The sequence below is a fragment of the Sebastes fasciatus genome, chromosome 4 (assembly GCF_043250625.1).
Source record: "Sebastes fasciatus isolate fSebFas1 chromosome 4, fSebFas1.pri, whole genome shotgun sequence".
In the NCBI taxonomy this organism is placed as follows: domain Eukaryota; kingdom Metazoa; phylum Chordata; class Actinopteri; order Perciformes; family Sebastidae; genus Sebastes; species Sebastes fasciatus.
Genome location: NC_133798.1, coordinates 21316454 through 21456347, shown reverse-complemented (window position 1 = coordinate 21456347; position 139894 = coordinate 21316454). Strand labels below are relative to the sequence as shown.

General features: G+C 39.8%; 14 protein-coding genes and 1 non-coding gene across 34 annotated transcripts in view; 6 read left to right on the top strand and 9 right to left on the bottom strand.

The window, feature by feature from the left end:
• Nucleotides 1-35814: 35814 nt before the first annotated feature.
• kif23 (kinesin family member 23) lies at nt 35815-48700 on the bottom strand. 5 transcript variants are annotated; one of them, XM_074632753.1, is made up of 25 exons: nt 48552-48700; nt 48235-48298; nt 47924-48052; nt 46633-46738; nt 46364-46500; nt 46140-46255; nt 45887-46057; nt 45634-45678; nt 44640-44752; nt 44275-44396; nt 44083-44185; nt 43923-44002; nt 43726-43845; nt 43467-43620; nt 42396-42557; nt 42115-42281; nt 41844-42017; nt 41420-41680; nt 40206-40340; nt 39897-40169; nt 39448-39681; nt 38174-38262; nt 38005-38074; nt 36445-36515; nt 35815-36363 (listed from the first exon to the last, which is right to left on the bottom strand). In XM_074632753.1, exons 1-25 carry the CDS (start codon nt 48563-48565, stop codon nt 36348-36350), a joined length of 3126 nt encoding a protein of 1041 aa, XP_074488854.1. In that variant the 5' UTR covers nt 48566-48700; the 3' UTR covers nt 35815-36347. The 5 variants fall into 5 exon arrangements, with proteins under 5 accessions (XP_074488854.1, XP_074488853.1, XP_074488857.1 ...); XM_074632752.1 differs by having other exon boundaries at nt 39897-40340; XM_074632756.1 differs by lacking the exons at nt 39897-40169; nt 40206-40340.
• LOC141767157 (Z30 small nucleolar RNA) lies at nt 44497-44593 on the bottom strand. The gene has a single exon (XR_012593810.1). It is a non-coding gene; the product is annotated as a Z30 small nucleolar RNA (small nucleolar RNA).
• A 3372-nt stretch (nt 48701-52072) lies between the features above and the next one.
• On the top strand, nt 52073-57834 carry ddb2 (damage-specific DNA binding protein 2). Of its 3 annotated transcripts, none has more exons than XM_074632749.1 (11): nt 52073-52231; nt 52323-52472; nt 52568-52680; nt 53694-53885; nt 54315-54481; nt 54960-55059; nt 55229-55406; nt 56050-56195; nt 57069-57224; nt 57312-57357; nt 57448-57834. In XM_074632749.1, exons 2-11 carry the CDS (start codon nt 52334-52336, stop codon nt 57714-57716), a joined length of 1506 nt encoding a protein of 501 aa, XP_074488850.1. In that variant the 5' UTR covers nt 52073-52231; nt 52323-52333; the 3' UTR covers nt 57717-57834. The 3 variants fall into 3 exon arrangements, with proteins under 3 accessions (XP_074488850.1, XP_074488849.1, XP_074488851.1); XM_074632748.1 differs by having other exon boundaries at nt 52565-52680; XM_074632750.1 differs by lacking the exon at nt 54315-54481 and adding an exon at nt 54034-54179 and having other exon boundaries at nt 52565-52680.
• A 58-nt stretch (nt 57835-57892) lies between these two features.
• LOC141766156 (protein FAM180B) lies at nt 57893-60360 on the bottom strand. Its single transcript, XM_074632751.1, has 3 exons — nt 59980-60360; nt 59733-59806; nt 57893-58288 (listed from the first exon to the last, which is right to left on the bottom strand). The coding sequence occupies exons 1-3, from the start codon at nt 60050-60052 to the stop codon at nt 57938-57940; spliced, it is 498 nt and encodes a 165-aa protein (XP_074488852.1). The 5' UTR covers nt 60053-60360; the 3' UTR covers nt 57893-57937.
• An 819-nt stretch (nt 60361-61179) lies between these two features.
• Nucleotides 61180-66506, top strand: kbtbd4 (kelch repeat and BTB (POZ) domain containing 4). 2 transcript variants are annotated; one of them, XM_074632743.1, is made up of 5 exons: nt 61180-61285; nt 62987-63461; nt 63543-63684; nt 64188-64294; nt 65056-66506. In XM_074632743.1, exons 2-5 carry the CDS (start codon nt 63000-63002, stop codon nt 65917-65919), a joined length of 1575 nt encoding a protein of 524 aa, XP_074488844.1. In that variant the 5' UTR covers nt 61180-61285; nt 62987-62999; the 3' UTR covers nt 65920-66506. The 2 variants fall into 2 exon arrangements, with proteins under 2 accessions (XP_074488844.1, XP_074488843.1); XM_074632742.1 differs by having other exon boundaries at nt 61213-61451.
• A 303-nt stretch (nt 66507-66809) lies between these two features.
• Nucleotides 66810-75941, top strand: rapsn (receptor-associated protein of the synapse, 43kD). Of its 3 annotated transcripts, XM_074632746.1 has the most exons (8): nt 66810-68432; nt 69026-69364; nt 70101-70259; nt 72098-72196; nt 72360-72482; nt 72590-72643; nt 73474-73673; nt 73890-75941. In XM_074632746.1, exons 1-8 carry the CDS (start codon nt 68208-68210, stop codon nt 73960-73962), a joined length of 1272 nt encoding a protein of 423 aa, XP_074488847.1. In that variant the 5' UTR covers nt 66810-68207; the 3' UTR covers nt 73963-75941. The 3 variants fall into 3 exon arrangements, with proteins under 3 accessions (XP_074488847.1, XP_074488848.1, XP_074488845.1); XM_074632747.1 differs by lacking the exon at nt 73474-73673; XM_074632744.1 differs by having other exon boundaries at nt 73474-75941.
• A 1190-nt stretch (nt 75942-77131) lies between these two features.
• LOC141766152 (zinc-binding protein A33-like) lies at nt 77132-84988 on the top strand. Its single transcript, XM_074632741.1, has 6 exons — nt 77132-77551; nt 78664-78759; nt 78879-79109; nt 84098-84120; nt 84203-84321; nt 84399-84988. The coding sequence occupies exons 1-6, from the start codon at nt 77159-77161 to the stop codon at nt 84947-84949; spliced, it is 1413 nt and encodes a 470-aa protein (XP_074488842.1). The 5' UTR covers nt 77132-77158; the 3' UTR covers nt 84950-84988.
• A 144-nt stretch (nt 84989-85132) lies between these two features.
• Nucleotides 85133-93724, bottom strand: ighmbp2 (immunoglobulin mu DNA binding protein 2). The gene is made up of 16 exons (XM_074632740.1): nt 93498-93724; nt 91940-92022; nt 91581-91750; nt 91288-91483; nt 91104-91201; nt 90766-90929; nt 90412-90612; nt 89704-89851; nt 89440-89614; nt 87997-88179; nt 87782-87900; nt 87600-87694; nt 86777-86900; nt 85847-86683; nt 85574-85773; nt 85133-85410 (listed from the first exon to the last, which is right to left on the bottom strand). The coding sequence occupies exons 2-16, from the start codon at nt 92014-92016 to the stop codon at nt 85210-85212; spliced, it is 2988 nt and encodes a 995-aa protein (XP_074488841.1). The 5' UTR covers nt 92017-92022; nt 93498-93724; the 3' UTR covers nt 85133-85209.
• Nucleotides 93725-95076: 1352 nt separating this feature from the next.
• chid1 (chitinase domain containing 1) lies at nt 95077-100199 on the top strand. The gene is made up of 12 exons (XM_074632766.1): nt 95077-95517; nt 95724-95867; nt 96838-96970; nt 97054-97098; nt 97220-97326; nt 97408-97469; nt 97567-97656; nt 97770-97871; nt 98007-98156; nt 99107-99187; nt 99281-99323; nt 99448-100199. The coding sequence occupies exons 1-12, from the start codon at nt 95410-95412 to the stop codon at nt 99544-99546; spliced, it is 1164 nt and encodes a 387-aa protein (XP_074488867.1). The 5' UTR covers nt 95077-95409; the 3' UTR covers nt 99547-100199.
• A 15-nt stretch (nt 100200-100214) lies between these two features.
• Nucleotides 100215-102752, bottom strand: gatd1 (glutamine amidotransferase class 1 domain containing 1). The gene is made up of 7 exons (XM_074632776.1): nt 102562-102752; nt 102257-102333; nt 100999-101104; nt 100796-100903; nt 100615-100706; nt 100436-100529; nt 100215-100339 (listed from the first exon to the last, which is right to left on the bottom strand). The coding sequence occupies exons 1-7, from the start codon at nt 102608-102610 to the stop codon at nt 100224-100226; spliced, it is 642 nt and encodes a 213-aa protein (XP_074488877.1). The 5' UTR covers nt 102611-102752; the 3' UTR covers nt 100215-100223.
• Nucleotides 102753-102822: 70 nt separating this feature from the next.
• On the bottom strand, nt 102823-109326 carry cd151 (CD151 molecule). Of its 2 annotated transcripts, XM_074632774.1 has the most exons (9): nt 109154-109326; nt 108139-108223; nt 106909-107100; nt 106111-106185; nt 105711-105731; nt 105289-105393; nt 104214-104369; nt 104045-104131; nt 102823-103896 (listed from the first exon to the last, which is right to left on the bottom strand). In XM_074632774.1, exons 2-9 carry the CDS (start codon nt 108220-108222, stop codon nt 103837-103839), a joined length of 780 nt encoding a protein of 259 aa, XP_074488875.1. In that variant the 5' UTR covers nt 108223; nt 109154-109326; the 3' UTR covers nt 102823-103836. The 2 variants fall into 2 exon arrangements, with proteins under 2 accessions (XP_074488875.1, XP_074488876.1); XM_074632775.1 differs by lacking the exon at nt 105711-105731 and having other exon boundaries at nt 109154-109323.
• Nucleotides 109327-109472: 146 nt separating this feature from the next.
• Nucleotides 109473-121457, bottom strand: cracr2b (calcium release activated channel regulator 2B). 2 transcript variants are annotated; one of them, XM_074632759.1, is made up of 18 exons: nt 121299-121457; nt 118194-118450; nt 118005-118116; nt 117728-117875; nt 116752-116898; nt 116544-116634; nt 116357-116452; nt 116085-116272; nt 114079-114150; nt 113853-113907; nt 112890-112969; nt 112670-112784; nt 112346-112472; nt 112173-112254; nt 111916-112030; nt 110898-111005; nt 110701-110777; nt 109473-109728 (listed from the first exon to the last, which is right to left on the bottom strand). In XM_074632759.1, the coding sequence occupies exons 2-18, from the start codon at nt 118446-118448 to the stop codon at nt 109644-109646; spliced, it is 1953 nt and encodes a 650-aa protein (XP_074488860.1). In that variant the 5' UTR covers nt 118449-118450; nt 121299-121457; the 3' UTR covers nt 109473-109643. The 2 variants fall into 2 exon arrangements, 1 of the variants encoding a protein (XP_074488860.1); XR_012593578.1 differs by lacking the exons at nt 109473-109728; nt 110701-110777 and having other exon boundaries at nt 112166-112254.
• A 935-nt stretch (nt 121458-122392) lies between these two features.
• Nucleotides 122393-127004, top strand: tmem138 (transmembrane protein 138). Of its 2 annotated transcripts, none has more exons than XM_074632779.1 (5): nt 122393-122537; nt 123211-123728; nt 124790-124961; nt 125689-125764; nt 125861-127004. In XM_074632779.1, the coding sequence occupies exons 2-5, from the start codon at nt 123601-123603 to the stop codon at nt 125971-125973; spliced, it is 489 nt and encodes a 162-aa protein (XP_074488880.1). In that variant the 5' UTR covers nt 122393-122537; nt 123211-123600; the 3' UTR covers nt 125974-127004. The 2 variants fall into 2 exon arrangements, with proteins under 2 accessions (XP_074488880.1, XP_074488879.1); XM_074632778.1 differs by having other exon boundaries at nt 122479-122636.
• tmem258 (transmembrane protein 258) lies at nt 126858-130200 on the bottom strand. Its single transcript, XM_074632780.1, has 4 exons — nt 130041-130200; nt 129229-129338; nt 127107-127235; nt 126858-127010 (listed from the first exon to the last, which is right to left on the bottom strand). Exons 1-3 carry the CDS (start codon nt 130041-130043, stop codon nt 127109-127111), a joined length of 240 nt encoding a protein of 79 aa, XP_074488881.1. The 5' UTR covers nt 130044-130200; the 3' UTR covers nt 126858-127010; nt 127107-127108.
• Nucleotides 130201-131732: 1532 nt separating this feature from the next.
• myrf (myelin regulatory factor) overlaps nt 131733-139894 on the bottom strand; it is a 32520-nt gene continuing 24358 nt past the window's right edge. For 6 of the 8 annotated variants that reach the window (XM_074632730.1, XM_074632725.1, XM_074632727.1 and 3 more), the window contains 14 exons: nt 139211-139320; nt 138972-139132; nt 138240-138312; nt 138074-138156; nt 137903-137971; nt 137716-137799; nt 136815-136882; nt 136612-136686; nt 136299-136529; nt 136031-136124; nt 135567-135629; nt 135174-135279; nt 134920-134994; nt 131733-133811 (listed from right to left, as the gene is read on the bottom strand). In XM_074632730.1, coding sequence (XP_074488831.1) covers nt 133731-133811; nt 134920-134994; nt 135174-135279; nt 135567-135629; nt 136031-136124; nt 136299-136529; nt 136612-136686; nt 136815-136882; nt 137716-137799; nt 137903-137971; nt 138074-138156; nt 138240-138312; nt 138972-139132; nt 139211-139320 — 1373 coding nt within the window. In that variant the 3' untranslated portion in view covers nt 131733-133730. The remainder of the gene's footprint in view (nt 133812-134919; nt 134995-135173; nt 135280-135566; nt 135630-136030; nt 136125-136298; nt 136530-136611; nt 136687-136814; nt 136883-137715; nt 137800-137902; nt 137972-138073; nt 138157-138239; nt 138313-138971; nt 139133-139210; nt 139321-139894) is intronic. The other 2 variants (XM_074632732.1, XM_074632733.1) reach the window with 1 other exon arrangement.

Sequence of the window (139894 nt, the reverse complement as noted above, 5' to 3'; positions counted from 1 at the left end):
ACGTTGATGTTTGTCCTCAGACTCCTGTTGTTCTGTTGATTGCCTGTGTGTGTGCGGGCTTGTTAGGCTGCTGAAAGCATCGTGTTTAGCCCCGGAGATGGTGGCTTGAAGGTGACATCTGTCTGGGAGGTAGAGGGGAGAGGAGAGGAGAGTGCTGCGCCATGCTGCTATAAATACGCGGCGGCCGTGACAGCTCACAGAGGAAGCAGCTGAGAAGAGGAGCTTTGCTATGCTGCATACCTCCTAGTGACCCTGTCACTTCCACAGAGGTCTTAATTATTCTGCATTGGCAGCTCCCCTCTGCTCGCTGCTGAAGCTGTGACACACAGGGGCCTGTCAGAGGAAAGGGCCACACTGTTCCCTCTAACATACTGCACCCACTGAACATGTAAACAGCAGTTTGGTTCAGCGAGAACACACTGCTCCCTATACAAATCTGTCATTTAGGATTTAAATTAGTATGCCCTTGTGTACTCCAGCCTGATGCCATTTATTTTGCGATTATTTTGTACTTACTCCCGAGACGGCACGCTGACACACAGAATTTGTCATCTTTTGCTCACAATTACTTCAGTGGCTCAATTTTTCTCTGATATTGCAATTTCATATTCTTTGTTCCCTCCGTATACACCCATTATTTATGATTACACCTGTTTTTATTTACTCTCACAAGCTTTTTCTTTCTGCTGCGTTTGTCTCTGCGTGTCACTACAGAAAGTATTCAGTTAGATGTGCAGTTTCTAATCTTATACTCAGGGTTGCAGTCCATAAAACAAGTCATATTTTAGCATAGTGCGAATGACCTCTGTTACCCCGCGAATGACGCTCGTGGCTTTAACGGCTGGCTCTGGTATGGAGGTACATCTTTATCAGCTTTGCAGGCTTAATGGCAACTTATAAATGGGGCTAGTGTTTCCACGCTCAGGTTTCAGTGTGTCAAGGTCACAAAGTTCCTGTTACACTTGCAGAAACTCTGACACACACACATTCAGAATACAGGATACTCCAGGGCTGGGACGATACACCTATCTCCCCATTTGATACTATCTCCGATTTGTTATGTATTGCGATTTTTTGTTATGATTTATTGCGATTTTTGTTAACTTTTTTAACACTGTGTCATGGGAAAAAGTTGGATCATACATTTCTAGGGACTTTAATTCTCGAAAAATATCTAAATTAATACAGTAAAATGTTTGATTTTCAGCAAGTATGTAGTCCCGAAGTCAAATATATCAGTTATAGTTTTTATTTTCTTCCCAGCAACTCAAAAATCAAAGAATAAAGACATTTCCCTCACAAATTAGTGGTATTTTCTTTTTTAATTTATAAGGGACATGTAATGTTTTAAACTTCTGGTTAATATAATCAATCAATCAATCAATCAATTTTATTATTATATATGTATTTTGTATATACACTTCCTTTTTGTTAACACCTTATTTTGAAAACCGGACGTAGTCACACGTATATTCTTCCGCTAACTTCGTCAAGTCCGTCTCTAGTTCTCCCGTTAGCTTCGTTCTCTTTATACATCCATGGTCAGCTCCATCGGGCCATTTGAATGCATTTAACATAAATGTTAGTATATCGGTGCATCGGCCGATTTGACCACGGAGATGAGAGTGACGACTGGCTGGACCGCACGTTACCGCAATACGATAACGTTTACTGTCCATGACAGAGTTAGCATGCAGCTTTAGCCATCATGTCTAGCTCTGCTTTTCCCAGTAATGTGTGAAAGCCAAAGTGATTTTATATGTGAGGGTTCAAGTCGTATTCACGCAAACCCTCCGCTGTTTTGTACTACCTCGTTGCGGATACGGAACGGATATGACGTCACATTACTCAGACTACAACAATAAAAGCGGTAACTTCCTTTTACCTCTGCATAGACTCAAAGGAAGCAAATATATCGATCCTGGCATTTAAAAAATCTATTTAAAAAAAACGCGATACATAGGTGAATCGATTTTTTTCCTCCATAGTATACACATGCACATTTCAAATTTGTTTATTTTTTATATTGTCCAGGAGTACGTCACATGATACCAGACAGTATTTTTGCTGCATTTTGCTCCACCTCACTGGATCGGCAGGATAAATGCCCACTACTCAATCTGAAATAATTCCTCATGTTGTTCCTGCAGAGCCATAACCAGCCACTCTGCCCTGACAATGACTGATACTGCCGAGTTGCCTTTATCTGGACCCAATTGTGTGCTTACTCACGAGTGTGTGTGTGTGTGTGTGTGCGATACTAACTGGCACCAGTGGATAGATTACCTAATACAGTCCAAGCACGTTATTAGACCCCAGGGCGCTGGCTAAGTCACTCTGAGTTCTGTTTCTGGCCTTTTAATTATTCATCAAGGTATTGCCTGGGATGTAACCTCAATTACTGTGGGCTGTGGGGCCAGGTCACGTGTTGTTAACACTGCGCTGTGATCAGAGCCACCACAGGGAAGGCTGCCAACGGGAAGAAGTGCTCTGTGGCTTGGCACTCCACCCACCGCCACTGATTGGTTCACATTTAGCAGGATGCTGGCTGCACTGGGGGGGTTAGGGAGGGGAGGGGCATTCCTCAGATTCCCTGTAGCCACAATAGGGACTGGAGGATGGTGTAAATACTGTAAATCAAAGCTTGATTGGTGTGATCAGCGTGGTGTGAGCAGGCTGGAGGAGGGGGGGAGGATGGGAAGGAGGAGGAGGAGGGAGAGGAACAGCTGAAGGTTTTAATGAGCCAAGAGGAGGGTGAGATGTGAGCTCTCTCTTGAGCCCACCTGTAGTGGGCAGACAGGCTGTGCACCTGCAGTCCCAGCGCCCTCAGCAGCACACAGAGCAGAGGGGGATAGAGAGAGAGGATCTGGCAACACAGCAACACTTGACAGAAGGACACAGGGATGAGAGGCGCGTCTGATTTGAGTGGCTGGAAGGTGCCCCAGACATTGTCCATCACCTGTTTTAGTGTTGTCATGTTGAAATGAGGGTGTTATCTCACCTTAGTTCTTCGTGTTTAAAAGGGAAACAGGAAAATAAACTCGACCGAGGGCTCCTGCCTCTCAATTTGCACCTTAATAAGGCATCTGCTTTTCCATTTGTAACATCCCTAAAGTCGAGCAGCCAGCGCTGTATTTCCGTACTTCCATCAGATTTGGCGAGAGTGATCAGACATCCCATTTCTCGGCTGATTTGTGGCGATCATGTGTGGCCCGTCCCCTGTGCCTGCGTCGCTCTGACAACCATGCCATGCATATCCAGGTAGTGATAATGAGAGCTGCTGTCATGGCGATCTATGACTAACAGCAGTTTCACGCTGTGTTAAATCAGAACTGCTGCCTTGTTGCAGTCTGCTCCCTCAGGCCACACCTACCTTTACCATCTGATAGCGAGGCCTCCAAATCCCACGAATTAGGATATAAAAAGATGGTTATCAGGAGGTGACAAATGTACAGATATTTTTCTGACAGCGTTATCTACACACGGACTCACAATAGCACAAATGATCCACCGTCCCCTGATGTTTCACTGCTGTGATCCAGCACGACACCTGCCAATTCTCCTGCTGTGAGCCCTGTGCACTGGTTAAATATACAGTATGCTAAACATAACTGTAAGGGTCCATTAATTGATTAATTGATCATCAGAAAATTCATCTGCAACAGTTTTAATGATTGATTAATCTTTTAAGTCATTTCAAAGATACCAAACATTCTCTGTTCCCAGCTTTTTAATTTTGTCTATTTGCTGGTTTTCTATGATAATTAAATAAATATCTTTGGGGTTTTTTCTGTTGGTCACACAAAACGAGCAATTTGAAGACGCCCTGGCTCTGGGAACTTGTGACAGACATTTTTTTTTTATATTTACAGGTGACGTGATACACATTCAATGGCTTCACATGATTCCACTGACCTGCAGGTGGCGGTAATTTGCCAAGAAATGCAGCAATGCTCCGGCAAAGGCAGGGAAGAAGAAGAGTGCAGGCTAGTAATAGAGAGACAAAGTCCCTCCCTTTCTGGTCTCCCCCATGGGACATTATTTGGGAAAAAATATGAACGGTAGTCAACGGAGAGCGATAAATAGTTTTTTGATCCCGTTTGAATTGCGCCATGAATCACACATATGATGTTTCTCAATTTAAAAGATAATTTTGCAAGTCAAGAAAGTCTCAGTTCGTCATAGGTTTGTCGTAGTGTCATTTAGTTTAGTGTGAAACCGCTCAGTGAATTACATCTCTCGTCTCGCACAACATACGTCACTGGCTAGTTATATGTTCCACGCACAAATGAAACGTTATCTTACCTGATGTGTTTTATCCAGCGAGTCCTGGTGTTTTTATCAGCCGGGAAGAGAAAGAACGAGCGAGACCCGTTGCTCGTGTGAGTACATTCCAGTACGAAACACACAGGCATCGTAGCTTCAGAGAGAGAGAGGCGAGAGAGGCGTGACTTTTGGGTGTGTCGTCTTTCTAATTACGTATTTTCACAGTCTTATACTTCAACAGTTTTACAACAAACTGCGACTTTCTTGACTTGCAAAATTATCTTTTAATTTGACAAACATCATTCATGGCGCAATTAAAATAGAATCAAAAAGTTTTTTGATCCCAGTTATTTGTCTTTTACCGTTAACTACCCTAGCATACATATTTTTACCGAAATAAGATCCCATGGTGGTTCCCTGGAGGGGGAAGGACTAAAAGCTTAAACTTAGGACTGTTACTTAATACTTAAATGATTAATCAATTAACAAAGTAGTGGCTTATTATTTTTCTGTTTATCATCTTCATCAATTAGTTGACTAATCATTCCATCTGATTAAATACTAGATTAAATGATCAGCTATGAAAATAACAGATAGTTGCCACCCCTAATATCATCAACATGTCTGTCAGACAAACTGTTTTGTCTGAGCTGAAGCTCCGCCGCTGTGGGCGACTGTATTGCATTACACCCAGAGGAGAAGAGCAGATGTCCCAGAGAAGTGCTACTAGAGCTCCAGGCGGCCCGTCCTCGGGGGTGGGGGGGCCGGCAGACAGGAAGCAGCTCCAGATGGGACATCCTGCGTCATAAATATTGTGTGAATTGTACTGGCTATAATGGCACATGCCTACTTCTGCTATGCCTCTGAGTAACCTTGACCGCAGATTTACAAGTGCGGACATAAATTGTGGTGAATGATTTAGAGGCGGCGAGAGTGTTTGGTGGAACACGAGGACAATGTTTAGAGTTATGCCCTGTGAATGACATGTTATTTTTAATTCCTTTTGTTCCTACATAACTGTAGAGTATTTAGTAGAAGTAGATGCAAGTTTTGTCTCATTACAGAGCAACTGTGAGAACTAGTGTCTACATGAAACAAAAAAGCACATATTAATTTACTACCCGACAGCTTTTCGTTTTTATCTGGAGGTTTAATTATGTCTTCTCTCTAAAGGTCTTGTTTAGATAATGTAGTAGGTGCTAATTAACCAGTTTGCTCTCCCACTTGTAGCTAAGGTCACGATATTGCTTTGTTCATGTTGATCCAGCAGCTAAGCCGCAGCTCTCTGCTTTCCATTACGCTTAAAACCAGAGAGCGCCGAAGTAAACCTACAAAATGAATTCTGGGGCAAGAAATGCAAACGCTATGCGAGCCGTGTGAGCTGAGTGGATTATCTATAGCTGCAGTCCTGCTGCTTCTCTGGGATAGCGCCTTTTATTATGGAGTGTTTTATTGCTGCCAGGAGTAAAGCTGACAAGGAAGAGGCAGCTATAAAATGAAGCCTCCCATTCTTGGTCGTCTGCCACCTCCTGTGAAAGCTCTGCAGTCTGTATGCATGTTCATGTATGTGGGGATTGGTGTGCATTGTGAGCTTGTTTGTTTGTTCAGTTGGTATAAAATGAATAAATAAGGCGTCAGTGATTACTCATGTGTCACTGTAATCTATGTGGCTCTGATACCTAATCTGTCCTGTACTCCAAACCCGGAGTGCATACCGGAGTTTATATGTAAACAGCATCAGTAGGAAGTTTGAGATATTATTCATTTTAATGTGCTGCCACATCTGTTTTTGGGCTGACAGAGTTTTGGCTAAAATTAAGTGTCCTAAATATTTTTTCCAGAACCCACAATGAGCTAATGGCTTCATCCATAAAACAACATTCGAGCAATATATCAGTGAAGTGTAGGGGCGGGAAAAAATGTATTCACATTTATTCATTTTTTATGTTTTTAAAATAGTTTTTTTCAATGCTGGAATCTATATATTTGCTTCATATGAGTCTATGTACAGGTAGAAGGAATTTACCGCTTGCCGTATCCGTCAACTAAAACAAACCGCAGCGGGCCGCAACGAAGAAGTACAAAACAGCGGAGGGTCCGCGTGGATACGACCTGCACCCTCATATATTAAATTCACAGTGGTAAACACTACACATACAGTAAAGTATGGAAACTCTTTGGGTTTCATACATTTCCAGAAAAAACAGAGCTAGACATGATGGCTAAAGCTGCATGCTAACTCTGTCATGGACAGGAAACGTTATCGTATTGCGGTAACGTGCGGTCAAGCCAGCCATCACTCACCTCTCCGTGGTCAAATGGGCCGACGCTACAACTTTAGAGCACCCATATACGGACATTTATGTTAAATACAGTCAAACGGAGCTGACCATGGATGTATAAAGAGAACGTAGCCAACGGTAAGAGCTAGTGAAGGACTTGGGGAAGTTAGCGGAAGTATACACGTGACTACGTCTGGTTTTCAAAATAAGATGTTAACAAAGGGAACTGTATATCCAAAATACATACATGGAAATAAGATTGATTAGATTATATTCATTAGAAGTATAAAACATTACATGTCCCTTATTAATCAAGAAGAAAATACCACAAATTTGTGAGGGAAATGTCTTTATTCTTTGATTTTCGGGTTGCTGGAATTTTTTTTATAAATAACTCCTGACAATGACTGATATATTTGACTTCAGGACATCTCTGACTACACACATGCTGAACGTTTTAATGTATTAATTTAGATATTTAGTCCTTAGAAGTGTATGATTCAACTTTTTCCCATGGTCTAGTGTTAAAAAAGTTAACAAAAATTCCAAAGAATTTTAATATCGAATCGCAATACATATCGACTCGGCACCCAACTATCGTGATAGTATCGAATCGAGTACTCATATCTCAATTAGTGCAAAACATCAGGATCAGTAGTGACAGTGGGACACTCCCAGGGACATTTTTCCAAGCTGTGTGACAGTGTGCGGATGACCATGTTCACATGCTTTGCAGTGGGGAGCAGCAGGGATCAGTGGAAGCACAGCGCTGACAGGTTGACCCATACCAAAGCCCTCTGTCATTACAGGGATCAAACTGTTCAAGGCCACAGACTTTCACTTTTACTCCTCCCACTGAAAGAATATGCTGCTCCAGCCCTCCTCACTCACACAAGTACAGTTACATGACCATGCAGTTCGAGGACCGCATCGGTGTTATTTTGGCCTCTCGACATTACTGTAAATGGTCTCTGTCTTTAGCAAATTGTGTGTGCATAAGTGGACACGATGCAGCCTGACTGCCATTCATGTGGAAAACACTCTGCGAGGCTTGAAAGTTGCCCAGCATCCGTAATTTCACCCTCGTGAAAATTACGCAGATGGTTATTTTTGCTGAAATTACCGTATCACTCTGCAACAACCCGTTGAAGTTGTGCACAAAGATATTAAATCTCTTCTACTTTTAGGCTTCCAAGAAATTAGTGTTTTTCCTTCGCTGCATCGCCTTTGGCCAAGATGCCTCTGGGCTGCTCTCTATGAAGGGAAAATAAAGACAGATGGGAACAATGCAAGTCCTCCAAATGTCTTCCAACAGCTAAGACTTGATATCAGTTTCCTGCACTGTCATATAAATTACTTTTATATGTTACGGATTTGTTTTGTGAAATATGTTTAGACGGAAACATGATCCTGGCTGGTTTATGGTTGACACTGATAATGTTTCTTTTTTTCAGTAAAGGAAGTGCTCAGTTTTTGTACCGCACACATGTCATAGAGAGACAGACGCTTGACACAGGACACTTGGGTTCACATCCTGTCCTGTGGGGAGGTTAGACCAAGGACCCCTAAACTGACTAGACCACGAACCCCCATTTGATGAAGATTTTGTCCCAGGGTCCCCCATCTGATAGGATGTTTTACAGAAAGTGTATGAAACTGATGACCAAAATATTCATACATTCTGTCATTGTGTTATTTATGTATGGAATTATAGTGAAAATAAAGTATTCCCCTTTTCGTTCCCTGGAACTCCCTCAAGGACCCCTGGGGGTCCCTGGACCCCACTTTGAAAACCACTGGGTTAGACCGCCAAAACACTTTGGTGTAGGATAGTTAAAGATGGTGGTTTTGGTTGAATACTGTAAAATTTGACATTCCAAGTCGCATATGTCAACATTGATTTTTTTTTCTTCTATATTTAACCACAGACCACAAGCTTTTCCTAACCTTAAAGGGATAGTTCGGATGTTTTGAAGAGGGGTAGTATGAGGTTCTTATCCATATCCAGTGTATTACTTACAGTAAATGACGAGAGCAAAGCAATACAGTGCTGTGGACGAGATCGGCAGCAAAACATATTTTAGCAACCTAAAAGAACGGCGGATTCTAAATATAGTGTTCACTTAAACGGATAATATCAATTTCTGTTTGTTTTACTGATGAGATGAAATGAGCCTGTTAACTCCACCTAAATGCATTTATTTGGTCTCATTTTTAAAGTACTTAGCATGTATATGTTTTCAATAACACATGCATAAAACAAAGTTGTGATTTATCAACAGTAAATCTCTTAAAAATGTCTGGTTTACCTATTCAAGATAATATAAGGTGATGCAGAAATGGCAGTAAAAATGGTCAGAAACGTTCATTTAAGCACAAATTTGCTCTTCTCATGATTTATAGATATCAGGCCTGTTGTGAATTGGGTCGCGATGGTTTGTCATTTTTTAAAAGTGGGTCTCTGGAAAAAAAAGTTTGGGAAACACTGCGATAAATAACGATTTTTCCTCATTATGTTGTTAAAAGCCATAATTGCGGCGACATTATGCTCCTCTCAAACCATACTTGCTGTTGCTAATTAGTAGTATAAAACACATAAATCTAGAAGACAAGGTTGCCGTGTCGTGAGTACGTAAGTATAGCTCAAAAATTCAGAAACTTCACTGAATGGTATTTAGCTGACGGGACATTCTCCAATAAAGGCAAGAATTCAAAATTACACCAGTCTGGTCCTTTAATAATGGCCTCCAGAAACAGATGAACCCGTCAGATGTTCAGCAGTATACGTGGTGCCATAACAGAGTAAGTTATATGTGTACATATGTGTTTATGTTTTCTAACTGTAGAGGGAAAACGGAAGGTGTCTGTTTGCGAGAAAGCGTGTTTTCTCTCCTCTCTCCTTCTCTGATTACTGCTGTTTTGGCAGCTGACGCCCAGTAATGGAGACCCTGGCTGTCAGGGAAATTTGTAGCTGTCTGCCGTAGCGCAGCTCTTCATTCCAATCAGCAGCTGTCAACCCAGCCTAGGCCGTTATTAATGACGGCCACTAACTGCCTCGCAAATTCTCGGCACTATTTGAGAGCCAGCGTGAAATAAGGTTACACTCTCCCAGTGTGCTGCTGTGGGTTAATGGAGAGGTCTCACATATCAAACAACACTAGTAGCTACTTCTGAGCCCTCTCTCATTTTAAGGAGCTCATGCATCATATAAAGAGAAACGTTTTGTGATTGTTGAATGTAAACAATAATAAAAGTACTAGTTGTGTCCTTGAGAATAGTTCAGCTGTTGGAAGAGTTTGCTCCTTAAGTTCTCATGCTGACGCGTGCGTCGTCATGTCAGCGTGTGCGTGGCTGAACCAGTTGATTGACTGAGATAACGGCATCATAAAAGCTACTTTATTTCCTTGTATGGTAGAGGTTGCTCTAATAGAATTGTGTGTGAGGCCATAAATGCGACCGTGACAGAAAAAGCATGTGTTTGTCAGCTGTTAAACATGGGCCACGGGCATTCACAACGGCACACTGGGGAACAGCTGCCATATAAATCACTCACCTTTGAAATGCTGCGATGAGCTCTCTCCGCCCTCGGCGTCACCGTACGGGTGAACAGAGGAGCGGTTCAGGGCGGGGAGCGGCTGACACCGGGGGACGTGACTCCACCTCCTTCCATCTGCCTGAAAGGCGAGGCGGCAGAGAACACCACCGGACACCTTTCGTCAGGTTCCTCGCTTGCTTAAGCTTGCTGACTCCCTTTTGCGCCCGAGGCGAAACGGTGCGATGCGGCACCGCCCAAAAAAACACAAAGAATTTTACCACGAGCTACTCCTCTATGTGGTTGACTCACATGGCTTCCCGCTTATCTTTCATCTGTCAGATTACTTATCCACCCTTTTAGGTTGATGAGTTACACCACAAAGAAGATTGACGCTCTTGGCTATTATGGGCCTTGTAAAAGAGAAGAGAAGATTCTTGTCCTGTGACAGGCAGCAATTAACTCTTAAAGAGGTGTAAGGTCTCGGATTATCCTTGTCAGAGGTCGTATCAAAGAACAGCATGTCTGCTATTTGTCAGTTGCTGTAGGAGGATGAAGTAGATGGAGTAAAGATTGTTGTGGATTTTTTTTGTTTTTGTCTGACCTTTGGTTCACAAGTAATCCTTATCTCTTGAGCCTCAAAGGTGCGGCTGTTTCCTACCCTCATTCACAGGACAATCTTCCCATCCCTCCGCGGTCTGCAGAGGAATGCTCACACCTGTAGCACCTGAATGTGAAGTGTGTTGTGAGAATCCAGCGGGGTAAACCTTCTTCTGCTAGCACATGCTGATCACTCCTCAGATAACAAACTGTTGTTTTGGCAACAGGCAAACTATCTGAGAAATGATAGAGCAAAAGAAGGGATGGTGGTTGTTATGATAATAATGATAATAATCATACTAATCATAATAAAAAGTCACTGTTATACGAGGTACTGGCGCCCCAGAGTCCTGCGGCTGTTTGCGGTTCATCAGGACCGGTTCTCCCTCTGCTTTAGTCACATTCCTCTGTGTGTTACGTTGTTTGTTAGTGGCTGTGTCAGTGCAGCGGAGGGTGGAGAAAGGGATATGTGTGTGAGTCAACAGCCCTACTGATCTGGGATTGAGGAAAGAGCTGCATGACATACAGCTAACCGCTCAACCACCTGCCAATTCATACACACTGTTACCACCCCGCCCTGCAGGCACATCACTGGGAAACCGCCGACAATTACAGGATGTTGTAGATACTATTCCTTCAAGAGGAGGAACGAACAGTTCTTCAAGCATTCTGTGGTATTTGACCCGCCGTGTCAGGTTTATGATTTAAAGTGCTGTTGCGTCAGGCTGATGCTCCTCTGTGGATTCATCTCCCCTTGGCCGGAGAGTGACAGGACAAGAAGAGGCTGGCAGAATATCTCCAGATTTGATCGTTATTCCTTCAAGAAAAAATTGCAACAGCTTCGGGCTATTAACACCTCTCATGTTTGCTCGAGACAAGCAAGGCGGAACAGTCAAACAAAAGCATACAGGAGCCTGAAGGCACACTGCTCTTCTTCTATTTTCACATATCGGTTCAGCTGATGCATAGTTGTCATTCGTTGTCAGTCAGTTTGACTAATTGTTTATGTGTAACAAATATAAGTGTGTGAAGTTTTGCTGGTTGCTTCTTCCTTCTTGTTTTGGGTGTAATCCCAGTCGGACCTGTAACGCGATCCCACGTCTGAAGAGATGAAAGGAGAGAGTGATGTGACAGGAGGTCACAGAGCCCGAGGCAGCGAGCGCCATGTGACGCTTCGTACTTGAAAACAGCAAAACCAGTTTCATCAATTTGTTCTTTGTCTTCTTGCCTCCTGTTTTCCTCTGGCCTCTGTTGCAACCAAATGGATTGATGGTAAAAGCACAAATATTACCCATTGATAATTGAATATTGGCATGTTGATGATTTAAAGATCCAGTCTACAGATACATGAATGTTTCTACCAAAGTTCATGACAGTCCGTCCAATAATTAAAATATTTCACTCCAAACTAAAAATGTCTACCTCGATATGGTGGAAGAGGGAACGTTATTAGGATTCATCCTCTGGGGGCCGTACATAGCTCTATACCAGATGGCAATATATCCAATAATTGTTGAGACATTTCAGTCTGGACCATAGACTGTATATAAAAATGGACGACGCATCATCACTTCCTCCCACTCTACAAAAGTGAAGCCAAAATATCCCGGATGAGGGAGCTGCAATCTTGATACTTTGATGTCATTTGGGCGGGATTTATGACCTATACTGCAGCCAGCCACCAGGGGGCAGCCAAGATGTTTTGGCTTCACTTTTTGGGAGCTGTCACGTCGTCCATCTTTATATACAGCCTATGGTTATTTTCATGTCTTGAACCACACCGCCAGCGTGGCTAAAAAACAAAGATAATTTATTCACATAAAAGTTCCTGGCTTTCTCTGAACCTAATGCTTAATAAAAAAATATGTAATGTTCTAAAATGAGGAGTGCCAGGTTGAAAAACTGTTCACACAAAAGTCTCTGATTGTATAATAATTTAATCCAAAAACTATTTAATCGTCTCTCTCAGCAAAGATTCAGTGTGTCATAAAGTCTACCCTCTATTTGATGAGCGTGAACACAATTTGATTAATTTCAGCCAGTTCAAAAAGTAAAACAGCTCCTATAAATGTAAATTGTAAAACATGAACAGTCTCTGAGTGGTAACGTAATGTTTCATGTCGAAGATAAGTCCCAACCAGTTGACTCTATGTCAGCATTGTCCTTTCATGGTTTAGGCAAGGTTTTGCCATTTCCATTAAAGCTGAAGTCGGCGAGATTTGAGCAAATATGATTTAAAAAAAGTTATTTTTATGAAACGGTCGCTGTATCGTGGCATTAATACATGAAACGGGTAACCTGAAACAAATCATGTGCCTCTGTGTCCTCCGGTGCTCCTAACGGCATCTGCAAGATTTCATATACTGGTGGAAAACAAGCAGCAAGAACTGATCTGGAGTCCGCTGTCCAGCTGCCGTCTATGAGAGCCGGCTGTCAATCACTCGTGAACTCCGACCAAACGGTCAAACTAGACAGCACTGATCAAATATGAATCAATATTATGTTACGTTAATGCCTATTTCTCGCCTCAAATGTCTTCAGAATCATCTTGTAGTGCATGATTTAGCTGTGAAATGAGAAAGTTTGTGATGCTGCCGTCATTCTGAAATCTGGTGAAGGAACATGACCGGAGCACAGCCAATAGGAACGCTCTCTCTCTTAAATGATCTGTGATTGGTCAAAGTCTCCCGTCAGGGGCTAGATCTCCTAAAGCCTGAAAACAGAGCCATGTGGAGGAGCAGAAGTCTAGTTACCTCTCAGAACACTTGAATTACAATATGCTGAAAGGTTATTATGGAATTTTTGCCCAATGATGCCAAAAGTATCCTGCCTACTGCCAGTTTAAATGACGATTGTTATAAACTTTGTAAGAAATGTCAATATTAACACCAGCATTGATGTGTTTCATCAAAGTACAGTCATATAATTTAGTTTACAGCTCAAAAAAACATGTTTAAATGTGCAGCACCTTTTTTAATAATTGTGATGATGTGATGTTTTAGTCAAATTTCCTTAAAAAATGCTAATTATTTCCTGGTTCCAGCTCCTTAAATGTTGCTGCTTTTCTTTGTCTTGTGTGACAATAAACTAAATATCTTTGTGTTTTAGACAAACCAAGCAATTTGAAGACTTTAATTTGGGCTTTAGGGAATTGTGATTGTGAGAAAATGTAAATTTTCACAGTTTTCTGATATTTAATAGACCAAACGAATAATTGATTATCAACAATGAAAATAATTGTTAGCCGCAGCCCTACTAATTATTCTCTAATTGTAACATTAATGCTAAACTACATCAGGATAGAGTAGACATTTTTTTAATCATAGCTGGAATTAGCTAATGGATTGTTCCATAAAATATACAATAAACATCTTTCATGCATAATGTAGAAAGGAGATGTATTTCTTTGTTAATTGACTCACAGAGAGGATCTCCAGAGAAAATATAAGTGGCGCTAGGATCTGCTAAATCCATCAGCCTTTGCGAGTGTAACACCAGACTGTCAGGGGAAATGGTAAACCTCACTTTTGTACATGTCAAACATAACATGATGAACAGCCATAAAGTCGCACGGCATTAAAAGTTCACTTTTCCCACGTCGCGCTGCCACAGAGGAGGGCACGTCTGCACAACCACAAGACCATAAGTCATGCACGCTCTATAAACTAATCACTTCCTGGGTTTCCTCACACCGAGTCGAGACTGTTTCATCTCTGTGCAGATGAAAAATCTCGGGTTGTGAGATTTACACTCGCTCATGTATCAGCTTATTCTTGAATACTCGGTGGACAAAAAAAAGCACAAAAACTGTTTCATAAGGGAGCTGTTACATTCGCAGAGTCACCGTTCTTCGGTGCTCTTTTATGGATCTAGTTTCAGATCCATGAAATAAGATTCCTCTGTCTGGGTGAGACCTAGACATGGGTGTCTGTAGGTGTCGAAATTGAACATCTGTGCGACTGGGAAGTTGTTTTAGCTCAGGTCTCTGGAGGGAAAGCAACAGTTAAAGGGCACTTTCTCAAACAGGCCGGTCTGAGTATAACAACTACTTCAGTCCTCAGTGGATTTCACACTTCATACGCTCACATTTAAATTCATGTTTTTTGGATCACTGTGGATGAGGACCTCACAAACTACACCGAGGCCTCATAAGGTTGTTTCCACCGAGGACATTATTTATTGAAGTGGATGTTTCTGCTCGTACAGACCAGTTCCTAGAAACACTTCAAGGTGTCCCTTTAGGATGAGCGTCACAGTGATTTTGAACAGTGACTCACTCCTCATTTATTCACCAGAGAAAAATGTAAGATTTATTCAATCTTTCACACTGAACCTTTTAACTTAGCAAACTCTATCTGCTGATGAACATCATGTGATACGGTCGAAAGCTCCAGAACAACTAGATCTTCATGTCATAACTGTCTTGTCATAGTTAAAATGTGCTTGTCAGTGGGGAGTTGGAGAGGTAATAAAATTATGCACAAATTAGGCACGAAACATAAAAAGCCGTAAACAAGATTAAAGGCATTTGCACACCAAGTCCGGGTTTTTTCGTCCAAAATTGTCGCACATTTAAAAATAGATACAACCTCACGTTGTATCAATCACGTTTACACACGGACTCTGAAACTTTCATCCGTCATTAAAGTTTTCGGAACCAGTTCGATATTCTGCATTTTTTCGCATCTGTCTAAAGGCAAAAAGAGGGTTGTTTGACCACTCAGAGCCACCGTCCGTGCAAGCGTCATCATCCAAAATGGTATCTGATAAACAATCATATCCCAGCACAAAGCACTTCACGATAAAGAAATAAAAGAAAACAGTGATGCAGAATTTAAAGATAGATTGTGGCAGGTGATGGCAGAACAGCTTGGCATCGGGGATGGTTGCAAAATAAGGGACGTACGAAAGATTAGACAGTAGTGATTGTGCTCTAGGCAGCTAAACGATAGCTTCCTGCTAATGTCATTCATTCATTCAGTTGCCCCATTTGGGACCAGCGCTGGGGATCCATTGCACCCACGTAATTGATTCAGTTTTGTCAATTGATTCTTGTGTTACGAATAGAATGATAACACGCATCGTACTCAATGTGCAAGGTTTCTGTGCGTAACTTTTATTTTTACGACGGATTAATAAAACACATAAGAAAAATACAGACTTTAGGCGTAAAATTTTAGTCACAGCCAAGAACAATTATAAAAAGCCAAATAAAAGCAGAGTAAAGTACTGAGTAAAGCAAAACAACAGGGTTTAAATGGTTTAAAGGGATTTAATAAAGTCATAATAACCGCCAGGAGTAATTATCAGACCTTTTCCATGTTCTTTCACCTTTAATTTTAAAGCTTGATCTGGATCTCTGCCTATGTTTAGGCTCATAAGGGGTTAGAATACAGGGTACACCTAATTGTGCCATAACACTTATCCAGGGAACATATAATCTAAAATGTGCCTCCATGCTTTAGCCCTTGGCTGTCTATCCCAGTTAAAGTAATTAGCAGTTATTTTAATCATTTTATTAACTACAAATATTTAAAAAAATGTGTATTCCCAGAAGCCTATATGCACATTTTTTTGTAACACTCAAATTTCACTTCAAATCCCTCGTGGCCTGTTTAGCCTAAATTGGCAAATGGATTTCTGCCAGATCTTAAAATCAGTTGTAAAATTAACAGGAATCTGGAATGAGGATAATATGGCGGCTAATACGTCTCCTAATCCTCGTTAAAGGTGTGGTTGTGATTAACCTTATTGTAGCCAAGTCGTTTCATGGATTACATCACATTATTACAGCCCACGTTTTAAGATGGGTTCCTAAAAATCCACTCCTGTGTTAGTTTTAAGAGGCACATTCATCCTGGAGGGAGCAGTGTGTGCACGGCCTGTTAGGCTTTCACGACAGTGTCCATGATGGAGTGTCATGCTGAAACAGGCTTTGTAAAGAGGCACCCACAAATATAGGAGCCTGTTTCCCTGACGGAGCGTTTTGGGGTGACAGGCCTGTAAAATGTGGGCAAGAAAATGGATCATGTGAAACACACCAGGCTGACAGAGTGATGCTGAATATCTGTCCACGCTGTGAGAGAGCACTCTAAACAAGGAAGGGAAACCATGGAAATTAACAATTTTGTGGCTGAGCTATTAGTGGCTTTTTGGCTGGCAATGCTAAAGATGGATAGCTTATCTGACTTTAATAGCTGGCACAGCAGCATTAGTGCTGAGCTGGAGCGAGGAGAGGAACAATACGGCACATTAGAGGAGCAGCCAGCACACGCCAGAAACTGCTCCAGACTTCTAATTAGCATTCATTAACAGTAGGGGAAAGAGCGATTATGGTCTTTAAGTAGTGCATTAGCTAATGTTGCTTTTTCTCATGTCAGCAGATTTAGATAGGGAGGAGTGTGCTGCCACATCAGAGCCGCTGCTTTGTGCTGACTGGGAGGTTTTGGTTGATGTTTGTGATGACCTTAAAATACACTGCTGCTGTTTGTTTACACTAGTTATTACTGCTAACAAGGCCGCAGGCTCAGTCAAACATGACTGACTGCTCGCTACCATCACAGCTGCTGCAGAGGCTTATAGCTGAATGTGTGACAGCCGTCACACTGTTTTTATGTTGCTTCTTTACAGGCCGGCTTGACAGATGTAGAGAAAACGCAGCTTTCTGTGTGATCTATTAACCTGATTATAGACCTCTGAATCGCTGCTCGCATCTCAGATTCACACAATCAAAGTGAAATGAAATGGCAACAAAGTTTAATTATCTGGCTTGTGATCTACAGTATACATATTTGTTTCACAGAACTTTATAAGTCAGAAAAAGAAACTCCCTTTTATATGTGTAATTTTTGCTGTTATGGATTTCATTTCATGGACATGGTCTAACTGAAAATGACATTTTTTTTAGGCACTTGGGGCAGCGCAACCAGCCTGAAACACAAAATTGACGTATTGTTAACTTAGAAGTTGATATGGCAAACCCAGTGGCTTATTCACGTCGAGTTGGTGTCCATCTGACAAATTTAAGTCCAATATTCACACATAAGTTGTGAGCAGGTTAACCGAAGACCTTTCAAAGGGGACATATCATGAAAACTCACTTTGTCAGTGCTTGTGCACACATACATCTGGGTATCTGGAGTGCCTGCCAACCCACAAATTGTGAAATAAGACAACTCACTCAGTTTTTTGTGGGCTGCCTAGATCAGAAAACATGTGATTCAACAAGCCATTCAGATTTGGCTCCCCGTCCTATGTCACATGCAGGCTCATTAGAATATATCGCCTACAGCTTGAGAGATATCTTTGCAAAGATGCACCATATTTTTCTCACAAGCCAATCAGAGCAGACTGGACTTTTTCAGGAGGGGGCTTAAAGAGACGGGAGCTAAAATGGAGCATTTCAGACCAGCCTTGTCTCCTAAAAACTCTGTCCCCATACAACTAAACTGCATTCTCAATTACGATTATAAGGAAACGTATTTTGTGTCGGATTACGTTTGTCAGTCTGCGGACGGCCGCAGCAAGTAACATAGTAAAATGAGCGACGTGCAGAGCAGGTGACGTAGCATATTGAGCAACCGTTAACAAAAGTTACATGGAATAATAACGTTATTGAAAGTTATGTGGTATATTCATGAGTATAACAAGGGAGAAAGTCCACTATGGTTAAACCTAACCCAGTAGTTTTGTTGCCTATACACCTAACTAAGTAGTGTTGTTTTGTTTTGTTTCAATTTACAATATTAACCACATGTTTAAAACTGTGACCGTAATCTGGGAGAAAATACGTTTCCTTCCAAACGTAATTGAGAACGCAGTTTACTTGTACAGGAACGTCATTTTGTATTAAACAGGGTTGTTCAGACAGAGGGTGAATACAGGTATATTCAGACAGACAGTATAAGAAAAATAATGTTTTGGGTTTTTTTAACATTGAAGCATGTAAACATGTTCTAGTAGAAAAACAAAATACAAGTATGAACCTGGAAATTAACATAATATGTCCCCTTTTTACAGGTTTAAGAGGTAAAACTCTACAGTATTTAAAAAAAAAAAAAAAGCCTGAGGCTCAATTTTGTGTGGCAGTAATTTATTTTTCCTTTTTCCTATCATGTTGATCATCTTGTGACCACTCATTATTTTGCAACCCCTTTGGGGGTCCAGACTCACAGGTTGGAAACCACCAGTGACCTCTAGAGTATGAATGAGAACTTTGGTTATCAGAGCCTTAAGATCATCCTTACAAATAGAGTATGAATGACAGGAATAATCAACACCACCAGCATACTGATGATCAATAACAGCATATTGTTTGTCCACTTCTCTATTCTTGTCATTTTACTGAGATTGACAGATGCAGAAGCTCAATATTTATGTGTTTGTTTTCCAGTCTCCTGTAGATTAAACGGTGCTGGTGGATGAATCCTGAACAAACAGAAGGTGCTGCTATCTGATGGGTTTATAATTTCCTCTTACTTAAAACTCAAACATTATTCAGCTGCCCTCTGTAATTAAAGCTTTATTCAGCCACAAATATGCTTTGTGCTTCTGCTTGTTTTATATGGAGTTAATGGCCTTTAGTACTGCCTTCGCTTTGAGTGTATTCATCCACAGCACATTTATTGAATGGCAGATTTAATTTAGTAGTTGAGGAATCTGATAGGGATAATATCATAATCAGGCTGTTGATATTGGCAGCTGTTTGACCTTGAATAAACTAAAAAAAACAACTCTCTGTCAGGAGTGAAACCATCTGAAGTGTTGAGCGGTTCATGTAGGACTGTCAGCAAGTCCAAGCTCGACTGCACAGAGCGCCCTGGGCCAGCCGAGTGAGGAACTCTGACGTCTAACAACAACATCCACATGAAAGACAGGCCATAAAAGAAATGTCACTCTCGTCAAACACGGAAGCCACCGAGGCAAAAGTAAGCAGCAGTTTGCTTTCTTCCTTTTTTCTTATTATCTTTATTATTATTACTGCAGCGGGCGGTCAAGGTTCACTAACAGAGCACACTTAACCATGTATCCTGTCACACACACACACACACACACACACACACACACATAACTCTCTGTCTCTCTCCTAACACCAGTCCTGCTCTGTGTGCTCTGCTAATATTGACTCTCCTGACTAACACTGCCTCTATTGAGTCAAACACAGAACTGTTTGACTAGAATTAGAACATCATTGAGATAACAGCCGTGGACCTGTCCAGGCCGGAGCTGTGGTGCTAATGTAAAGCAGGGCAGGAGAACCGCAGCCAGCGAGCTGGCGGTGCAGAGGTGGAGCTCGCAATCTGGTCCCCTACACAAATGTTTTCTCACTCTGCGACGTTTATCAGCGACGCACAATAACAACCACTTGTGAAATGTCGTCTTGTGAAATCACACACACACACACACAGCGTTCTTGTTCTGCTGTGTTTATGTGCTTGTGGTTTTTATGTCATTAAGCTCATTGAGAACTCGAGGTTGTAAAACTCGCTTGTCACTGGGGCCATTGTGTCGTTTGTGCCGTCAAACTTGTTGGCAGCAGGAATAAAAGCCTGCGTTGTGTGCCAAGGCACGATTCTAATCTGAATGCAGGTATTAAATTCTTATCTTCGGTTACACATTGCAGCTATAATGTTAACAGCTCTACCCAACCATAAAACACACACACACACACACACACACACACACAGATAAGCAAACCTACTCGCCTACTCACCACTCACAGGCCTACTCACTCACTTTATCGCTCTTTATCTCTCTCACATACACATTTCCCAAACGCAGGCTATGTCTGAAATCACTTCTTATTTACTATGTAGTCCATTATATTTGTGTGTAATTTATATAGTGCCCTGAAAAATGTACACAATGGATAACGTGTCATTTATACTACTTTCTGCAAACAGTACCACAATGCAATGTGTTGTCGTGACATTCTACATAGTGGATGTGGTTGTTGTTAAAGCTACAATTGATAACATTCAGCCACTAGATGTCTCATTCTCCCCGGCCACCCCCACCCCCCGTTCCATTGCATTCACTTCACAACAAGTGAAGCCATTTATCTGTTTCTTTCCACATTAAATGACGACCCAGAGAAACCACGTGATACCAACGGCATTTTACTATTGGCTCACAAGCCTTGTTACAAGTGGGAACCAAACGTCAGATATCTTCCACAGAGATAAATAGAACATTCATTTTGGACCCGCCAAAATTAAAAAAATTATTAATTCATAATCATAATATTTTCTTTCCAGGAAAAACATACTTTTATTTGGCACTTTTCTAAAAGCTTTGTGGATGCATTTAAAAAAAAAGAAAAAAAAGAATTATATACATAAAAATGTTATCAATAAGACCTTTTAACATGTTGTTGTTGTTGTTGTTTTTATTTAACCTGTAAACCAACAAACTAATGTAGTTAGTTAATACTTTAAAGCTGCTGCAATCAATATTTTATATTAATACTAGATCAAATGACGATGTGTAATGTGAAACATGTCACTTGTAGTAACAAACCTACAGCCCTGCAGAGCTTTAAAGGTCCAGTGTGTAACATTTCAGGGGATCTATTAGCAGAAATGGAATATAATATTCATAACTATGTTTTTATTAGTGTATAATCACCTGAAACTAAGAATCGTTGCGTTTTGTTAGCTTAGAATGAGCTGTTCATATCTACAGTACAAAGGGAGCAGGTCCTCTTCACGGAGTCTGCCATGTTGCCCAGAATGGACAAACCAAACACTGGGTCTAGAGAGAGACTTTCACGTTTTTACGTTACCTGAAGGCCACCGTAGTTCTCCGACACGCTTGTGAAACTGCGGTAACGTGAGCCGCAGACTGCAAATTCATGGTACCGCCAGCTGCCGTCTGAGTTCTGTTGCTCCTAAAGTAGTGTTATTATGGTAAGGATGGCTTCTGTTTTGCACTTGGCACCTCACGTTACCGCAATCTTGGAAAGGGAGGCGTGAGCGGAGGGGTAATCAGTTGGTTGCAATCTGCAACCACACCACTAGATGCCGCCAAATCCTACACACTGTACCTTTAAATACCGAGTATGTCTCTTTCTACAGCCCCATGCGCACCGCTTCAATATGTGGAGAAATCTAAATCTGGCCCAGGCTGGTGGACAATCGCTGTATAATGCAAGGCATTTATATTGCACATTTCAGCAACAAGGCAATACAAAGTGCTTTACATAAAACATCAAAAGCATCGAGACAAAGTGCAAAAGAGACGCACCACGAAAGGACATTCAGATGCAATTAAAAACAGTCATTAAAGAGCCAAGAGAATAGAAAATTAAAACAAGCTAAAATAGAATAAGGCATAAAATGCAAGAATAAAAGTAACAGTGCAGTGTGAGGAATTAATAATTGTTTGATTTAATAAAAGGCAGCAGCAAACAGAAAAGGCTTCATCCTTGATTTAAAAGAATCTGCAGTATTCTGGGAGTTTGTTCCAGATATAAAAACACTGAACGCTGCTTCTCCACGTTTAGGTTTGAAAAATTTATTTTGGCCCTAAATAATTCAGTGCTTTATAAACCAACAGTAGTATTTAGTATTTTGCTGTACATGGGAATTGATAAGCAAAAGGTCAACTTGATCAACTGTTTCTTTAATTTATCACTCACAGTTTTTAGCAGATACACCTTGTTGGACCCAAACATCTGGGCGAGGGGCAGCCATGTTTATCAACCACATTAAAGAGGAAGAGCTGAAAAAAAAAAGGCTGCTGCAGATGGCGGTGCAGCAATCTTTTCTGCTTATGTGGTTTCATTTTATCCCTCCGGGCCCTCGCGGTATTTTGAATTGCCCTGGGTTATGTATTCACTCGGTCATGTAAGCTAAATGAACCATCCATAATGTAAATGAGAAAGAAAGAGAGATTGAGAGAGAGACAGGGATGCTAATGCAGTGGTGCCCCTGGTGTTGGGAGGGCATAGAGAAAGAGATGTCAGCATTTCACCATATTTCACTTTCAAATGAGCCACAGCCGACTGGAGAGTCAAACCTTTTGCTATGCATACACCAAATAGTGCAATTACTTACCAGAAGATTCAACAATATGTGGATTTAAAAGTCAAAAGCGTCACAAATGTGGTTTATTGTGTGATTTATAGAAAGGGCTTCTCATCCTCGTCTGGGATTTGCATGCAGAGAGATGATTCATTTGCAGAGTTGCTGACTCTCTCTGATGGCTGGCAGGAGTTATGTGCTTTTGTGTTTATTGTGGTTGAACCTCCACCCCCACTTCTGCTATACCCACTTAGCACACAAAGTCCCAAATGCACTGTTTTCCCATTTAGGAGACGAAAAGCACCTTTTTAAATAGTTAATAGCCTCCCAGGGACACAGGTCGTGTTTTGAGTGCAGAATAATCACTGTTGGAATTTATTTCTGTCTGCCTGCTCAAGTCACAACACAAGGTCACCACATAACAACAACACCGCCGCTGCCTGCACTCCATCTCATTTCAATCAGTAATTACCCGGCATATTTGCACTTGGCACCGCGGAACATGATGCAAGTTATTTTGTGTCCTCGATGAGAAATATTTCCTGGCATTTCGCTGCCTCCAAAGTGTTACAGCCAATTTGATATTAGATAAATATTTGAGCTGGCATGCAATGAAGCGTATGTCATTTGAGCAAAAAGCACTGGCACTATGGATGCGTTTAGCTGCTCAAAGGGAGGAAAAAAGACAAGGGGGAGAGGCCTTGTCTGTTCTCCATTAGATTCCACTCAGTTCCTCTACAAACAGAGAGGATGCTAGCCAAACAAGCTTATTCAAGGGGGTTCTGTGTGGACCGTGTTAGCTCAGCAAATCCAGCTCCACAAACATGCTTCAAAGCGTCCTGCTATCTCCGCAGAGCCTTTGATGTGGGTATTGATCATGCAGCGGTCTGTGAGAAAGAGAGGGATGCAGTCAGTGGAGGTCTAATATTGTGTTCTGGCTCAGATGGAATAGATAATAGCAAAAACATGCACTCCCATCACGCCGCGCTGTGCTTAAGTTATGACAGCTGCACAACCGTTTTCTGGCTCTGAGGTAGATGCGATTAGGAGTAAAAGACAAGGGAAGAGCAAATTGCCCTGAGGACAGGTCACAGCGCATTATGTTTACCACAGTAGAGGAGCCTGAGTCGAATACAAATAAAGTAAAAACATGAGTTGACAGACACACCTCCTAGTGACAGTATAAACAGTCTGAGATTCATCCACCCACTTCTAAAAGCATGAATACACTACCAATTTTTTTTTTCTTTTTGGCCCGCCACCCCCCCTCCCCCCCTCTTCAGAGGCCTATATTGACTTTCTTTTCATTATTTTTCAATTTAATAGCCTAATGAAGGAAAAGAAAAGTGATAATACTCATAATAATCATAATCTTAGTCAAACCATATTAAAAAAAACCAAAAAAACAGGGGTGAATAAGCTGGTCACCTTGACGACATATAAACAGACAAAAACAATGACAAAAACAAGACACACACACAAGGCCACACAAGAATGGATATGGAAACGTATTTCAACAGACTAGGGCTGTCAGTCAATTAAAATATTTAATCGCGATTAATCGCATAAGTACGGAGCCCCCCTAGACCCCTAGGAGGACAATATTTTGTAACTCGTTTCCTCGAGTTAGTACAGAGGGAACGAGTTACTTCATAGTGCACTTCCTCCAGTCATTCCTGACAGTCAACGCATTGCTGATGTACGGAGACCCCCTAGATGATGTACTTCGGTAAAGTTGGAAAGATATTGACAGATTCAAACTTCCTGGATCAATAACTCATAACCAAAACATTGTTAAAACACAAACGACGGCCCTTTCTAACCGTAGTAAGATAGACGACGAGCTACAACCTCATTTTAATCAAAACGAGCCGTCCTCCGAGTTGGACACATTACTTTGGTCTCTATGTGCAGCCGGCTGTGAGACGAGTGGTCAGGGACCGTCTACAAAGTGCTACAAAGCATATTTTTCCAAACTAAGTGTTGTAGTACAACTATGGGGAGACCATTGATGTGCGAATTAATTTTGGTGGTACTACTCTGTATAATACTGAAGTTATTGAATATTTTTTATAGCATCTCTTTTCGGCGTTGCACTTTGTAGACGGTCCCTGACCGCTCGTCTCACAGCCGGCTGCACATAGAGACCAATGTAATGTGTCCAGCTCGGAGGACGGCTCGCTTTGATTAAAATTAGATTGTAGCTTGTTGTCTACCTTACTATGGTTAGAAAAGAGCCGTTGTTTGTGTTTGAACAACGTTTCTGTTATGAGTTATTGATCCAGGAAGTTTGAATCTGTTAATATCTTTTCAACTTTACCGAAGTCAATGACGTGACTGTCAGGAATGATTGAAGGAAGTGCACTATGAAGTAACTCTCACTTACTAACTTGAACAAGTTATTAACTTGAGAGAACGAGTTAATACAATTTTCTCCTAGAGGTCTAGGGGGTACATAAGGGTCCATGATTAACTGCGAATAATCGCAAATAAATCAAATTTTCTATCTGTTCAAAATGTACCTTAAAGGGAGATTTGTCAAGTATTTAATACTCTTATCAACATGGGAGTGGGCAAATATGCTTCCTTTATGCAAATGTATGTATAAATGTATTATTGGAAATCAATTAACAACACAAAACAATGACAAATATTGTCCAGAAACCCTCACAGGTACTGCATTTAGCATTAAAATATGCTCAAATCATAACATGTCAAACTGCAGCCCAACAGGCAACAACAGCTGTCAGTGTGTCAGTGTGCTGACTTCACTATGACTTGACCCAAACTGCATGTGACTATCATAAAGTGGGCATATCTGTAAAGGGGAGACTCGTGGGTACCCATAGAACCCATTTTCTTTCACATATCTTGAGGTCAGAGGTCAAGGGACTCCTTTTGAAAGTGGCCATGGCAGTTTTCCCTCGCCAAAATTTAGCACAAGTTTGTCCTTCGCGACAAGCTAGTATGACACGGTTGGTACCAATGGATCCCTTAAGTTTTTCTTATTTCGTATGATTCCAGTATCTTCACTCTAGCTTTAAAACTGAGCCTGCGACAACCTCCGAAAGATCGATTGTGTAAAAGAAATCAGTGGCGTTAAAATGATTTTGCGTCAACGCATTAACTTTGACAGCTCTAAAACAGACAAATATCAACAATGACAGAAAACAACGAGCTGACAGACATAGAACAAAGACATAAAAAATAAAGCCCTTTTTTAACTGTGTAAGATGGGGTATAGGTAAAGGGTGGGATTGTAATATGAAGATGAGAGCGGTGACGGGGTGGCATTTAGCTCACCAGCAGATTAAAAGGCAGGATCAGATATGAGAACATTTATTTTATTCCGTGATTTGGTTATTTTGTTTGGCAGAGACTTGCTCTAGTGATATATGTTCTGAGAGGAGGTTCAACCATTGTTCTATAGAGAATAGGTGTCTGGATTTCCGATCGAAGAGAATAGTTTTCTTTCTTTCTTTCTTTCTTTCTTTCTTCATTCCCATTTTGTAAGGTCACCTCATTCTCCGGAGGGAAACATGAACAACACTTTCTCATAGTTCCTGGTGTCGCGCTACAGTGGCAAGAAAAGCAAACATAAACAAAGCCAACACTTCCAGAATCACACAGTCACGCTGTAATGCTATAGAAAGACAAACAAAGTCTGTTCTTCTTAGCGCGGTAAAACAACCACCCACAGCCCTGCTCCTGTCTCACACTGAGACCATTAGTCACGATGATTTCTCTGCCAGCTGTCCTGGTGTTTGCTTAAGCTAGCCTCGCAGGCAGGTTGAGCCTCATTTGGATCCTCACTTCAGTTTATTAGGCGTGCGCTGGATCATTAGTATCCAGTAAGGCCTGTGCAGATGTGTTCCTCAGGTAATGTTCAAATGCAAAACTGGGAGCGGCCATTAATCACGCGGATAAACGCACCATGGAAATAGCATGCTCTGTGAATTATATGAACTCACAGTCATGCAGTGTTTTTGCTTTTTTGGAACAACTGTCCCGTTCACCTTGTCAACAGCAGTCGCAGCCAGCGCTCTAATCTCATTTGTGCACATGGATGCTGTAATCTCAGCCTTTATACTCATACCTGGCCCTGTGTGATAAAAGCTGCTGCTTTATTAGAATGAATGAACTTTGCAACTTAGCCATATCTAATGAATTAAAATAACAACTCCTTAATGCGCCGTGCGTAATTGCCGAGTGCAAAGTGCAAGGTGCTGGACAAGAGCAGCAGTGTGGCGGACTATTTTAAGATAAACAGCTGATGTGTGTGTTCAAAGAAGCTTTTGTGTTTGCTTCTGCGTGGGATTTTTTTGCGAGTAGGGACCTGACTGAGCTTTATGCAGATATGAAAAATCATGTGGTGTTATTTCACCCTCTTCCTAATGCCACCTAAGATTGTTCACAGATAAGCTGGTTCCAGTGTGAGTAATTTGCATTGGCAGGACAAAGGTTTGAAATACCATTCTCCTTCTCACTGTGACAAACTCACAGATATCAGTTTAGCGGGTTAATAAGAGGTGTTTTTAACACTCATTTATGCTTTGTACTCGAAGCTTCATGTGATGTGAGAAAGTTGAGTCAATCTCCACCACATCCCAAATACCATTTAGTCATCATACATCATCCTGCATTGTGCCATTGTCAGTGCAATCATTTCTGGCATCTCCTCTCCTTTCATTTCATCAGCAAAAAGCTTGGAGCGCTGCTTAAATAATCAGCCAACTGCACGCAAGACCCGGTTACGCCGCAGCGTTAACTAGATGAGATCAACCACTTGTAAAAAAGCAGTCGGATTTCTCTGTGAGGGACACATTGTGGTTACAATGAAAGTGAGTCAACGGAAATCAGTCATGGCATACTGTCACCACAGTGAGGACAGAGCCAGCTAAAAGTGCAGCCAAGCCACATATCCACATATACTGGGCAAGGAGAATACACTCAACTGACAGCTGCAAGCACTTAGTCCGCTGCCAAGAACAAAGACAGGGAGGAAAAAACACTATTCAGCCCAATTTGGCTATAATGAGCCTACACAACAATGACTTCCAATATTTTCAATAAGAAATCAGTCATGTCTTGAATTACATTTGTCAGAGGTCAACTCTCCCAGTGTTGCTGCGTAACCACAACAACAAGCGTGAGGACAAATGCTTTCTTCATTACAAGTTGAACTCGAAGTGATAACGTCAGGAAATAAAAACGACACTGACAGACTCGACATCTGTTTAAGTCATCTTTGGAAAAAAGTCATAAAGTAAGAAATCAGATCGGCGAGATTAACTGTCTCACCCGACACTTTGTCATGCTCCTCGTCTTGTGATAGCGACGCAGAGAAAGTGGTCGGGGAGTGTGGTGACTTAGTTTAAAGAGCGTAAAAACACACACAGGGTGGGTGGGAGGGTCCAACAAATACAAGGCTTTCACCCAGGAGACCGCTGTTCATGTCCCATGTGAAGAAAAACAACATCTTGTTTGTCTTTGGCCCTGTTCAGACCTGGCATTAACATTGTCCTGAGGGATCGGGTCACAAGTTGACACTAAGAGTAGCTTAAGTACGTCTGTTCACACCTGGCATTAGAATGCGTCTCCACATGTGTCCTGAGTGACCACTTATGATTGGATCTCACTCCCCAGCTCTGTATGCAAATAAACACGTACTTAACACACGGCTAATACAGCAGACGTTGCGACGTAATATTACATGAATGTCGGTAGTAATATCCTACATATTTGTGAATTTGGGTACATTTTATTAACACCAAATGAAAGGTTATTGTACCGGCGGTCCCCAGGGACCTCCACTGCCTTTGCCAGGTAGCAGTGGGGCACAGAGCTTCAGAGAGCCGGCGGTCGCTTTAAGCACCATAGATGTGGGTCAATAGGGGCCTACTACACCCAATAGTAGGTTTTATCATCTATCCATATGGTAGATCACTGAAAGAAGGTATAAAAGAACACAACAGCGACCTCTAGCGACCGTAGTAATAATGACAGGAGCAGAGGCGGAAGTGAGGCGCTGTAGTATAGACAGCATGAAACTCCTTAGGATAGTGGTTCCCAAACCTTTTCTGCAGCTTTTGTAGATAAAATATATCTAAAATAGTTTTGTTTGTAGCTTTTTTGTTTGAGTTCAAAATGTAATATTTCATTCAGTTTTACATGTTAGAACATGTTGGTATTTGCTTTCACTTTTACAACGTAGAAGGAACAGTAGGCCCCTAATAACCCACATCTGTGGTGCTTATAGAGACCGGTAACACCTATTTAATGACCTGATAACAGTCAAATTGGGTGCAGCAAGTGGTCTTGTTGCCTCATTTGTTTGAATTCACAATGCTATCCACGTGTTTACTGCGACCGTAGTGGAGCATCAGAGTTTGAAGCACTGGGCCACCCAGTGCGTTAGAAAGTGATGCCAAGGGGTCCTGACATAGCACCAGTATGTGACGAGTTGGGATGAGAACATGTTGGCCTCACAGAGTGAGTAGAGCAGCTCAGTGACATATCAGACTAAAAAGCGGAGCAGGAGGAGGCAGCAGATGGGACGAGGTGTTCTGAACCACTAGCCACATGCGCTTAAGGGTCAGAGCAATTCTCATCCAATGTGCTTCTAAACAGCTGAAAAACCAAACTTTACCTCCGGGAGTCTCTGTGAGTTTGTGACTCTTTGACCCATCTGCTCGTCACAGCCGCACCAGCAGAAAAGAGAGCGTGGGAGCTTTTACCTCTTATTAACACTGAACACGGCGCCTCATGCCTCCACTGTGCGTTTTAGTATGCATTAAGGCAGAGGAGCGTGAGGTGAGCGAGCAGTGAAGAGGAGCCCGGCGAGGAAAAAAAAAAAAGCCAGATGAGTCCCGAGAGGCTAGGAGATGGGCTGAATGACAATTGACTGGCTGTCAACACTCATCTGCATTCGCATATCTTTCTGGCCCGACACGTTTAGCTGGCAGGCACCCACGGCCTTGACATATGAAGACATAGTGTTCAGACCCAGCTCACAGCTTTGGTCTGCAAAGCTCTGCTCTCATGCAGTATTTACTTGTGTTTCCCACTAATTGGTTTTCATTGTCAGGGAATTGTTATCCTCGCCACTAAAAGAAAGCAGAAAACCTTGTAATGGGTTCTGGTTTAAAGGACAGCTGTGGCTGTGATTTAGGTACTTGCTTCGACATGCCCTTCAAATCAGCAACCATTCAGTTGTTATGATACCGCTTTGGAAGCAACTGAAACCGCCGTCATACCTCGGATGCTTCGTACAGCCAAGTTTAGAGTGCTACTGGATAGGGTTACACTTTCATCACACCTATTTAAACTCATGCCCGCTTTTCACAGCCTGATTCAGTACAGCGTGTTAATCATGGGAGCGGAAAGAGGTCATGAACCTGCTGCTCAAGTCAAATATACCAAAACAAAACAGCTACTTTAAAGCTGCTACAATCAATATTTTTATATTAATAATAGATCAAATGACTGTGTGTAATGTGAAACGGGTCACTCATAGTGACGAACCTACAGCCCTGCAGAGCTTTAAAGGAACAGTGTGTAACAAATAGGGGATCTATTGGCAGAAATGGAATATGATATTAATAAGTAGGTTTTCTTTAGTGTATAATCACCCTACAAACCAAACACTGGTCATTCGTGTTTTCACATGTTTTTTTTCACGCTTAGTTCTCCTACACGCTTGGAAGAAGTTTTAGTTGGTTGCAATCTGCAACCTCGCCGCTAGGTGCCGCCAGATCCGACACACTGCACCTTTAAAATGTCTTTCAGCTCACTGTTTTGATTTTTTGGGCTCACAACTTTACTGTTTTAGTTCACTCTCACCGCTCTCATAGCGTTGTTTTTAGCTGCAGCAGGCAGCTGTTTTCAATGGATAAATCTTGTGTACGCGCTGTACACTACCTCCTCAACACCAAACAGCAGACAGACAAAGCTAACGACTAACTGGTGAACATAGTGGAGCATTTAACAGCTAAAGAGACAGATATTTCCCTCAGGAGTAAGTGTGGAATATTGAACTAACATTCAAGAGGTGGACACAAACATGACTCCAAATGAATGCTCGTGTGCTCAGTGTGTTTGCTAACAAGTTTGCCAAATTAACACCAAAGGTGACACTGTGTCACTGTTGTGTTTACAGCTGGTTTTGCCCCAAAGTAGCCAAAAAAAAAGGTTACTGCAGGTTTAAGTTGGAGGTGGGAATCACCAGAGGCCCTACAACACAATATTATCGTGATACTTTAGTCACGATATGATCTTATTGCGATTTTAAACATTTTGTGATATGCTGAGTATTGTGACAAGATATATTGCGGTTTATGTAACAAAAGCCTTCATTTTCCACAACATTGTATGGACGCAGGTCTTTGTACATTATGTACGTGATGGATTGTGTTATTTTATTAACCTGCTCAGAATTGGAAGGTAGCTTTGCCAAGATAAGTGTGTTCAGTGTTGGCTGATGTAACGATGGCTTGGCTGTCAACGGGTAACGCTATCCGGATGGTGGCGTGTGGGGTTATCCCTCATGTTCGTAGTATTCCCAGAGTATTTTATTTTCATACGACACTCCTTGCAAATTGCATTCGTCATATCCATGTCCTTCTTCCCTACCTTGTTAAGAACTCCCAAATAAGTCCAGACGTTTGATTTAAACGCAGACGGCACATTTCTGATTTCTGATTTCATCTCTCCGATGTTTCCATTTTTGTTTTGACTAACTTCCTCCCAATCCCGCTGACTTTACCCATGACCGCACCAGAAAACAAAACTCTGCAACATCTAGTGGACTGAAAAAGCAATTGTTACCAAAAAGTTTAATTTGTATTTGCAATATTAATAGTTTATATAATAATAGATTGATACTTGATTGATACTCTGTGTATTGATTAGGGCTGTCAAAGTTGACCCGATAACATGTTAAAGCAAATCTGTTAAAGCCACTAGTTTCTTTAATGCATTAACGCAACTTGCGATTTTTAGTTTGTAGTAGGTTCAGTTTTAAAGCTGAATTAGGCGAGATTGGAACAAATATAATTAAAAAAAGTTATTTTTATAAAACGGTCACTATATCGTGACAGTAGTACATGAAACAGGTAACCTGAAAAAATCATGTGCCTCTGTGTCCTCCGGTGCTCCTAACATCATCTGCAAGATTTCACATGCCGGAGGAAAACAAGCAGTCAGAGCTGATTTGATAATCACTCGTGAACTTCGACCAAACGGTCAAACTAGGCAGCGCTGATCAAATATAAATCAATATTATGTTACGTTAATGCCTATTTCTCGCCTCAAATGTTTTCAGAATCATCCTGTAGTGCACGGTTTAGCTGTAAAATTAGAAAGTTTGTGACGCCGCCGCAATTGTGAAATCTGTTGAAGGAACGCCAAGTTCTGGTCACATCAATGGAGCACAGCCAATTGGAACGCTCTCTCAATGAAATGACCTTTGATTGGTCAAAGCCTCCCGTCACAGGCTAGATTTCAAAGCCTGAAAACAGAGCAATGAGGAGGAGCAGAAGTCTAGTTATCTCTCAGAACACTTGAATTACAATATGCTGAAAAGTTATTAGGGAATTTTGCCATATATATACTGCCTACTGCCACTTTAAAGCTAGAGTGAAGATACTGTTATGAAACTAGAAAACTTTAATGAATCATGCATGAATCATCAGACATGCCCACTTTATGATAATCACATACAGTTTGAGGCAAGTCATAGTCAAGTCAGCACAGTGACACACTGACAGCTGTTGTTGTCTGTTGGGCTGCAGTTTGCCATATTAAGATTTGAGCATATTTTTTATGCTAAATGCAGTACCTGTGAGGGTTTCTGGACAATATTTGACATTATTTTGTGTTATTAATTGATTTCCAATAATAAATATATACATACATTTGCATAAAGCAGCATATTTGTCCACTCCCATGTTGATAAGAGTATAAAATACTTGCAAATCTCCCTTTAAGGTACATTTTGAACAGACAAAAAATGTGTGATTAATCACGATTAAATATTTTAATTGATTGACAGCCCTGGTATTGATACAATATTGCTACACAAAATATTACCACCATTAGCTGTAAATATTTTTACCCCACCATTAGTATATATTATACAAAACAGAAAGCTTTCGAGCAATCAGTGAGTAAAATAACATGTTATGAAAGTAAAAAAATATATTTTTAATCAGATACGGTTTGAGGAAATGATTCAATGACAGGTAAAATAATGGGCAGTGTTATTTTGAATCTCTGAATAATGAATGGCCCTCATCAGCATCATAGATTGGCGTGAAAATGATTTCATCCTGCCGGCACCAAAAGGCAGCTTAAGACCTCTTTATCAGAGCCATTCAAGCAAAGAGTCAATAAAACATTGCAATTAGGCTTGCTCTTTTAAAATCTGCGATGGTCTAATTGACTGTGTGTATTCAAGTAGAACATCAGAATCCCCTCCAGCAAGTTTAATAACATTGATGAGTATAATGCGTAATCATGAGCCTGGAGCTGCAGAATGATGTATTCTTACCGTACAGTCGGATGAACGGTGTTGTCTGTAAGACTTGGTTTATGCTTATTGGAGGCCTTTGTGTGCAGTTTTCATTTATTTTCCTCAAGTGTCTCTTTTGAAACTGGTGATGTTGATCAGGAGACTCAACAGGAGTTTCATAATAACATCTTTATAATACCGCACCACTTGGTTGTGGAGGGCTCGCAGTGAGGAGCTGGGGATAATAGTGTGGTGCAGCACGCCGACCAGAGCCTGGTCAAAAAGCAGAGCACTCAATATCTCATAGGAGTGAATTTAATGGCCACTGGTTGCTCTGGGCTCTTGACCCTCTCCAAGAGGCTCCATGTTAGTCACTCTCCAGTGATTTCCAATTGAAACCCAGCCAGACTAGTAGTAGATGAGGTTTCAACTGTCTACTCAAAGCCTGGATGACTGTACCTCCAGCTTCGGCTGGTCATTACACTGCCGATGCTCAGCTGATAAGAGATGGTGAAACTGGACGATGGCGGTTTAGTACACTGGAGTTTTGCTGCATTTTGCTGTTTTTGTTGCGGTTTGAAATACATCCTAGATTGTTTTTCAGTCAATAATTTACTGCTTAACTTTTTGTCATAGCAAAAATACAAATACATTGGTGGAAAGTAATTATTTTTTGTATTACAAGTTGTTTTAAATTGTATGTTTAAATGTGCAAATGAATAACATTTGGTGAATTTAGGAGAAATGTACAGGTGGAAATAGACAAAGTAGTAAAAATAAACTCCTAAATGTGTATTTTGGATGTTTTCTTACAGAAGCAAAAATGATCAGTACATGAAAAATTATGTTTTTCCTGGGGTGTCTTGCCTTAAAAAGAGGATCTTAATACTTTTCCCGCTAATACCAATATTGAAACTAGTCCCTTTATTTGTAAACAGTAAAAAAAGAAAAGAAAAAAGCTTGTAGGTTATGACTAAGCCACCAAACTTGAGTCGAGAACAAAGCACACAACAGTGAAGGCCAGGACATACTCAGACTTTTTAATATTTAATACCCAGCTGACTTTACCTGAAGGCAGCCAAGCAGACTAATTTAATGTGGATTTATATACAAGGTGTCTTGTTTAACGTAATGCATATCTAATCAAGCATGAGCACAGGAAAGCAATTTCTGCAAAGTAATTGAAAGCAGACTTTGTTTATATGACAGAGAATATTGCTAAACTCTCGGCACCGGATCGCCCAGAGCGTCAACGGGACGTTAAATCTCTTTTTCAAGCACCGTTTTGAAGTAAACGGGCAGTCTCTCCTTAGTGGCCCATCAACAGCTTTGCTGATTGATAATCTGTTTTAAAGCAGCACTAAATAGCTCCTCATAACTGCAAAAATGCTAGAATTTATCACAGACATTTAAACTCTGTGCTTCTCTTTAGTAACATCTATAAAGTTAGCATTTCTTGTCATATTGTTAACATGCTGACAGAATAGTGCAGTATGAGTATGATGCGGTCAGGCATCATGAGCCTCTTATGTATCCTGCAGTGCAGCTGAACCTCTGTGTTCAACATCTGTAATGTACTGCTGTCCTGTGCTTCCATCTAGTGGTCACACATTATCCTGGTACTAGTTGTTTGGAGCAGTGGAAACACTTCATTAGATAAGAACGTTGTGAATTAATTACATCTATCTTTTTCCAATAAATTTTGACTTTTGGACTTTACAACACAGTTATTGGAAATGTTTAGATCACACAAGTCAGAAACAATCCAACGCAGCCGCGACTGATCTAATTCTACTAACAGTATAATACTGATATTATTCTGTCTTGATCTCTATCTGCAACTGTGCACAAATACCAGGTTTGAACAGAATGTGGCCTATTAAGTAGCAAAAAAATATATATTTTTAAATAGTTTTATTTAGAGAATTTTGTATAAATTATCCAGGAAGTCTGTTATTAGGATTTTTCTTTATACAGTACATGTGCAAATCTAAATTCTGGCGCACCCTGTGTGATCTTTGGCGCTCAACTTAGGGGGGCCCAGACCCCAGGTTGGGAACCTCTGGCTTGGAGCATTATACAATGTACTGTCAAATGTGTATTGTATTCAATTTACTTGCATATACTAAACTACAACTGAAACTAAAATGAAAATAAGCAGTGAGAAATATTTTTAGCAATCTGAAACTATATATTTTAAGAAAAACTAAAACTATATTGACTGGGTATAAAAGCCAATAAAAATAAAATAAATTTCTATTTTTTTTTAGCTCTAATATCTCACTACCGAACAAGAGACGGCATGAATTAACGTCATCTCTCGTGACATTGAACCACAGAAATTGAACGGACTTGACCTTCCAGGAGATGCCGCTATTGCCTCACTAAAGTAGCTTGAAGAAACATCCGGCCATTCCTACACATTTCTCCAACCAGTTATTTGGTATGTATATAGATACATACTTCTGAGACATCATAGCTGGCCCTAACAAAAACACACTAAAATTAAATCCTTCGGAAAAAAATTAAACTAAACCAAAACTAGCAAACTCACTGAAAACTAACTAAAACTAAAATAAAAACAAATTGAAAATTCAAAACTGGTGCTTCAAAGGAATTTTATTCCTGAGTGCAGTGAAGGCAGGAGAGTTTCATCAGTGACAGAAGCAAAAAATATGAAGAAAGAAATATCAAAAAGAACTGGATTATTCAAACTCTACTTTGCTCAATATAATTCAACAATCAAGAGACAGAAAACATACGTAGTGGACAAAAATCAATACTGTGACAGTTTCACAATGACTCCTCCCTCATGTGCCAAGTATCAAATGTGACTACCGGTGTGTTACACACAAATGTGCAAACAAGAGCAGCGCCACAGTAACTAAATATTCGCCACCATCCTTTACTGAATCACATCACACTCGTTTTTCTATCGGTTCAAATACAACATATAAAATATTTTTACAAAACAGCTTTGGTGACCCATGTATATACACTTTTGCATATATAAAAGCGTGGAAAATGTTTAAATATCATCACTAGAGCTAAATATAAAAAGGTTCAGAGACTATTGCACAACAGCCAGGTGAGGGCAGAGGGGAGTGATCGCTTGGAGCAGCCGTCGGGCGCTTTTAGGGTTTTCTGCGCCTGTAAAAGAGAAGAAAGTTAAATCAAGCACTGTACTGCAGAGGAAACGGTATTCTCAGATGTGATCTAAAGACGGCTTACTTGGTGATCCCATGATGCTCAAAGCCAGGACCCATGTTTGATCCGGCCCTCATCTCCACAGCCACAGAACACTGAAAACAAAACACAACTTAGGACCCAAATCTACTCTGAAGTGTTTACATTAATCTGATGATAAACACTTTGTTGCTTCTTTGTTAAATGTTTGTCTATGCCTGCAGTGGTTGTGTAATGTTAAGAGGGCTACATGAGCTGACTCGGGGGGGGATTATGTACAAAAATATGAATAACACCATGCACAGAAGATATGATATATTACTAGTTAATTGGGTACATCTCTACTGTAACCCAAAACAAGGGCCCTGCAATAAACTACGGCTGCAACTAACGATTAATCTGTTGATTGTTTTCTCAATTAATCGATTAATTGTTTGGTCTATAAAATATCAGAAAATGTTGATCAGTGTTTCTTAAAGCCCAAGATGACGTCCTCAAATGTCTTGTTTTGTCCACAACTCAAAGATATTCAGTTTACTCTCATAGAGGAGTAAAGAAACCAGAAAATATTCACATTTAAGAAGCAGGAAAAATGACTCAAACCGATTATCAAAATAGTTGGTGATTAATGAATTAGTTTACAACTATTTGATTAATCGTTGCAGCTCTACAATGAACCTTATCTTATGAAGCTGATGTTCAGTTCTGTGTCAGAGATGTATTGATTTAACTTTAGTGTAACTGTTGAGCCTGGAGTTAGAGGGTGTTGTATCGGGCTGCATTGTATTTAGAGTTGAGTGATTAGTCATTTGACACAAAATTATCCAGCGACAATTTTGATCATTAATTGTTTAATTTTTACTACTTTTCTTTATCATGTGTGATTTATTAGCATTGTAATATGAATAGCTTTTGGGTTTAGGATTGTTGGTGAGTCGTAACAACTAATTTGATGATATAACATTTTATTTTATATACATGTTCATTGATTAATGGAGAAATTCAATAGTAAAAATAATTGTTCGTAGCCTTTAAGTATTATGAAATTCTCTCCGATCATAACATTTTCTAACTAAAAGAATGAGACACATATGTTTGGATGTGTTTTAGATTGGGCTGCAAGAACTTTGAAAAAATATCAAATTGCGATTATTTTTGACATTGCAAATGCGATATGATTTGCAATATTAGAAGGTGTGATAATTAACATTATAACATAATAATAATAACATTATTCTCATTTTCAGTGAAAAACAAATGATTATGTTGTGATTTTTGCGGGGATCTCTACCAAACAACGATGTTTTCTTAAGTCTGTAGAAGATGATGTGTAGGTCAGAACATCTCTGCAGCACAATATTTTAATTTAAAAATGGTATTTTGACACACATTTCACCTTTTAACAAATATTGTGGGTTCCTCCTCATTCTGAAAATTACAGTAGGCCATAATGCGATTTCGATTAATTGTGCAGCCCTAGTTTTAGACTGGCCACCTAGCTTCTACACACATGTAAAGTCAAGTTCATTTCATGATCCGTCTGCTTTCTAAACCAAGACACACATACGTTAGTTTATTGGAGCCTAATCAATATTATTATCCTACCCTCGACGCCACATCAGTCCAAGCTCCATCTCCGTTGGCAGGGGTGCCTTCTGCAGATCTTCTTTTGCGCCTTCAGACACAAATGTAGAGACAAAAGAAAATATGTTGGAACATCATTATAACACCCGGCAACTAAATCTGCAGCTCATTACTGGCTGTCGGCTGCTACCTTGGGACTGTGGTGAGCTCCTGTTTCAGTGTCTCGATATCCGTGAACTGTACCGCCTGTCCCCCTCCTCTGGTCTGAATCACGTCACCCTGAAACAATGAGGAATAGCCAATTTAAGTTAGTAGTTCATCCTAGTTTGTTGTTACACATAAAACATAGTGAGAAAACAGAAGTTACATTGCAGGTCACACTCTTGCCTCTAACCAGTTTCATCCCCTCCATGCAAGATGTAAGATACCAAAACGGACACAGAAAAAGCATCTCATGCTTCAAAGACCTGTTTATAGATGACTTGAAGGTTTAACTTGCCAAAGGCCCACTTCTTTAGATATTTACAGATCAGACACTGTGCAGTCTCAAATATCCTGCTTTCCTAAAGGCACCTGACACCAACAGTATCGATCTGGTGCGCTACTTCAATCCAGTAACCAAAGGATCAGTATCGGTTCTCTATGACTTAATATCCGGCCTGAAATGTGCCCCTTTAACCAAAATAAAAGCAGCTTTTAGCCACTCATAGGCCGCTCTGTCTCGGACGATATTCTCAAGCAGTTCCTGATTTATGTCAAAGAACATGACTTGCCGTTGTGAGAACATTAACCTCGTACAAGGTCTCTTGGTTAAATATCAGTAACGAAAACAATTTTAGAAAAAAATAAGTGAAATGTTTTCAGTAATTCATAACCAATTTTGAAAAAGGATCATTGATGTGTACCCACTGAGATGATGCCGACACTCGAGACACTCTGCCCTAAACATGTTTTTTAGAATATGCAGCAGACTTTGCTGCTCAGATAGTGGGGACGTTGTAATTTTCCTCTCCCAGAACCAGAAGCAAACAGCGACAAGCATGGGTGAGATTGATGCAGCTATACATCTATATACATCTATATATATATATATATAGATGTATATACATATATATACATATATATATATATATATATATACACACATATATATATATATATATATATATACACACACATATATATATATATATATATATATATATACACACATATATATATAGAAGTTACAGAAATAAAGACTTATAATTAACATAGTCCTTTGATGAGTGTGAAACATACATGATAGTATTTATTTACTGCACCAGCTACAGCAGCTTCTGCTGTGATTGAAAATGTTGGCGGATACCTAAGACTGATAATCAGAATTAATTGCTATTTGGTTTCATTTCATTGAACCTAACATCAAATGCTTTCCCTGGGTAATTATTATTATTATTTTTTTTAAATTTGCAGCGTACTTACCTTAATAAGTTTTGTCTGAATCTCCCCATCAGAGGCGACCTCCTGGTGCGTTAACACGTATCTGTCGCACTTGGACAGGGCCTTCTCACTCGGGGTAGACACCTGGATGGCATTGGGGATGACCGGCTGCAAAACTGTACCCAAGTCCAGGCTGGAGGAGGGTTTGTGGTCCACCCACTTCTCCCCGCCAGCAGAGCGGGAGCGACGGTGCAGCGGCCGCACCGGCGTCGTCGTCTACAGAGCGGAGAAGCATATTGAAAAAGAAGAAATAAAAAATGCATATGACTAAGCGGGCAAATGATTACATCAAATCCTGACAAAGATATCCGTCGGAGAACCTAAATTTGGGAAAGACTCAAATATTCTGCCTGATTAAAAAAAATAAATCACTTAAAAGCCTGATAGGAGACACTATAAAACGTTATGCTGCCTGTAGCTAACTCACTGACCCTGTAGCACCTCTCAATTATGTCTAGATCATATATAGGGGAGATGGCCTCTTCTTCCTCTCTTGCCTGACACAGAGCTCTCCTCCTGGTCCGGCTGGCTGAGGAGCTGGCTGGGGACTGGGTCCTCGTGGGCGTACGAGGGGAATAGTAACCCTGCCTGCTGTCCTTGGACGCCTGCTGCTCCCATGAAGAGACACAGTTAGACACAGACGTAGAGCTACTGCTGCTGGGGACGGGGCAGCAGGGTCTTGGGTTCATCTCAACCTCCTCAACCTCCTCATCTTCCTCATCTTCCTCATCTTCCTCAACCTCCTCAACTCTAGTGGCACTGACTGGCTCTGGCACTAGGCTGACATGGGGAGGATCAACTGGGCTGACATGGGGAGGATCAACTGGGCTGACACGGGGAGAATCAACTGGGCACTGGGGAGCAAAGTGGACAGACTGCACAATGACAGACATGCACGGTTAGATACAGTTAGTACAAAGAAATCACAGAATTGAAGAATGAAATGTTACAGTAGCTGGAGGAACAGGGCAGCAGAGATCTGCACAGTCTAATGTAATCTAATACAACGGCCTTGAAACACATTCGACCTTCGTGAGGATTATGTTACATTTCTGTTGAGACTGTGTGAAAGAGTTCCGTCTATTTTTAGAGCTGCAACAATCAGTCGATCGGCGGTTTGTAATTTAAATCTACTAAATTTATCTTATAAATTATTTTGATAATCAATTATTTAGGTTATTGTTCGAGCAGAAATGCCAAACGTGATGTTTAGTAGACCAAATAATTAGGAATTAATCTGCAGATCAATCTATGATGAAAATAATCGTTAGTTGTATGCCTACTGTATGTAAATGTAGTTATAAAATAATAAGACATTTGAATATATTGCATTGTAGAGCTGAAACATCAGTCGATTCATTGATGGACATTTTTGCCTGATAAATAATCAAAGTTGTTGCAGATTAATTCCAATCATTCGCTGGTTTCAGCTTCTTTCATATTAGGATTGTTTGTTCAAAACATTTGTAAATTGAATATCTTTTGTTTTTCAATGTTTACTTATTATATCTTTACATATTTATTATATCTTGTTTGTTTTTTTACTGATGCCTCTCATCTCATCTCTTAAGACATTTGATGATGACACCTCGGACTTTGGAAAGTTGCGATGGACATTTTTCACCAGTTTCTGAGACTAAACAGTTGAGTAATTGAAAAAATTATCCATAGATTAATCAATAATGAAATTAATTGTAGTTGCAGCCTTATTCCAATGCAACTCAACATTACAGACAACTTTAAAAGTTACCAGAGAATCAAATGTTAAGTTTCACCACAGTAGTTAACTGCTGCATGACTAATGCACTGTACTACATTATAATGCACAGGGTCTTATGTTAATGCATCAACTGCCATCACATTGGGATTAGTAATGTTAGTCCGGTGAGAAAGACAGATACATTAATCAGGAGCTGTGCAGGTGCTCCAGATATGCACCGTCAACACAACGTACAGGGACAGGTGAGGGCGAGGCCGATCTCTTTGTAGGGAGGCGTTCTTCTCTGGAAGGCCGCTGAGGCTGAGGCTGAGGCTGAGACTGAGGCTGCGTCTGACGAGGCTGCGTCTGACGAGGTGGAGGATCAGGACGACCTGAATGATCAGGACGACCTGGTGTCTTGCTCTCCGTCACGATGGCCTTGAGCTGCTTCAGCTTCTCGTCTTTCACCCAGAGCTTGTTTTGCATCTCCAGCTGCATCGCATTAACGCGTCGGTCCTGCACAGCAAGAGGTATAATGTTAAAGCTCAACACCACTGACTGTATAAACGATCATTGGGAAAGTTGACGCACAAAATATTCCAAGGCGTGCTCCTTTAACAGTCTACAGTGCATAGAAGGCTACCCAATTAATCAGCCTGCTCCAAGAGGAGTAACTCACACATTCTTTCGACCACTTGTGCTGGGTGTCCGTGACCACGCCGTGCATGCGCTGCTCCATGCGTTTCTTGTCACACTGCTCCCTCTGCAGCCTCTGCTCTCTGGTTTCCAGTTCGTGCTTAAGAGAACGCTTGTCGTCCTCGTAGATCTTAGTCGTTTTCTGCAGGATGTCAATCTGGAAGAGAACCATGTTGGATGTTTAAGAAACTGAGCAACATATCTACCAAACAATCCAGCAATCTCTGGGAGGTTTCAATGTTTTTGTCTGTCACCTTGTGTTCTTGCATCCTGGTTTTCTTCTCCAAGCGTTCGATCTCTGCTCTGTTGCTCTGGATGATGTTATCCTTATCCACCAGTTTGCCATTTTGTTCATGAATGAAATTGTCTTTGGAAATTAGGTTGTTGTCCAGTTCCTGAAGCATGGACTTCATCCTGTTGGCTAAAATAACACGAAGGAGAGAACATGAGAGCCAAGATAAGAAATGCAATATTTCAAGTAACCTGAACAGTCGAAGCTGCGAGTTGTGGGTTGAGGTAGGATGTCAGCAGGCACCTGCGTTGTTGTATTCGTCAATCATCATCTGCCTGATCCTGTATCTGTTCTGCAGAGCTTCGATCAGCCTGGGCAGGGTGATGTCATCGTGGGGGTTGGTCAGCTCAGAGGAGGGTAAAGGTGGGAGGCTGTGCACCAGGTGGTTTATAACAGAGGGCATGTCTAAAGGAAACGCAGAGAATTAAAAGGTGCTAAATTTGAAATTCAGAGCATTAGTGTAGCAGCGAACAACTATTTTCAATGTAAAGACATAGTGGAGTAATGACGTCCTGAGCAGAGAATGAAGTCGCTCTCCCTCGATGTATGTTGTAATCGGAGCTTCTCTGTTAATTCAGGGTTTCGGCCAGTGTATTGCAAGCCCGCCGGCCCCAAGCAGCGGTGATTATGTATGTTTTCAAACAAAAATGTGTTATACAAGTAGCAAACTCTTAAAGAATAACAGTGAGTTGTGTGCTTAACGTTAGCAAGTGTCCGTGTGCAGGGGGAGAGAGACAGAGAGCGAGAGAGAGAGAGAGAGAGAGATGGTGAGTATGAAGTCAGTAGTAACTGTATAGGTGTGAACGTAGCAGTGCAGTGTGTGTGTGTGTAGTTTAGGCCGTGGGTGAATAAATGCTACAACTCCTCAAGCCAGGTTCCTGCGTCTTGCTTGCCACCTGCTGATTAATGTGAAGGAGGTTAGCCCCAAAGTTAGCGACAAGAAGTGGCTCAGACTCACTTAAGGTAGACCAACGCTATTCTCATTATAGTGACAAGCCACCCGCCGGTCCTAACAACTTTTCTGGCGGAAACCCTGTCCTTGTTTACATAGCCGTGCATGTGAGTCCCTCTGTTGTGTCCCCCACTGGCTAGCTAATCGCTCTGCACTGTGCTCATACAGCAGTTATCGCTGCTAACTTTGTTTAATTTTTTTGTTTTTATTGATTGACAGTAAATTTTATATGCAATTTTTTTTAGGTTATTTCTCCTATAATCCAACTCATCTTACATTTGGTCCAACATATGTTAGTAAAGCGTCATAATACTGTAAACAGTCTTATTTTGAAGATTTGGCTTATACGCTGCATAACTTACCTATTGGACCGCCACGCTCGTCCAGCTTGCGAGACAGTTCCTCCTTAAAGGCCTGGTTTCTATGGCGACGACCTGGGGTGAAGCCACAGATGGGCCTGTCCACTGGCCGAGCCACCTCCACCTCTTGGGTCATCTCTGCAAACCGCATCACCAGCTGGACAAATAGAGCGCGTTTTTTGTGTGTCAGACAGAAAGCAACTTAACATGTTCATTCAAATAGCGTTTGAGGGGACACAGTGAAGGTGCAGCGTGAACTTACCAAGGTTTCTTCGTAGTCGTCAACTTTGGGATTGACACAGACAACCATTCTGACTTTTCCCTCTCCGTCAAAGTAGTTCTTGAACAGATGGGTTACTTTAGAGTCTCTGTAGGGAACCATCTGTAAGAGAAAACCTACATCACCTACATGGTTCATCAGTAAATATGACAGTATTTAGCTTTAGTGGCCATTCATACCCTGTTTGTGCCACACATCTGGTTCTCTCGAAGTATCTCGATGCACGTCCGCAGATTCAGCAGAGACTGATTAATGTTACCTGCGAGGTAAGAACGTTGTTTAATCTCACATGAACTTCAGCTTCAAATAAAACTGAATTTCGATGTTTGGGTAACAAACCTGCTTCACGTATACGGGTGCCTTCTGCCCCCGTCCTACCGGTGCGCTCACTTCCTGCCAAGTCCACCAGGCACAGCTGACTAACAGTCACCTGGTTTTTATCCTGACAAACACCATCAAAAAATACTTCAGTTTCAAAACTGGTGCTTATATGAATACGAGACCAGACATTTGGTTTCAGTTTCAACTGACCTGGAGGATGTTGTCACCATCTGCATCAAGAGGAGCCTGAGCCAGTTTAACAATGAGCACACTGTGGGAGCGACTGGACTCTCTGTTCAGGCAGGTGTTCGCCGTCTTTCTCTTCTTCTGACCTAGAACAACATGTATAGGCGACTTTTCAACCATGTTTATTCACAGATAGCATCCTAACCTGCAATTTGTACTATTTTAGGCACAAAACTCTTACATGACCTGCTCAGAGAGAAGATTAACTGAGGTCATTTCCTGGCCAGAGCCGACCCGGAGGCCAGCAATGCCAGGTCAGTCACATCTACAATCATCAGTGCAGTTTTCCTTACTTTTTTTTTTTTTTACTTCTAAATGCAACAACTTACCTTTCCAGAATACTTGAAATGCCTCCTCAGCAGACTTGACTTCGACCTCCATACAACCAGACACGTACATGTTGTGGTTCTGATCCTCTCTCAGGGTTCTGGATTGAGGCGGTCTTCATTGAGAACATAAAAGTGTTTTTAATTTTTCATGCAACAGATGTGGAGAATCAAACATATGGAGGGGGATATTAATGTTGCTTGATTCCAGCCATGAAAAAAATAATCAGTGACAATCATGAGGCGCCATACAAAGCAACAGACAGCAGGTTTAAGGACATTCAGGAGCTTTGCCATAACAAAGACTACAAGCAGCGGGGGATAATGTAATGATTTTGTAGGACTAAATGAACACTCATCAACACTGGAGACATTCGCTGGTGTAGCTGGCAGTCAGCAGCGTACCAACATTTGGTATTGAATGATTTTGCTCAGGTTAATACTTTTCTTAACTTAAAAGAAAATTTAAATTGTAATTAATGGTAATTGTAACCTTGTATAGCAACTTCTGTTTTTTGGCTTCAGGGCTGCAGCTAATGATTATTTTCACTATTGTTGTATTAATAATAGGCCATTATTCTGTGGTTTAATCATTTGATCTATAAAATGTCAGAAAATTACAAAGTCATAGGTGTCATCTTTAAGTTGCTTGTTTTCTCCGACCAACAGTCCAACTTAAAGGGATAGTTTGGGTGTTTTGAAGTGGGGTTGTATGAGGTACGTATCCCTTCCATTGGTGTAATTTGTAGATCCATAAATAAATCAAATTAAATGGAGTACTGTTTTGTATCTGTCCTGAAACCCAGCCCTACTAACTTCTTAGTTGTTGTGACAACTAGATAGAATTTTTTACTACAAGAAGTTTCCATAACAAGTTTGAAAATGTGTCCAGCATTGACGAGGTTCTATTTACTATCTAGACTGTAGATTTTTGTGTAACGAGAATCTTAATCAGGCTACTAGTCTGATGATGTACGAGTATTCACTGGCCACATACATGAACTCAGTGTTCTGGCGCACAGGTGTGCCTCCACCATTCCACCTAGTAAAAAGAAAATACAATAATTGTCTTCCAGCTACTTTGCAAAAGAAGTAATCACCTCTACAAACTACTACACTTTAAATATCTTAATGTCTCTGACTCTGAACAGTTAAAACATGATGCCGATTCTCTATTCATCAGTCTTTAAATGCATGCATGTTTATAAATCTGAATTGTGTTCCTTTCGCTTTACATTTCCTGGACTCACTTTGGTTTGATTGCGTCCTCCTGATTCTCCTCCAGGAGGTCATAGATGTAGTTGTTGTAGATTTCTATGTAGGAGACAAAGACGGTATAGCTGCTGTCCTCATCCACACCATCAGATTTATAAGCCTCCTCTGACTTAATCATGTCGGCAATTTCAGGATCAAGCTTTTGTCTGGAATTAAAGTAGTGTATTACATGTTATAAATCATTTACACTGCAGCAGAACACTGGTGTTTAACAGGACTCAGACTTACCTGGAGGAGGAGGGTGTTTTGGGAACAGACAAGTTGTTTTCACGCCTTTGGCGCTCCAACAAAGCATCGACTTCATTCTGGACCTCCATGCCATTTTTGTCATCAGTCTTGAAAACCTGAAGAAAGAAATTAAATTAGATAAATAAATGTGCAGACTTTTTAAAAAGTATTATTAAATTGTGTTGGTACAAGAAATTATCAACAATGAATGTTTACTCTCTTACATATCTTTTGGCCTGGTAGGGTCCTATACTGTTGAAGATCATATCAAGTGAGCGGGGTAGAAGTCCACCCTGGCCTGGAGAGCCAGTCATGGTGAACGTCTTTCCACTTCCTGTGACCCCGTACGTGAAGAGCAGACCTGCAACAACGCAAGAAAATGCAGCAAAATTACTGATATTTAGTATGCAAATTAGGCAGCTGGCTATAGTTAAACTTATTGTTGGAATAACAAATGTGGCTTCTTCTTTCTGGAGTTGGCCAGTGCTCTTACCATTTCTTCCATGGATGAGGTCTTCGACAAGAGGTTTGGCCACATGCTCAAACAGCTCCGTCTGAGATATTGAAACTCCAAAGACTTTTTTGAAGGAATACTGTGTCTGAGAGGAAACATAATAATGGCATATTTTAGGGGAAATATATTACATTGAAAGAATAAGGCTGGCTTTCTCATATTTCTCTATTGTCAACAAATGACATAAAAAAACACTAAAACCAACAATGTGCTTAGAGTTGTTCCGATACTAGTATTGGAAATGGAAAAAAATGGTATCAGAACATCTCTAAATGTGCTATTTTGTCTCAATACCGTGACTTTCCCAGCCGTTCTGCGGCACTCAGCCACAAGCCCATTGTTTTCTACTTTCGACAAAGACTATTTACTATGTGGTATTGACACGTTAAATGTTCTTCATCATAATTAAGGAACATTTCACATGTGCCATAGTTTTTTTAACAATAATCGCTAAAATATATCGGACTTTGTCTACACAGACAATACTTGTTAAAGGGACCGTTTGTAACTTCTTACACGTATAAATCAATCCGGGTCGGTGTCCCATGCGCGCTCGCTGGTGTCTACGTTGTTCAGACTCAGACTCCAACACAAACTACACGGAAGCACCAAAGTTATATCTAGTGAAGCCCATCTTGCAAAACAGTGCGGTCGGAGGACGCAGGGTAGACCGTAGCTTTGGTTTCCAGAGCCGGAGTCTCTGCTGTACTCTGCTCCTCTGCCTGCCTGCTTGCCTTCACTCAGCTCGCTCCACCTCACGTGCATGCGCGCACACTACAGTGCATGTACAGTGGACATTTGTGCAGAAATAAATGCCGCAGATCCTCCAGACCAACAGAGGTTTTCCGTGTCTTGTGAAGTGACGGGGCTCCGCAGCGAGAAACGTTATCGTCTCCGACCAAAACTCCGGTGTCTCCCCTGTTCCCTCCGGCCGCGGTCGGGAGGCTGAGGCAGGAAAAGCCAACACTAGGATCAGCATTGATTCATGGAGAGACCTTTGTCTGGTCAGCTAACATTACTGCCAAGCAGGTGAAATATAGAGTGATATTGTGGTTTTAGCTGACATGTGTCGCCTCATGCAGTACCTGTTGTTTTTGGTCTTTTTGTGGGATTTGTTTATAATAACAAAATGCAGACTATCACCAGCTGTATCCTCTAAATCAAATTAGACAGTACATGATCATTGTGTAAAAAGGATGACAAATACCTGTGCTATTATTACTTTGTAAGTACTAGAACTAAGGGTGGGAAACAAAAAAAAAAAGAATACCTCTTTGTACTCTCCATTGCGGTTTGTTTTGAAGCCTTCAGGGGCGTGCAGCTGGATGGTGGTGCTGCTGATCACCTCGATGCAGCACTCCTCGTCCTCCACACCCAGAGGTCGCACACGGCAGTACACCTGAGCAAAAAGTACGAGGAGGACGTGTGTGTTCGTTTACTACTCTTAGTTCATTGTGTCTTTGGGGGGAAACAATTAACTGAGCTTAACGTTAACTACAACCTGTAACACATTCACACATTCACACATTCACATCCCCCAAAAGTAACGTTAGTGAACGCTACACGTTGAGTGAGACTCACCCCAACCGGGTCTTTCTGGGTATTGGAGGGCTTTTTAGGCGGCCTGCGGGGGGTTTTACCCTTCCTGAAACATAATATCATTTCATTATTAACAGTACATCGTCAGCGTGGTAGCAGAGCCTCGGGCAGGACCGGACAGACGGCTTATTACCCCCCGGCTAACAGCTAGCGGCTAGGCTAGCTAGCTAGTCGCTAGGATGCCGTTAAGAAGCCGGTAAACTGTTAGACGACTTGTAGCGTTAGCGTGATACTCCTAGGTAATGTACTTTAAACGCAGGTGTTTTTAAATATATATATATATATGAAGCTGTACTTACACTTGTCTGATCATGGTAGCGTCTTGCTCTTCTTCCTGCTCTTGTTCTTGAGGTTGTTGTTTTGTTACCGATCCTCCGGTTAGTTAGTTTGAACTTCCCTCCGCCTCAAATCAGAGAGGAGCGTTTCAAACCGAGCCGGCAGCAGCCAATCAGAGGGCAGGACACGTGATGACGTGTTTCCGCTTCTCTCTTCCAGGCCTTGTGTGGATTCAACAGGAATGTAAAGTATGCAACAAGTCATCAGATGAACTGATACCTGCAGACAATAAAGCATAGAAACCATGCAAACAAAAATAAACAGCAACAAGGAGGACAATTAATCTTTGTTTTAGATAATAAGGGACTGAGAGGGTTTATTTCAGATTGTTGTATCTAACTGTTGCAAGATTAGAAGTAATCTAGTTTGTTAATATATCAGAGATGATATATCATATATGTATACATACAGTATAATATTTAGGTTTTAACCAGTTAAAGGGACTATTTGTAACTTTCAGAAATGCTTCTTAACAGCGACACCTGTGGCCGTGAAATCAACAAAAGTCAGCGTCGGGCTCGCGCTTGCTCGCTCTCAATATACCTGAACGAGCATCACTCAAAACAGTGAGGCGACACAAGTCAGCTAAAACCACAATATCACTCTATATTTCAGCTGCTTGGCAGTAATGTTAGCTGACCAGACGAAGGTCTCTCCATGAACATGATTTAGATCTGATCTTAGTGTTGGCTTTTCCTGCCTAAGTGCAGGCTGAGGCAGCGGGGCTCTCCAGCGTGTCTCCCTGCTCTCTCCGCCTGAGGAGACACCGGCACCCGGTCGGTAACAAGAAGACTACGTAAATCTCTGTAGAGCTCCGTCACTTCACAAGACACGGAAAACCTCTGTTGGTCTGGAGGAGCTGAAGCAGTTATTTCTGCACAAACGTCCCCTGTACATTCACTAGATATTCTCAGAGCTTAACTAACTCTTCTGCAGTGTGTAGTGAACGCGCGTTCACGTCTAGAGGTGGAGCGAGCTGAGCTGTCTGAGTGAAGGCGAGCAGGCAGAGGAGGAAGGGTACAGCGGCTACACGTGAACGCGCATATGCGAGCGCGCATGTGTGACGACCCGCTACATTTATGCGCGTACAAAGTTACAAATAGTCCCTTTAATTAAAAAAAAAGTTAATATTAAGATAAGATAAGATAAGATGAACCTTTATTAATCCCCGGAGGGAAATTCAGGTGTCAAAGCAGCAACATCAGCAAACAGAGTGAAACACAGGAGAGGTAAAGGTATACAAAAATTATAAAAACAATAATAGAGATGTAAAAGATACAGAGTGAATGGGTGAACATAGTGTGTACAGTCAGTCAATAAATAAATGTAGTATGTGCAATAAATAAATGTAGTATGTACATGTGCAGTCTATAAAGTGGTATATAGGATGTATAGTGTAAAGTAAAGTGTAAAGTGCGCCAGTGGTTAGAGTCAGAGATGGTTGCAGATAGTGCATGTTTAAAGTTCTTATATTGGGGGTCAGCCTTGGTTGTGGAGCCTGATGGCTACCAGCATGAAGGACTGACCCAGGCGCTTTGTGTTGTGCCGAGGAGGGATGAGTCTGTGGCTGATGGTGCTCCTCATCTTGACTAGCTCATCATGGAGGGGGTGGGAGGGGTTATCCAGGATAGCGTCCAGCATCCTACTCATATTGTATAGAGGCCTAAAGATTTAATGAATTGCATTGTTATAAACAGATTGTAAATAAAAAATACCACAAGCGACCACTAATGGTATAAAGAATAAATAAATATACAGAAGCTAGATAGATAGATGGATACAGTAGATGTATTGTTTAAAAGAGTTATATGGTCCTAGTTTTTAGTGTTAGTTAAAGGTCCAATAACATGCTCATTTTCAGGTTCATGTTTTTTATTTTGGGTTTCTACTAGAACATGTTTACATGCTTTAATGTTAAAAAAACACATTATTCTTCTCATACTGTCTGTCTGAGTATGCCTGTATTTACCCTCTGTCTGAAACGCTCCATTTTAGCGCATTTCAACGGAATGGCAACGGAATTGCGTTGCTAGGAAACAGCTTGGGTCCATGTTTTCATCCTGTCAGCTGATGTCATTCACCTACACTGGAACAGGAAATAAACTGGGACACATTTAGTATGTTTATGTTTAAAACTGTGAAATGGTCTAAATATTGTAGATTTGTGACGTCACAAATGGACAGAAATCCTAACAGCTTGTTTCAAACACACAGCTTCTGAATATGGTCTGTGTGTATTTCTCCACGGATTTAGTGTTTTGATACTTTCACAGTATTTATATCTCACTTAAACCTGCTTCATGATATAAAAGACATGAAAATCTCACTTTTTACAATATGGGACCTTTAAGTTTGTGGTCCATCTATCTATCTATCTATCTACCTATCTATCTATCTATCTATCTATCTATCTATCTATCTATCTATCTATCTATCTATCTATCTATCTATATATCTATCTATCTATCTATCTATCTATCTGTAGCTAGCTGTACCTGTAGCTTCTGTATATTTATTTATTCTTTATTTATTTATTGTTTATACCATTAGTGGTCGCTTGTGGTATTTTTATTTACAATCTGTTTATAACAATGCAATTCACTAAATCTTTAGGCTTCTATAGATAGATAGATAGATAGATAGATAGATGGACCACAAACTTAACTAAAACTAAAAACTAGGATCATGTAACTCTAAATATATGCTAATAATAAGGATTTTTAAACAATATGTTTTCAAAAAGACAAGTGGGTATTTTAAAATATCTTTATGATACAAAGGGTAATGAAAAGAAAATCTGAGCTATTACTATTAATATATCATGTGTTTGTGTTTCGTGAGCTTTTCAAAAATAAATAAAGTCTATCACTATTATCATTATTATTAGTCGTAGTAGTAGTAGTAGTAGTAGTATTTACATAGGTTAGGGGGAAATTACAAAGCTTTTTCTTTCTTTAAATACTCCATTTTAATTATGTAACTAACCATATTTATTAATTAATCAGTTATGTATCACTTTGACCTCCATAATTATGTGTTTTTCATAAATATAGCCCCTCAAATGAAAGATAATCAGAATCAGAATCAAAATCGTGTTTATTGCCAGGTGTATGAGGTATACACTAGGAATTTGCTTTGGTTTTGTTGGTGTAAATAAGCAGTATAATAACAAAATAATAGATAAAAATGTTAGAATAAAATAAGAATACAAAAATTTAAATTCTACCAATATACAATATACAAGCTGATCTAACGTCAGTTAGTAGTCCTACCTAAACTACAAACATGGCGTCCACTGAGGGCTGCTGGTAGATAAACACTGACACCTGCCGGAGACCAGCTGCAACACACGCACAGTTACAAAACACAGCCATGCAGCCATCACACCTCTCACGTGTACTGTTGCGTTATACAAACCAAGGCCTGTTAGAAGGAGGCTAGGACATGATGTCTTGGGATTTGGGATATAACACATGCGCAGTGTAACTGGAGCTGTGGTTGTGCGTTGCAATTGGCTCAATTTCGGCGAGTGCAGACCAGATTTTTATATGCATGTGTAGTGACCTAGCCTCTTTAAATAGTCCTTGATGCAAAGACTATTTCCTGCTCTGGAGCTGCACCATTAAACAGTGAACATCTGCAGGTAAGCAGTCTGTTTTAACTTCATTGTGGCAACTAGATGAGTAAATCCTCTCTGTTGTGTTGCACAATAAGAGTCGTTGTTTTTTTTTAAGTTGGGGGAGAAATGAAAACGAGACCGAGGAAGTCAGCAGATGCGTCTGAACCAAAGAGTAAAGTGCAGAAAAGAACCGAGGAGAGCTCTGGTCCGACTCTATCCAAAAAACTACGAGACAGAAAAGATGGAGAAACATCCAAACAACAAGGTGTGCAGCCCTGACAGGACAGCTTCAATATACAGCTTCAGTATATTACACGTGAAATGTTCTTATCATGATCAGTGGTTTTTGTCTTGCAGCAGCAGAGCCTCCTCTCAAGTCTGCAGGAGTTAAGAAGAGAGGAGGCTATGGAAGCATTCTGCACTACATTTACAGGAGCACCCTGGGACAAAGTCTTCACACACAGATGAGACAGGTGAGACTGCTGCTGGTGTTCAGGCTGCACAGAGGGACAAAATGCACAAACTAACAGTGTTACTTACTTTTAAATATAATGCAATAGCTGTATGTGAATGTAGGAGATGTTCACTACATGCAGTACAGTTTAATGCATCATTCCATGTGTTGCATCCTTTTCTGTTATGTTGAAACAAATATTCATGGTCAGATTAACTCACCAGGGGGCATTTAAAGGTCCTGTATCGTGCTAATTTTCAGGTGCATACTTGTATTTTGTGTTTCTACTAGAACATGTTTGCATGCTGTAATGTTCAAAAAACACTTTATTTTCCTCAAACTGTCAGCCTGAATATGCCTGTAATTATCCTCTGCCTGAAACGCTTCGTATTAGCGCATTTTGACAGAATTGCTACAGAATTGCGTTGCTAGGCAACAGCTTGGGTCCATGTGTACTTCCTGTCAGCTGATGACTTCACATACACTGCAACCAGGAATAAACTGGGACACATTTAGAACGTTTACGTTTAAATTGTGTAAAGGGTCTAAATATCGTATATTCGTGACATCACGAATGGGGAGAAATCCTGACAGCTTGCTTCAAATGCAGAGTTTCTGAATACGGGCTGTGTGTATTTCCCTGGGGATTGAGTGTTTCGATACATTCACAGTATTTATATAGGACTTAAGCCTGCTTTATAATAAAAAAAAACAGTCATAGTATAAAGAACACACCACCATATGCATAAAATCGTAATAAAAAAAGTTAACTTTTTTTTATGCAGTCAGAACAGTTGGATCTGCATTTGAATTTATCACAGTCCCTGTAACATCCAACATCATAGCACTACTTTGCACATACACTGAGGGGGCACATATCTTTGCAAATTAAATGGATTGACAGAGTTAATCTTTGCATTTGAACTATTCATTAAAAATCAATACAGTGCTTCCGAAGATCGATACAGTATCGCAAAACGTAATACTGCGATGCTCGATAATTTCAATGTTGTCTTGTATCCCTACTTCCAGTGTCTGCAGGAACCTTTTGTCCGCTCGCTGTCGTCCTATCATTTCCACGGTGCTACGAGCCCCTTCGACCGCAGGGTCACCTGCCTGGAGTGGCATCCCACTCATCCCACCACTATGGCTGTTGGCTCCAAGGGGGGTGACCTCTATCTGTGGGACTTTGAGGTGCCCATGAAGAAAAACTTTCTTCAAGGGGTGAGTTCCTGCACCAGAATGACCAAGTCGTTCAACAAATTATCCATTTTTAAAACATTTGTAATTATGACATTTTGAGGCTGGGATTTATTTAAAAACTGCAAATTACATTTACTTGACGACACACTCTTATTGGTTCTCTGCTTAGATGGGGGTTGGAGACTCAGTTACAGACATGAAGTTTAACCAGTTAAATCCCACTCAGCTGTTCACCTCGTCTATGCGTGGTACGACAGCTCTTCGAGATTTCACTGGGTCAACTCTAACAGTGTTTGCCAACACAGACATACTGAAGTAAGACTGAGTCCTCTTGTTTTCTGTAAACTACAGTTAACAGCATCAGTCTTCTTATCAGGTGGCTCATCAACATTGGTGTGTAGTGCTGATAACTGCCCTGTGACAGGCCTGCTTTAATGTTTCTGTGCACAGGGCGGAGCAGGAGACTTTATCGGAGGGGTGAAATTTTGCCCGACGGACCTTTCTAAAGTCTATATGGCTTCTGGTGCGGGCACGTTGACCCTGCAGAGCTTTGAGGGCCACACACCCACCGTCCTGTCTAGAACTACAGACTGTGGCCACGATCACCACAATGTTTGGTGAGAAAACTGCTGCTGAGAAGACTGATGCTCAGCTCAAAGAGATGCTGTCATCTAGTTGATGTTAATGTTAAATGTAATGTTTGCATCTCCAACAGCTCAGCTTGTCATGAAATTAAAAAATAACTTTGTTTTAAGATTTGTAACACCGCATTTCTTAGATAATAAATGTGTTTTTATTAGAGCTGCAACTAACGATTAATGTGTTGATTATTTTCTCGATTAATCGATTAGTTGTTTGGTCTATAAAATGTCAGAAGCAAGAGGAGCAACCTTCAGTTTATGTGAAAACTTTAAAATCACCAAAAAAGGAAATAGTTTTCACGGGACAGCTATGATAAAGAATATTACATTCATTCATTAATTAATTTTTTTGGTCATAACTGTATTGTCAAACTATTGCATCTTTAGCTTCATCCCTGTTTCATTTTCCATCGGTTATATCCAGTAAACTCACTGTGTTCTCTGTTTCTTACAGTTACTGGTACTGCTGCGTCGATGTGTCTGTGAGTCGACAGATGCTTGTGACCGGAGACAACGTGGGCCAGCTTGTACTGCTGGGTTTGGATGGCCAAAAGGTACGAGTCCATTCCCAGTGAAGTAGATCATTATTCTACTGTATTTTAATGAGACAACAAAGGGCTTGTGTTGTCTTCTGGCCACTAAAGAAAATCTGTATTTCTCAAACAAGCAAATATTGTAATGAATTTAAAAGGTGTGTATTTTAATTTTTAATTTAATTTGTAGATTTTCAGCGACAAGTTGCATAAAGCCAAAGTGACCCATGCAGAGTTCAACCCCCGTTGTGATTGGTTGCTGGCGACGGCCTCAGTCGACCACACGGTGAAACTTTGGGACCTGAGAAACCTCAAAGACAAGAAGAGCTTCCTCCATGAGATGCCTCATGAGAAAGCGGTCAACTCAGGTAACACTCTCATTCACAAAACTCTTTATTAAGTTTCACCTTTCCGTCTTTGTGACATACATTAATTTTTTTAGAACATTCTGCAACATTTGTGCAATATAAACAATATGAAAGCAAATTATGCATTAAGTGTAACTTGCCCTGACTTTTGAAGGGACATCTGGTAATCTACCATACATGTTACCATTAATATAGATAATAAATAAAGTAATCAGAATCAGAAATACTTCATTGTTACATTTGCTATACAGTTATATAAAAGCATAAAGAAATATGATTAAAAAATAGAAGGAGAAATATAGGAAATATTTACAAAAATGTGCATCAGACACATACAATATACTGTATAACCACAGTGTAAATAAGTAAATACAAAATGCTTAGAAGTGGAATCTATTCCACAATCTATAAGTGTGTTAAATATAAATAGCTATAAGTTGTAGTTAAACGTGTCATTGTTGGTGTTAGATGCAAGTGACTTCTTTCCATTTAGTTCAACTCTGTTCAGTTTTCTTAATTTATTTGATGAAAATGTGGATAAGAACCTAAAAGAAGTTTACGGCCATGATTTGTATTACAGTTGCTATGGCTGTAAAGAAAATCTACATGGTTTAGTAAAGCTGTTTCTGTCGCCTCCTCGCAGCCCATTTCAATCCGTTGGACTGCTCCAAGCTGCTCACCACGGATCAGTACGACCAGATCCGGGTCTACTCGTCTCCTGATTGGTCGAAGCCTCAACACATCATCCAACATCCGCACAGACAGTTTCAGCATCTCACACCCATCAAGGTTGGTTTCTTCTCTAGATGTGTATGTAATCAAAAAACAAAACTATCAAACAGAGTTTAGTTGCACAAATGATCGACATACAAACAGCATGACAGCAAGACACAGGCAGTATTCAAAACGGCATACTATACTTGCAGTACGTTCTGATTTGGCCAAAATGTAGCATGTTATATGCAGTATGCAAACAAAAGCAAAATCTACAGTATGCCAAAAATCCCTAAATTCACTTCTTAGAATTTGGGAGGCGACAAATGAACTGTGTACATTTCGAATATTGGCAGTTTTAGGAAAATTGATGGTGCATAGAAAATTAGACTGGCAGTCATGCTCACAGACCGCTGTGAACTGGCTGGAGCTCTCTAGAGACCGGTCTCGTAGATTTCCTTGTTGAGGGACGGTTTGTTTAAATATCACAACACAACCTGTGGTTACCTGTGGCGAGGGAAAGAGCTGCCTCTGACGGGCCAGAGAGATACCTGCTGAGACAACATGACCCTTTTTAACATGACTCTAATATTTGTAGGGATATCAGTCCACTGTTTGGTTGCTGTAACTGAAAGAGCAGTTAGAGTAAATTTTGTTGATCAATGTTTTATATTTCCAGTCTCCTCTCGTTGATGATCCTGTTTGTCTTGTAGCTGGTGGAGCTAAACCTGCAGTATCTTATAAAGTTCTAGTGCTTTAAGAGCTTGTTTAAAGACTAAAGCCTGGCCTAGCATACTGTAAAATACATCACTTTAGCAGTTTCATGCTGCATACTACTGAGGAACGCAGTATATACTGCGTTCCTCAGTAGTATATAGTAGGCTGTTTCACATACAGCCACAGACGTCATTACATTGACAACAGAATACTGTTATTATTTCTCTGTAGGCCACATGGCACCCAGTCTATGACCTAATTGTGGCGGGCCGCTACCCTGACGACCGCGTTTGCCCCGGAGATCAGAGGACCATCGACATCTTTGATTCCAACACCGCAGAGCTCGTGTGTCAGCTGCAAGATCCCAGTGCTCCAGGGATCAAATCTGTGAGTCTGTTTTTAAAGACACCGGAAAAAATCAGGACCAAGACATGAAAACTGTAGCGTTTAACACGGAGAAATATTTATTTACAGATCAACAAATTTAATTCACTGGGTGACGTGATTGGATCTGGAATGGGTGAGTTTTTCAAACGCACATTATTGATAGATGTGTTATCTGATCAAACCAGTTCTGTGAGAGCTGAAGCTGCTTAATGTTCACTCACAGGTGTGACGGTGCTGGTCTGGGATAGACAAAAGTCACTGATCAGTGATCAGCGGCACAAGTCGGAGGAGGAGGAAACCTCGACCTCTGTGGACACTTTGAGAGGCCAGCGGAGGAGTCGGCAGCGCTCCAGCAGGGACAGGAGAGCTCCTGCTGTGGATGCAAAGCTCAAGAAGAAACTGGTTTCTCTGGAAGAATCAGACACCAAAACCAAGACCAAGACCAAAACTGGCTATACTAAACAAAAACAAGCACAGACGAGGAAGAAGTAAACTATGTAATAGTGTGGCTCTTGTAAATCCATGTGTATATATTCCTGTGTTTACTGTTTGTTGTGTCTTTTTATAAAGTGTTTTTAATTTTTAATAAAAATGATCATGTTTCATACATTTATTTTAAAGCTTTTTTGTTACGAATACACATTAAAGGAAGATTTGAGGCAGGTGAATTTATTGCATACACCTTTATTTCATACAGAATGGCAGTTTGTGCATCATGCATAATTGAAGAGATTACTTCCACGTAGTTCATGGACCGTAACGTTTGCCAGCTGGAGGAGCACTTCACTCCAGGCCTCCTGTTCCTCTCTTCTCTCCTGATGCGAGGCCTGCTGGGCAGAGTACACCATGCTCAGGACGAGACCGTCGAACTGATCCTCAGTCAGCGGCTTCCTCATCCTCTGACCCTTCAGTGTGGTCACCATCTGCACCATGGAGCTCTGACTTCTGGGGATGTTATCATTGATCTGAGACAGAAAAGCCCTGCCCGGCCTCATCGATGCCATCTCCTTGTCCAGCAGGACGATGTTGTTGTCCTGGTCCATCTCAACCCCGCCCAGCAAGAACTGCACACAGGTTGGAAAAGTAAATATGCTATAATATCACTTACCCTGCAAGGAAAATATTGCAAAATATTAGATTTAGTGTCATGTAGACTTCTGTTAAAGAAGACCTATTATGCTTATTTTCAGGTGCATACTTGTATTCTGGGTTTCTAGTAGAACATGTTTGCATGCTTTAATGTTCTTTATTTTTCTCACTGAACCAAACTCTTCGGACTCCAGAGGCCTGTACAACGAAGCGAGTTCAATATACCCAGGGTATCTTCTCATTATCTGGCTTAACTAACCCTAACAAACGAGATCCCGCTAAGCGGTCCTACGACGGTGGTTATCAACTCGGTAAATCAACCCAGGGTTTCTCAATCTGGCTGAGTTCACATGGACGGGGCGGTGTTTGCAGCATATGACCAATCACAGACATGGACAAGTCCACAGACTTACAGACAGACACAGCGTCACCTTTTACAAAGGAAGAGCAATATTAGACAAATACGAAGAAGTTAAACATTTAATCCAGGCTACAATTAACCCAGTTGAAGCTGCCAAATGCAGGGAGGACAGCTGCCAAAATGAAAAAACTCCTGATGTGTGAATGTGTAAATTTACAGATTTATTAATTTAACGGAATACTCAAAAGTCAGTTGTAGCGTTTAGATATAAATAGTTTTTAGACATGTAATGGATGAATGGATTGCACTTCATTATGACCTTTTTCAAGAGAGTTGTGTGTATGACTATTTCAACCTTCTTTCAGCTGTGTCCCCGTCTCCGGCAGTGTGAAACGGACTCAAGAGCAAGTAAAAAAAGAAAATATAAAAACATAATTCAAAGCGGTAAACACCCTCAGCATAAATCCAGCTGTCCTTCCTGCATTTGTCAGTTTAAACTGTGTTGTTTATAGCCTGGATTATAACTGTACATTTTTCGTATTTTCTGTAATATTATCATACGATCTGCGCACTGAGCTTTGATTGGTCAGTAGGAGGTGCTTTTTTATGAGCTGATCTCTTATCTGGAAATTAACCTGCTCCGGAGCAGGTTAGCTGTTCAGCATCAGTTACCATGGTGATCTACCCCGGTAAGAAGTGATCCATCTTCGTAGGACAGAAAACCTAGAGTTAACCCTGAAGTTACCGCGCTAATCGCAAATCCTGCCTCGTAGTACAGGCCCCAGCTCTGCTCTAACTAGCTTTATTTGAGGGTGGGCCAAATTTGCCGTTATGCAAATGTGTCACTTGGTGACATCACCACGTTATGGAAGAAAAGGCAGGACTTCAATCAAGGCGTTTCAGGCAGTTCAGCAGGAGCAGTGTTTCTGTGGGGGAGAGTAACTCCCTTTGGCGTGGACTTTGGGCTTTGTAACGTAAAAATATATAACACACTAAAGGAAAGGGAAAAAGCACAAAAGCATAATAGGTCCTCGTTAACTCTAAAAAGAAGAACGTACCTCAAACATCAGGTTTGCATCAGAGATTGATGGGCCATTTTTTTGAGAAGTTGGACTGATGCCTGCAGACACATCTAAAGTAGAAAATGCTGAAGTTTAACGGTAACATAACTGAAATGCAGAGAAACTGTGCCTGCATACACTGACTCCTGTTTGCTGCATATTGATCAGTGCATGCAGTATCATTATATTACAACCTGTCTGTCCTAATCACAGTCCTGATAGAAGATCTTCTGTTTCTACTTACCTTGCAGCACTTGCTCAAACGAAAGCCACAAAATGATCAGAAGGCAGATTTTAAGTTGTATTTTCATATTCATTCCTCTTTTGATTATTGCTGATAGATGAAACGCTGCATCCTTCTCTGTTCTTCCTCATCTACTTTTGTGAATCCAGGCAGAAGCGACGCAGCTTGAATACCATTCATTTTTCCACCTTGGAAAAAAAGGACCAAATGCCAGATGGCTGTGATGCAGAGCAGAGAGCAATAATTTTTTGATCCTGGATTTTCATCCACAGCAGGCAGAATTCAGAGCTAGCAGGTCTTGAAGCCAACAGAGGCAACTAACCTTTTTCACCCTTTTATTTAAACATTTAAGCTCTACTTTAATGTTGCATTTCCCCATTATATTCACCCTAGCCCAGGGGGTCAGCAACCTTTACTATCAAAATACCATTTTAGGCCAAAAAAAAAAAAAAATCTGTCTGGAGCTGCAAAACATTTGATCATTGTGATGAATGTAACACAGTATATAGTATATAAGTCTAATGCAGTGAGGGCCCAAAGAGCAAATGTCGTACGGATTATTAGGGCCACATTGAGGAATAAACATCTTTGAGATGTGAGATCTGAGATTTCCAGAATAAAGTCATAACTTTACGACAAAAAAGGAAAATAACACGTAAAATTACTACTTTATAATATGACTTTATTTTCGTAATATTACAACTTTTTTGTCATAAACCTACGACTTTATTATCATGATATTACGACTCTTTTTCTCTCGTAAACCTATGATTTTATTCTTGTAATATTATGACTTTATTCTCAAAATTTCAGATTTTTTTTCTTTCCTCAATGTGGGCCTAATACTTCGTCGTATCGTCATACAATAGACCTACAACAATGATAAATTAAAATTAAAATGTAAACAAAAAACAGTTATTCACTTCCATGTTTATAAATCCACAGGGAGCCACTGGAGAGGAGCTAAAGAGCCTCAGGTTGCTGACCCCTGCCCTAACCTCATGTAGTGGTGAAGACACAGTGGATGCTTTAATAGAGGCAGTATGTTTATCACAACATGCCCTGGAGGAGTCACTAACTACATAGTAATATAGCTCATTAAGTAAGACACTAACTGTCCAGCCAATTACTTATTTAGTATAATTGACCAATTATATACTGTGAGCTGAGTGTTGTAGTACCTCAGCTCCACCACGTGGAGGCAGCAGCTCCAGAATGACACCAGCGGTTCGTCTCATCACATCAGAGTGTTTACTTCCGGTGAAGAGTTCAGCTGCTCCTGGATGATAAACTAGTGGATACAAAGGTAACCACGATTCTTTACTAGTCATTCTTTAAAGCGTTACGACTCTATTGTCTCATTTGTAGTCCTAATGTTAACTCTACCGCCTCGATATCCCGGTTGAATCGTGACTCTGGAGGGACGGTAACAACAACAACACAGCTGCTGTTAGCTCCTCCATCACCAGCGCGTAGCTACACCCTCACATCTGTGCATGAAGCCTGCTCCATCAGATCATCTAATAGCAATACAAACAAAGCTTCTGAGCAGCTGCCTTTGTGTTTTGCATATTATAACGATATATCACATCCATTTTCGTCCAGCTAAAAGCAATGCAGTGTAATATAATTAGACAGATAACAATGCACACAGTGCACTCTCACTAAGCTACTTTTCTATTTCTGCACACCACCAACAGCTCTACTCTAAACATCTACAGGCTGTTTTTTTACTGTATTATAACAATAATGTACAGCTTTATTCTACACTTTAGTCTATTTTAAAAACCTCAGTTTTCATCCCACATTATATTCCATATGTGATATTTCTTAATCCCCTGGTCTCTACTGTATATCTCCTATATGTTATTATTCAGCACTATATCACTTTTTGCACTATATTCACATTTTTAATAGTCGTGTATCACAGCTGTTATCCTGCACTATATTCAGTTTTAACAGTTTTCTTCATCTCCTTGTATTTTTATATCTGGTATATTTTTTTGTACTTTGCACAACTAACTTTTTTACTGCCTTTTTACTAACATGTTTTGCACTATGGAACTGTGATGCTCGAAACTTGAATTTCCATCGGGATCAATAAAGTTACTATCTATCTATATATCTATCTATATCTATATATCTATCTATAAATCCTGCCTTCATGATGGTTATAATGTTTGTTAACTTTAGCAGAGAGGTGTTGATTGACTTTAAAGGTGATTTATTGTGTAGTACTGGAAGGTGTCTGATATTTAATCTCTTTTTAGTTGAAATAAATGGGGTGGACAAACGATTAGAAAACACCTTTCAGTATAATTTAACAGCAATAAAAACAGTCTCCAAAATTACCATAAATATATATATTAGCCAATATAAGCGTTCCTCTGATATATTGTACTGATATATCGGCTGATAATTAACAAGAAATTGCAGTACAGAAATGCAATATGTGTTTTCACCCTGTAACTATTATTAAAGACAACCGACAAGTTTACTTGTGAACTGTAATTTATTTTTTATTTTATTTAATTTATTTTGACAAATATAAAACTGCACAAAATCCAGCTAATGAAAAAAAAACAAGAAAATCAGGGGAGGTCAAGAAGCCACAGGCTTATACAAAGGACCTCCCCCCTAACCCCAGGAGGAAAAAAAACAATAACAAAAACAAAAAAGGAAGAAAGATCTAAACTAACATAATTTAAAAAATACAACAAAATGTCCTGTTCAGCACATATCATACTAGTCACTATGGGAAAAAGGGAATCCTTATCCTTATCTATTTATGTTAAAAATATATATTGATTTTTTTAAACACTCCAATAATGACATCTGTAGTGTTCTCCAGTGTCAGGATATAATCAACACCTCTCTGGAATAGTTTAAACAACATCTGATCATCATAGCCTTAATGAAGGTTTTGTGTTAGACTGCATTAGTTTTATATTGACATCTTATAAACTGGTGTGTAAATGGATGCTCTGCTGTTTGGTGACTTTGTCAGGCAAGCAGCAAAGATGGACTCCAGCGAGGACGGGGGCCTCAGCGTCGGGGGCTCTGTGGGAGAGGAGAACTACTTCCTTGGATACACCTTCACCGACCGCTCCCACTCCAGCCGGGTGGTGAAGAGCATCATGGACCTGTGTCTGGAGGACGGCCTGTTCGCTGACGTCACCATCACTGTTGACAGCAAAGAGTTTCACCTGCACCGGCTGGTGCTCTCGGCACAGAGCAGTTTCTTCCGCTCCATGTTCACCTCCAACCTCAAAGAGTCCCACAACCGCTCTATTGAGCTGAAAGACGTCGGCGCCACTGTCTTTCAGCTGCTGATTGATTACATTTATCATGGCACGATTAAACTGAGGGTGGAGGAGCTTCAGGACACCTACGAGATGGCAGATATGTACCAGCTGACTGCACTGTTTGAGGAATGCTCCCGCTTCCTCTCACGGACAGTAGAGGTCAAGAACTGCCTGCAGGTGATTTGCTGTTTTCACAAGTCTCTGCTACTTAGTCATAATTGTGTAGTATCAGTTTGATGATAACCTGTTTTTGCCCAGGTGATGTGGCTGGCAGACAGACACAGTGACCAGGAGTTGTATACTGCAGCCAAGCATTGTGCCAAAATCCATCTGGCCCAGCTGCATCAGACTGAAGAATTTCTTAATGTGCCTCTCTGTCTGCTCCTGGACATCCTCAAAGGTATTACCCATCGCTGTCCCATCATGTGCTATGACGTCCAACAAATGTTTTTTTCCATGATATCCAAATCATAATGGCTAGCAGTGATTACATAATACATAATTTGTAATTAGCTAAAACATGCAAAACCAGGTATAGTCCCATCACCTTCAATACACATTTTATGGGGCGTCCTGGTAGCTGAATGATTAAGCAAGTTACCATACACTGAATGTCCCTGGTTTGATATCACCCTCATTTCTTGTCTGCCTCTACATTATTGACTATCCAACAAAGTGTTGTCATGATATTGGAATTTCTAACTTCAATACAATACCTTGAAAAATATCTACATTCGATACCTTTTTCAATACCACGGGGGAAAATTGAGACAACATTGAGGGCATACACATTTCAAATATTCACTGTCGATATGTATTAAGACTTTGATATTTTTGACAACACTAATCCAACATTTTTATAAATGTGACTCACCAGGCCTCCTTGTGTTTGTTTGTGTTCAGATGGAGTTCCCAGTTCCCAGAATCCAACAGTGGCCATCGAGTCGTGGATAAACCACAACAAGGTGGAGAGAGAGGAGTTTTCTTGTATTCTCCGAGAAAATCTGAAGGTAACATTCATTCATCTAGAGCTGAAAACTGTTATGAAGAGGGTGCTCTCATTTTTGCTCTCACTGTTGTAGACTGATCATAGACTGTATAAGAAGCAGACGTAGTCACGTCACCCATTGGTTTGTGGACTGCTGTTTTGAAGCATTGAATTCAGCATTTTGGCCGTCGCCATCTTGGTTTTTGGCTGTTGCCATCTTGGTTGCAACCAGAAATGACACGAGAGGGTGGAGCTAACTACAACTGAACGCTGAATAAGATATTTTTAGGCGACCAAAATGTTATAATTAACTTTCATGAACTCAAAACACACTGTGAAAGGGTTAAAGTTGTAAGACAAAAACACGGACAACTCCCAGACCAGACAACGCCGTGGTAGCGACCTGTCAATCACAAGGTAGCCACGCCCTAAAGCATACCCTGCTTTATGCTCTATTTGACTCTAAATGGGACCATCATTTACTAAATGAACATCATGCTGTATTGAAGAAGACTTGAAACTAGCGATTGAGACCATAAACTCATGTTTACAATGTTTACTGAGGTAATAAATCAAGAGAGAAGTAGGGTCATTTTCTCATAGACTTCTATACAATCAGACTTCTTTTTGCAACCAGAGGAGTCGCCCCCTGCTGGCTATTAGAAAGAATGCAAGTTTAAAGCACTTCTGCATTGACTTCACTTCTCAGACCCGGAGTTGCCCACTGGTTGTAATCATTTGTATCTTTGTTGTCTGATGTGTCTTTATCTTGCATGTCTACAGGAAATCGGTGAGAATGTCCACATCTACCTGATTGGTAAAGAGGAGGCGCGGACTCACTCCCTGGCTGTGTCGCTTCACTGCGACGAGGAGGACGATGCGATCAGCGTGAGCGGCCAGAACAGTTTATGCCATCAGATCACAGCGGCCTGTAAACACGGAGGTGACCTGTATGTGGTGGGGGGGTCCATCCCTCGCCGCATGTGGAAGTGCAACATGCACACCATGGACTGGGAGCGCTGCGCCCCACTGCCCCGAGACCGCCTCCACCATACCATGGTCTCTGTCTCTAGTGAGGACAACATCTACTCGCTAGGAGGTAAGACACTGCAGGACACACTCTCTAACGCCGTCATCTACTACACAGTGAAGGACAACATGTGGACAGAAACCAGCCAGCTGGACACCGCGGTGTCCGGGGCGGCTGGTGTTAATCTGGGAGGTACCATCTACCTGCTCGGAGGGGAGGAGAACGACATGGACTTTTTTACTAAGCCGTCTCGACTGATTCAGTGCTTTGACACCGCCTCCCAGAAGTGCCAGATCAAACCTTACATGCTGCCATTCGCGGGCTGCATGCACGCCGCGGTCCACATGGACGTGATCTTCATCGTAGCAGAGGGAGACTCCATAGTGTGCTACAACCCTCTGCTGGAGAGCTTCACCCGCCTGCGCTTCCCTGAGGTGTGGAGCTGCGTTCCTTCACTGTGGAAGGTGGCCAGCTGTAATGGCTGCATATACGTCTTCAGGGACAAATGTAAGAAAGGGGACGCAAACACGTTGAAGTTCAACCCGGCCACTTCTGTCGTCTCCGTTATCAGAGGTATTAAAATCCTCCTCACAAACTGGCAGTTTGTTTTGGCCTAAAATGTCCTCTGGGTGTTCATACCGTGGTCCAAACAGACGCCACGGACAATCAGGGAAGATATCTTACCATGACTTCACTGTTCAGACATCCTGTGAGGACACCTGCTCTAAATGTATTTACTCAGCTGGTTTCTGTGTCACTCATTCCCTTCCGACTTCACCACCAGACCAGTAGAAACAGTTCAACGGTGTGTGTCACTTGCTTGTATTATTCCAGTGTGTCTCATTGTGGATCCCTTTAGCTAAGAAGTCAATCAGTTTGTAGTGATGCTGTAACCGGTGATGAACTAATCAACATTGTTTCCTGTGCACTGCTTGTTTACTGACACGCATGAACAACTTCAGTGTAAAAACGTTACTGGACATAAAAACATCCTCGGGTGTATCGTGCGTGAATAAGTGTGTCATGATGTTGTAGGTTAAATATCCTCAGATGTTTAAATTTGAAGTCAAACACGATAACAGAGGATGTTTTCTAACTTTTCAATTTTTCACAGTTTCTTGTCTTGAGATTGTATTTTTTGATGTACGACGTACATGTTCAAGTTAACACAAATGTAAAAATATATCGCTGTAGCTACAAGCTGCCACTGTTTGTTCTGATGTTTTTTTGGTCCTTAAGCCTTTATGCATTAACTATCTCTCATACTGTTTGAGGAATGCACCGATCTGACTTTTTCAGTCCCGATAACGATACCTCGGTTTTGGGTATCAGCCAATAGTGAGTACCGATGTCTCACTGTGTGGAAGTGACTGGGATCATTCTTTTATGTGTAAGACAACATCAGGATTGACTTAATCATTGCCTTCCTAACTCTTTAAACAAAATGTGATATAAATTAATTTAATTGTTCTTTATTATTAAAATAATAAATCGTACACCAGTCACATGGTAAAAACCTTTAAAATGAACAGGAATTACAATTCAAGTGTAAACCTTTTTAGTGCAGCAACAAATTGGTCAAAACTTAAACAGGGATTAAAACTCCAGTATATATATATAGTATATAAACATAGAACTGAATTGAATAGATCAGCCCCGTTGCCACCGTTACCCGATCCAGCTATTTGAGTCAGTATCGGCCCGATATCCAATCCGGTATCGGTGCATCCCTATACTGTTTATTACTAGGGATATAAGATCTTTCCTTCTTGCAATTATACAGCGATGCATTTAGAAATGGTCACTTTGTTGCTGTGTAGCTATTGAAAGCTTTGCCTCAACAAAGACATACCTCCTAACAGTATTTATCTTTGGATTGGTAATGCATCTTGTGAATGGCGAGGTGGTAAAGGTGCCTGTTTTGTCCTTGGGGGGGGAACGGGGGAGTTGAAGGAGAGAAAGCTACTACAGAGAGGCCAAAACTTTGATCCCATTGATGTGTTGCAGGAGGCTGTGCAGCTGAAACCCAAGCCCAGTAACATGTCAGACTTTGTGAACTATTCTAAGCATCAGTTGCTGACGCCAAGATGTGGGGTGGGGGTTTCTGGGGCCACATATGCGCCTCCATAAGAACTCCCAATAGGAACTGACGGCCACTACGAGCACCATCTGACATGCAGTCCCTTAATGTTGGCGAACAACACCCCATATCGCAGTTCACAGTCCCACGTGTGAGAGTCTGGTGAGATCAATTTGTGGACGTGTGTTAAATGCACCAGAGGGTTGTAGTTTAAAAATGCGTCCAGTGTTTGGTCAGCGAGTGAGGTTTAGTCCGAAGGGAGATCGCTAGGAGCTGTAGTGACCTTGGGACTGCTTGCTGAGGGCAGGACAGAATTCCTGAAGGGACACATGGTCTAGAGTGACAAGGCCATCTGCTGTAGCGCCAGCAGTAGGAGGAAGGTGGAGGGGGTTGGACACGGGGGTGCTGAGAATTCCTTTCGCTGGGGTGTGGAGGGAGTAGATATTCTGGGATATCGCTGCTAGCACTCCGCCGGGAAACGTGTTTCTTTGGCATTTTTCAAGCGGAAACCTGAGGGAGAATTTTGGAACACTTGATGGTGAGAGGGGATCATCGCAGGGTTAAATGCGGAAGGTATTTTTCTGGCCCTCAAGCTCTCCGCGAAGCGACTGGTGATAATGGTCTTGGTGTGTTGCCGTTTTACTTCGTTGGATCCAGTTTCCTCTCCATCTCAGCACAGCCGGAGCTGAGAGAGCGGGATCTGGTAGGCCTTCTGGCAGCGACCTCTCGGGAGGATCATCTTCACGGGATCTTCTTCGGAGTTGTTCTGTGCATGGCAAGGATCTACTTTCTTGCTGCCTCACTGAAATTGCATGGCCTAAACGAATGAATATTTTTATGAGGCGCCTTGCACCAGAGATGGGCCAGGACCAAACCAAGCAGCAGATAGAGAAGGGCCTGAGGTTGTATCAGTCCAATCAGACGGACAAAGCCCTGCATGTCTGGACTAAAGTGCTGGAGAAGACCTCAGATCCTGGAGGGAAGTTTCGGGTGTTGGGGTGCCTGATCACGGCGCACTCAGAAATGGGAAAATATAAAGATATGCTCAAGGTAAGCGTCGCGAACAACAGTATGCTACGTACAATAACGAGAGTTAACCAAATATATATACAATCAGTGTCCTACTCTAAATATTATTTTTTAGATATTCACGTTTCTCACATTTTTACTACTGTGTGATCATATTTTGTGTTATGCAACCAGCACTGTGTGTGCACCACTGAATATCCCATCGATTTTATATGTCGTCATGTCCACTCAGGACTGTTACAGTTCGTGCTGCTGTCGCATTTTGACATTTCTACAACGTCCAAGTGACTATTTGAACGAGAAGAGGTCAAAGGTCACCCTCTTGGTTCCATTTACAGGGATCTTGAGAAGCACGGGTTAATTTGTGGCTTCCACACGATGCAGAGTAAATAAGTGTCCTGCAACCCGAGTATCAGTGTGGGGTGTCTTGTTGACATAACCATCTTTACTCAAGCAGCACCCACTCTCTTTCACCCCACTTTGATGAGGACTTTATAAAGTAGAGACCCTCATGTCTTTCAATAAATGTGTCATACGCATTCTCTCTTTTTATCTCTTTGAATTTATTCACAGTTTGCCTGCATGTTTCCCATCACCTCGCTCCCTCTTTGCAGTACGCTCTAGATCAAATAGACACAGCCAGAGAAATGGAGGACCCAGACTATCTGACGGAGGGCTACCTGAACTTGGCGCGCAGCAACGAGAAGCTGTGCGACTTCCAGAAAACGGTGTCCTACTGTAAGACCTGCTTAAACATGCAGGGTACCACCGTCAGCCTGCAGCTCAACGGCCAGGTATGTCTCAGCATGGGCAACGCCTTCCTGGGCCTCAGCGTCTTCCAGAAAGCTTTGGAGAGCTACGAGAAGGCCCTGCGCTACGCACACAACAACGACGACAAGATGCTGGAGTGCAGAGTCTGCTGCAGTCTGGGAAACATTTATGTCCACCTTAAGGTACTTTAAAAAAAATAAAATTAATGAGATTTGATTATTCTGAAAGCTGATTTTGATAATTTGTAATGTGTGCTGCACTGCAAAAACTACACCCTAGTCTTTGCTCTTTTGACTAATTGTCTTAAAATGATTCTTGCATGACATACTATAGACAAGGAGTCTTTCCTTTTCTGTAAAAAATACTTTGATCATTGCAGACTTCTCAGGTATTTCATTTGGGTAAAACAATCATTGGATTGCACGTGTGACTTCATTGCGCAATCAATACTGATGTTGTCAGCGTATTTGCGGAGCATGATAACACTGCAGAGCATCCAAGCAAACATCATCAATGGTTAGCTCATGTGGTACTGGGCATTGTGAAACAAGGGCGGAGCGAGTAGGCCGGCTGGCAGGCGGGGGCTTATGTAGTACCCTTGACATCAGAGATTTGTAAGAGTAATACCTCGGCTTCCTGGGGAGGATTGGTTTCAATGAGATTGTGGTGAAGTGGCATTTGAAGAATGCACTCATATGTCACGTTATTTTATGAAAGAAAACATAATATGCATGTTAATAATAGTGGAGACAAATATATCAAAAGTACTCGACTCAGTTTGAATACTGTCAAAGGTTGAATTGTTAAAGGAAGGAAACCAAAAAGTCCATGTCAGTGGTATCTAAATAAGACGTTTGACTGAGACATTTGCCATTTTGGACATCAGATGTCTTACTCATCAATAACTTCTGCCAACAGGACTATGAGAAAGCCCTGTTCTTCCCCTGCAAAGCAGCTGAGCTCGTCAACGACTACGGCAAGGGTTGGAGCCTCAAGTATCGAGCCATGAGCCAGTACCACATGTCTGTCGCCTACAGGAAACTGGAGCGCATGCCAGACGCCATGGAGTGCTGTGAGGTATTGTTTTATAACCGTCCCACACACAACTAACTGTCCTCAGAGACGTGACTAACCCCCACAAAGACAAACTCGCATAACTTGTGGAGAATGTGAACGTTTTTGTTTCCTCACGAGATCCCCTGATGTCTTTGGCTGTTTTGATGTCGGAGCTGCAGATACAGTAGACGTTGTTCTGCTGACAGGTGCAGGCGCCAGTTGTTCCGTCGCACCAGACCTTAGACCTCGACAGAAATATGCTCACAGAGGCGCTGGTTTAAAGTGTTAATGAAGCTTTAGTCTTCACTCTGTTCTAATTATGTACCGAGGGTGAAAAATAACTTGATGTCATTGCCTTGGAGTGCAAAAGTAAAGTAACAAGACAGCAGGATGCGTTTCAGATTTATTACATTTGCCAAACGCATTTAGACAAACAATTTACACATGTTGTCATATTCAGAATACCAGAGTACAAGAGGAGTCCTAAAGGTGAAACGCCTCACGTTCAACATCATTTCTCAGTCTGGTTTATTTGAAAATATACTGAAACTGCTAAATGAAATAACTTGTAAAAGTAGTTTAATTAAATACGGCCATCAGTTTCAGGGTTCACACGTCTGTTCATTATAAACAACTCTGCTAAATGCTCTCATCCACAGAATGTTTGTTTGTTAGTTAAATGTACCGTGTTAAATATTTTCATCTATAATAAGTGTTAATTTTAAGAGGCGTATTATACATTATGGTGCTGTAGTTTAATACTGCCATTTGATTTAAAGGAAGACACCCAGGTGAATTGGGTAACAAAACATAATTAATTGATATTGCTATGAAACTTCCCTCGTTGATTACTGACATTAAGACAATATTTTTTTGTATTACAAGTTTTGTGAAATGTATGTTTAATTATACAAATGAGGCATTATCTTATTAAATATACGCTAATTTGCATACATTTCCATAACATAAATCTGAACATTTGACAAAGCCAGATTCAAAATTGTTGTTTCATTTTGTTGACATATTAGAGTCAAAGGATTTTACTAAGGGAATTTTGAATGTCTCTTTTTATCACTCCATAAATCAGAAAAAACTGTCAACAGCTATAAATCTTCTCCATGTTTTTAGGAACAACATGTTCTAGAAATCAGGCTATAAATGATATATGAACAAACCCCTCTGGAAAATCCTTCAGAATATAAATATGAATAAAACTGGAAAGTCTGGTGTGTGTAAGTGCTACTGAAGTGGAGATTTCTGGCTCAGAGTCTGAAAAAAAAACTAATTTTGAGAAACATCCTCTGAAGATATGTATTGTAAAATCCCGTACATTGTGAAAGGCACTTCAGGTGAATAGGGTAAAAAATGTTACCTAATAGATATCACCATGAAACTTGCCCAGTTGATTACTTACATGAAGACAATTGTTTTTTGTATTACAGTTTTCTGAAATCGTATATTTAAATTTGCAAATGAGGCATTATCTAATGGTAACTTTTGGTGAATTTAGGAGAAATCTACAGATGCAAATAGACAAAGTAGTAAAATAAACACCTGAATGTGTATTTTGGTTTTTGTATTTTGTCCACTAGTCTGAAAGAAGACATGTTATGGAAGAAAAAAAGACCAAAATCTCAAAATTGACCAGTGCATGAAAAGCACTGTTTTTGTCTGCAGTGTCTCGCCTTAAATGTATCTGCTGATAATAAATCTGACTATCTTGAAAGTCCACTTTCCAAATGATCCAAAATGATTTTCCTTAATTAATCATTAGATTTCAGCAGAGCTTTGCTATCACAGTCAAGGGGGTCAGAAGAGTTCCTCTCTCCTCTAAAACCTTCTGTCTCACACGTCTACAGGAATCTATGAAGATTGCTCTGCAGCACGGTGACCGTCCTCTGCAGGCTCTGTGCTTACTGAACTTTGCAGACATACACCGCTGCAGGCGTGACGCTGATGTAAGGTGCCACCATTTGTGCAAACTTGTTGGGTTAACGATAAGACTTTGCCTTTTGGTTTATATATTTTTGACTCAAATGTGTTTTTTTCTTTAACTGTGATATTGCTCTGACATCTATAATATGGCGAGCTTCATCTTGGTAATTCTCTCCATCCATCTAGAAAGCATTCCCTCGCTACGAGTCTGCACTGGGTATCATGACTGAGATCGGAAACCGTCTCGGACAATCACACGTCTACCTGGGAGTTGCAAAGTGTTGGCTTCTGCAGAAAGAATTTGACAAGGTACCTATCATTATATATAAATCTCGCTTCAAATCTCACAGCCATATTGACGTTGTTATTCATAATAAGTAGTAATGACAAACCCTGCTTCACTGTTTATTTTCCAGGCTCTTGATTCTTTGCAGCGAGCACAGGAATTGGCAGATGGGATGGGAAACAAGGTAACTGGTGTTACACAGGACACAAGTACAAGTAGAGCTGCAAATCTTAGTCGATTAACCGATAAGTTGCTTGGCAACTTGTTTAAAGAGGACCTATTACGCTTGTTTTCAGGTGCATACTTGTATTTTGGGTTTTATTCTAGAACATGTTTACATGCTTTAATGTAAATGCTTGAACATTTACGTGCTTGAACCCCCTGAAAAGACCAGTCTGCTCTGATTAATCAGCTGGCCCACTCTGTTGTGATTGGACAAGCGAATGAAACTCTTCAGACTCCGCTCCAGCTCCACTCTAACTAGCTTTATTTGAGGGCGTGCCAAACTAGCCGCTAGGCAGGTATTATGAAAATGTGTTACTTGGTGACATCACCACGTTAGAGAAGAAAAGGCGGGACTTGAAGCAAGGCGTTTCAGGCAGTTCAGGAGCAGTGTTTCTGTGGGGGCGAGTAACTATCTTTGTTGTGGACTTTGGACCTTTTACAAGCACAACAAAAACTGTATAATACACTAAAGGAAAGGGGAAAAGCACAAAAGCATAATATGTCCTCTTTAATAATATAATAATCATTAAGTCATTTTTTAAAGCAAAAATGCCGAACATTTGTACTAAGACTTCTTTGTCATACCTGATTGTCAAATATTGGTTGGACAAAACAAGACATTTGAAGATATCAACTTCTAGGGAAGTTATAGCAGAGTTTTTTGCTATTTTTTTTACATTTTAAAGACAAACAATTAGTCTTTAATCTTTAGTCGCAGCCCTACACACACGTATACATCATACAAGCTGTAAAGAGTCTACATTCTTTTTTCTGATCTTGTGTGTTAAGCTGTGTTCGCTGAAGGTGCACTGCCTGAGTGAGGGGATTCATCGAAGCCGGGGGCAGATGGAGGAGCTCAGAGAGCAGGTGGTGAAGTTCCTGCAGTGTGTCGAGGAACTGGAGCTCTACTGCGGCATGTGTGGAGAGTCCATCGGGGACAGGGACCAAAAACTGCAGGCCTTACCCTGTTCCCACATTTTCCATCTCAAGTGGGTGTTGAGTGTTCAATTGTTCAGTGTGATTTTTGTTTTGATGTTCTTCATACATAACTTTGCCACGAAAAGAAGTACCTGGGGTGATATAGTCTCAATAACTTGTGAATACAGTACAGGAATCTACTCAAATACTTTCTGTATTTCTTCATTTCATCACGTCTACAGGCCGACAGATGGATCTGTTGACACTCGTCTGTTTTATCCTTTCAGGTGTCTGCAGACAAACGGGACGAAGGGTTGTCCCAAATGTTTCAAGTCCTCCATGAAGCCTGGATTTGTGTGATTGTGAGACTGTGTTTGTGCGTTGGATCTGCAGACACAGCGTGAAGCCTCACAGGCTCCTGACTGATCTGAGAGAAGCAGGCAGCCTCAGGATGTGCTGAAGATGTTTGAGGAGTAAATGATTCACTGCCCTGTGAAGAGGATGCTGAACTGAACCCAGAGCGTCGCAGAGAGCGGCTCTGAGGACACAATCAAGGCGTCCATCTCATTAACGGACGTCAGTCTGTGAGTTACTTCTGACTGAGGAGGTAAATAACCGACAGTGTTACATTTCAATATAAGCTGAAGAAGACAGAACCTACATGGTCTCTAACGACTGGCCTTGTTGTTGCAGAATTTAAATCTAGAGGATTATGGACCGTCCAAAGAGCATTTATAACTTGTATTTGCTATTTTATGCATTAGAATTGTTTCCTGAAATCAACATGAAATGATCTTCAGTGATCTTAGTCACAGGGTTTGTTGTTCAAATTACCTTATACACAACATCCACTCTTTCTTTAGTCAACAGTTTTCTGATTGTTTTTGTATATCAGAACACAGAGCCATTTCTGAATTTAACTGATTTCATACATGGTATATTTATTATTGTATTCATGTACATACTCATGTTAATTTGTTTTAAAAAGTTAGATTTATTTGAGGTGTTTTGTAAAACCTAAAACGAGCTAAAATCTCTTAACCATTCAAAAACTAGCATGTCTTTACAGAACAGGTTCATGCAGCTGTTATTTTTTTTCTTATTCACCGAGACTAAGGAGCCGGATCAACACACGTTGTGTTTATAGAAATTCCTTTTCTTGTCCATGTTTTACTCTTAAGTCTGACGTCAACATAATATTGTTGCAATTTAAGGACAAATATTGTTGAGAAGGAAACCTATTGGGAAAGGATCTTCTTTGACCAATCACACACTTGCCAGATAACTATTTAGAGGCGATACATGCAGTATGTTTTAATGTAGTGTTTTCATATTTGTTGTCATATGTAAATATTGTAGTCAGATTGAGATTATTTACTTGCAAACCTTATAATTTTCATGGTGATTTTGAGGGAGAACGTCAACAAAACTCACATCAGTAAATGTTGCATGTTTTATTTACGATGCCAAGAAACAAAAGGATTACATCAAACTATGTATCCATGTAATTGTATTTACTTATTTCGGATTTGTTTATCATAGTATTTCTTAATATTCAGTGGCTTTTATCATTCATATTCCTTATATATTCAATTTATTTTAGACATATTGTGATTTGAGAAAAAAAAGCCATGTCAATCAAACTCCTTCTACCAAATTTCTTTTTAGAGTTGTAGTTTACAAAAGTACTCTTTTAAAACATTGATGTGAGACACAGATGAGTTCAGTTATATGGTCAAAACAGGATAAATAATTAAAAAGAAAAAATACTACAAATCCTCTTTGAAACATTCATAATTAAAGCAAACGTATTTAATCAAACTTGAGGAATACGCACAATACTTTAGCTTTAAAACATTAAGTATTTTGTTTTCTCTCACTGTAAAATGTGAGTGGCTTGACGGCATGAGAAGAGAAACACAATTTGCTTTTACAGCACAAGCATTTATGTTCCACAACACATCACTACATGACCTCAACTTCTGGTTCTTCTTTGAGGTCTCTGCATCCAAAACAATGTTGTCTGTTTACCTGTAGCACAATCAATGTAAAGTACAGATATCATTTACATTTAATAAGATGTCACTGACCGCACAGCGACTCATCTTTTAACGGTTTAAACTACCTCTGTTTTTGCCTCTCCTCAGAGGATTAATGCAGTTCAACACGACATTTGAATACATGTTGTGTTTTTCTAGATGTCATGTTGATATAACCATGGTTTAATTAGAGTCTGACTAGAATGCATTGTTAATATATTTATGCATTGAGTCAAACCATGTTACTGTGTCGAATATGGAAATATTTCACTATGGAAAATAAAGTGCACAGAAAGTGAATGTAAGTTATTCTGTGATTTTAGAGCTGATGTTGGCAATTTGTATTGTGCTTTTTTATATATATATATATATTCTTTTTTTGGGGGGAAAATTCTTTTTATTCCTTTTTTTTCTCAACATAGCATAACAAACATAACAAAACATAACATCGGTGCTATAGTACAAAAAAAAAATGATATTTTACATTTAACATTTAATATGCACATACATAAATACACACATACACATCGCCTCCCACTCCCACACAGAGACAGGACCAGCCTTCTTCCCACCCCTAGAGATAAAGTTACAGAAAAAAATAACATAAAAATAATAATTTTATTAATTTAATTAGTTAGTTAGAATTAAAAGTAGTAAGTACTACAGTAGTATAGTTCATGGTGGTAAGATAGAAACCTGGAATAAATTAATTAATTAATTAAATAAATGTAGAGAAAAAAAGAAAAAGAAAAAAAAAAGAAAACAGCATGTAGAAAATAATAACTAATAATTAAATAAATACCCTAGAAAGGTTAATTCTATATAAGTGATCCATGGATCCAATATCCTATAGAAATTCTGTAGGCTACCTCTTATAGCATAGGTTATTTTTTCCAAGGTTTTTTTTTAAATATTGTTTACATGATTTTTGTTACTAATTTTAAAACTAAAGGTAAATGTAAGTCTGCCACCATCAGTTAACAACATCAGGTTTTGGAATACTTGGTGCATATTTAACCAGTCCTACTAGCTTGCCAGCCTTAGTTAGAATTAAAAGTAATAAGTACTACACTAGTATAGTTCATGGTGGTAAGATAGAAACCTTGAATAAATAAATCAATTAATTAATTAATTAATTAAATAAATGTAGAGGAAAAAAGAAAATAGCATGTAGAAAATAATAGAAAATAATAACTAATAATTAAGTAAATACCCTAGAAAGGTTAATAAGATTCTATATAAATGATCCATGGATCCCATATGCTATAGAAAGATTTTTACATGATTTTTGTTACTAATTTTAAACCTGAAAGTAAATGTAAGTCTGCCACCGTCAGTTAACAACAACAACAGGTTTTGGAATACTTGGTGCATATTTAACCAGTTCTACTAGTTTGCCAGCCTTTACATAAGTTACTGTAAACCAGGCATTCAGGGTTGGACAGCCTGGAATCACAACACCTGAAGAGGAAGAAGTCCTTTAACCTGAACTCACTTTGCAGCAGCTCTTCAGCCAGATGGCAGCCATTTCAGTCTCTGAAGTGGACTTACTTTGTCCTCAATGCTCTGAGATTTATGACCTCCCTGTTCTGCTGAAATGTGGCCACAATATCTGCAGAGTTTGTTTACAGAAGTTCTGGGAATGTAAAGGATGTCGTGAATGTCCTGTGTGTCGCACTGTGTCTGTCCTTGGGAGGCCTCCTATCAACCTGCCACTAAAGATAGCTGCGGACAAATATCAAGAGCAAAACACCAACAACAGGAATCAAGAAGTTTGTCGTCTTCACAACGAGAAGCTGAAGATTTTCTGTCACAATGACCAAGAGCCCATCTGTCTCGTCTGCCAGACGTCCAGACTGCATAAAGTGCACGAGTGCAGCCCAGTGGAGGAGGCAGCAGAGCAGAAGAAGGTAAAAGAAAACATAGAAACTGGGGAACTAATACTGCACATAATACAAGAAACACAACTATATGTGAGAGTAAAGATGTGCTGCTACTGTGTAGTTTTGTTTAGGTGTAAAAGGGGATTTATTAATAGGGCTGCCTGCAACTAACAATTACTTTCATAATTGATTAATTGTTTTCTCAATTGATTGATATATTAAAAAAAAATTCCATCACAGTTTCCCAGACCAAGCAGTCTAAAACTAAACAAAATGTAGTTTACAATGCAGAGAAATGTAGCAAAGATAGTTGCAAATAAATATGTAGCAGCCAAGTGTTTTTGTTAGTATATATATATTATTTATATATATATACATATATATATATATATATATTATTAATTACTGATAATTATATCAGTAATTAATTTATATTTCTGTATGACACAGATCAAAGGTAATAATTATAGTTAGAATAATAATAATTATAGTTAGACAAATTATAAATAATAATTATAGTTAGAATAATTATAAATAATAACAATTATAGTTACAATTATAAATAATAATTATAGTTAGACAAATTTAGGAAAATTTAATTAGAGTATATGTATGGCACAATAAGGAAGCTGGTTAATAATTAATAATTGACTTATGGAGAAGGGGTGGGATTAAATAAAGGAAATAATAAATAATAATAATAATAATAATAATAAATAAGGAACGCTCTCTCTCTGAAATGACCTGTGATTGGCCAAAGTCTCCCGTCCTGGGCTAGATTTTTTAAAGACTTAAAACAGAGCCATGAGGAGGTGCAGAAGTCTAGTTTTCTCTCAGAACACTTGAATTACAATATGCTGAAAGGTTATTATGGAATTTGTGCCCAATGAGGCCAAAAACATCCTGCCTACTGCAGGTTTAATTAATTTATAATTTAGTCTATTAAAAGTGTCACATCACGGTCTCCCAGACCAAGCAGTCTAAAACTCAACAAATTTATTTTACAATGATATAAGGCAGAGAAAAGTTGCAAATTGATTATCAAGATAGCTGCAAATATATATGTGGTCTATGGACTAATAGAATTGTTTCAGCTCCAGATTTGAACTCTTAATGGTTCTTTTTTTTTTACATTTCAGACAGAAATCTCAGCCATGCTGGAGTCCTTAAGGAAAAAGCTCAGACTACTGAAGAAGACCATGGTGCAATGGGAGGAAACCAAAACCTATATACAGGTAAGATTCACTCCGGTCACACCTCGGTTATGTAAGTATAATTAAGTGAAATACTTTCATGGCACACAAATAGTCCTTTGGTTTACTGCCAAAAATAACCAGTTCCCTCGACATTACAGAGCCAAGCTTCTCAATGTGAGGAGGCGATTAAGGAGGGATTTGAGAAGCTACACCTGTTCCTTAGGGAGGAGGAAAAAAGTAGACTGAAACTGCTGAAACAGGAAGAGCAAATTAAGACCCAGGTGATGAGTGAGAAGCTGGAAAACATCAAGGACCAAATCAAAACCCTCTCCTCCACCATCGGTGATATTGAGGCAGACTTGAGAGCAAAGGACTTAACATTCCTACAGGTACAGCCATTATTTACACAACAATGTGGCAATTTAAGCCATAAGATGATAAAAATAACATCTGCACACTGACTCCAAACCACAAATGTATTTAAATGGACAACATGTCAATCCCAGACAGCTCTTCTTTAGGTCAAAATGTTTAAAAATGGTCACCAAAGCCTAATATATGCACCAATATGCTGATGGGCACTGACAAGATAAAGTTAACCATCCAACATGCTCATCAAAAATGTCATAAAAAAGGTCATACTATATAGCATGTCATAAAAAAAGTTATTAAAAAGTCATAGTATAGTATGTCATGAAAAAATCATAGTATAGTATGTTGACAAAAGAGTAAAAGAAAAAGTCATTGTATAGTCTGTTGGAAAAAGAGTAAAAAAAAGTCAGTTTAGTATGTTGAAAAAAAAGTGATACATAGTATGTTGAAAAAAAGGTCATAGTATAGTATGTTAAAAAAAAGTAATAGTATAGTATGTCGAAAAAAAAGTCAAGAGTATATATAGTATGTTGGAAAAAGAGTTAAAAGAAGTCATAGTATAGTTTGTCGAAAAAAAGACTTACTATAATATACTCTGACTTTTTTTTGTTTTTCGATATACTTTACGATGACTTTCTTTTCGGCATTCTATACAATTACTTTTTAATTTTTTCAACATACTAAAATATGACTTTTTTTAAATTTTCGACATACTATACTATGACTATTGTTTTTTTCGACATACTAAACTTACTTTTAAAAAAAAATAAATCGACATACTATGCTATGACTTTTTTTATTTTTTCGACATAATATACTATGACTTTAATAAAAAAAAAAAAATTCAAGGTACTATACTATGACTTTTTTTTCAACATACAATATTATGACTTTTTGTTCAATTTCTTTTGACAAACTATACTATGACTTTTTAAAAACAAATTCCGACATACTATAGTATGACTTTTTTTTCTGACATACTATACTATGAGTTTTTAAAAAAGAATTTGGACATACTATACTACGACTTTTTTTTTCCCGACATACTATATTATGACTGTCATAGTATTGTCAGAGCCCGGCTCAAAAGCTTCGACAAAGTAAGTAGACCAGACGAGTTTAAGAGTAACAAATAAGCATATTTATTTACAACACAACAATAAATAACTAAACAAACATGGAAGTTAATCATGTACGCAAGTGTGGATGTGTGAAAATATCTGCAGCAAATGAAACCAAAACAGCAGCCATGCCAGCAAGGGAAGGTAGTCTATGGCTGTTTTCGAAACCGCATACTATACTAGTAGTACGTACTGATTTGGCCAAAATGTAGTATGTAGTATGCAGTGTGCGAACAAAAGCAAAATCTACAGTATGCCAAAAATACCCGGATGACGTACTGATTTGGAAAAATTCTCCAGTATGCATCAGACCAGTCTATCTCGCCTACTGTATCCCACAATGCAAAGCGCCGGAACAGTACAGGCTATGGGTACAAAAACAGCAGCCAAAAGCTGCTCTTTTTTTACGTTTTCTGTAGCCATTTCAACACTAAATTCACTTCTGAAAGTTTTTGAGGCGAGAAATCAACTGTGTAGATTATTAATATCGGCAGTTTTACGAAGTTAGATGGCGAATCGAACATTTGTTCCACCGTTGTCGGAGTTTAGAAGCTCCACAGAATACCGTGACAGCCAGCGAGCGCCTGCCCGGGTCGCTGCCAGCAAGCCGGGTAGTCACGCTCAGAGACCGCTATGAGCTGCTGGAGCTCACTCCGGTCTCGTAGACAAGAGGCTTTTATTTCCTTGTTGACGGATAGTTTGTTTAAATATCACAACACAGATGTCCATTATAAATTAACAGGAACCTGTGTTTATTTGCCTTTTTTCGAGTTAAAAAGCTCCACAATCACCCGCGGGCATAGCTCGCTGGAGAGCCGGCCAGCGACGCTCACAGAGCGGCTGTAGAGCAGCAGAGTGGCGAGGGAAGATGAGAGGAGAGGAAGAGGAGAGAGAAGAGGAGAGGGAAAGAGCAGCTTCTGACGGGGCAGAGAGATTCCTGATGAGACAACATGACACTTTTTTTAACATTTCTCTAATATCTGGAGGGAGATCAGTCCTTTTGCTGTAACTGAAAAAGCAGTTTGAGTAAAGTAAACGTTGTGGATGAATGTTTTATATTTCCCGTCTCTCCTCGTTGATGATCCTGTTTGTCGGACTTCTTTATGAGCTGTCAGAATAAATAGTTTAAACCTGCAGTATCTTATAAAGTAAACAAACATAACATAAACAACAAAATCAAAGTTGTATTTTTTGATAATATTGTAATAGTGGTACAAGTTAGTTTTTTTGTCCTGTGCTTTAAGAGCTGGTTTGAAGGTTTAAGCCTCGTCTAGCATACTGCTAAATACATCACTTTAACTGTCACATACTGCATACTACTGAGGAACGCAGTATACAGTATGTACTGTATACTGCATACTGCGCTCCTCAGTAGTATGCAGTATGCGGTTTCGAAAACAGCCTATGGCTGTATTCGAAACCGCATACTGCATACTACTGAGGAGCGCAGTATGCAGTATACAGTACATACTGCATACTACTGAGGAGCGCAGTATGCAGTATGCAGTATACAGTACATACTGTATACTGCGTTCCTCAGTAGTATGCAGTATGTGACAGTTAAAGTGATGTATTTAGCAGTATGCTAGACGAGGCTTAAGCCTTCAAACCAGCTCTTAAAGCACAGGACAAAAAAACTAACTTGTACCACTATTACAATATTATCAAAAAATACAACTTTGATTTTGTTGTTTATGTTGTGCTTGTTTACTTTATAAGATACTGCAGGTTTAAACTATTTATTCTGACAGCTCATAAAGAAGTCCGACAAACAGGATCATCAACGAGGAGAGACGGGAAATATAAAACATTCATCCACAACGTTTACTTTACTCAAACTGCTTTTTCAGTTACAGCAAAAGGACTGATCTCCCTCCAGATATTAGAGACATGTTAAAAAAGTGTCATGTTGTCTCATCAGGAACCTCTCTGCCCCGTCAGAAGCTGCTCTTTCCCTCTCCTCTTCTCTCTCCTCTTCTTCTCCTCTCCTCTTCTCTCTCCTCTTCCTCTCCTCTCATCTTCTCTCTCCTCTTCCTCTCCTCATCTTCTCTCTCCTCTCCTCTTCTCTCTCCTCTTCCTCTCCTCTCCTCTTCTCTCTCCTCTTCCTCTCCTCTCCTCTTCTCTCTCCTCTTCCTCTCCTCTCCCCTCGCCACTCTGCTGCTCTGCAGCCGCTCTGTGAGCGTCACTGGCCGGCTCTCCAGCGAGCTACGCCCGCGGGTGATTGTGGAGCTTTTTAACTCGAAAAAAGGCAAATAAACACAGGTTCCTGTTAATTTATAATGGACATCTGTGTTGTGATATTTAAACAAACTATCCGTCAACAAGGAAATCAAAGCCTCTCGTCTACAGACCGGTCTCTAGAGAGCTCCAGCAGCTCATAGCGGTCTCTGAGCGTGACTACCCGGCTTGCTGGCAGCGACCCGGGCAGGCGCTCGCTGGCTGTCACGGTATTCTGTGGAGCTTCTAAACTCCGACAACGGTGGAACAAATGTTCGATTCGCCATCTAACTTCGTAAAACTGCCGATATTAATAATCTACACAGTTGATTTCTCGCCTCAAAAACGTTCAGAAGTGAATTTAGTGTTGAAATGGCTACAGAAAACGTAAAAAAAGAGCAGCTTCTGGCTGCTGTTTTTATACCCGTAGCCTGTGCTGTTCCGGCGCTTTGCATTGTGGGATACAGTGGGCGAGCTAGACTGGTCTGATGCATACTGGAGAATTTTTCCAAATCAGTACGTCATCCGGGTATTTCTGGCATACTGGAGATTTTGCTTTTGTTCGCATACTGCATACTACATACTACATTTTGGCCAAATCAGTACGTACTACTAGTATAGTATGCGGTTTCGAAAACAGCCTATATCAGTCCCCATACTGGGTTGACGTGTGGCTCAGGAAGCTGACGGCCCAGATCCTGAAAGACAAAGAAGAGCCAGGACTCAGGGACACCTAGTGGAGTGGAGGGTCGCCACAAAAAATATCATAATTTTTTTTTTTTTAAAAGTCATGGTAGAATTTGTTTAAAAAAAAGATAGTCATGGTATATCATGTCGGAAAAAACCGAAAAAAAAAACCCTTAGTATGGTATGTCGAAAAAAAGTCATATATTATGTTGAAAAAAGTCATAGTATAGTATGTCGAAAAAAAGAAAAAAAAAGTCATAGTATAGTGGTCAAAAAAATAGTTAAAAAAGTCATAGTATAGTATGTCAAATTGTTTTTTAAAGTCATAGTATAGTATGTCGAATAAATATAAAAAAAGTAATTGCATAATATGTTGAAAGAATATTAAAAAAGTCATAGTATAGTACGTCAAAAATGTTTAAAAAGTCATAGTATTTTGTAAAAAGTCATAGTATAGTATGTCGAAATAATAAAAAAGTCATAGTATAGTACGTCGAAAAAATATTTTAAAGAAAGTCATAGTATGTCGAAATAATGAAAAAGTCATAGTATAGTATGTCGAAAAAATTAAAGTCATAATATATAGTATGTCGAAAAATAGTCTTAGCATAGTATGTCGAAAGAAAAGAGTAAAATACAAAGTCAGTATAGTACGTTGAAAAAAAAAGTCAAGAGGATAGTATCTTGAAAGAGTTATAAAAAAAAAAAAAAAAAAAAAAAAAAAAAAGTCAGTATAGTATGTCTTAAAAAGTCGTAGTATAGTACGCTGTAAGGGATTCTGTCTGGATCAATGTGGGAGACAGAAAGATCAACATTGCTGCGACACACGCCACTTGTATGGCTAAAAAACACGATGTAGGATGATGTAGATTTTCTGTTTAAATATTGAATACTTGTACATACATGTGATGTGCATAAAACTACACATCTAACATTTTGTTTATGAGATGTATTTCTTCACTTTCTTTCTGTAACTTAAGGACTACAAGCAGACAAAGAAAAGGTACGCATAACTCACTTTCTGACAAAATTAGCACCAACTGTCTCCATAAGACAATGTTGTAATTATTCCAACATGTTTTTAGGGCCAAATGCAACATTAAAGAGCCAGAATGCATCAGAGATATCCTGATCTACTCTGCAAAGCATCTGGGATTACTTAAGTTTGGAATTTGGAAGAAGATGGCCAACATCGTCACATGTGGTGGGTGAACATACAATGGCTTAAAAAAGTTCACCATTAAGTATTTTCAATGTACTGAATTCTGTTTATACTTTCAGTTCCCATCATTCTGGATCCAAACACGGCCCAATCCAACTTAAAGCTCTCTGAAGAGTTGACCTGTGTACAGTACAGCAGTAAGCAGCTCCTACCTGACAATCCTGAGCGCTGCACCAGCCGTGTGTGTGTGCTGGGAGCCACCAGCTTCACATTCGGGAAGCACAGCTGGACCGTGGACGTGGGCCAGGGAAAAGACTGGTACATCGGAGTGGCCCAAGACTCCATCAAAAGGCAGAGTACCGCCTTCCTCTACCCAACAGAGGGCTTCTGGGTGATCGGCCTGTGCAAAGGAGACTCATTCTGGGCTCAGACCTTGCCTCGCACCAAGCTCGTGTTGAAGCAAAAGCCTGAGAGAATTACTGTACAGCTGGACTATGACAAAGGAAAAGTCGTTTTCATCAACGCTGGTGATTTGACAACAATACACACATTCAAGGACAGATTTACAGAGAGGATTTTCCCCTACTTCTCCCCTGGATTGTGTGAAGAGGGAAAACAATCCAACCCACTGACAATCTGTCCTCTGACAGTAAAAGTGGATGTAGAGTAGACCGATGGCACTAGAGTTGAACAAGACTTTGAGTGTGTTAGAGCTGCTACGACCAACAAAAATAAGGAGCGAGTTGCATAGCTTTAATATGAAATTCAGCAGCAAATTGTATGATACCGTACTGTATCCACTGAAGGTTAGATACTATTATTAGTACTGACATACTATAAATGAGACATACCATTTTCAAACATTTGAATCGTTTAATCTTGTTCAGAACAAAGTCAGTTATGTTAATTTGTAGAGTTGATTTGGTATCATTATCTGTCATTCTCTTGGTCTTTTTTTGGTTTCCTCTGTGATGACATATCTTTCAGTTTAGAATCCAGCTTCCTTTGCAGATAGGCTTTCTTATTGGGGTCCATGGATTTGTCTTTCTTCCCACTCCCGGCATAAAGAACGCCTTCTTTGCTTATTCTCATCCGAGCATGAGACTTGGCTTTATCTCCACAGCCGTGAACCTAAAAGGGGATTACAACAACAACAAAAACATTTTTTTTCCTCTTATTGTGAAATATCAATACGCAGATTAAAATACTATTCTGGCATCCATTCATTTTCAATACAGCTACATAGCCTGATAAAAACACAAACTACCATTTGGATGACTCAGTCCTGTCTTACCTCTGGTATATGATGACTGAGACAATACTGCCTGTTGCAGAACATGCAAAGCTGTCCAAGCATCAACACAGAAGCTTTACACTTGACAAAACTGCACACGCTGTCGGCCTTCACGACAGCGTTGATGAGTGTGTAAAAGTCATCATCTGGAGCGGCGGCAGCGGCGATGCCGCAGGCGCCTGGCTTCATTTTGTTCTTTCCTGGAAGAGAAATTGTAAGAGTTGAATTGTTGCAAACATAACGGAGCAGACAGGTTAAAATAACACTACAAACCTTTAGCAGACTTGGGCTTCTTTGACGACTGGGCCTGAGCTGGTGGGAGGTTGTTCTGTTGCTTTTTTTGTTGAGCATTTTCTTCCCTCTTCTGCTGCTCCCTCTTCATTCGCTCCAAATGTAAACTTTTCAAGTCTACTGAAGGTTGATGCAGTGGCTCTCTTTGGGGATTGAAGACTGTTTCTTCTTCCTGAGCGTCTTCTTTTTCTTCTTGTGTTGGCTCCTCAGCTGGTGTTGACACCACGGGCCTGGCGACGGTGATACACCTGTCTTTCCCCTCACCTTTACTCTCATGCACGAGGCCCAGCTCCTCAGCGATCTGGTGCACCAGCAGGCGGTCATGAGAGTTAAACGATGATGGGAACTGTAGTTCACTCTGATTTAAGTCCTTTAGAAAGCTCTCCACCTGCGCTCTGATCTCGGCACATCTGTTCTTCTTCTGCTCTTCCTCTGTCAGTGCTGTTATGCAGGACTTTGTGTGTTTCTCTGTACCAGCAGTGTGTGCAATATTGCTGCTGCTACCAGTGGTAGTCTTTAGTTGTTGCTTCGCCCTGCTGGGAGGCTGATCTTTAACCTTCTGTTTGGTGGATGTGGAGCTGCTGGAAGACACGTTGGCCTTTGTATCTTTGTGGTCGCGGGTGTAGTTCTGTGGCACGATGTCTTGGATGTACTCAAATGCTGTTCTGACCTCACCAAACTCAGTCATATGGTCGATCAGGGACTTCAGGAAAGCGTGATTCTGGACAGTCTGGGTGTCGCACACAACAGCGATGTGACGTCTCGCACGTGTAACGGCCACATTAATCCTTCTGTCCTCGGACAGAAATCCAACTTCCCCTAAAGTAAAAGAATGGACAAATGCATAAGTTAATGCCGCTAAAGTTCATGGTGTGGCAGAAACAGACACGACTTCGCAGCAAAATAAATTACCCTTTCTGTTGGACCGAACTAACGACAACACCACAGCCTCTTTCTCTCTGCCCTGAAATCCATCCACTGACTTTATCTCCAGCTCCGGGTGCCTCGCAGAAAGTTTCTGACGCAGAAGATCGACCTTTACAGAGATAAACACATTAAAAACCACATCACTGAGTTATTTTGAGACAACGGTTAGATCTTTTGATGTCACTTTAGATTTCTAATTTAACATTACATTTTCTATTTTGGGGATTTTTGTTTTCGTTACTGTGTAAGTGTAAATCAGAGATTAAATAACACACTAAAACTTGCGCTAAATTTTGGCGAGGAAATCCTTGCATGGCCATTTTCAAAGGGGTCCCTTGACCTCTGACCTCAAGATATGTGAATGAAAATGGGTTCTCTGGGTACCCACGAGTCTCCTCTTTACAGACATGCCCACTTTATGATAATCACATGCAGTTTGGGGCAAGTCATAGTCAAGTCAGCACACTGACACACTGACAGCTGTTGTTGCCTGTTGGGCTGCAGTTTGCAATGTTATGATTTGAGTATATTTTTTATGCTAAATGCAGTACCTGTGAGGGTTTCTGCACAATATTTGTCATTGTTTTGTGTTGTTAAATAATTTCCAATAATAAATATATACATATATTTGTATAAAGCAGCATATTTGCCCACTCCCATCTTGATAAGAGTATTAAATACTTGACAAATCTCCCTTTAAGGTACATTTTGAACAGATAAATGTGTGATTAATTTGCGATTAAATATTATAATTGATTGACAGCCCTGGTTAAGACATATTTTACGATTCCTCAAATCAGTGACTTACTTGTAGATTGTACGGAGCAATAACAGCGATGTCTTTAGCTTTAATCCCGGCGTCAGTCAACGCCTTTATGTGCAATTCAACAATGTCCACCTCACCTGAGGATAAAGTAAACATACCGTTAGATCCCACAACAAACTAACTGTAATAAAATTTTTTTTTTTTTTGCAATAAAAATGACTAACCCCGATTGCCTTTGGACTGCGCATCTGCGACCTCCATCTCACTCAGACCGCAGCCTGCAGTGTCGATAAGAAGAAGTGGCGTGCTGGTTTCTTCAACACAGGAGACACCTGGTAGATCTCTTTTGCATCAAAGACATAATTTTCAACACTTTAATGAGTTATCATTCACTGAAATACTAAAGTGAGACACTTTCCATCATCAAGCTCACACCCACTTTAACAAGTGTCTCTCTACAGAGCTGTGGGCGGTTAGTCTTCCCTGGTACATCTCTTTGGAGGCCCACTCCATGATGGCACTGTTCATGCGGTACTGAACTGTTAGCATACGGACCACTGAGTCGCCATACATCTGGATGAGTCTCTCCATGAGACTGAGAGACAAGCCTTTTGATGCAGCCCTGTAGAGCACAAAAAGAGAACAATGTGCAGCAAAATATAAAAATTATGTAACAAGAGCCAATAAAAAGGCTCTAAAAACGTATTTCTCAACCAGCCTCTTACTATGGCCGATGGGGTCCTACAAGACCACACATTTTCTGGCAAAGTTAGAACAGTTTTCTTTATTTCATAGGAGAGATTTCAAGGGCTGCCCTCTCTTAGTCGACTAATCGGTATTAGTTGATGAAGATTTCTCAAGTGGATTAGTCGTTTTCTATCCTTTTTTCATGCTGAATGACTTATTTCTAAGAAACTTATAAGCAGACGTATGAGTGTTAGTCGACTAAGAATTCCTTTGGTCGAGAGCAGCCCTAGAGATTTCTGTATTTATATTTTTATCTGTGATGTTCTCACTGGTTTGACGTGGGCAGGGCTCAATTGGTAAAGGGTGATGTCACATATTTCTGTTCACCAATCAGAATTTAGCATTTGAGTCAAAATGTGATGAGACATGTTGCACTGTCAGTAAAATCTGATCAAACAACACCCAAACAGTTCTGATGAAGCAGGTTAGCTGAGTTTCTGAGTGTTTAACCTCAGAAAAAACATGTTGTTACCCGAGTTGTTATTTAAAGCCAAAGTTGGTAACTTTGAGCAAATATGACAAAAAGTTATTTTCATAAAACGGTCACTGTATCCTGACAGTAGTGCATGAGACAGACCAATCAGAGCCGAGGAGACTCTACAGCAGCTCTCGATCACTGCTCACGAAACTTGAAAACTCCGATCAAGCAGTCAAACTAGGCAGCGCTGATCAAATGTGAATCAATATTCTGTTACTGTAATATCTATTTCTCTCCTAAAATGTTTTCAGAAACATCTTGTAGTGTACTGTTTAGCTGTAAAATGAGAAAGTTTGCTCTGACCGGTCGGCGGTGCTTGAAACTTGCAAATGCCATTAGGAGCACGAGGAGGAGGCAGAGGCACATGACTTTTTTCAGATTACCTGTCTCTTGGACTACGGTCAGGATATAGTGACCGTTTTATAAAAATAACCTTTTACCATATTTGCTCAAAGTGACCGACTGCAGCTTTAAGAGTTTAACTCTGATTGTTGCTTATTTAGTCATAAATATTTAATGTTATGAAGAAATACTTCATATGTTTTCAGGGGCTTTAAGGAAAATGTTTCAGTTGTTGTCACAGGACAAATACAAGATCCTGAATGTTATTTATATTTATATATGAATGCATAAAAAGAGGAAAGCCTGTTTCTTTACTTTTGAGATTTGATAGTAGGTGGTAACTGCTTGTAGTCTCCAGCCAGAATACACTTGCGCGCTCTGAGCAGGGCGATCCAGCAACTGCTCTCCAGAGCCTGAGCGCACTCGTCTATCACCACCCAATCAAAATGCTCTGCCGGCAGGAACTTCAGAGGGCCGGAGTCACCAGCACCTGCAGACACAGACAAGTGCTCTGTGATTGCCTTTCATCAGCACTGCAACGACTGAATTACATTTTCTTCACTCAAGGCCAATACTGACCCGTGTTGGTTGATAACACAACATCAGCCCTTTTTAGGATCTGGGCGATGGCTGTTGCTTCCCTTGTTTTCAGCTCTTTTCTAAGCTCCCCTATTTCCCTTTTGAAGTTCCCCCGCTCTCCTTTTTCACGCATCTTTTTCATTCCGATCTTGAAAATAAATAAATAAATATTACATTCATACATATACTGTATATACACATACATATATTAGGACTGTCAAAGTTAATGTGATAACGCAAATTCATTTTAACACAACTAATTTCTTTAACTCAACTTGCAATTTTTGTTGGGAAACAGGTTAAATAACGCTCCAAACTTGCGCTAAATTTTGGTGAGAAAAAACTGGCATGGCCATTTTCAAAGGGGTCCCTTGACCTCTGACCTCAAGATATGTGAATGAAAATGGGTTCTATGGGTACCCACGAGTCTCCCCTTTACAGACATGCCCACTTTATGACAATCACATGCAGTTTGGAACAAATCATAGTCCAGTCAGCACACTGACACTGAAATCTCCCTTTAAGGTACATTTTGAACAGATAAAAAATTTGTAATTAATCGCAATTAACTATGGACAATCATACGATTAATCTCGATTCAATATTTTAATTTTAATTGATTGACAGCCCTAATACATATATAGACACACACACATAAATACATACATATAACAAATCAATCAAGATGACACACACTAAAATACTTACAAATGCTTTATCGATGTCGTTACGGATGTCAGCGATGATGTTTGCGTTGTCACTCTGCGCGAGGATGGCATCTAGTGAATGTTTCTGTATGGACTCCAGCAGTCTGGCAGGGTGACCCAGCCTCAGGACCTTCGCCTTGCACCGGGCTAACCTCTCCACTAAATTATCCACAGCCACGTTAGAGGGCGCACAGCACAGGACCTGCACAAACACAGAATCCAAATATGAACATGATCCTGTCTAGACTGAGACGCAATGACAACTGACAGCGACAGAACACAGTAAATGTAACTGAATTAATCAGTAGGAGAAAAAATATTCACATATACACTAATAAAAATCTACGTTTTGCACCTTTTGGCCTCGTTTGACTGCTTGCAGGATGATCTCCACTACTGTGGTGGTTTTCCCAGTGCCTGGTGGTCCATGAATCACAGCCAGTTCTCTCTGAGACAGAGTAAAGGACACAGCTTCTCTCTGGGAATCATCCAGGTTCGAGTTAAAGAATTCAACTTCATCTGATGAAACATAACAGGATACCCAGAATTAGTGTTAGGATTGTATGATTCATGCCGATTTGTAAGGTTTTGAAATTTAGTATAAAGAGTGTGCTGCATACTTGTGTAAAGGCTAAGCACAATTTGATAGAGCAACCATCTTTTGATAATATTTGCTTTGTAAAGCAGACGTACTTGGCTGTGATTGAGAAGAAGGTTTTGAGTCTCCAAAAAGAACATTTATCAGATTGGCAGCTGGTCCATTGCCGTATCCATTTAATGTATTCAAGGCCCTGCAATCACAAAACACAGAGAAAATAAGTTGTTTCAAGGTTTCATAACTCACTTGTATCCGTCTTACATTAGAAATGTCACTCACTTCTTCATTCGTTTGTAGGTGACGTCATTTGCCAACTTTAAGAGGTTGTGAAGCGCATCTGTATCAAAGCTGAGGCCATCGTTGGAATCGTCAAAGGCCACACTTACAGAAGCTTGGCTCACCCTCGTCACTATTCCTGTGCCTATCTGTGAGGCTTCGCTGCATCCGCCAGTGTCATACAAGCCAACTATGTCCCCTGTAACAAAATACATAAACGTCACATTAAACAAAATATTCAACTGAATTCACAAAGAAACCCAGAGATCAGTTTTGGGTTTTTTCTTCCATCTCACCAGGTCCAAAGCTGTTGCTTGGCAGAGATGTGAAACCAAGATATTTTCTTGGCTCGAGGACGACGACCGTACGACCGTACAGGCCAGTGGACTGACTTGCTATCTGCAATTTCAGCAGGCAAACTCCTTTATTTTGAAGATCCTTCAGAGAGATGTTCTCCCGCCATAACCTGGGGGCAAAAAACAAGACTGTCATTTTATAGTGCCATTATGGGAAGTGCAGGATCTCGTGTTTTTGGAGCTTGACCCATACCAGGTGGGTCTCTTCCAAATTCCAATTTCATGGAAGTGCAGAGCAAAATTGCTGAATGATCCCTTCATTTAGTAAAGTATCACAGTCTGGATGTTATTTTACATACCTGGTCTCCTCTATTTCAGCCTCCCTCTCCTCCTGTAGAAGTTCAAGTGTCTTTGACACAAATTTTTCCACCGCCATCACTCACTAAAAAGAACCAAAAGATGATCAGTGTTACACCACAGATCCAAAATAACATGTCAGTACTACTTCACTAAAGCCAGTGGTTTTCAAAGTGGGCGACGGGGACCCCCGGGGGTCCTTGAATAAATATGTTTAATGCAATGCTATATTTTAGTCAAGATAAGATTGGAAATAACATGCTGTATATAATACAATTATTTATTATTTTGGGAAAATTTCATATCCATAAGACAAAGTGGTCAGGAACCAAGCCAACTTTACTGCATTTTATTAATTAATTTAAACAAGGAGTCTCTTGAACATTAACTCATATATCCTGTGACTTCCCTGCACTATGGACTATTTCCTATGACCTCCTATATACATTTTTTTTTTTTTTTTTACCTGAGCTGTACCAGTGGGTTTTTTTGTGTTTTTTTTTCTCTTTTTTCTTTATCCTTATTGTGTTTGTGAAAATAGGGAAACCCAATGAACATATTAGTGGAAAAAAAACAAAAAAAAAACACCAACAGTTGTGTAGTGGTATAAACTGATATTTGAGCTAATATCAATGGAATATCTAACATACAGATTTAAATGTAAAATGGGTGATTTCTTTAAGACTTGGACATCCTTTTTTAAATATGTTGGTGAAAAAACTTGAACTAAAGGGTCTGATAGATTGCAATATTGAAAATTCGCCAAAGGGCCATTTTTGGGTCGTAGGGCGAGATATTTATTTGTTGACTTATTTATTTTGTTTTGTTTTCTTATTTTTCTTAAAATGTTTTGTTGCATCAGTGTCGACTGCGGTAAATTGTAACGGACTGAGCGCCTCCTTATCCCTATACATATACATATACATACATAGATGCTTTGATTTTTCAAATACATATGTGATTGTGTACAATCATCTCTTTGAGTATATTAGGTGCTATGTATACTGTGTGTTAGGGATCCAAATCTGGTGTTTAGTTATTGTGACCAATGTGTGCTGATTTATTGTTGGTTTTGTCGGTGTTTGTGTTTAAAAGCATAATAAAAATATTGTGAAAAAAAATAATAAATAATAATAATTTAAACAGTATAGCACCATCATACCCTATATTAACAACAAACTAAGACTTATAAATTATTATATGAATATAATATGATGTATATAACAAACACAAACCCTGGCATTATTAAACGTATATGTAATTTGTCTTTTGTCTTATTGTCTTGTTGTTGTTGACTTGTCTATGTATCTGTACCTTTGTTAAAGAGCAGTTCAATACAGAAAGCATAAAGTCTCATACATGGATCAATAATACGGTACATCTTGTTATAACGTTACAGACTCATGTTTTTCCTCTCATGAATAACCATTGTATTGATTGTAGTTCGTTAAGACTAATCATGAGGTTAAACGAGTAGAGTTCAGCTGTAATCTTAAAGCTTCATGAATGCTAATGTGTTAGCTTTACTTTAGCATGCTACAGTTAGCATGAAACACTCACCCGGTGATGTTGATGTCAGGTGAACGTCTGAAGAGACAGCTAGAGAGATAACAGATCGTGTTGATTCATGCGACACAACCTGGAAGTATCTTGTTAATCTCTACCGTTGCACAGGTTGTTTGACTGATCTAGCTGGTCTTCTTCTATGGTGCTAGCGTGTTAGCTGCTAGCTGCTACACCGCCACCTAACGGCTCCCAGATGACGTCGCTTCACTCTAGTGATGTGTCGGTCACGAACGAACCGGCTAAAAGAGCTGGCTAAAAGAGTCGGTTCAAAGAGCCGGCTCTTTTAAGTGAAAGATAAGAGCCGGCTCCTGTCTGATGGTACGTGTCCACAGGGGCGTTTTTTTATCGCGAGGCGACGCGACGCTTCCCAACATTGGACGCTTGGTGGGCTGTCCCTAGAAACAAGGCACTCGGCTCCTGATTGGAGGAACGCTTTCCCGCTGTTGGCTGCTGCTTCAAACTGGAACCAGTATGGAGGCTCGTTTGGAAACTTTCTTCTCTTATTTCACAAAAATAGTTCACCGAAATGTGTTTCTGAAAACATTTGAGGCGAGAAATAATCCATGCAGTTGCTGAATATGTCTTTATTTTGGATCGACAACGTTTATTTTAAAAGATCTTCAGGAGTTTCGAGAGGCGGCGAGTCGCGTCGGACGCCCGTGATTTGCATAAAGTAGCCAGGACTTTATGCAAATGAGGAGCGGGCTTCCTGCACGCCTAGTCTCTCGAATCGCGACGCCACGCTACCGGAATGCATTGCGCGGCTGCTTGCATAGACAATGAATGGGGAGCGTGGAAAGCACGGAGCCTGTGGACACGTACCATCAGAGACGTTTTAATTTTTTTATATATGTATATATTTTTTTATTAATTCAAGGTAGAATGATAGGATGATCTTCTCCGCACCACGGGCACTCCATGCACTGACTGACTGAATGTTGTTTTATTGACGTCCGTGCAACCAATCAGGTGATGACAGTCAAGGATCATACCATCAAGCAGGGAGGGGCGGCTCGCTGACAGTCTACAGGTACAGAGCAGGAGGGAGAGGAGGAGAGAAGTTTTTATTGGACTTTATTAGTTGTAACCAACAGAAGATATTCCACAAATGTATATACAAATATTTTTGTGAATGTGACTTTACACAAAACAAATACAAAAATACATGTTTGTGGATAGTGAAATATTTGCAGATCATGGTACACATTTGTGGAATGTCTTCTGGTGATTACAACTGATAAAGTCCAATAAAAACTTCCATAGAGAAGGAGAGAAAGAGAGAGAGGAGTGTGGTGCGCGAATAGCAGACAAGATGAGTGACAGTCGGAAACAAAGCTTCATGTAAAATTATGGTATTCTGGAAATTATAAGGTTTGGTATAATTATATTGAATAATTTAAGTGATATATGTGTACACATACTAATCATAGGTCAAAACAGTACTAAATTTGTGAAAATGAAGAGCCGTTTGGGAGCCGAAAGAGCCGGCTCTTCTTTGTGTGCTGAGCCAAATGATCTGGCTCACTAAAAAGAGCCGGAATTCCCATCACTACTTCACTCGCTCACACGAGTTTTATTTTGAAAAACCACACAGTGCGGAAGTCACCAGCTCCAGAAACACGTTGAGCTAAGTTGTCAATCAAACTGGCACAAAACCGCCCGACGCGTCAAAAACCAGGCTGTTTATTATTATAAATGTAATATTTCATCAGTATGAAGAGAGCCGCTGTGGCTCGTTGTTGTGTGTGACTTTGCACCGAAGGAGGAAATGCTGGTTTCTAATCTACCAGATCTCAGTCAGGAAGGAAGCTCTTGCTCTGCAAACCTGCAGACTAAAGCGAGCTAAACCCATTTTATATATCTCACTGCTTCTTCATCAGGCTCCTGTTCACTGCGTTTTGTTGAAATGAGAAGGACATTATTCCTGCTGCTCGTCTGCATCTCATGCTGCTGGCTGGTCAGAGCCACTCTGTCAAGAACTGATGCAAAGAAGTCACATAAAGCTGAAGCTGAGGTGAGTACAACTTAGATATGTTATAACTTCAGGTCTGTACCTTGACATGGGTGTGAGCTGTGTGTGCTGTCAGGTCATACAAGTCCTCCTTGTTTGCATGGCATGTCATTGGACTCACCTGCATTGAAGCCTTTAATCCTCACCTGTCCTATGATGATGGTTGTCACTGATATTGTTCTGCTTTTTCATGTGATCTCACTGTTTAGACATCTCCAGCTGACTTGTCTGTGTTGGAGAGAGGCCTGGTTGTGTCAGACCCGCCCTGGAAAGACATAGTGAAGGAGGAGAAGAGACACTGGGCTCAGATCAAGAAGACATTTCAAGGACCGGTGCTTGGATATGTCACACCTGTAAGGCCACCAACATGTTTATGTTTCTACCTTGCTGCTGGCAATATTTGACATCACAGCTTTAACGGATATAGGTTCAGATTAGGGCTGTCAATTAATTAATCGCACATTTTTTTATCTGTTAAAAATACACCTTAAAGGGAGATTTAAAGGTTCCATATTGTGCTCATTTTCAGGTACATACTTGTATTTTGTGTTTCTACTAGAACATGTTTACATGCTGTAATTTAAAAAAAAACCATTATTTTCCTCATACTGTCAGCCTAAATATACCTGTATTTACCCTCGGTCTGAAACGCTCCGTTTTAGCGCATTTTGACGGAATTGCAAAAGAATTGCGTTGCTAGGCAACAGCTTGGGTCCATGTGTACTTCCTGTCAGCTGATGACATTCACATACACTGCAACCAGGAATAAACTGGGACACATTGAGAATGTTTACGTTTATAATTATGTAAAGGGTCTAAATATTGTATATTTGTGACATCACAAATGGTCAGAAATCCTGACAGCTTATTTCAAATGCAGAGTTTCTGAATATGGGCTGTGTGTATCTCCCTGTGGATTGAGCGTTTCAATACTTGCACAGTATTTATTTAGGACTTAAGCCTGCTTTATAATAACAAAACATGAAAATCTCACTTTTTTATAATATGGGATCTTTAATATGCTTATCAACATGGGAGTGGGCAAATATGCTTGCTTTATGCAAATGTATGTGTATATTTATTATTGGAAATTAATAAACAAAACAATGACAAATATTGTCCAGAAACCTTCACAAGTACTGCATTTAGAATAGAAGATATGCTCAAATCATAACATGGCAAACTCAAGCCCAACACGCAACCACAGCTGTCAGTGTGTCAGTGTTGTATTAAGACAGACTTGAAACGATCCTTTAATGTGAACCTATCCTTGTTTTGACTCAATATCTGTAAATTACATGTCTTATCTTTGCCATCCTCCAGTGGAATTCCCACGGCTATGACGTTGCCAAGATATTTGGTGCTAAACTAACTTCGGTGTGTCCAGTTTGGCTTCAGCTGCGCCGACGGGGACCAGAAACCTTTGACGTTACAGGACTCCACGATCATGACCCAGGTAGGGGATCCACGTCACTGACGGCAAATGGAAGTTGTTTTCTAGTGATTAATGTACATAAAGGTGTGTTTTTGTCTGTCCAGGCTGGGTCAAAGCTGTACGCAAGTCGAACAAAAAAGTCAGGATGGGTGAGTAGATGTCCTCCCCGCTGCAGACCACAACTCACATCCGTTAGTGTGTAAGTGCTTTCAAATGAGACTCTTATTGTTTGGTCATTTATTTGAGTTGCTCTGTTTTCTTTGCCCTCAGTGCCTCGGCTGTTATTTGATGGCTGGTCTTACCAGGACTACATGAGCGTGCTGGGGAGTGAAGATGAAATTGAAGAGCTGGGAAGTGAGCTGGTGGATGTTGCGAAGGTGATTAAGTGTTGCGTTTAGCTTTCACTCCCTTGCAACAGTGTTGTGTTAAATCTGTCTAATGAAGCTGTGGCTCTGCAGACTGAAGGCTTCGATGGTTTCACGTTGGAGCTGTGGAGCCAGCTGGGAGGTAACAAAAGGAAGTGAGTTATTCTGTTGACGCATCTATTTTTACTCTGACCATAGATGATTCAAGAAGGCAATAGAAATGATCAAACATGTAAAATCTTGTCTGTGCAGGGAGCTGGTCCATATGGTGAAACACCTATGCGAGACCTTGAAGGCTAAAAGATTAGACTGCATTCTTGTCATCCCACCTGCTGTGACAAGGTGAATGAAATCAGTTTAGTTTCAGGGACTTCAAATGCCATATTTAAAAAACAAACAAACACAGAAATTGGTTCCGACTCACCTTTGCCTTTTCTGTTCTCCATCGTTATCAGTGTGGGGCAGCCAGGTATGTTTGGCAGGGAGGAGTTTGAGCAGTTGGCCCCAGTAGTCGATGGATTCAGCCTCATGACATACGACTACTCCAGTGGTGCCAGGTGAGTCACAGACAAGTGATGTCCGTGGATTCATTGTAGCAGAAATGTTTTAGGTAATGACACGATTACACTAACTGACAAGAAGATGCACAGCATTAATGCAGACAATGTTGTCTGGTGTTTTTTGTTTGACAGACCGGGCCCGAGCTCCCCGCTGCCCTGGGTGAGAGACTGCATTCTCCAGCTTGCTCCCAACACTCAGTGGAGGCAAAAGATCCTGCTTGGACTCAATATGTATGGCCTTGATTTTGCAAACCAGGGAACAGAGCCAATCCTGGGAGGAAGGTAAAATAATACTGCTGAAATACTTTATTTACATTTTAGCGATTAAAGTTTCATATGGTTAAAACGATTTAGCATTGCGCTAAACATGGTCAGACTCACGATGGACGTTTAAAAAGAGATAAAAACTGATGCTGCAGAACCAGGTTCATCTTATTTTTTGTTATAATCTGGCACCTACATTACCCACAATGCAACTCGACCACCTACAGTTTAGTAAGAGATTCTGGTATGTTACACTAGTAGTGGCTAATGTAGGCCAAGGCCTATTGAAGGAGGCTGGGACACGGGCGGACGCTGGTCTTGGGGTATGGGGTACAACACATGCACAGTGTAACTGAAGCTGCGCCGTGCGTTGCAATTGGCTCAATTTCGGCAAGTACAGACAAGATTTTACTGCACGTGTTGTACCCCAAAGATATGACGCGTTGTTGACGTGTGACCCCGCCTCCTTCAATAGGCCTCAATAGGCGCGACCCCAGGCTGCTTGAACGTGCTGTCTGATCAGAACCTAAGACCTGTAAACAAACTTAAACATGTAAAATCGGTGTAGTTCCCCTTTAACATCCCTGAAAACTTTCAAATCATAACTGTTTCTCAACATAAAATATTCATGACCAAATAAGCAGCAATTAAAGTTAAAGTTTGGAGAAATAAAACATCCCTGTGTGGATCTGGTTTGATCAGATTTGATTGACAGCAACCTGGCCAAAGTACATGACATCACCTTTTTCCAACTAAGCCCCGCCCTCGTCAAACCAGCGAGAACAGCAACGACAAAAACATAAATAAATACATCTCTCAAGTGAAATAACCCAAACTGTTTTAACTATGAAAAATTGCAAGTTTTGTGTCATTCAGTACAGTAGCAAGAAGTCGTAGTAAAAGGCTGGGGAAAGAAAATGTTTTCAGGGCCTTGAACACGCTCTTAAACTTGTCTCTATTTCCTGCAGGTACATTGAGATTTTGCGAGAACACAGGCCAAAACTTCTCTGGGACGAATATTCTGCAGAGCATTATTTCACTTACAGGAGGTACTGATTTAATTAGTTAAAATCAACAAATTAAGCCTTAAATCTTAAACTTCCGACAGCATCTTTTAACAAGATCTATGACATTAATTTCAGGAGCAATGCAGTGAAGCAGGTGGTGTACTATCCGTCATTGAAGGTAAGTCTTTTGCACATTTTAAGATCATTTAAGAACATTTGCCTTTCACTTTATTAATCAAAGTGTTTTCATTAGGTTTACTGCTACATGGGGGAAATTAACATTATTTACATTATTTTTACAGTCAATCTACCTGAGGATCTCTTTAGCTACTGAACTGGGAACAGGGATTTCCTTATGGGAATTAGGACAAGGACTGGACTATTTCTATGACCTCCTATGAGTCATAGTGAAGACTGTGGACTTTGGACCATCAGCACATGGAGTTTTCTCTTTTTCTTTGAACATGGAGCACCAAAAAATGTGCTGTTTGCAGGTGTCATTTTTCTGTTTTTAAGGTACATGAACTCTGAAAAGAGCCGTTGACAGGATTTAGTTAATATTCAACTTGTTTTACGGGTCATGAAAGTGTTCTGGGTTTTGTTGATTCAAACGATACTAGCAGCAGACACAAGGTACTTCAGGATGTTTTATTCCTTTTCATTGATGGTACTGTGGAAACATTTAAATTTGTACAGTTTAGTGAAGAGTGCAACACCAGAGGGTGCATGATCATCAATATGTATAACGTTTAAATGAAGGGTTATATTCTTCTTGTTCACGTGCCACAGACTTCTGCAGCCTTTCTTCAGTCCAAATCCACAACTCTTCTGCTGTTTCGCTCTCCATTGCCATCCTTCTCTGGCTTTGAACATCAACAAGACATTTGATTGTGTGGCTTTTATTAGGTTTATAATAACAGCATTGAAAAGTAATGAAGTTGTATTTACAGTGTTGCCAAACATCTGTTCTGATCCAGCCATCTTCCAATATTTGTCTGAGATGAATGTTTGTTTAATTACATGAATATAAATGTGGAACAACTACGCAGTTGAATTTGAGTGCTCCTGATGTTTATTTTTACTTGGCACTAGAGAGCAGGATTAGATTATTTACAGCAAGTGAGGTTGACTGCATATTCTGACCAGTTATTAGGTGTCTGTCTATGACTACGTGCACAGCATCTTCTTGACTTGCTGGAAAACAAAGAGATAAACATGAGAGGGTTTTAGAAATGCTGATTAAGTATTTACTTTACTAAATTAGTATCTGTGCTCTGCAGGTCAGCTCACCTGTGTATGATCCACCACTGTCTTTCACAAAGTCCTCCACGACCAAGGGCAGGTTGGCAAAGTCCGGCCTACGCACCAGTTCAAACACTGACGGCTTTCAGCAGAAACAGTTACCGTTATTAAATACATTCAACACATAAAGATATACTTGCCTTCATGTTTAACTGAGGAAGACTCACCCCTGTTAAGCTGTAGCCGCTGAAGATCCACTTCTGTCCTTCAGTGGCACAGCACAGTGCCGACACTCCCTGTCCCACTGCACAAACAGGCTCTGCACACAGAGGAACAAACAAGTCTCTAACACCGGACATTAAGATCACAACACTGACTGCTTTTTAAAAAAATGAGCCTCACACTCACTTTGTTGAGAGATGAAGTGTGTGAGGATGCGGTGCAAAGAGCCGCTGTGTGCCAGGTCATTCAGCGCTCCGGGGCAGTCCGGGATGAGCAGCGCCTGATATCGAGCACCTGGAGAGGGTCATCGTGGTCAGGTCACGGCGACATATCAGAGTACAACAGCATAGATAAAAACAGCCAAATGACCATGAAATGAATATTCTCACCATCTATAGATTCAAGTTTAGCTGGTGTTGCGTAGGGTTTCACGTTGAAGTCCTGCACCCATCTAGCTGTGCTTTCATCGACTCCAACAAAGTCTATTGGCTTCCCCTGCAATAAAAACAACTAGAATTACCACCTCATGGTTGTATGCTTCCGCCAACCACTCAGATTGCATTACAATTTACATCCATGTATGTCTAAAATGTCATCACTCCATTATTTTTATCCTATTAGACATTTGTGTGAAACTGTCATAATTAGCATATGAATTCTTGAGTTATGGCCAAAAACATTTGTTGCTGTTAACAAGCATTTCTGATTCTTACAAACAGTCCCTTTAAAATGCTCCTGCATGTATTTGTTAATTGTAAAAACAGATTAGTATAATATTCTATAATAATAAAACTGTGAAATGATTCATTCTGCATAATTATTACTTTTACTTTTGACATTTTGCTGATAATACTTCTGTGCTTTTACTCAATGAATATTTTGAATTCAGTAACTTTTTTAATTTTTACTTGTAATGGAGTATTTTTTTTTTAACTTTTACTTAAGTAGATGATATGATATGAGTAGCTGCTGTTTCCAATATCAAGAATGAACTGTGAAGCTCAAAGTAACATTTTGATTATTTTTTCTAACTGCTATAAGATAAGATATAAGATAAGATATTCCTTTATCAGTCCTGCAGTGGGGAAATACAGCAGCAAAGGGGGTAGTGCAAAAAACAAGATGCATCAGCTAACACAGTTAAAAAAAAAAGAGCTAAACAAAGTGAAACAAAATATGAACCATTTAAATAGAAGGAAGTATAAAAAAAGTGGAAAATGATACAGCACAGTGAAAAGGAAATGAAATTCCACCTGAAAATATTGCACAGTATGAATAACACCTGAGTAGTAATAATGATAATGATATTGCACAGTCATTATACAGTATAGATATTATTTTTATTTATGTATTATTATTATATTTAGGTATAGGCCTACTGCTCAAGTCTCAAATCAATATATTTGTATATAACAATACCACACTGATATCACTGATGATGTGTGTACTTAGTTACAGTCTTCTAGCATTCCCTTTTAATATTCATTTTGGGTAAAATGATCCTTCATACACCTGAGTAGTACTGATAGACAGTTAGTGCACAGTAAAGTGCACTTCTATGACACATAATCACGTGTGGGATGCTGAGGTCACAGATTAACTGTAGAAATATTTTTTATGGTATTTTTCAGTTAGAAGCAGTCTTACCCCAGGTGTGGCTGTCTGGAGGTTAAACACAGAGGAACAGAGGCTGAAGGACTGATGGAAAGATGCTGCTGACACTCCTGAAGGAACAAAACACACCAGTTTAAACCAGAGTTCATCTTAAATGTTAATCTAAGATAGCTAGCAAGTGATGTTTGACCACAGCTGACAGGTTAATTAAACTAATGACTAACGTTAGCTGAGCTCTAACTGATCCAGAACTGTCTTAGTGAACTGAGTGCTCCACTTTGTCCCTGTTGTTCTCTAACATTATACATCTAATGTCTCTATGTAAGCTATCGACCCACCTTGAGGAGACGCACTGGCCACAATCAAACACGTTGGTTTCGCAGACATTTCATTTATCTTCGTGTTGCCTCCACGTGAAATGTGTTTATCTTGTTTTAAATGAATAAGAAGATAATTGTGGGTGAAATCATTCAAGAGAAATCCGCGAGAAAGGAGGAAGTACTGTCAGCTGACAACAACATCCGGTGAACGATTTCAGAATAAAAGCTCACTGTCACAAATATACAATATGATCATGTGAAAGTCATTGGCAATAATAATAAATGGCAAGCATTTTTATTTGCATTTCAACAAACACATATATTTAGTATTTAATCACAATATTTTTGTAAATACTGTGTGATACATATAAAAAAACTAACTAGATACACAACAACACTGATTGCAAATGTAGCCACAGCATGCTCATGTTTCTCTGTGATATAAAATGTGTTTTTTGGTTACAAGTTTATCCACACATCATAATCTTAACATAAAAGGGCTGATATTTAAAGCTGCAGTGGGTAGAGATGGAGCAAATATGATTATAAAACGGTCACTATATCTTGACAGTAGTACATGAGACAAGGAATCTAAAAAAAAGCATATGTCTCTGTGTCCTCTGGTGTCCTCTGGTGCTCCTAATGGCATCTGTAAGATGTCACAGACAGGAGGAAAACAACCAATCAGAGCCCAGCTGGAGTCTGCCATCTATGAACCGGCTGTCGATCACTCGCAAACTCTGATCAAACGGTCAAACTAGGCAGCACTGATCAAATATGAATCTGTTACTGTAATGCCTATTTCAAATATTTTCAGAAACATCTTGTAGTGTACTGTTTAGCTGTAAAATTAGAAAGTTTGTGAACTGGCAGCCATGTTGAGATCTGTTGAGGAAATACCAAGCACCGCCCACCAGCTGGAGCTCAGCCAATAGGAACGCTCTCTCTCTGAAATGACCTGTGATTGGCCAAAGTCTTCATTTTTTAAAGCCTGAAAACAGAGCCATGAGGGGGTACAGAAGGTTCAGAAGTCACTTGAATTACAATATGCTGAAAGGTTATTATGGGATTTTTGCCCAATGATGCCAAAAATATTCTGTCTACTGCCACTTTAAAGTATGTAATGGCATTTTGCAGAAAAAGAACGATGTGTAAATCATCATGTCATAATTTGAGTTGGCAATTTCACAGCATCCAAAACTGTGTGAGTAATAGGGGCATTAATATACCTAACCAAACATTTTACAATTCATGATATGACACATTTTACGATATTAAAAAAGTTTTAAAAAATCAGGACGGATCTTCTTTCAAATTTTGATAAAGGCAGCACGTAAACATCATCCCCACAAGCTGAAAGAAAAATAGACACAAGGAACTTGTTAGTTTCACACTACACATAGAAACAACCATTGTTCACAGTACAGTTCCTGGCAGTTTGCACAGCATTAAAAGAGATGTTCATATTAACTTGTATTTTGCTCAGTGGTTATTGCTTTACCTGTAGAAATGCAATCCCTATGCCCACTGCACCGAGAATATACAACTGACTCAGGATGAACTCCTCTAATTTCATAATGCAGCCTCCCTGAGAGCACAAGAAAGGAAAGAAATTAAGATATTGTTATAATTTAACATTTATCCACAGTCAGACGGACAGCTCTCCCTACCTCCACCTTGTAGATGTTGGAGGGATGGTCCCTGCGGCCGCAGAGGTCACCGGGACTTTTACAGCAGCTATCAGGAACGAGACGCTCGTTCTCTGCTGCCTGGATCCACACACAGTCACTCCAGTCTGAGGAGTTGTGACTGCCACAACACTTAAACTGAGAGCAGAGAGGAACACAAAAAAAAGAAAAAGATGAGACAATGGTGACTAACACTGAATTGTATTCACATGCAGGCTTAAGAAGCCAAACTATCATTTCAAATTTAACTATATCTGATCAAACTGACACTTCACACTGAAGCAATTCAGGGGGTTCAAAAGAGATGCAGCAAAAGTGCCCTCTTGGATGCCTTCTTATAAAACATGATAAAGTGCCCTCTGGTGTCCTTCCAGTGGAGAAAACAAGATAAAGTGCCCTCTACAGTGCCCTTTCAGTGGAGAAAATGGTATAAAGTGCCCTCTTGGATGTCCCATTCTGTAGATAAAACAAGATAAAGAGCCCTCTAAGGTGCACTTCCAGTGGAGAAAACGGGATGCAGTACACTAATGGGTGCCCTTACATGGAGAAAACATGATTAAGTGCCCTCTAGGTTGCCATTCCAGTGGAGATAACAAGATAAAGTGCCCTCTGGAGTGTTCTTCCAGTGGAGAAAACGGGATGCAGTACACTAATGGCTGCCCTTAAATGGAGAAACATTATAAAGTGCATTCTATGGTGCCCTTCCAGCAGAGAAAACCGTATAAAGTGACCTCTTGAATGCCATTTTCTGTGGATAAAACATGATAAAGTGCCCTCTAGGGTGCCCTTCCAGTGGAGAAAATGACATGCAGTACACTAATGGGTACCCTTAAATAGAGAAAATGTGATAAAGTGCCCTCTAAGTGCCATATCGGCTACCCTACATGCTAGAAAAACCTTCTGCGCGCTGGTGCCCCACCGCATGCAGCTGATGCCCTTTTTATTTTTGCCCCTGCCCCTCAGACAGCCTGAGTCTGCTACTGTTAAGTGGTGTTACTGTTTATCAGTGTGGCAGTTAAATCAGCTGTGATTTAAACATATAGCATCTCTTCCACACCTCCTGCTGAAGTTTATCCACAGCCTGCGTGACGCTCTCCTCCCCCGGCTGCTGGTATTTCTGCTGCATGGTCACCTTCAGATTCTGTCTGAGCTCCTCGTCCAGCTGTGAGACAGAAAGCAGCACTTTAGTGATAGTCGGGAGAAAATCTGTTATCTGCAAATCTCCTCCCATCAATAAAAATAGCCCTTGGTCAAGTTTCTTTCCTCCCCTGTAACATTCCTTTGTACCTCTGCAATGCCCTCACATAACTCAAAATATATGAGCTCCTCTGACCACGCTCCCTGATCTACATTCTCCAAATGAATTTGCAAATAAAGATTGTTGTGTTGCTTGACTGACAAAGTGAAAACAAACCATTTTATATCAACCTGTTGGAGAAACAGTTTGATATTAAATGGGAACAGGTGGCAGCGGATTACCTGGTAGCAGAAAGGGAAACACTGGAGCAAGAAAAGGGGGGAAGAAATAGAGGTGTGAGAAGGATGGAAATACAGGACAAATGAAGAACAGGCACAGAGAGGCATGCAGAGAAGATTTCACAACAGAGAGGGCAGCAACTGAGTACAAATATTTGATGATGGAGAACAAGGAATGGTGTTTGAAATCACATTAAGGGATTGTGGAATGACAAAAATACACATAACAGTAAGAAAAGAAAGTGTCAGATTTGTAATTGCTGCAGTGAGATTTAAAAAGATAGTATGGTAGCTAGTAAACAAATAATACAATATGTAGAAGAACTTATGAGGAAATATTTATGTTGAACATTATATTATATTTGACATATTGTATATACAAACAGAAGCTAAAGCATTTCACCTCTTGGTAGGTAATGAAAGCCAGCACCCCAGCAAGGATTTCCAGCAGGAAAATACAGAGCAACAAGACCAAATACTGTAGAGGAGGGACATGAAATACACAAGAACACAGCTGTGAATAACCTGAACATGAAAAATATCAGTAACAGCATTTTTCAGACGGTGTTTCAGTGCATTTCTGTGCTCAAATAGGACATTAAATGTGATTTTAAAGATGATATAAACATCAAAAATACCTGTGCATGACTAAAAAAACTAAATTTGACTCTAGATAATAACTGATTAAACTGTGTCAAAGGAAGTTACACATTACAAAGGCTATGGTGAATATATAAATAGACATAACGTCACAGAGCTTGTGCAGTTTTGCCTCTGTATTAGATCCTCTCACTTGTGTCCGTCTGTCTGTCTGTCTCTCTCATACACTCGTCAGTCCGAGCGGCTGCCTGTGATGCCCTTCATTCCTCTGGCGTGAGCTGTACTCTAAATCTAAACTCTTAAAGACACACTCTGCATGACTTTGTCTGTTATATCTGACAGTCATGCCTGTCTGACATAATGAGCTGCACTGAACTCAGGCAGACGAGACAGAAGATCACCACGGATTAACTTTCAATACACACAAACAAGGTTGTGTGGGTATAAACAGGGACTTAAAAGTGTCCTTCCTTGGTTTCTGATAGCACATATAATTGATTATATATCAATTATATATTGATTTACACAATTAAATGGTGTTCATTCAATAGTGGAGTGGAAATAAACATTTCTCTGTCACAGGGCAGTGTTTTGATCTCACCACAGTCAAAAGACACTTCATCTCCTTCAGAGTGGCACAGCATCCGATGATGCCGGTCACTATCACGATGACCCCGGCAGCTATCAGGATGTAAGCCGAGGCTGAGTAGAAGCTGGAGTTCAGTAAACTGATGTAGTCGCTCTTTTCCACCAGAGTCCACACGCCCACCGCCAACACAACGCCTCCTGCCAGCTGAGAGAAAGAACCACTATCAGCTCAACTCAAACCAGATGCTCATAAGAATGCACCACATTATTGTTGTTTTTTGCAGGTTCCTAAAATGTGCCGGTGATGCAAAAAAAAGACAACGCCTTTCACTCTCAGCCTCAAGAGACATTCAGCTAAATTAGTTTTTATTATCTGACGCACATAAATCAGAGTTTCATATCTGAGTGCAGACTTTGTTACACAAGAACTGATTCAATCTACTCTTAAAACCTAAAGTTAAGAAGGTAAAAACAGATGCTCTGTTTACTGCTGTTTATGTCTGGTGCGTTCACTCTGTATGTGCATATTAATATGCATGTGTTTTGTTTGTTTTCTGTCTGTTTTATTTGTTTAATTTATCATTACTACTATTTTACTTGAATGTTGAAATACATTTACATGTATCTGTACGCATATTTACTTTCTTTGAAATTATAGGAAATGGAAAACTTTATATATTCAACATATGGAATAGTGAATTTAATTGCCCTTCTTGGGATCAATAAAGTTGTCTGAATCTGAATCTGAATATTACAATTGCATTGTGAATTAAGCTCCATTTGTTTTACAATAAAACAAATCCTTACAATAAAGGTGAAAACTGAAATTAAAATTGATATATATAGATATATTGTGGGATTGTCTCTGAAGTATTTATTATAACTTTTAGTGCATTGCTGACACAAAATCTTACCGTTAATGTAGTTTATTAAAACTATATAGAGCATAATATTATACAGTTTTTATTGAATATACATAAGGAATAAGTTGATTTTTGAGAAAGTGAGAAAGAATAAAAATTGTGCGAGTTGTGAAGTGATTCAGTGCCGTAAGAAGAAAATCATTAATCTCTGTGGCATCTGAAGCAAAGCATATGATTTAATGCTATAAGTAAAAGTTAATTATTACTACTAATGTTATTAATAATTATAATAGTAGCCAATAGAGTTCATAACAGAGAGTTATGTTGACTTAAATACAGAGACAAATACAAAAAGTCTTCACACTTCCTTGATAACTTACCCAAAACAGAATGTTGAAGAGAAACAGAAGATATTTCAGACAAACTGTCCCACAGCTGAGCCGTTTCTCACCTCGAGCTTCCATTCTGAAATAAAAAATATACATTAGTTAGTACAAAGCAGGTTAATGTACACACAGGGAGAGCATTATACACATGAGAAACGTTCTTGAGAGGATTAGACAGCACAGCTGAACACAAGATGTTGAGAGAGCAGTTCTGCTTTCATACTATAGTTAAGATTATGATCACACAATTTACCATCTTTATACTCGTAATCCTATTAGTGTTTTATCTGATTGAGACTAGTTGCGGTAGGAATTTCCTCTTTCCGTCTGCTTTAGTTCCAGGTTTGGTGTGAAAAGGTGATTTACTGGGTGGAGTTCTAACACACAACTACAGCATACATGTATCTGACATGCTTTTATATGTGTTACCTTCTTTGAGTGACATTCAACTCTACCAAAATGAAATGTGGTGCATTTCAAACTTGCAAAAAGTTGGTATGACAGAGCAATGGAAAGAGCTCAAAGATGAAATCAAATATGTTGTGGTGAAAACATACTTAAGAACTTGTGTCACATGTCATCCAGCAGACAGATATACATTTCCCCCATCCCAGTAACTTAACCTCACAACTTCTCACGCTCCAGTGATATACCGTTGACTTTTAACTCTTCACTTTATGAATTCAAAGTCTGTTTTTATCCTAACCTGAACTGAACTTTCCTCTGCTTCTATTTTAAGAATGGTTGTGACTCTGAGCATCATGAGAGATGACAGTGAACTCTCTCTTTATACATAAAAACAAATCAAGAAAGAGTAAAGGGGCATTAACTATAAAACATTTAATTATTCAATGTTATTTTCCAGCCATAAGACAAAGTATTGCATGTGTAAATGTGATTGTCCAGCAGCAAAACAACATCTCCCAATGGTCATAATCTGAGTTATTTTTAACTCATTGTGTCATGGAAAAAGTGCTCTCCCCTTCCGCTGATACTAAAATACTCCTACCTGATTTTAGATGTTGGGCCCTGAAGGATGTTGATTATCGGGGTAACGTCTTCCCAGATCCCACCAACCCCAGCGTCAATGTGCTGCTGTCTGTGAAGGTTAACTGCAACAGTTCTCAGTTGACACTCATACCAGAGCCTCCTACTCAAGCGTCTGAGCGTCTGTCCTCTTTTGGCACAACAGGCAGCTCACCCCTCCATAAAGCTATACAGAGTACTTGGCTGCCCCCAGCTGGTTTCTCACGCTTATGAGCTCTAGAACAACTGTGCAGCTTGTAAGATGTAGTTCAAAGAACTTTAAAAGGATTATAACAACAAAGGAGTCATCAAAAATATATTTTATTGGATAGATTATAAAGATACAGATACTGTTCAGTGAACTTGTTCGCAGAAAAATGTTAGTTTGTGTCTTGAAATGAGTCAAGTGAGCTCAGGATTTGGGCCTGAAAGTTTTTATTTTACAGTCTTTTCAAAAGTCTTACGTCCTCTGTTCATGTACAGCAGCTTCTTTTAGCCATGTCCTCAGTCAGTAAAAGTGCATCTTCACATTGTCGATCATGCTGGGAGACCAACACCCTAAAATGAAGAAAATTATTGAATCACTGTGCAGCAGAAACTACAACATTTGAGAATAAAAATGTGTTTGTAGTAGGACTGCCCCCTCTTAGTCGACTAATCCGTTGTTTTGATCTTAGTTGATTAAGATTTCTTTAGTCGATTAGTTGTTTTAGTTGTCTTATTTCTAAGAAACTTATGAGCACATCTCTGGTAAACACAAGATTTAAAGTGGAGCTTTTGTGATTCTTTGTTGAGAAACTCAGGTTGACAGATCTGTCGATTAAATTAACTAATCGATTAGTCGACAAAGAATTTCTTCGGTCGAGGACAGCCCTAGTTTGTAGTTTACTCTGCTGATCCTGCTGCCTGGCTTCATCTCAGGTTTATGACAACAATGATATCAGATGAGATGAACTCAGATGCAAGTTTATTTGGTGCATCCTTTTTACATCCATGACAGTAGACTAAATAGTGCTGAAACAGTTAGTTGATAAATTCATTAGTAAGTGACATGAATTAATTGCCAACAAGTATTTTCTAATTGTGATGATTTGCTACTTTTCTATAAAGATTTATTATATAATTGTAAACTGAATATCTTTAAATTTTTGAACTGCTTGTCAGACAACACAAGCTATCTGAACACATCACCTGAGGTCAACATTCAATGTGATGGGAATTTTTTGGCATTTTATAGACTAAACAATTAATCGATTAGTCAAAAATCGGCAGATTATTCATTAATTGCAGCCCTTATGAGACACACCTTGGTATAATGCAATGCAATTCAACAGCACCACAAACAACAGCCTCAAAAATTACTATAAAGTATCAACACCTCTCCAATCCCTGTAACGTTTTACATTTTTGTATGGCTGCTGTATTAAACTGCATACCTGATAAACTGGTAACAACAAAATGCCAACACAGCAGATACAAACATTTTGCAGACGTGAATGACCTATATAACAAAGAAATAAGATGCCATACCCAGCCAGATAAGTCATCAGCTCCTCCATGTTACATCTAGTTTTGGCACTGCACTCGTAAAACGAAGCTTGGTGCTGCTGTAAATAAAAAAACAAATATTTTATTTAATTTATTTTAAAGTTAATCTTCTATCCTTAGTGGTGACATTGTGAGTAAATCAATGCAGAAAGTAGTTTGAATATTCAAATGTGCCTCACCTCTGCTAGTCTCTGCCCCTGCTCTGTTGTCACTTCTCTGCTGTTGCCGTCTGCCAAGTCCAACTTGTTCGCCAGCAGCATCAGCACCGCACCGTCACACATCTTCTCCTGGCTCAGACATACACGAGTAAGTAAGTAAAATTGATTTTTATAGCGCTTTTCACAGACATGCTTGCTTTATAAGATCCTTATAGAAAAACATACAAGAAATAACTCATATAAAGATGTGGTGACCACACAAGCCACGAGATTAATAAATGACTAAATAAAACACAATGCATAGAGAAAAGTACACAATAAATACATAAATGCAAGCCTGGTACATACAGGCTACCCAAACGCCTGTCTAGACAGGTGAGTCTTTACGTGAGAATACAGACTCTTATTAGTGTGAAGCAAAAAGTACAATGTTGAGGAAAGCTGTTACGTTACAATTACTGCCTTGCGGTTGTATGCCTCCGCCAATCAGTAAAGTTGCAGTTTACATCCATGTCTGTCCAAAATGTCATCACGTCATAATTTTATCCTGTTAGACATGTGTGTGAAATTGTCATAATTGGGATATGAATACTTGAGTTACAGCCAAAAACGTGTTTTGTGAGGTCACAGTGACCTTTGACCACCAAAATCAAATCAGTTCATCCTTGAGTCCAAGTGAATGTTTGTGCCACATTTAAAGATATTTGGTCAAGGCGTTGCCGAGATTTCAGAAGAATGGGACAGACGTGAGGTCACAGAGACCTTTGACCACCAAAATATAATCACTTCCTCCTTGAGTCCAGGTAGACGTGTGTGCCAAATTTGAAGAAATTTCCTTTAGGCATTCCTGAGATATTGCGTTCACAAGAACGGTCTGGACGGACGGACAACGCCCAAAAATATCAAAGTTCAGATTTATCACTCAGCTGGCACTAGTGTCTACAGACATTCCTGTATCGTCAATCACCTGCATGTGTATTCAAATTGGGACAAACTGTTTTGCATGTTTTTTCCATCCATGACATCTCCATCTGCTCACCTTCACAGAGTCCATCCAGCCTCTCACAGCGGCGAAGGAGGAGGATTGAGTTATGTCATACATGGCGAGGATACCGTCGGCTTTACGGTAGTACTGCTCAGTGATACTGCGAAACCTGAACATTAGTGAAAGGAATAAGAAAATATAATAACCACAAAAAGCTAAATTGAGTTATCAAGTGGCAAGAAAAAAGATCCTACAGCTCAAATGGTATAATGTAAACATGGTAAACGTGAATAAGATGCATTACATCTGACCTCTCCTGTCCTGCAGTGTCCCACAGCTGCAGGGTGACAGTTGTGGAGCCCAGAGTTAAAGTCTTCATCTGGAAATCCATACCTACAATCAACATGGTGTCATATTTTACTTATATATTCACTGAGGAGCATGTTAATCATTGTGAAAGAGTGATAATAAAAGAAAAGCTTACCGACAGTAGCGCTCATTTTACTGTAGAAGTGTCCTGTGCAGTAGTGCTGGATGAAGGAGCTCTTACCAACCCCCGAGTTACCCAGGAAAACCACCTTGAACACTCGCTGAGGACTGACAAGTGTGCTCTAAAATTCAGGTAAAGGGACCAAACTTAACATTTAGATTTTTCTTTGTGCTTCAGAGATACACATTTAGCTTCTGCTCCATCATTGCTGTGCAGAGAACAAAAGCCTCAGAGTATAATTTTCATCATTAAAAGGTCTCTAGCTGCTGCAGCTGTGCTATAAAATTGATGTATTTGTAGATTTAATATGTTCCCTACCTGAGTTTGCACCTGTTCAACATTTTCGAACCTGACTCTACAAGACGGTTGGTGTCTCTTGGATGAATTTGTCACCTCTGTGTCTTTGTCCAACTCATCAGATGAGCTCAGCTGTCTTCAGAATCAACGAATGAATACACAAAATTAGTTGCTTCCTCGAGGCAATCTGCCTCTTATTACTGCAAAGATGATAAATGTGATTATCAGATGTCATACAAACCTTTTCAATGGCTTGTCTTGCAGTAAGTAGTTACCTATGATTGAGCCTTGCTTCTGCAAAGGCTTTGTGACATTTGGACTCTACAAGGTTTATGTAGAAAGTGAGGCAGAGAAATGAGTAGCATTAAGATTTTTATAATATACATTTTTATATAGTATATATTTGGATGTTTCCAAGGAACATTAACACGATATTCTCTGTATAAATACTAATAGCTTCACACAGGCAGATTAAATGTTTTTAAAAAGCAAGAATTCAGTCCAATAGTGACATTTATTCTGCTGCAAAGAAGCATTTAACATCAGAATCATTTATCAGCAATACATTTGTTTGATTCAAAATTATACGGCAAGACAAAAAATGCATTGTGTTATGATCAATATGGTTTCTCAAATGACTATTTTGTATTTCTTTGTCAATTATTTGTTCAGAAATTTAGATTGAGAGAGATTCTTACATAACTACAGTTAACAGCTTTGGCAAAAAATCCCATATTTTTGAGAATGTGGATGGGATAAAGGGGAACCTGACTAGATTAGATTAGATTAACACTCCTTTATGAATTGTTTGTTTATTTGTTTGGTAAATATTGACCCACTTTAGTTCACCTTCATAAATAGTAGCATTAATAAACATATAAAACACTCTTTCCTTGAAATGAACACAGATAGAGTAAATGTCTTTTCAACAAAATCCTTCACTTCACCGACCACATCTACAAAACAACAAAAAAAAAACATTGCTGACATCGCAAAAATCCCAAACGGAGTCAACGAACACCCGTTCAATCAATAACCAAACAATAACAGCTGCCCATATAAATAATAATCATTGTCCAGAGGATGGCATACTCCAAGACTTAGCTTAGGTTGGATAAATCTGCTGTGTCCACGGGGTGCAAAGGTCTTCACTGAGGTAATAAGTTATAGGCAGAGGAGGAAGGACAGAGCGTCCGTGACTAACCCTCTTCTGAGACTGTTGGGCATCTTTCTCGTCTCGCAGCCTTTTATTCATATCCCTGACACACACACACAGAGAGACAATCATTTAGAACAAACATCACACTGGCTGATATTTAGAGTGGAAACGAACACACACAGACGCAGTTTTCAACTACAAATTTTGTCGGGAAATTTCTTTTGACTTCACAACAATGAACGTGGTTGAAACAGCAGCTGTTTAGACTTACCTCAATAGCTCCAGTTGTCTCAAGAGACTGTCCTTCTCTGTCTGCATGTTCCTTGACACCTTCATCACGTTTCTACAGTGAAGCAAACAAAAGATTGTTTAATCTTGTTTCCATATTCCCTCTTATTAGGGCTGGGCGAATCAGATAAAACTATATTTTTGACCAAATACCCTTGATATGGATATAGAAATGATGTTGTAGGGTTGCCACAAAATATTTTCACAATGAGATTTTTGATAAATAATCATCAGTAATGTGGATATAATGACTAAGTGGATGAAGGCAAATAATAGAACAGCTAGAACAGAAAATCACATCACTTTACTGTAGTTCAGCCTTTAAAACCAGGACAAGACACATGCGATATTACGAAATCTCAAATCTTAGACGATATCTACTCTCATATTACAATATGGATATAATATCTATACACTGCCCAGCCCTGTTTCTTATTGTCAATAAATCGCAGGAAAAAAACAAAACCAACAATTAATTGATCCCTCTAAGTACTACTTATGAAGCCAAAGCCTGATATAACACTTTCATTTGTGACATAGACCAGTGGTTCTCAACCAGGGGTCCGGGGAACCTTAGGGGTCCGTGACGGAGTTCCAGGGGTCACCAGAAACATGAGGAATAGTTTATTTTCTCTATTTAATTCACTATATAAGTGAGCCCAATGTGAGTAAGAGTGACTATTCTGATCACAGGTTTCACTTCCTCTATGGTTACCTCCTCAACTGTAGTTGACAGCTGTATAATTCCGGTCTTAATCATATTTAACAACCAAAATCTTTTAAGATGGAGGTTCCTGAACCAAAATCTTATCAGATGGAGGTCCGTGTCCTAATGTGTTTCGATTTAGGGGTCCCTGACACAAAAAAATGTTGAGAACCACTGCCATAAACTATTAAAAACACATCAGAACCACACTATTGTCAAGTCAATCACGCAAACACCATCCTGCTGCCATAAAGACTCACTAACAAATACCAAATGTGTATTAATCCGCGACAGAAAATAGTCTCCAACAAAAACACAAATTACTTCTGAGTAAAGGCGGAGTGACGTTTGCTACAAATTACAGTGCTCTGCGGTTTAGTTTATTGTGTAACAAAGAAATATGTCTTCAGTAGGGACAAATGTCTCTTTGTCTGACTGCCACAGACAGGGTAGTGAAGTGGGGAAGTATTGAGAGACAGACTAAAACATCGTTGGTTTGGTCTTTTCATGGGAAAAATACAGAATTGTGCCAGCCTTCTCCTTAAAGCTACAGTGTGTAGGATTTGGTGGCATCTAGTGGTGTGGTTGCAGATTGCAACCAACTGAGTAACCCTCCGCTCACTCCTCCCTTTCCAAGACTGCGCTATCAGGCTGTAGCTCAGAGGTTGAGCAGGTCGTCCTCCAATCGGAAGTTTGGCGGTTCGATCGCCGGCTCCTCCGGTCACATGCCGAAGTGTCCTTGAGCAAGACACTTAACCCCAAATTGCTATTTAGATTAGATCTTTGCATGGCAGCCTCTGCCATCAGTGTGTGTGAATGGGTGAATGCTGACATATAGTGTAAAGCGCTTTGAGTGGTCAGAAGACGCAAATGCAAGTCAATTTACCTACACTACAAGTCAGACGGTGGCTCACGATACCACAGTTTCACAAGTGTGTTGGAGAACTACAGTGGGCCTTCAGGTAACGTAAAAACGCGAAAGGCTCTCTCTAGAGCCAGTGTTTGGTTTGTCTGTTTTGGGCTACTGTAGAAACATGGCTGAGCAACATGGCGGACTCCATGAAGAGGACCCGCTCCCCATTCTAAGCTAACGAAAACACAACGATTCTTAGTTTCAGGTGTTTATACACTAATGAAAACATAGTCATGAACGTTATATTTCCACTAAAGGATCCCCTGAAATGCTACACACTGTTCCTTTAAATAAACTCCCAGTATTCATACAAAGGACGTAGGAGTCATTTTTACGTTCAACTCTTGTTCTTGTGCTGTTAGCCGCTCACCTCTGTCTGGCCACTTGTTCCTGGGCAGCGCTGTCCTGCAGCAGGCTGAGCTGACCCAGCGCGGCCTGCAGCTGTTCTCTGCTGCTCTCCACCTGCTCCTGTAGCTGCATGTTGAGGCTCCGCAGCTGCTGGTTCTGCTCCATGATGTTCGCCTGTTCACGGCTCAGCTGCCGGATTCTGGTTTCCAGCTTAGAAAAAAAGACAGGTTCTGTTGATTCACTCATTAAACCAAAACTCTTCAGATATAACAGCAATACTATTTAGACTCCTACCTCTCTCTGTCTGGTCAGCGTATTCTCCAACTCTTGCTCTCGCTTCTTCAGCTCCTCCTCAAGTTTTTGCCCTCTCTGCTTCTGTCCAATACTGTCCTTGATTTCACAATAAATTAATTAAATGCTATTGTGCTGATCACTTCTGTTAAATGGCACAAAGGCTGGACTAGATATCACCCGTCTGTACCTGAGACAGGCGTTTCTCTCTCTCCTCTCTGATCTGGTTTTCCATTTCTTCATATATGGACCGAACAACCTGATCATGTTCACTCTCTCGTCTAAAACACAAAAGAATTACAGATGAATGTTTTTTACAAAACTAAATACAAACTGAACACTCACAGTTGAGTAATGAGTTGTTTCACATGCAGAGGACAAAGGGAGGAAGCTGGGACCTGCGTAGAGCTTGTTCCAGACTATCTCTCTCTCTGATGGAGTCCTGTAAATGGGACAAGGTGTGGATCAGGATGCCGTCCAGGACGCTCAGCAGCTCTGGTCTGTCTCTGTGGAGTTCACACCACAGAGAAGAGAGCTCCTGCTGACTGACACACAACATAACACACAACTGTTAAAGCGACTGAGGACATCAAACCTTAACAGCACAACATCACTCACTTGCATAATGACAACTCTATTATACACAGTATCTGTGCATCAAGCTTCAAATATTGATATCATGTTAATAACACGCATATGATAATATTGTTTAAATAATCTAGCACCTCTTAAATCATTTCTATTCCTTCCCGTTCTCACTTTGTCTCCCTCCTCCAACAGCTAAAGTCATATTTAAAGTGTATTTAATTTGTCAAAAAAGAGACAAAACGCATAACAAACAAAGTTAAAAAAGGAATTTGACTGATAGCATTATTATCATTTAAATTTTCTAAAGATATTGCAATAAAATTGTTATTGTGAATTATTTTGGCCACGATAACCATTTGGTGAAAGTCTGACATTGTGATAGCCCTATTTGAACATATACATTCAGTTGCCAATTTGTTAAGTACACCTCGCTTAAACTAAATCAGTAAAATACAACAATCCTGCAATAAATCCGACCTTCATGTAAGTTATAATGTTCAGTTTTTGTTGAAACTGTTTTAGGGAGGTTTTGATTCAACTGTATGGTAACTTTGGAAGCTGCAGTTTGTGGTGTGTTTGAATTATATTGCATTATTCTGACAGGTGTTCCTACTATTTTGTCCTCCCTAGTTATATCAGTGAGGGTCGGCTAAATAACAGAAACACCTTTGTATCGTCAGTTTTAGCTGGGTGTACCTAATAAACTGGCAACTGAGCGTACGTAGATGGTGTTATATCGTTGCTACTGTAGAAGTCATGGGTAAATCTTGATGATAGTGATCTTACTCTTTAAAGAGTTTGTCGGCTCCCAGCTCCATCAGTATGTTAACAAATCTAGCTGCGAGGGGTTCCTGGGACCAGTCCACCTGGTCCAGATCCTCTTCTGATTCGTCTTGACTCAGCTCAATTGTGTCCTCCAGACCCACAAATTCACCTGCACCACAAACACAGAGTGGCACAGAGGATTTGGTTTATAGTGGTTGACAGACGTTTGTGAATGAACTGCAGCTTTCCCCACGGATGTCATAGTGAATCGTGGTCTTAAAACATTCACTACACTCACCAAGTCCTGCGTTGAACTCAACCGGAGTGAGGAATCCATTGCTCTCTCGGTCCAGACTCTCAAACACCGTCTCCAGCTGTTCAGGGGACAGCGGCAACTCCTCCTGTAGCCTCTGAACACAAGAAGATGGAAAGTTCACGACTCTACAATCGGCCTGAATTTTGTTATTTTACCACATCGGCTGCTGACCTGCATATCCCGCTTTGTGATGAACCCTTTCCCCTCTTTGTCACACAGCACAAACAGCTGCTTGGCCTTGCACATGGTCTCTGCCAGCAGGCTTCCTGGCATCGCCTCTCTGGCTCTGGGTGAAGCCAGTGGACTACCTGTCCGGCCCAGCCTGGGGCTCCCAGCTGATCGGCCCCGCGTTCTGGGGCTCACTGAAACCGCCTCACCGCTGCCTTGACCCACCAGCACTTCCCCATCGTTCAGCCACTTAGACATTACTGCAAAGGCCGACAAGTATGGGTGGGGAGTTAGTGTATGTTTCATTAAGTACTTGTTGATTCTATTCGTCTGGAAGTCATGAGAGCTGAAACGTGAAACATGACAAATAATCTGCAACTACTTTGATATTCTATTAGAGATGCAACGATTAATCAATTAGTTATCAACTACTAAATTAATCGCCAACTATTTTGATAATTGATTAATCGTTTTTTTAAAGAAAAAAAGTCAAAATTCTCTGATTCCAGCTTCTTAAATGTGAATATTTTCTCTTTTTTTTCACTCCTCTATGACAGTAAACTGAATCTCTTTGAGTTATGGACAAAACAAAACATTTGAGGACGTCATCTTGGGCTTTGGGGAACACTCATCGACATTTTTTACCATTTTCGAGAAAATTATTGTAATAATACAATAATAACAATAATTGCACGTGTTAATGTGAATATTTGTAAATATGTCATATTTTTTCTCATTTCTCTCATTCTCATTTTCTTATTTTTAATTTTAGTGCTTATATTTCTGTACATATATTTTGTTTATATTGTAGAATTATGTACATAATTTACATAATCTTAATCAATTTCTTATGTTTATATAAGAGCAAGTGTAACGCCCATATTTCCCACCGGGGATCAATAAAGTATTTCTGATTCTGATTCCTATAATTAATAAATTCAGAATTTTTCAGCTAACAGTGAATAAATGTCAACCATAGTCTGGTTCCAACTTCTCAAATGAGATGATTTCCTGCTGTTCTTTGTCATATATCATTGCAAACTGAATATCTTTTAATTTTGAACTTTCAGTCAAACAAAAAAAGATACTTAAAGACGTCACTGTGGAATCTAGGAGGTTGATATGGGCATTTTCCCTATTTTTTTTTTTTTACATTTTATAAACTAATTGAAAGAATGATAGGCAGTTTAATCAATAATAAAAAAAACAGTTGCAGCCCTAATGAGACGTCTCTCAGTATTTCAACAGTGTTATCCATTTCTGGATACTACCAGTCTAAGACATAATCAGAGACATTCACTTTTACTTTCTTAATGAATCAAAATGAATGAAAAAGACACTTTGGATCTTGTCTTTTAGTGCTGCAAGATTTAGTGAGAAGCTGGCCCTGCAGGTCCTCCCTTGTCAAACATGAGGTGCAGAACAAACTAAGCTGTGACTTTACACTTTATCTACAGCTGCTTGTGTCAGACATGTTTAAACACTATAAGATTTTATAAATGTCTGAGGTATCCAATATGACGGCATGTTATTTTACATTGCTATACAAAATGTTAATATCCCTAGGCAAGGTAAAACATAATGAAAAATCAAACATTCTTAGCTTCATGCAGCACAACCCTAACTGTTTATTTAGAGGTGGTAATCTTAAATGAATGCGATGCTGTGTCACTGTACCAGGATATGTAGAGGGTAAAAAAACAGGATGGTGTCATGTGAGAAGAGTTTCTGTGTACTTGAAAGGGAGGGCGGATAGACAGAGGAGAGGAGATGCAAATAAAACATTTGCAGTTGTTTGCATTGTTAGAAATACCACAATTGCAAAACAAATTTTACTTTTAAGAACTACGGGGGAAAATATGCCTCAGTGGGTCCATGAACATTCATAAAACAATGAACTTATGACAGATACAAGCATCACACTTAATTACTCAGGTTAGATGGCATTTCTATTACACAGGAAGAGCATAAATCATAAATGGTCTTCAGGCAATGTTGGACACTGAAGTGAAATGTGCTTCAGTGTTAAATGAAATATTACCTCTCCTTCCTATCTCTCCACTCATGCAATCTGCAATGATCATAAAACCTAAAAAGTATGCAACATTACTGATAATAGCTAACTAAAGCATATTGCTTAATGATCTATGAGGATCAAAACGTCCTTATAACATAAAAAAGATGTGCTGGGATCCCAGATAAGAGACTTATGTAAACATTATATGTTAAGGATTGTTGTACAGAACAGCCACGCCAAAGGTCAGATAAACTTACACACCTTTACACACTATTTAGCGAGGTGGAGTCTCTCACACATTCAGTTTACAACATGTTGTAAGCTACAAAACAGTCAGTCAAACTTAAAAAAGGTCCTGTGAAAAATGTCAGCATAAGACCACACTGTGTCTATTAACTAAGTGTGACTAAACATATGTTGCTTGAAATGACAGTTCAACAGCAAGTTAAACAGACATTGTGTTTGTATGTAACATTACTGATAATAGCTACTAAAGCATCTTGCTTTATGATCTATGAAGATCAACCTTATAACATATAACAGATGTGCTGGGATCCCAGACAAGAGACTTGTGTAAACATTATATGTTAAGGATTTTGTACAGAACAGCCACGCCAAAGGTCAGATAAACTTACACACCTTACACTGGAGGCTCTCTCACATTCAGGGAAAGTTTACAACATGTTGTAGGCTACAAAACTGTCAGTCAAACTTAAAAAAGGTCCTACAGGTTCTGTGAAGAAATGTCTGTCTACTAACTAAGTGTGACTAAACATATGTTGACAGTTCAAGCAAGTTAAACACACATTGTGTTTGTGAAATGTGAAACTTTGACTGCTCTAAAACCTGCAGTGAATAACATGGCAAACAGTTTTTGGTGCATTGTAGCTAGCTGTGGTAACCATGGATATAGGTGGTAACCACAGTAACGTTATATTTATTATTAAAGAAGAAAGTTACCATAGTTACAACAGTTAGTTGTTAATGCGCCATAGCCGAGAGAGACAGAACATAAACGTCTTAATACTTCACAATAATTGACATTACTGTATTCTTATATCAGTTAAGCGAAGTTGTATATGAGTACTCACCTGCGGTGTACTGGACTCAGGTCTACTGGACGCAGGTGTCCACTACTACCTGTGATCAGCTTGCACTGCTTCTGTGACGTACTACTGACGTTGGCCGCTGGGTGGCAGTAAGACCCGGATGAGATGCAGGGTTACCGTAATGTTTGGTGTAGCCCAAGAATTTCATTTAATTTCATTTAAAAATGTATTTGGAACATGTAGAATACAATACAAATAATAATAGAAAAACAACAAGTGGACAGTCAGAAACAGGTAGTATTTACATACAATGAAAAGCGTAAGAAAAATAAATTGTCAACACTTGATGCCTTGATTTACAAATTCAAAAAGGAGTGAGAAGAAGTATAAACTTATTTAATACCACCCCTTCTCCATAAGTCAATTATTAATTATTAACCAGCTTCATTATTGAGCCATACGTATACTGTAATTAAATTTTCCTAAATTTGTCTAACTATAATTATTATTATTTATAATTATTCTAACTATAATTATTACCTTTAATCTGTGTCATACAGAAATATAAATGAATTACTGATATAATTATCATTATCAAAATATTAATTTGTTATCAATCCAGAACACCAATTCATTACTTACATATTTATCTTAATCATATTGACTATTTGTTATCTTTATATGCGCAAATTATTATTTATAATATAAAATGTATAATATACAATATGCACATGCAATACAACCCGCAATATATACATACATACACATAAATACACACACACATATATATATATATATATATATATATATATATATATACATATATACACCGCACATTGCATACCACATATACATATACTGTATATACATATGTATAGACACATATGCAATACACAGCATCCGACCATTCATACATTATTCTTATACCCAAAATTAAATATCCACAAATTTGCATTATTTTTAACAGAAAAAATAGGAAGATAGACTAATACAGAATACATATTAAGTAACCAATAAATAAATAAACAGTAATACATGAATAAACATGTATGCATACATAAATGTTCATTAATGGGTTTTGTCTTCCACAAAGCAGCTAGTACCATTTAGGAAACAACAGTCACTGCAAGCAACACAGCAACAAAACATGCCGTAATCTCTATAGTTGATTTTGGAGAAATATCCCCTTGCACCTATAGGGGTGTTATTACGGTAAGAAGCGTCGTTACCATGGAATTCACGGAAATGCTTGCTGAAGAGCAGCAGCGGTGGGAGCGCCAAGTGAGCATTGTTTGTCCATAAAATTAGTAATATGAGCAATTTAAATGTTTTTTTCCTGGTTCCTGGTGACCTATTCTAATTCTTTACACGTTTTTCCAGGTAAGTAGGAGTTATATTGTGTTTGTGAAGCCGATTAATCCACAATAAGCAGCACTGCCTGAGTCTCTGTTGTGATGTTAGCAAAACGTGTCTGGAGGGAGTTCCTCTAGGTGAAGCTGTGCTCACTGCCAGCTCACTGATTTGTTGTGGAAGAGAGATTGTGAAAGTAGTGAACTCTATTAACCGTCTCCAGGATTATCTGCAGCCAGGGCTAAGCAAGGCCAGGCTGTAACGTCGTGGGTAGACAGATTAGATGAAAGTAAAGGGAGTGAAACAACAAAACAAAGAGATAGTGATGTCCACGTAGGTGAAATGAATCTGTAATCCCTGTTTTGACCTTTCCATGCTTGCCTGTGTAACAGCCTGTTGACCTTACATGGTTATAGGTTCACTGCTAGTTTAGCTGTCTAGTAAGTTACATCAACCCTCCTTCATTCACACAGATGGCTGCAGGGCGAAGATATGAGTTACTGCTGTGAATATGCTCCAGAGGAGAGAAAAACAACAATGCTTTTTCTTCCAAACCATACAACAACAACATCTCTTCACACAGCTTTTCTCTTCTTCCTCACAGGAGATGCTGCAGTAGACGAGGAGATTTTCTACAACCAAAGATTTCAACATGCAGCCTATGAAGAGATCTCAAACATCTAATCTGATATCTTAGACTTCCTGTAAGCATCACCAACTTGTTTTCCCCTGAGGACAACACATAGCATGTTTATGAACAGAGGGACAAACTGGAGTGAAGAAGACCTAAAGCAGTAGAGCATTTAAAGGAAAAAGTCACCAGTTTCTACCGATGTGAATGGACAAGTTGTACTCCACTATGTAGGGGGTGAATCTAGACCAAACAGACTTGTGTCACCATCTGCGTTTTGCAAGCGTAAAGAAAAAACATCCAGAAGCAAGGAGGTGAATAGACTGTGAGGCTCGGTGGTGTTCGCAGCGTCGTCTCCTGAAGATGCTCCAGACCGGTAACTACTCACTGGTGCTGCTGATCCAGCTGTCACTGTTGGCCTATGACCTCTTTGTCAACTCCTTCAGTGAACTCCTGAGGGCAGCGCCCGTCATCCAACTAGTGCTTTTCATGTAAGTCACTGAACTGCATACTGAAAATGATTAGTTGATTCATCAGTTCATTAGTCAAAAATATAATTCCAGCTGATTGATTTCATTTTAAATAACAGTTTGTTCAAGTTATTATCAAGTAAAAATACCAAACACTGTCTGGTTAAATTTTTTAACACGTGCAGACTCTTTTCTTCACTTATAATTTAATATATATTTTATACGTCATATTATAAATTGGAATCTTTTTATAATTAGTTGTGGCCCTCATTTGGGAGAGATAGTAGTAGAAGTAAATATATTTTAAGGCTGAAAATAGCAGTAATTTGTGTTAATAAACTAATCCCGCCAATTGAATAAAATAGCAGCCAACCAGACATTTAGAGTGGTTGCTAGAGATTTATACATTGACTTTTTGTGGTTTATCATCCTTTAGGTTGTAAATGGGAATTCATTTGCTCTTCTACTCTTTCAGTAACTGGTAGTAATCATCAATTCAACAAGTCATTAGTCCAAAAAATAATTCTAGCTGATTGATTTCATTTTTGAGTTTTGAGTTTTATATTATTCAGACGCTCACGAGCAATTTTACTTAACTTATAGAAAGTCTTTGCACCTTTTGTGCTTTATCATCCATGTACATGGAAATGAATTTGCTCTTCTACTCTTTCAGTAACTGGCAATCATCAAAACTCTCTTTTGCTGCACTTTAAGTATTTGCTGTGCTTCAGCCGCTCTGGTGTCTTTAATATATTAACTTTTAGACCAACCATTTATTTCCCATTACTATGTCATTACAACACATATGCCATTTGTGACATTACTATAAATGTCCTGATCAGTGAATGAAGCCTCGTCATAACCAGAGCTACTTTTTGTGAGTTGTCAGTACCCATACAGCGTCTATATTCATTTATTTTTTACTATATGAGCTTTGTTTAGAAAACTGCTAACATACCAGTCTTGCACAATATCCTTCTCTCTGAAATGGTCATATCTATTTTTTTTACACGTTGTTCACACACTGCTTGCTCCATCAGAAACCACTGTTAGAAATAAACCAGTAAAATCTGTGTCCACAGCATCCAGGACATCGCCATCTTGTTCAACGTGATCATCATGCTGCTGATGATGTTCAACACCTACGTGTTCCAGGTCGGCCTGGTGTCCCTGCTGCTGGAGAGGTTCAGGGCTCTGCTCGTTTTCTCCGCTCTTTATCTGACGCTCAGCATCTGCTTCCACTGCTGGGTGATGGTAAGCTTCCTCACACCAACACAGACGCCTGCATGTCAACTCTGTGCCAACACCAAATGAAAACTGTCACATTTTAACATCTAAGTGAAATATTGATGATGCTTCACTTCATTTGTCTGGGAGTCATGAGAACTACAGCAGAAACATGACGGATAATCTGCAACTACTTTGATAATCAATTAATTCAGAATTTTTCAACCATAAATAATGAATAAATTCAAACCGTTCTCTGGTTCAAACTTCTCAAATGAGATGATTTTAGGGCTGCAACTAACAATTATTTTCATTGTTGATTAATCTGTAGATTAATCAATTAGTTGTTTGGTTTGATCAGAAAATGTTGATCAGTGTTTCCCAACATGGCGTCCTAAAATGTCTTGTTTTGTCCACAACTCAAAGATGTTCAGTTTACTGTCATAGAGTAAAGAAACCAGAAAATATTCACATTTAAGAAGCTGTAATCAGAGAATCTTTACCTTTTTTTTCTTTTCTTAAAAATTACTCAAACTGATAAATTATCAAAATAGTAATCGTTGCAGCTCTAGATACTTTCCTGCTTTTCTTTGTCATATATCATTGTGAACTGAATATATTTGAGTTTTGGACTTTTGGAAAACAAAGAAGATAAGTGAAATAGTGATGTGACTAATGTAATCTTGTATTTGAGTAAATGTGGTGAATTTTAATCCATAGTAACTTTACCTGATAATTATTTATTTTTTCCTAGAACCTTAGATGGCTCAGGTCAAACCGTTTCGTTTGGACAGATGGTCTTCAAGCTCTTTTTGTTTTCCAGAGAACAGGTAATTGGTTAATCGATTCAAAGAAAGGTACATTTTCCATCGCAACTAATCTATTTGATGTAGTCATTGAGTAACTGTACTTCTTTCTGTTAACAGTGGCAGTGTTGTATTACTACTTATACAACCGAACAGCAAAGTATATGGGAGACCCGAGGCTGTATGAGGACTCTCTGTGGCTGCGGGACGCCTTCGCCAGAGCTCGTCAGTGAAAAAGAGAGTTTTGAGAGACTTAAAAGGATCCGTGAAGAAAGGGGATTATGAGATTATAACATCATCATCAGCTATTCTGAATTTTGTACAATTTTCACATTTAAAAAAAAAGCTAAGAACCAGTCTGTGTTTACTGGCTGTTTGTAGCCAAGCAGACAGTCGGTTAAATGGTTTACAGTGGCAGGTAAGCCAACCTTAGTGGTATTGTATTAATTAGGATTGTGTCTGTTAATCTGTGGCCTTTGTAAATCAATTTGCGTTGCAGACACGATGCAACACGATGATTTTTTTTTAAATGTTTAAGGAAGAGCTGTTGCAGATGGCAAATTTGTTTTGACCTGTACTAATGTACCATTTGTAGAATATGTAGTAATAGTTTTCTGTTATTCCCCCGCAAAGGAGGAAACCTGTCGATTTATTTTGCCTTATGTAAGGTTAGTATGTGCTGTTTACATGGTTAATGTACTTTTAATAAGCCAATTTCATGTGAATCCAGTTGTCTTTGAGTGGGGATCTTTGAATTGTCTTCCCGCTGTTTTTTTATTAAATAATCCTTCTCTAATCCCGAGGTAATCCTTCATCACTAAGGTAGTCAGTATTATCCTGTAGACAAGGTGAGACAGACTGCTCTATTTTTAACCCAAAGATTAATCAGGGATTGGGGTTTTAGGCGCCACTAGTGAAACGCACCATAAATAGTCTTCAGTGCGTCAAAATAACCCTCTAATCTGAAGAACACAACAGGTCAAATTCCAGTGAACTTCAGGTCTCATCTCAATAACACTGTTAATTCATATTTTTTATCAACTGTTAAAATCTATGTGATCAATGGATTATTGCAATCGTTGCAGATATCAGACTGAACAAAGAAAGACACCAAAAGTTGTACAAATCATCTTTACTTGTGACAAGAAAACCAGTCCATAATGATCCCAAAATGTTGTCAGTGCAGTCCAATTAAATCCAGTCCGTGTTGTGTGTGATGTCCTCCGCTCCGCTGGAATGTGTCATATTCTTTTAAATCAGTCACCCGAAACTGCAGGAAACAAGAGGGAACAAACTTACCCACTGCAAAAGTGTTGCAGTGATTAAAAATAAAAACTACTAGACCGTAATAAGATTTGAAATGTACCTTCATACATAGATGCCAACCCAGAGTAGTAAGAACAGCACACCGAAGCCCATGAACAGTGAAGCCACGAGGGAGATCAGCAGCTCTTTGTAGACGTCTCTGGTGTATTTTGTTGATGTCACCTCGTAGCTGATGAGAAGTTAAGGGCCAGCTCATAAACAGTACAACCAACAGCCAAGTTCTGAGCTCTTTACCAAGTCTATTGCCTCCTGCTGTGTAGCTTATTATGATAATAATACTTATATAATTGTCCATAGCATTAGAGTATCATAGTATACTATGTGTACTGTCATCCTGTGTTGAAAAAAACAGTGAAAATTGAATGAGATGAAAAAATGAATGAATTTGGCAAAAACTGAGTATAATTCAAACGTTCCTGTACCGCACACCGGTTTTACTAACAATCAATGTAAACAAACCTTTTACAGCATCTGAAAATATTACAGACTGAAATTTCATCTTTGTCTTGGTTCCAATCGTGGATTTGAATTTATTTGGTTTACACTTGTGCCTTTAAATAGTTTAATTCATGTGCATGAGCATGCACTGCATTATGACGTAAAAGTTAAGTCTCAATCTCATATCTAGAATCACTCGGAGAGAAAAATGAACTTTGTAGTGTTAATTGAGACAATATCTGCCTGAACTGAATGTGGTTAATATTTATTCAACAGTTTAACCAAAATTAGCTAGCACTTTATTTGAACATACAACCGGGTGTAAAAACACCAAGAAATATCTGTAATAATCCATTACTGCACAGGAAAACTGTGGACACCCCAAGTACCATAGGTCGAGAAACGTTATCGTCTCCAACCGGCGGCCAGTGTCTTCCCTGTTTCCTCCGACCGCGGTCGGGAGGCTGAAGCAGGAAAAGCCAACACTAGGATCAGCAGTGATTCATGGAGAGACCTTCGTCTGGTCAGCTAACATTACTGCCAAGCAGCTGAAATATAGAGTGATATTGTGCTTTTAGCTGAAGTGTGTCGCCTCACTGTTTTGAGCGATGCTTGTTCATGTCTATGTAGAGCGAGCAAGCGCGAGCCCGACGCTGACTTTCGTTGAATAAACGGCCACAGGTGTCGCTGTTAACAAGCATTTCTGATTCTTACAAACATTCCCTTTAACTCTGTAAGTTCTGCGTATGTAATTAATTGAAATCATGGGCTGAACTATGAAAACATGTCCCAAATTGTAATAAACCGGATTTATTATTTAAACTTCACATTGTACTCAAGTGAGTGGATACTAGTGGGATCTTGGATGGTTGAAAGAAATGAACATCTAAAGAACCTATGGTATGGTTTGTCTAATGTAGCTTGAAGTAAGATGGGCTACAACATGTAAAGGCACTGATATATAATCCATAATTTAATCTTGGTCGGTTTTACTGCAGGTTGCTATTCTGCAGTAGCCTAATGGTGTTTGGTATGGCCCCTACTTTCTTGTTAACCACAGTGTTATTGTTGTTATTCATATAAAATATCATTTTAAAGCTGTTTTTGTGCTCTTTATGCTGGACTATCCAAGGGCACATCAGATCAATATGAAATTAGTTATAAGGGCATTTGAAGTGGCATTAAAGGGACTATTTGTAACTTTCAGAATTGCTTGTTAACAGCGACACCTGTGGCCGTTAAGTCAACGAAAGTCAGCGTCGGGCTCGCGCTTGTGTTCGCTCTACATAGACATGAACGAGCATCGCTCAACACAGTGAGGCGACACACGTCAGCTAAAACCACAATATCACTCTATATTTCAGCTGCTTGGCAGTAATGTTAGCTGACCAGACGAAGGTCTCTCCATGAATCACTGCTGATCCTAGTGTTGGCTTTTCCTGCTTCAGCCTCCGGGGTTCTTGGATGGATGAAAGAAACAAACATCTAAAGAAGTATGGTTTGTTTATTGTGCTCCATGACAAATGGCAAACCTGTGCCACTAATGTAGCTTGAAGTAAGATGGTCTACAACATGTAAAGGCACTGATATATAATCCTTAATTTAATCTTGTACGGTTTTACTGCAGGTTGCTATTCTGCAGTAGCCTAATGGTGTTTGGTATGGCCCCTACTTTCTTATTAACCAACATAGTGGTTATATGGGAAGAAGCAGTGAAAGGATACACGAAGAACCAGGCGGTGAAGAACATGCCGATGGCCAGCAGGACGACAGTGAGGTGGGGGAACACAGCCGGGTTCACCGGGCTGGTGTATCTGGTCATCGCCTCGAGTTCCTGCAGCACAGAGAGACATCACAGAGATTATTAACACAAGCAGGTTAGACAAGACAAGCTACATCACCTCCACAACCTCTAGTTTAACCCTCCTGTTGTCTCTGGTTTGCATACAGTATAAACTATCACCTAATTCTGTGTTACACCTTTTTGGTCAACTTCATCCCTAATTATTAAGTTTTACACTTTTTTTTGGGGTCAAATTAAGGCTAATAAACCTAATTTCCATGAAATTCTACCTAAAAAAAGCAGATATTGTGAATTATTTTGACCAAAGTTATTATCAGAGGCACATAATGTTGATGTGTTATCACATACTGGTATATGTAAACTTAATATTGGTTTGAGTAGGAAACCATTCATGTTATTTTGGAGCAACTAGATTAAAGAAATCCATATTTATGATATAATGAAGTTTGAAAACGGGTCAAATTAGGGTTAACTCCCTAACATCGTGTACCAGGACTAAAGCCATGCATTAGTGCTGAACACGTGTTTATTATGTGTTTAATAGAGCAGTGAGTATGACATGCTAATGTTGCTCTGCTAGTCTGCACATCAATGGATACAGAAAGCATCATTTAACACAGAAAACACACCGTTTTGCTGGTGAAATGGTGAATTACGTGTACACATAAACCTCATATCGTTGCATATTATAGTTATGATTTATATAAAACACGATAAAGAAGATATTTTTACCATTTTTGCAGTGAAGCGGAGAAGCTCCTGTTTCTATGGTTTCTATGGTCCAAGATGATAAGGCCACGTACTGACTAGCACTTCCTGGTTTGTACGTGACGTGCAGTTGACGTTGACGTGATATTCTTTTCCTCCTCAGTTTAGTCTCTCAGGCTTCTTCTCCTCTCATGGGCTGCCTGCCGACTGTGTGTGGCACATTTTGCAATGTGTCACTACACTGATCCAGTTGCGTTAGGTCATGGGTCAGCAACCTTTACTATCAAAAGAGCCATTTTAGGCAAAAAATAAAATAAAAATCTGTCTGGAGCCACAAAACATTTGATCATTGTGATGAAGGCAACACAGTTTATAGTCTAAGTATATAGTATATAAGTCTAATGCAGTGAGGGCTAAAGAGACAATGTACGATGGAGTATTAGGGCCACATTGAGGGAAAAAAACATCTGAGATTTACAGAATAAAGCCATAACTTTACGAGAAAAAAGTCATAATATTACGAGAATAAAATCATAACTTAAAGAGAAAAAAAAATTGTAATATTAAAAGACTAGTGTCATAATATTATGAGGAAAAAAATCATAATATTACAAGAATAAAATTGTAACATAACGAGAAAAAAAAGTTGTAATATTACGAGAATAAAGTCATAATATTATGACAATACAATCACAACTTAACGAGAAAAAATATGTAATATTAGGAAAATAGTCATTACTTTACGAGAAAAAAGTCATAGTATTATGAGAATAAAATAATAATTTAACGAGAAAAAAAAGTTGTAATATTACGAGAATATAGTCAGAATTTTACGAGAAAAAAGAAAATAACACGTAAAATTATTACTTTATAATATTATGACTTTATTCTCATAATACTACGACATTTTGCTCTTAAACTAATGACTTTATTCTCGTAATATTACAACTTTTTTCTTGTAAACTTCTGACTTTATTCTCGTAATATTATGACTTTATTCTTGAAATCTCAGATTTATTTTTCTTCCTCAATGTGGCCCTATACTCCGTCGTACCATAAACCTACAACAATGATAAATAAAAATGAAAATGTAAACAAAAAACAGTTATTCATTTCCATTTTTATAAATCCACAGGGAGCCACTGGAGAGGATCTGAAGGGCCGCATGTGGCTCCAGAGCCACAGGTTGCAGACCCCTGCTTTAGGTATAGTGATACATTTCGGTATTAGGCCGAAAGGTCACATTATATGGAAGTGGTGGTAGGTACTCTCGGCACTTCGGTACCTGAAAGGCAAATTTCAGGGCAGAAGTAACACACTGTCCTCAATGACTGTTATGGTCTGCTGCCATCTAATGGACAAAATGAGCAATTTGTACAATAATACTGTAGTACTTATTAGTTTTAATTCTAACTAACTAATTACATTATTTTAAAAATTATCTTTGTTATTTTTTCTGTAACTTTACCTCTAAGGGTGGGAAGAAGGCTGGTCCTGTCTCTGTGTGGGAGTGGGAGGCGATGTGTATGTGTGTATTTATGTATGTACATATTAAATGTAAGATATCATTTTTTTTTGTATTATGGCACCGGTGTTATGTTTTATTATGTTTGTTATGCTATGTTTGGAAAATAAGGAATAATAAAACGAATTTTCCAAAATGAGCAATTTGTTTTCAGTTCATGAAGCAGTTTGACAATCAAACACAACAGAAAATTCAATCACAAATGTATTTACTACATGCATTTACATAGTATTACAGCATATTTTTTGACAAAAGGCTTTGAAAATTTAATGATAAAATGGGCTAAAAAGATAAAGTAGTGATATTAAAGTACTCAGCGAGTTTTAAGTGTTATGGCATTTTCTCTTAACAAATAGTGCTAAAAGTATACATGTATTGGTGTGTGTGTGTGTGTGTGTGTTTAGATGCTTGTCAATCATTTCTGCGGTCCATTAGCTAAAAGTTAATATATTATCGATAATACAACAACCCACAAAAAAAAATATCAACTATAAAAACAATATGATAAAACACATCAGATAAAAAGGAGCATTGGTAGTAACAAAATGAAGCTATACAGTTACATGCAATGCAGTTCTACCAGAGTATATGAAAACAGTCTGGTGCACTGGATAGAGCAAAAGCAGTTCATATATACAGTGCAAAAAGTGCTACAGTGGTTTCATTATGCTAGCTGGTGCATTATAAATAAGCTAAAATAGTACACTATACCCACTGAAGTCATAATAATTATACTGAAAGCATTGTACAGTGTCTTAATATTATGATAAATTCCATAAACGTTTGTCTGATGGCTGTTTTTTCCTATTTAATATTGATTTTACATTTGAGATACACTATTGTGTTTTTATTTCTGAATAGACACACACATGGAATATGGATTTTAAAGTAAATTTTAACTAAAGCATGGTGGTGAGAGTAAGTGGAGGATGGCTTTCAAACAATAAAGGATAATAGAAAAGAAAACATCATACAACTCAGTTATATTCAAAGTGTTATCACTGCATATTCTTAATTGTATAGGCACAGGAAATGTATTCAAAACATCCAGAAAAATACGCAAAACAGTCCAGTGTATAATATCCAATTTTATCTCTGCAGTGTGCGTAAATAAATGCAACTCCTTCTCAGCTTTATGATCGAGCCAGTAAAATGAATTTCCATCGCTGAAGCAGCGTTTGAGTCGCCTCTTAGCTGAGATTTATCATTTTAGAGAAATGATTGGGCACGCACCTGAAATGATGTATGCCATTTATTGCCTCGCCAGCATTCTGTCCAGTTAGCAAAATACAATGTAAGCTTTTCCAGTGTTTCTAGAAATATTGTCAGTGTTTCCACTATGAGATGCTAAGAGCTGTCAGTGTTTCTACACGTTCATGTCCAGTGATTTGTTTACTTTCCAGTCTTATCGCACGTCTTCCAGTGAATCTGCTAAAATGAGTATGACTTGTAACAATTTGATGTTTCATTCAATGTCACAATTGAGAGAGAAATACTACTGAGTATTTCCTTCTCTGTAAAGTAGTCAGATGCCGCATGAGGAGACAGCAGACCGTCTAGTCGACTGCAGCAGCCTCAGACATAATGCTCCTCTGTAGAGACCCAGGTGCCAGTGTGCACTACTGAGGTATATTTTCAGTGCGAGCTGCAACCATTCACTGAGCAGAAGCCAATGATCTTCTCTCTCTCCAGTGTATCAAACTATTGAAAAGTGGTTTTGTTTTCAGTTGATACTGGTTTCAGTGTACATACAGATTCATTGTATTTTAAAAAAAAAGAAACATAAATGTGTGCAGTGTCATGTATAGTATCTCATCCTGGACTTCATTGAGAAACTTGAATTCTGATTATAAAAAGTATTTATGGCTCGTATTAAGTATGGACTTGGTGATCGTTAATAAAAATGAGCTATAAACTGATCATGGACTCAGTTAACAGTGATCTAAAACATTTTCAGTAAAACTCCAGTGATCACAGCACAAAGAGATGTCTTAATGCATATACTGTACATACGGAGGGGATTACAGTGGGGACAGTGGTTTATAGTTTGTACTGTATGAATATCTTTTAAGATAATGTACAATAATGAGACAAAGCCCTATCCTATCACAACAGGAACAACACAAAATGGAACCACAAAAGAAAAACGTGGTGTATTGTAAAGGCACCGGGACACGTCGTCTTCCTTCTCACACACAGCTGCTTCGGATGAGGAAATGGTAGTCAGAGTATGATGAGGTTTCTCCCTCAGTGGCACAGATCACTTCACTCTGTCAATGAAAAGCATGTGGAGGTAAAAATCAAGAATCAGTCATTGACTTTATTCAAACCAGGGTTATTATTGTAAACTACAACTGGAACTAAAATGAAAATAAACAGTGAAAAATATTGTTAGTAAACTGAAACTAAATAATTTAAGAAAAAAACTAAACTGAAATGATATTTCTTGGTTAAAAAAATAATAAAAATAAAATAAAAATGCATGTATTTCAGTTTTAGTTTTTCAGCCATAATGTATCACTACCAAAAAAAACAGATGGCATGAATTTCCGTCAACTCTCGTGACGCTGAACCACAGAAATTGAACGGACTTGACATTCGAGGAGACAGCGCTATGCCGCAATTGCTTCACATCGGACACTGAAGTAGCGCAAAGATTAAACATTAAACATTAAGGCCATTCTTATTAGGGCTGACCCGAATGCTTCGAAGCTTCGACCATTGCCATGGTAATCAACCTCCGAATAAGTATTCCAATGCTTTGTTTTTTGTTTATGTTATGTAAAACAGTATGTAAGTTTGTAATAATAAAGTATAAATCCCCAAATAGCCCATGAAATAAGGAACAATCAAAAAAACATTTTTAATTATTCATATTCAACATTAATTATCATAAGTTATTTTCAGACGGATATCGCTGTTTGTCCTGTGTACAGTAGTGCAGCAGCGTCACTGTCCCAGGCACTTAAACGGAGGAGATGGAGACAGACAGACAGGAGAACATGTCAGCCTGCTGCCTTTGAATATTTCTCATCGAGGCTTTGAAGCCCAAAAACTGGTATTCAGGACAGCCCTAATTCCTATACAGTTCTCCAACCATATATTTTGTATGTATATGTAGCTACTTACTTCTGAGACATTATACCTGGCCCTAACAACATCAAACTAATACTAAACACTACATGAACTAAAATTAATTCATAAAAAAACTAAAATTACATAAAAAGGCAAAAATAAAATAAAATAAAAACTAGTTGAAACGTCTAAACTGTTATAACCTTGATTCAAACTAAGTAGTAGAATAATTGGATCAAACAGTAGAGAGGAACGACGCAGCGCCGGAAAGCCCCTCATATTTTGGAGGCCATGTTTACTCACCGACAGGGAGACACGGAAGTGATAGGTGATGTCCTGGAAGGACAGCACGGGCACCGACCACACGTGATGAGTCCCCTTAGAGACAAAAGTATCAGGCATATAATGAGTCAGTAAATAAGCAGTTTGCAGTTCCCTCGGGGAAATAAGTTTTGATAAATAATAATGCTTGTTTAACATACTTTTAGTGGTAAAAAATGACAAAAGAAAAAACTATGTTTTGATTATATGATGGATCATGATTATCAATGATATACCTTTGTTGATGTACTCTGTCCACCATAGAGCTCTGTCTCCGTGTGGTTGGGACATAAACGTCCCTTGGTGGCTCCACATTGTCGTACCCACACGTTGTTCATAGACCTGTAATGAATCAAATACGCTTCATGTCTCTTTATGTGGCCTACAGCTGAAACGTTGGTTTTCAGTTGCAAAGGTTACACTTTGTTTTGTGGATCTATTATTTCCTAATAATCTTTTGAATGTAATTTAGAACTTATGATATCATTTAATGAATGATTAGTGCTACATTACACAGTTCTTTACAGGAAACCTCCCTGGAAATTAGTAGAAATTTAGGGACCCGCAAAGTAAAGCATTACCATTGCATGCGTGCAGTTATGTAGACAGTGTGATGTTTGTATACTCACGTCATGTGCAAAGTGATATGTGAGATGGAGGAATTTCTTTTTCCATGGAGTGATACTGTGTAGCTGGAGTCGACATAAAGAGTATCAGCTTTAAGCATTAAGACCTGAATTCATACTGTAATTGTGTAAACGAGCGACAAATCAAAGGAGAAACCGGAATAAATGAGCGGAGACACATAATAAATGCAGATACTTCCATACAGGGCTTTGAAAATTAAGTAAATCACAAGCTATGGCCTTCATAATCATCTCAGGTGGACTTTGGGAAACTTTGGAACAAGGAGTAATTCAGTGGTCTCCACCACCATCATCATCATTAGTGAATATCTTTTGGAAGAATGGTCTTCATCCCTCCAGTAGAGTTCAGAGACTTGGAAAAGGACACTTTATGTTGCTTTTTCCTTTAATTTGTCACCCATCTGTACAATGTCAACTCAAGGCTAGTACAACTTTGAAGTATATACCTGCAGCTTTCAGGTCTTGCGCAACTTTGTGTTGTGATTTCTTGGTTTGTCTCCACGATATGTAGACTAGTCAGAGAGGGAGCTGACCTTCCTCCTGCAAAAAGTAAAAAAAAGCAGAACTATGAGCACCCATACTGTAGCATTCCACTGTACAGTATGTAGATAAGCTTTGTTTGCTGTTGTCAAACACGTGGCTTTACTGTGTTTACATACTGCATATTATATGTACGAAGAAAGTGTCATGTCTGGGCTGTGTTGGTGGATTTACCCTTTGTGTGAAGGCTGCGTTGTCTGCGTGGCAGTGTCGGCTGACCTGGGGGCAGACGGTTGGTGGATCCCAGTCCGCCTTGGTCTGTAGGTGCCGGCCTTTTGGACTTGGCAAAGTACTGAGGTGCTGAGGTGTGAGTCAGACGGTTTCTGTTGCGGCCGTCCTTGTCCATCGGTCTGGACTTGGCCTTCTTGCTTATAGTACCTGGTGTGGGAACCGGGCTGCCTAAATCTAGAGAAGGAAGACAGTTAACCTGCATCCAAGACAAATGTACTGTACAGTACAGGAGAACATCTCATATGTACTGACTTACCTGGTGTGGATTGGTTGTTATTCAATACCAAAGCTGTTTCTGATTGGTTGTTTAGGGTTGTAGTTGAACAGCAAGCTGCAGGATTTGTGAGAGAATGAGAGAATCAGATCTCAGTAAAATACACTTTTATTCACTATGCCTATATGAGTGAACTTGTTGATTGCTGAACCAAACTTAGTTAGGTGGTCAGTCGCTCCACTCACCTGGTGCAGGGGTGGTGGACAGTGGAGTATATGGACTCTTGCGTGAGGATCCCAGTGCAGCTCTGGACCTGCACCAATCAGATTGCAGTACAGGAGGTCAAGGGCATGCTTTATGCCTACTTAACACTACACGACTTTAGCCCTGATTTTCTGCAGAGGCAAATTGGCGTTGGCTTGCCACTCGCACATCGGTGTTCGAGCATCTCGGCTCCTGTCTTTGTTGTGCGAGCGGCGAGCCAACGCCAATTTGCCTCTGATCTCATTGACTACAGCGCGAGACACGGGTTGAGAGGAAACCTGAGGGAGGAGGGGTCGCCTGTAACAATAGGAACTTATTGTATGTGTTGCATTTGCAACATGAAGCAAAGTTATTGTTGCATTTAGGGGGAATAAATAGTAAAAAAGAGTGTGGAAATTGGTGGAAACAGGCTATTTTGTAAACACGCGCCAACAACAACATCAGCAATGTGTCTCGCGTATTGTATCACATCATTTACCGTGTATTTCTCGCGTGTGTTTTCGTGACAAAACATAGTTTGGAGACCTCATCGGGGGGTGAAAGATCTTGTAGTGTGTGTGTGACCCCCTGTCGCCGGTCAGTCATGTAGTGTGAAAACCACAACGACTTCAAGACTCATGATTACAAGACATCAAGTTATGTAGTGTGAACAGAACTGCGATCTGTCGGCTTTGAAAGTCTTGTAGTGGGAACTTTGCTTTAGGTAAAATAATGATGCATTCAAAACCCAATTCATTTAATGGTGTTTAGATACGTGACTCATGACCTCCTTTCATACAGGAACAAAGAAACACCCAACTAAGCAATCAAAGATAAGACTGAAAGAGTAGATCAGACAATGAAACAATGAAGTAGCAAGAAAGGCAGGTGTTGAAAGCGTACCATGGGCAGACAGGAGGACAGAAAGTTACAGTGGCAGTGAAGATGGGCATCCAAGAGACGTAGAGAACACAGGAAGGAACATGGCTACAGAAAGCAGGAGCAGATTTTATAGAAAGACATTAATGAAGAAGTGGAAAATTGATTTATTTCACTATAAAGTTTGACTTTCTCCCTCAACAGCACGTACCCATCTTTCTCTGTGACGTCTCCTCTGTGGTGAAGAGTCAACACATAAAGGACGGACATGGAAATGACACTGTCGGAAGACAAGAACAGATCCAATACATCATCATCATGTCACTACTGCACGCAGATGAAGCAACAACTCCCTCCCTTAACACATTTAGCTCAGTCTAACCTGAAGGCCATGACAATGACCAGCGCCAGGATGGTTCCCTGCATGAACCTCTGGCTGATGCAGCCTTGATCTGGAGTCGGACTCTGCAATAAAAACACATAGATTACATTAAAGTTCCTGCTGTTCACTTATAACACTGTTTAAATACGTAATTATGAACACAGACCTTGCTCCCTGGTTTGACTGGTTTCTTCCTGAGAGGGCCACTTCCTGTTCTGCTGAAATAACTCCCTGATTGGCTACATGGACGAGAAAAACAAAAGAAATCTATTCATTATTTTCTAATCATACAATATTATCTCTGACAATGTGTAACACCAGCCCGTTCTCATTCCCAGGGCGTAAAATACTGAGGCTTTGTCACGCTTTGTCATCGGCGAGTGATACCAACGCACAAGGCACCCTTTAGCGCCTTTAGGAAACCAGGCTTTCAATTAACCACAATGTAAACCCATCCATGACAATACAAAGCGCTCAGAGAAAATGCTCCGGGAGTGTGGTGGTGACATACTGTAGTTTAAAAAGGCAAAAGACACACACCGGGTGGGCGGGACGGGCCCAACAATCACAGGGCTTTTATCCAGGAGACCCCTGTTCTTGTTCAGCGCCTTAAGCTTCACTTTCACGTTACACTCAGCTGTTCGTTCATGTCCCATGTTCACAACCTTAAGTCTCATTTTCACTTCACAAACATAGAAACTTTAAGCCCGACTATGTTGTTTTCCTAAACTAAGTGATTTTGTTTAATTCACATCGTTGCGCACGTGTTTACTGCGACTGAAAAGTGACGCCAAGGGGTTTGACAAAGCTTGAGTATTTGAGGAGTTGGGGTGAGAACCTGTTGGCAACACCCGCCTTGAAGCCTAAATTTGAGGTGACTTCTTCTCATTGCTCTCACCTGACGGTGCCTCCGCTCACGGTGCTCTTCATGCTGTCTAGACGACGCAGCTTGGCCAGTTTGCGGCTCCAGCGCTCCAGTTCGTCTATACGAGTCTCCAGGTTGTCTGTCAGCTTGCACAGCTCCTTCACCGCTCCCACGTTCTCCATGAAGATACGGTCCTTTGAAATAAAAGGGAGAGCTGTTAGTGTGTGTCTGTAAGTTATGTCTGTTTGCACTGTATGTGTTTTCATTATTACCTTGTTGACCACTAATAGTTTGGGGATAGTTTCTCCATTGCTGCACGAGAAATCGCCCCCCTCCTTCACTGCTTCAGGCAGAATCTGCTGAACCTCTTGAGCGATCACTCCTGCAGGAGGATATAACAGGTGGTCAAGTGAAAAAGAGCATGCGAAAGCATGACGGCATGCACAGATACAGGACATGCTTGCATAACAATGCACATGGAGAAAAAGATACATCAAATATTAAGTATTAAGGGAACTTTCACAAGCCAACATTAAGTCCATTTTAATCTAACTCTGGTGCGGTTCGTTTGGGCAGTTGTGAACGCAGTAATCGCACTCTGGCTGCCTGTGTGGGCATTTGCTGAGATGGACACAGGTAAACGACGGTTAACATGAGTGGGAGAGGACTGACCTGGACCTCTGCAGAAGTCCGATGTTTACTTAACATCTGGGCTGGAGACAACATACAGAATATGCGAAATAAAGTCCACAAAAATAGTGACGTTTATAAAGTCATTCAAGATAAACTGAAAGAAGGGGGATTTGTGCGCACAGTAGATCAGTGCCGAGTCAAAGTGAAAAAACCTTGAGAGCAATATTTCAAAGTCCACGATTCCCTGCATAGAAGTGGCAGCTCTCGAGACGAAAAATATATATTTGCTCCTTTGTACACGCCCCTCAGCAAATAATTTTTTT

Coding starts and splice junctions, on each gene's coding strand:
- kif23 (XM_074632752.1), bottom strand. Junction 44,397..44,639: donor ATTTCAAGTATTCTGGAAAG/GTAAGTTGTTGC, acceptor ATGTTGTTCTAG/GTCAGAAGAAGAGAAAGACG. Junction 44,186..44,274: donor ATGGTGACAACATCCTCCAG/GTCAGTTGAAAC, acceptor GGTGTTTGTCAG/GATAAAAACCAGGTGACTGT.
- ddb2 (XM_074632748.1), top strand. CDS start 52,334: ATGAAAACGAGACCGAGGAAGTCAGCAGATGCGTCTGAACCAAAGAGT. Junction 56,196..57,068: donor AGCATCTCACACCCATCAAG/GTTGGTTTCTTC, acceptor ATTTCTCTGTAG/GCCACATGGCACCCAGTCTA. Junction 57,225..57,311: donor GTGCTCCAGGGATCAAATCT/GTGAGTCTGTTT, acceptor ATTTATTTACAG/ATCAACAAATTTAATTCACT.
- LOC141766156 (XM_074632751.1), bottom strand. CDS start 60,052: ATGAATATGAAAATACAACTTAAAATCTGCCTTCTGATCATTTTGTGG. Junction 59,807..59,979: donor GTTTGAGCAAGTGCTGCAAG/GTAAGTAGAAAC, acceptor TTTCTACTTTAG/ATGTGTCTGCAGGCATCAGT. Junction 58,289..59,732: donor ATGCAAACCTGATGTTTGAG/GTACGTTCTTCT, acceptor ACCTGTGTGCAG/TTCTTGCTGGGCGGGGTTGA.
- kbtbd4 (XM_074632743.1), top strand. CDS start 63,000: ATGGACTCCAGCGAGGACGGGGGCCTCAGCGTCGGGGGCTCTGTGGGA. Junction 63,685..64,187: donor GCTCCTGGACATCCTCAAAG/GTATTACCCATC, acceptor GTTTGTGTTCAG/ATGGAGTTCCCAGTTCCCAG. Junction 64,295..65,055: donor TTCTCCGAGAAAATCTGAAG/GTAACATTCATT, acceptor GCATGTCTACAG/GAAATCGGTGAGAATGTCCA.
- rapsn (XM_074632744.1), top strand. CDS start 68,208: ATGAATATTTTTATGAGGCGCCTTGCACCAGAGATGGGCCAGGACCAA. Junction 70,260..72,097: donor ACGCCATGGAGTGCTGTGAG/GTATTGTTTTAT, acceptor ACACGTCTACAG/GAATCTATGAAGATTGCTCT. Junction 72,483..72,589: donor TGCAGAAAGAATTTGACAAG/GTACCTATCATT, acceptor TTTATTTTCCAG/GCTCTTGATTCTTTGCAGCG.
- LOC141766152 (XM_074632741.1), top strand. CDS start 77,159: ATGGCAGCCATTTCAGTCTCTGAAGTGGACTTACTTTGTCCTCAATGC. Junction 84,121..84,202: donor TACAAGCAGACAAAGAAAAG/GTACGCATAACT, acceptor ACATGTTTTTAG/GGCCAAATGCAACATTAAAG. Junction 84,322..84,398: donor GGCCAACATCGTCACATGTG/GTGGGTGAACAT, acceptor TTATACTTTCAG/TTCCCATCATTCTGGATCCA.
- ighmbp2 (XM_074632740.1), bottom strand. CDS start 92,016: ATGGCGGTGGAAAAATTTGTGTCAAAGACACTTGAACTTCTACAGGAG. Junction 89,615..89,703: donor TGTGTTATCAACCAACACGG/GTCAGTATTGGC, acceptor CTGTGTCTGCAG/GTGCTGGTGACTCCGGCCCT. Junction 86,684..86,776: donor AGTTCGGTCCAACAGAAAGG/GTAATTTATTTT, acceptor CTTTTACTTTAG/GGGAAGTTGGATTTCTGTCC.
- chid1 (XM_074632766.1), top strand. CDS start 95,410: ATGAGAAGGACATTATTCCTGCTGCTCGTCTGCATCTCATGCTGCTGG. Junction 99,188..99,280: donor CATTATTTCACTTACAGGAG/GTACTGATTTAA, acceptor CATTAATTTCAG/GAGCAATGCAGTGAAGCAGG. Junction 99,324..99,447: donor TGTACTATCCGTCATTGAAG/GTAAGTCTTTTG, acceptor TTATTTTTACAG/TCAATCTACCTGAGGATCTC.
- gatd1 (XM_074632776.1), bottom strand. CDS start 102,610: ATGTCTGCGAAACCAACGTGTTTGATTGTGGCCAGTGCGTCTCCTCAA. Junction 101,105..102,256: donor TCCAGACAGCCACACCTGGG/GTAAGACTGCTT, acceptor TTTTTATTGCAG/GGGAAGCCAATAGACTTTGT. Junction 100,340..100,435: donor CAGTGGTGGATCATACACAG/GTGAGCTGACCT, acceptor TTTGTTTTCCAG/CAAGTCAAGAAGATGCTGTG.
- cd151 (XM_074632774.1), bottom strand. CDS start 108,222: ATGGAAGCTCGAGGTGAGAAACGGCTCAGCTGTGGGACAGTTTGTCTG. Junction 107,101..108,138: donor TCTTCAACATTCTGTTTTGG/GTAAGTTATCAA, acceptor TCTTTCTCTCAG/CTGGCAGGAGGCGTTGTGTT. Junction 103,897..104,044: donor TAGGGATTGCATTTCTACAG/GTAAAGCAATAA, acceptor TTTTTCTTTCAG/CTTGTGGGGATGATGTTTAC.
- cracr2b (XM_074632759.1), bottom strand. CDS start 118,448: ATGTCTAAGTGGCTGAACGATGGGGAAGTGCTGGTGGGTCAAGGCAGC. Junction 116,899..117,727: donor GCCGACAAACTCTTTAAAGA/GTAAGATCACTA, acceptor GTTGTGTGTCAG/TCAGCAGGAGCTCTCTTCTC. Junction 116,273..116,356: donor CGCTGACCAGACAGAGAGAG/GTAGGAGTCTAA, acceptor TTTTTTTCTAAG/CTGGAAACCAGAATCCGGCA.
- tmem138 (XM_074632779.1), top strand. CDS start 123,601: ATGCTCCAGACCGGTAACTACTCACTGGTGCTGCTGATCCAGCTGTCA. Junction 123,729..124,789: donor ATCCAACTAGTGCTTTTCAT/GTAAGTCACTGA, acceptor CTGTGTCCACAG/CATCCAGGACATCGCCATCT. Junction 124,962..125,688: donor GCTTCCACTGCTGGGTGATG/GTAAGCTTCCTC, acceptor ATTTTTTCCTAG/AACCTTAGATGGCTCAGGTC.
- tmem258 (XM_074632780.1), bottom strand. Junction 127,236..129,228: donor TTCACCGCCTGGTTCTTCGT/GTATCCTTTCAC, acceptor ACTTCTCATCAG/CTACGAGGTGACATCAACAA.